At 52.4% G+C, this 134,355-nt stretch overlaps 12 protein-coding genes, 1 long non-coding RNA gene and 1 other non-coding gene across 39 annotated transcripts in view; 11 read left to right on the top strand and 3 right to left on the bottom strand.

The window, feature by feature from the left end:
* The window catches only part of NOTUM (notum, palmitoleoyl-protein carboxylesterase), a 13,979-nt gene extending 5,416 nt beyond the window's left edge, over positions 1–8,563 (top strand). For 3 of the 6 annotated variants that reach the window (XM_066236874.1, XM_066236873.1, XM_066236869.1), the window contains 3 exons: positions 277–424; positions 1,340–1,387; positions 1,618–2,318. In XM_066236874.1, the coding sequence (XP_066092971.1) occupies positions 277–424; positions 1,340–1,387; positions 1,618–1,924 (503 nt within the window). In that variant the 3' untranslated portion in view covers positions 1,925–2,318. Of the gene's footprint in view, positions 1–276; positions 425–1,339; positions 1,388–1,617; positions 2,319–4,268; positions 4,297–8,226 lie in introns of those variants that run through there. The other 3 variants (XM_066236871.1, XM_066236872.1, XM_066236870.1) reach the window with 3 other exon arrangements.
* Positions 8,564–13,432: 4,869 nt separating this feature from the next.
* On the top strand, positions 13,433–14,448 carry MYADML2 (myeloid associated differentiation marker like 2). Its single transcript, XM_066237441.1, is given in 2 exon segments — positions 13,433–13,976; positions 13,979–14,448. Coding segments are annotated over 2 exon segments (930 nt in total). The 5' UTR covers positions 13,433–13,516.
* A 4,592-nt stretch (positions 14,449–19,040) lies between these two features.
* Positions 19,041–36,222, top strand: MAFG (MAF bZIP transcription factor G). 8 transcript variants are annotated; one of them, XM_066237442.1, is made up of 6 exons: positions 19,041–19,131; positions 19,498–19,621; positions 19,859–19,929; positions 20,643–20,822; positions 31,340–31,402; positions 31,511–36,222. In XM_066237442.1, exons 2-6 carry the CDS (start codon positions 19,555–19,557, stop codon positions 31,961–31,963), a joined length of 834 nt encoding a protein of 277 aa, XP_066093539.1. In that variant the 5' UTR covers positions 19,041–19,131; positions 19,498–19,554; the 3' UTR covers positions 31,964–36,222. The 8 variants fall into 8 exon arrangements, with proteins under 8 accessions (XP_066093539.1, XP_066093540.1, XP_066093541.1 ...); XM_066237443.1 differs by lacking the exons at positions 19,041–19,131; positions 19,498–19,621; positions 19,859–19,929; positions 20,643–20,822 and adding an exon at positions 25,614–26,390; XM_066237444.1 differs by lacking the exons at positions 19,041–19,131; positions 19,498–19,621; positions 19,859–19,929; positions 20,643–20,822 and adding an exon at positions 26,271–26,386.
* A 58-nt stretch (positions 36,223–36,280) lies between these two features.
* SIRT7 (sirtuin 7) lies at positions 36,281–42,892 on the top strand. 2 transcript variants are annotated; one of them, XM_066235952.1, is made up of 10 exons: positions 36,281–36,430; positions 36,510–36,647; positions 36,731–36,835; positions 39,237–39,307; positions 39,388–39,460; positions 40,240–40,338; positions 40,411–40,647; positions 40,772–40,852; positions 41,013–41,119; positions 42,194–42,892. In XM_066235952.1, the coding sequence occupies exons 1-10, from the start codon at positions 36,281–36,283 to the stop codon at positions 42,390–42,392; spliced, it is 1,260 nt and encodes a 419-aa protein (XP_066092049.1). In that variant the 3' UTR covers positions 42,393–42,892. The 2 variants fall into 2 exon arrangements, with proteins under 2 accessions (XP_066092049.1, XP_066092050.1); XM_066235953.1 differs by lacking the exon at positions 42,194–42,892 and adding an exon at positions 41,552–41,639 and having other exon boundaries at positions 36,297–36,430.
* A 330-nt stretch (positions 42,893–43,222) lies between these two features.
* PCYT2 (phosphate cytidylyltransferase 2, ethanolamine) lies at positions 43,223–49,796 on the top strand. 2 transcript variants are annotated; one of them, XM_066234955.1, is made up of 13 exons: positions 43,223–43,381; positions 45,536–45,624; positions 45,859–46,020; positions 46,248–46,314; positions 46,590–46,674; positions 46,862–46,906; positions 47,545–47,683; positions 47,877–47,959; positions 48,156–48,233; positions 48,456–48,521; positions 48,666–48,731; positions 48,902–48,990; positions 49,074–49,796. In XM_066234955.1, the coding sequence occupies exons 1-13, from the start codon at positions 43,293–43,295 to the stop codon at positions 49,183–49,185; spliced, it is 1,170 nt and encodes a 389-aa protein (XP_066091052.1). In that variant the 5' UTR covers positions 43,223–43,292; the 3' UTR covers positions 49,186–49,796. The 2 variants fall into 2 exon arrangements, with proteins under 2 accessions (XP_066091052.1, XP_066091053.1); XM_066234956.1 differs by lacking the exon at positions 45,859–46,020.
* Positions 49,377–54,501, bottom strand: NPB (neuropeptide B). The gene is given in 1 exon segment (XM_066234958.1): positions 49,377–54,501. A coding segment is annotated over 1 exon segment (438 nt). The 5' UTR covers positions 52,245–54,501; the 3' UTR covers positions 49,377–51,806.
* Positions 54,502–57,809: 3,308 nt separating this feature from the next.
* ANAPC11 (anaphase promoting complex subunit 11) lies at positions 57,810–63,683 on the bottom strand. Its single transcript, XM_066235270.1, has 3 exons — positions 63,619–63,683; positions 63,004–63,123; positions 57,810–58,092 (listed from the first exon to the last, which is right to left on the bottom strand). Exons 2-3 carry the CDS (start codon positions 63,110–63,112, stop codon positions 57,947–57,949), a joined length of 255 nt encoding a protein of 84 aa, XP_066091367.1. The 5' UTR covers positions 63,113–63,123; positions 63,619–63,683; the 3' UTR covers positions 57,810–57,946.
* LOC136309767 (U6 spliceosomal RNA) lies at positions 61,319–61,422 on the top strand. The gene has a single exon (XR_010726413.1). It is a non-coding gene; the product is annotated as a U6 spliceosomal RNA (small nuclear RNA).
* Positions 63,684–63,738: 55 nt separating the features above from the next.
* On the top strand, positions 63,739–78,237 carry ALYREF (Aly/REF export factor). Of its 2 annotated transcripts, none has more exons than XM_066235269.1 (6): positions 63,739–64,028; positions 64,392–64,523; positions 65,933–66,080; positions 66,632–66,695; positions 66,782–66,959; positions 67,052–67,360. In XM_066235269.1, exons 1-6 carry the CDS (start codon positions 63,792–63,794, stop codon positions 67,064–67,066), a joined length of 774 nt encoding a protein of 257 aa, XP_066091366.1. In that variant the 5' UTR covers positions 63,739–63,791; the 3' UTR covers positions 67,067–67,360. The 2 variants fall into 2 exon arrangements, with proteins under 2 accessions (XP_066091366.1, XP_066091365.1); XM_066235268.1 differs by lacking the exon at positions 67,052–67,360 and adding an exon at positions 78,215–78,237 and having other exon boundaries at positions 63,740–64,028.
* Positions 78,238–82,172: 3,935 nt separating this feature from the next.
* Positions 82,173–83,533, bottom strand: LOC136307675 (uncharacterized). Its single transcript, XR_010725985.1, has 2 exons — positions 83,382–83,533; positions 82,173–82,541 (listed from the first exon to the last, which is right to left on the bottom strand). It is a non-coding gene; the product is annotated as an uncharacterized lncRNA (long non-coding RNA).
* Positions 82,856–91,857, top strand: ARHGDIA (Rho GDP dissociation inhibitor alpha). Of its 5 annotated transcripts, none has more exons than XM_066234279.1 (5): positions 82,856–82,980; positions 84,346–84,562; positions 84,702–84,785; positions 85,018–85,158; positions 85,340–91,857. In XM_066234279.1, exons 2-5 carry the CDS (start codon positions 84,373–84,375, stop codon positions 85,537–85,539), a joined length of 615 nt encoding a protein of 204 aa, XP_066090376.1. In that variant the 5' UTR covers positions 82,856–82,980; positions 84,346–84,372; the 3' UTR covers positions 85,540–91,857. The 5 variants fall into 5 exon arrangements, with proteins under 5 accessions (XP_066090376.1, XP_066090378.1, XP_066090381.1 ...); XM_066234281.1 differs by lacking the exon at positions 82,856–82,980 and adding an exon at positions 83,022–83,176; XM_066234284.1 differs by lacking the exon at positions 82,856–82,980 and adding an exon at positions 83,199–83,389.
* A 1,635-nt stretch (positions 91,858–93,492) lies between these two features.
* P4HB (prolyl 4-hydroxylase subunit beta) lies at positions 93,493–106,341 on the top strand. The gene is made up of 11 exons (XM_066235213.1): positions 93,493–93,702; positions 94,757–94,963; positions 96,426–96,559; positions 97,538–97,675; positions 103,055–103,159; positions 103,313–103,438; positions 103,649–103,849; positions 104,140–104,260; positions 104,367–104,548; positions 104,677–104,763; positions 105,441–106,341. Exons 1-11 carry the CDS (start codon positions 93,555–93,557, stop codon positions 105,519–105,521), a joined length of 1,530 nt encoding a protein of 509 aa, XP_066091310.1. The 5' UTR covers positions 93,493–93,554; the 3' UTR covers positions 105,522–106,341.
* Positions 106,342–115,434: 9,093 nt separating this feature from the next.
* PPP1R27 (protein phosphatase 1 regulatory subunit 27) lies at positions 115,435–116,313 on the top strand. Its single transcript, XM_066237455.1, has 3 exons — positions 115,435–115,624; positions 115,713–115,863; positions 116,174–116,313. Exons 1-3 carry the CDS (start codon positions 115,435–115,437, stop codon positions 116,295–116,297), a joined length of 465 nt encoding a protein of 154 aa, XP_066093552.1. The 3' UTR covers positions 116,298–116,313.
* A 311-nt stretch (positions 116,314–116,624) lies between these two features.
* MCRIP1 (MAPK regulated corepressor interacting protein 1) lies at positions 116,625–128,337 on the top strand. Of its 7 annotated transcripts, none has more exons than XM_066236073.1 (6): positions 116,683–116,709; positions 117,469–117,520; positions 126,293–126,348; positions 126,429–126,547; positions 127,161–127,262; positions 127,479–128,337. In XM_066236073.1, exons 3-6 carry the CDS (start codon positions 126,341–126,343, stop codon positions 127,541–127,543), a joined length of 294 nt encoding a protein of 97 aa, XP_066092170.1. In that variant the 5' UTR covers positions 116,683–116,709; positions 117,469–117,520; positions 126,293–126,340; the 3' UTR covers positions 127,544–128,337. The 7 variants fall into 7 exon arrangements, with proteins under 7 accessions (XP_066092168.1, XP_066092167.1, XP_066092174.1 ...); XM_066236075.1 differs by lacking the exon at positions 116,683–116,709 and adding an exon at positions 116,737–117,091; XM_066236071.1 differs by lacking the exon at positions 117,469–117,520 and having other exon boundaries at positions 116,625–116,709.
* The last annotated feature ends 6,018 nt before the right edge of the window (positions 128,338–134,355 follow it).

The following is a 134,355-nucleotide window of genomic DNA, read 5'->3' as shown; positions in this document are numbered from 1 at the left end:
TCCCCACATGCTGGGGAGTAGTGAGATCCCATGCAAAGAAACATCAGCACCAAATTTCATTCAAAGAGAGTCCCTAGGAGCCAGGCCAAAGTGGTAGTGGTGGGGTGGGCTTAACAAAGTACTTCTTCAAGATAGGGTGGGTGCTAAGCAGATGCTGTGGAGGGCTGGTGGCCAGCACTGAGGGGAGAGGCCAGCTGGCCCGAACCTGGGGGACCCTGAGCCTGGGGATGGGGAGCATAGTACTGAAGTGAAGCCCAGCTGAGCTGTGCCCCCCAGGCCCAGTGTTTGTGGTACAGTGGCTGTTTGATGAGGCCCAGCTGACTGTGGACAACGTGCATCTTACGGGACAGCCGGTCCAGGAGAGCCAGTGGCTGTACATCCAGAATGTGGGCCAGGAGCTGCGGCACACGCTCAAGGATGTGTCGTGAGTGCTGGGCCCCTTTCAATGAGGAAACAAAGCAGTTGGCTTAAAAATAGAGATCACAAAAAAAAAAAAAAACCATAAAAAAAATAGAGGTCATGAAGGTGGCTGGGCCACCTGCAGGAGGCAAGGAACAATCTGTGGTGTACACAGACCCTGGCATATTACACAGCACTAAAAGGAAATAAACTGTTGAGCCATAGAAAGACATGGAGGAACCTTAGATGCATGTCACTTGGTGAAAGAAGCCAGTCTGAAAAGGCTTCACACTGTATAACTCCAGCTCTGTGACCTTTTGGAAAAGACAAGACCATAGAGACAGTGAAGATCAGGGATTGTCAGGGTTGGGGGCAGGAGGGATGAACAGTCAGAGTCCAGAGGATGTGGATACACATCAGTACACATTGTTTAAACCCATAGGATATAGAGCACCCAGGGTGAACACTAATGCAGACTGTGGAGTCTGGGTGATGAGGACATGTCACTGTAGCTTCATCAGTTGTAATAACTGCATCACCTGGTGGAGTGTTGATAAAGAAGGGATGAGGGGGTACATGGGGAATCCCCTCAATTTTACTGTGAATATAAAACTTCTTTAAAAGATAAAACCTATTTTTTAAAATGGCACAAGATTCACCTGTCCTGGGTAGCCTCCCACTAGTGCCTGGCTGGTCCTTCCTGGTAGAGGTAGACGCCAAGCAGGATCTGGAGGCAGCAAGGGAGAAGGGTTAGCAGGGATCATACAAGTAGAAAAGGACAAGGCCGGGGTTGAGGAGCAGCTTTCCAGGCACAGCAAAAGAAAGGAGGTGGGAGCCAGGCAGGGACAGGCTCCCAGAGGAGTAATCTGTGGGCATCAGGGTGGGAAAGGGGCTAAGGCGGGACCTGACTGCTCACCAGCTGTCTGTCTCCTCCACACAGGGCCAGCTTTGCTCCCGCCTGCCTCTCCCACGAAATCATCCTCCGAAGGTCAGTGTCCCCTTGCTGTGGACGAGCTCATGTCCTTGTCTCTTGCTCTGAACACACAAAGCCCCCCACTGCCTGCCAACCTGCCTTCCCTGGCCCTGTGTAAGGGGCTTCCTTCTAGGGCTGTCAAAGCCACTTAGACAACGAGCTGTGTGGCAAGAATTCAGTGGTAGCACGCTGTCACTTGCTTTGGCCACACCATGAGTGACCCTCACCTGGGTTTCTGTCTGTAGCCAATGGACAGATGTCCAGGTGAAGGGGACGTCACTGCCGCGGGCACTTCACTGCTGGGACAGAAGCCTCCATGAAAGCCACAAGGCCAGCAGAGCCCCTCTGAAGGGCTGCCCCATCCACCTGGTGGACAGCTGCTCCTGGCCCCATTGCAACCCCTCTTGTCCCACCATCCGGGACCAGTTCACAGGGCAGGAGATGAATGTGGCCCAGTTCCTCATGCACATGGGCTTTGACGTGCAGACCATGGCTCAGCAGCAGGGCCTGGAGCCCAGCAAACTGCTGGGGATGCTGAGCAGTGAGAGCTAGGGGTCCCACCTGAGGGCCACCCTATGGCCCTCCTGTTCCTCCTGGGAAGTTAGGGCCCAGCCATCACCCACACTGAGTCTGAACACCCAACCCATCCCCAGCAGCCTTCACTGCCCCTCTTCCAATGCCTACAGGAGGCCCAGCTGGACACGGTGGCCTGAGGACCCCTCCAACCTGCCCACCTCCCCAGCCTCCAGCCCATGGAGGGAGCCAGAGAACTGGATTCCTCAGCCCCAGCCCAGAACCCCCAGATAGCCCCAGCTTCTCTTGCCCTCTCACAGTATTTTTTGAAGTGACTTTTTTATTACTTTTTTTAGAAAAGGAAAATAAGCAAGAAATATATGGCTAATATTGTTTTGTAACATATTTTTTAAATAATGAGAAAAAGACAAGAGTTTCGCCCTGCAGATGTGCTTATTTGAAAGGGCAGTTGACCCACTTTGCACTCCCCTCCCTCACCTCCAGCCTCCTCCCAACCCTGGTTTAGAAATGAAATAGGGGGTGGGGTCCATACCCTACCTCATGTCCCACTCTAGACCCTTTCTTTTTTTTTCTGTATAAATATTTTAATTCAGTCCCTGTTAAGCCATCAGATATTTGAAAAGTTTTAAAATACCAAAAAGTATAGTTTTAAGAACTTAGCTATGAATAAGTGAGCTCATTACCCATTTAACAGAACCCCCAAATGAGTAACAAACATATAAAATGAAAGAGAGCCTGACCAGGCAGTGGCACAGTGGATAAAGCATCGGACTGAGATGCGGAGGACCCAGGTTCAAAACCCTGAGGTCCCCAGCTTTAGTACAGGCTCATCTGGTTTGAGCACAGGCTCACCAGCTTGAACCCAAGGTCACTGGCTTGTGCAAGAAGTCACTTGGTCTGCTGTAGCCCCCACAGTCAAGGCACATACGAGAAAGCAATCAATGAAAACAACTAAGGTGCCGCAACAAAGAATTGATGCTTCTCATCTCCCTCCCTTCCTGTCTGTCTGTTCCTATCTGTCCCTTTCTCTGTCTCTCTCTGTCTCTGTCACCAAAAAACAAAAAGAAAAGAAAAGAAAAGGAGTTGCCTTAGAGTTCAAAATTCTTCTGTTGCACAATCCTGTCTGTGCTGGGACAGAAGCCTCCTACGTTCAAGAGGTTGTGGTTATTTTCAAACTCCAGTCCAGAAGCCAACTTCTTAATGCAGATATCAGGCAATCCATCACAGCCACAGGTACACAAATAGGAACAACACCAGGTCCACCAGCACAGACAGCCAGAGTAGCTGGGCCATGGTGGGCTGAGGCCACGCCTGGTGGTTCTGCTGCTGCCTCATGGTATTGCCCAGGCCTCCCTGCTTCCACTTCCATCCTGGGGCAATCCCAGCTACCGCCCCCACCCTTCCACCAGGCTTACACTAGTTCATCATGCACCAACCTCAGTGCAGCAGCCAAAAATCCCACTCCAGACCCTTTCTGAGGAGGCCCTGCTTTTGCTCACATTCAGCCAATGGGTGGGGTGGGGTGGCCAGAGGATAGAGAAGAAAGAAGGGGTGGCCTTGGCTGGTTAGTTCAGTTGGTTAGAGCATTGTCCCAAAACACCAAGGTTTCAGGTTCAACACTCGGTCAGGACACATACAGGAAGCAACCGATGAGTGCTCAACTAAGTGGAACAACAAAATGAATGCTTTCCTCTCTTTCTCTCTCTACCTTTTCCTCTCTCTCTAAAATCAACCAATTAATAATTTTTGAGAAAGAGAGTAAGAAGGAGTTCCCAGGGGTAGCTGCTGGCTTAGGGGAGCAGCCCTCCTCAGACCTAGGAGAGCCACAGAGAGGGCTCCCACACAATGGAGGAGCCCAGCAGGAGATGGGCTGGGAAGACCCCAGAGGGTTCCCACTGGCACCTACCTAGGGAGACTCCTCTGAAAGAGGGGCCTGCCACAACAAGGTGAGAGCCATCTTGGGAGGCTCTAACCTCTCAACTTGGAAAGAACTTGGGAGGTGCTGCTCAGAGACCGGTGCTCTGTGCAGAGGTGTCAGTGGTGACACCAGCACGATCCCTAGGAGGGCAGCAGTCCTACTCCCTTGGATGTGGGCTCATAGAATGTGGGGGCAGCTTTGTGTGTTTGTGCGTCTTGGGTGTGGCTGACACTTGTGGGTTAGGCCCAATGGATTTCACCAAATGAATAAACTCTTTGTCCTCATGGAGCTTTTCTTTTTTTGTAGTCAGAGGATGGGAGGTGGAGAGAGACTTCCCCATGTGCCCCAACCGGAATCCACCTGGCAAGCCCACTAGGGAGCAGTGCTCCACCCATCTGGGGCCTACACCCCATTGCAACCGAAGCCATTTTTTTTTTTTTTTAGCATTCCACACTAATGTTCTCTCTAGTCCCACCACCCCGTGCCCGTCCCCGACGGAGAAGCATCTCTAAACCTCAGCAGCGTTATTCAGCAAACGTGTGTGCAGTCACTCCCAAACACCAGACAAAGCCACAGGTATTGACACTTCCAGGGAACCTGGGCTGAGCTTCCTAAAGGGGGCCAGTGCCTGGAGAGGTCTCTGCCTACCCAGCGTCCATATTCTACTGCTGGTCTGACTTGGGATGGTGGCAAGCCTGCCCCTCCGAAAAACGCAGCTCTTATCCCAAGCTGGGACCCCTGGCTGCCCCCTTAAAAGGTACGGGCAGTAAGTACAGAGCTGGGAATCACGGACAAGCAAGCTAGTACTCTGGCTCAACTTGTGTGTGGGATCTTAGCCAAATTGTTTAAACTCTTAGAGCCTCAATCTCCATATCTGTAAAACAGGGATCTGGAGCATGCTGCTCAGATGAGAGAGGAAGATTGCAGGGAGAGTGAGGATTCCTCCTCCATTGTCAGACCTTCCAGAGCACTCCATTCATGGCCACACACCAGTTCACACATCCTGAATATCTTTTCAGAACTACTGGGCAGACTTAGATGCTAAAGAGGACCAGCAGTCCTTTGTCCAAACAGAATCCGAGGCGTCCAAGCGCCTCTGTCTCATTCAGTGCTCAGCAGCAGAGAAGAGAGAGAGAGAGAGAAGCAAGAGTGGGGAGGGGTGGAGAAGCAGATAGACACTTCTCCAGTGTGCCCTGGCCGGGAATTTTTTAATTTATTTTTTGTTTATTCATTTTAGAGAGGAGAGGGAGAGACAGAGAGAAAGAGAGAGGAGAGGCAGAGAGAGAACAGGGGGAGGAGCTGGAAGCATCAACTCCCATATGTACCTTGACCAGGCAAGCCCAGGGTTTCGAACCGGCGACCTCAGGATTTCCAGGTCGACGCTTTATCCACTGCGCCACCACAGGTCAGGCCCTGGCCGGGAATTGAACCTGGGATATCCACATGGCGGGCCAAAGCTCTATCACTGAGCCAACTGGCCAGGGGCCCCAGAGAACCTTAAAAGAAGGAAGAGCCAGTCCAGAAGGTCAGTCCGTGCGGTGCTCCACTGTGGGACCAGAGACAAAATGAGCCCAGGATGCATGAGGACACTGGGTGCGACCAAATCTGCAGTGCTTGATGAGACATCAGTGTGACACAGGGAGCCCTCTGTGCTGCCTTCTCCACTTTTCTGGAAATATAGCTGCCTGACACCTTCCCTAACACATGATTCCTGTAAGAGCAAAAGTGCCCATGACAGGAGCTACCAAGGTATCCTACCTTGGATGACCAAATAAACAAGCTGTGGTCCATTCAGACAGTGGACTACTGTTTAGCACTAGGAGGAAATGGGCTGTTAGACCATGAAAAGACATGGAGGAACCTTAAAGGCATTTCATTAAGTGGGAGAAACCAGTCTGAGAAGGCTCCACACTTTGTGATTCCAACTCTGTATCTTCTGGAAAAGGCAACAAACACTACGTAGACAGTGAAGATCAGAGGTTGTAACCCTGGCCGGATAGCTCGATTGGTGAGAGCATCGACCCAGAGCACAGAGGTTGCTGGTTTGATCCCCAGTCAGGGCACATTCAGGAACAGATCAATGTTCCTGTCCCTCTCTTCCTTTCTCTCTCACTAAATCAATAAGTGAAAAATTTTAAAGTCTGACTAGGTGGTGGTGCAGTAGATAGAGCATTGGCCTGGGATGCTGAGGACCTAGGCTTGAAACCTCAAGGTCGCCAGCTTGAGCATAGGGTCACCAACTTGAACATGGTTGCTGGCTTGAGCCCAAAGGCACTGGTTTGAGTAAGGGGTCACTGGTTCTGCTGGAGACCCCAGTCAAGGCATGTATGAGAAAGCAATCAATGAACAACTAAGGTGCCGTAACTATGAGGTGATGCTTCTCAACTCTATCCCTTCCTGTCTGTCTGTCCCTGTCTATCTCTCTTGCTATAAATAAATAAATAAATATTTAGATATTTAAATATTTAAAAATAAAACAAAAAGATCAGGGGTTGTCAGAGGTAGGAAGAGGAGGTATGAACAGACAGAGTGCAGAAGAGTTTTAGGGCAGTGAAACTACTCTGTATGAGACTCATGGTGAATGCATGTCATTACATGTTTGTCCAAACCCATAAGAATGTACAACAGAATGAACTGTAATGTACACTATGGACTCTGGGTGATGACGACCAGTCCCAGTAGGTTCATGAATTGTTGCAAATGCACCCTCTGGTGGGCATGTCCACCATGGGGGAAGCTGGAAAGAGGTGGGAGACTTAAAACCAGAGAATCAATGAGTAGTGGCAGCTCGTCTGGGGCTAATCCCCTGAACCTGTCTCCAAGACCCCCTTTTCTCTGACTTCCCAGTGAGCCAAAGCAGCTTTGCCTAGGCTTGCCTGTTGCTTCTTCTATTCCAGGCCCTTCCTTGTTTCACTGCCTCCAGCTTTATTAAACTTACTCTCAAAATCACCTAGATTCATGTTGTGAAATTTTTCCAACATGAAGTCAAGAATCCACACGATACTGGCTAGCCCTAGGCAGACCCAAAGGTCCAGGTCCCCTGTCCGATAACTTCACTACATTGTGAGGGTGTGCAAGAGGTCACAGGGACCCTGAAAGGGCTCACAATGGCCAAGGCTGGAAAACTTTCAATAACAGAACGAAAAAATGTAGTTTTGGGCCTTGGCTGGGTAGCTCAGTTGGTTAGAGCATTGTCCTGATAATCAAGGTTGTGAGTTCAATCCCCTGTCAGGGCACATACAGGAGTCAACCAATGAATGTATAAATAAGTGGAACAACAAATCGATGTTTCTCTCCTCTCTCTTGCTCTCTCTCCCTTCCTGTCTTTTAATTATGTGTGTGTGCACACGCACGAGTAAGTGTGTGTGTGTGTGTGTGAGAGAGAGAGAGAGAGAGAGAGAGGAAGGGAGAGGGCGGGGAAAAAGAGAGATGAGAAACATCAATTTACAGTTGCATCATACATACCTTAATCAGGGGCTCTAGCAGAGGCAGTGACCCCTTGCTCAAGCCAGTGACCTTGAGCTCAAACCAGCGACCTTAGAATCATGTCAATGATACTGTGTTCAAGCTGGCGGCCCCATGCTCATAAGCCAACACTCTCTAGCCAGTGACCTTGGGGTTTTGAACCAGGGCCCTCAGTGTCCTGGTCCAATGCTCAACCCACTGCGCCACCACCGGTAAGGCTAAAATCAATACATTTTTTAAAATGTAGTTTTAGGTTGTAAACCAAATTATAAAATAAATAGGCCTGAGTCTTTACTGATATAAAAAATAATTAAATATGCAAATAGGGGAGAAAAGAGCAATCTCTTTAGCAGAATTACAAATAACGTATATAGATTTTCTCCCCTCCAAAAGAGGAATCACCACCCCCTCCCCAGTGTGGGTCAGCATAGTGACGTCCTCCCACCAAGGACAGGATGCAAAGGAGGAGAAATAGAAACTCCACAGAGGGAACACCTGGCAAACACACTTCAGTCAGGTGACCAGTCACATCAGCAGTGATGAGTCATGTTGAGAGCACAACCCTTGAGATGGGCACTTTGCCTTGGTGGTCTTCCTCCCCCAAAACCACAAGGCCAGACTAAAAATGAGAGAAATGTCATACAAATCCGAACAGAGGGACAGTCTGCATAATCCTTGCCCTGCACTCAGCACTGTCAAGGTCACCCAAAATAAGAAATGGTTGAGAAGCAGTCACAGACCAGAAGAGTCTGCAGAGTCCAGCCCACTAAATGTCATGTGGGGCCCTGGCCAATTGGTTCAGTGGTAGAGCGTTGCTGGGTGTGTAGAAGTCCCGAGTTCGTTTTCCAATCAGGGCACACAGAAGAAGCGACCATCTGCTTCTCCACTCCTCCCCTTCCCCTTCTCCCTCTCTCTGTCTCTCTCTCTTCTCCCACAGCCAGAGGCTGATTTAATGGCGGATGCGCCAGGCACGTGCCCTGAGCCCCGACTTCTGAAGAGCCCCGCAAAACTCCAACTTTACACTTTTTTATAATGTAAGGGGCCCAATATTTTCTTCTACACCTGGGGCCTCAACCGACCTTAATTTGCCTCTGCCCATAGCCATGGCTCAATTGGTTTGAGCAAGTTGGCCCTGGGCACAGAGGATGGCTCTGTGACTCGCCTCAGGCACTAAAATAGCTCAGTTGCCGAGCAACGGAGCACTGACCTCAGATGGTCAGAGCATCACCCAATAAGGGGCTTGCCAGGTGGATCTTGGTGGCGGTGGGTGGGGGGCATGCCGGAGTCTGTCTCTTTACTTCCCCACCTTTCACTTAATATATAATAACAATAATAATAAAAGTGTCATGTGGACCTGACCAAGTGGTGGCACAGTGGATAGAGCGTCAGACTGGGATGCAGAGGACCCAGATTCAAAACTCTGGGATTACTGGCTTGAGCGCAGGCTCATCTGGCTTGAGCGCAGGCTCACCAGCTTGAGTGCGGGGGTCACTGGCTTGAGCGTGGGATCATGGGCATGACCCTATGGTCATTGGCTTGAGCCCAAGGGTCACTGGCTTGAGCAAGGGTTGCTCACTCTACTGTAGCCTGCTCGTCAAGGCACATATGAGAAAGCAATCAATGAACAACTAAGGAGCTGCAACACAAAGAATTGATGTCATCTCTCTCCCTTCCTGCCTGTCTGTCCTTATCTGTCTCTTTCTCTGTCTCTCTCTGTCACACAAAAAAAATGTCATGTGGGATTCTGGAGCAGAAAAGGAACAATAGGTCAAAAAGTGAGAAAACAAAGTGTGGGCTTTGGTTAATAATAATGTATCAATATTAGCTCATAAATTGTAACAAGGACACCACACTGTAAGATGTCAATGAGACCCTCAGTACGGGAGGGGGGGGTTGTTAATAGTTAATAATAATGTATAGATATTTGCTCATGAATTGTAACAAATGTAAGGTGGTTCTGGGTATGAGTTAGACTGGGTGTGGGGTGTGCAGGGACTCTGTCTGCTCAGTTTCTTTGTACATCTGTTTTAAAAAATAAAGTCTTGGCCTGACCTGTGGTGGCGCAGTGGATAAAGCGTCGACCTGGAAATGCTGAGGTCGCCGGTTCGAAACCCTGGGCTTGCCTGGTCAAGGTACATATGGGAGTTGATGCTTCCAGCTCCTCCCCCTGTCTCTCTCTCCTCTCTCTCTCTCTCTCTCTCTCTCTCTCTCTCTCTCTCTCCCTCTCTCTCCTTTCTAAAATGAATAAATAAAATAAAAGTTTTAAAAAATTAACTGTTTAAAAAAATAATAAATAAAAAAATAAAGTCTTTAAAATGTAACAGTTTTTTATTCATACAAGAATATAAATCTAGTCATTTTTCATTGTAGTAAGATATACTTCATTTATAGTTTAAAAAATTTTTTTCTAGTTTAGAAAGTAATAGCTAGTCATTCATTTTAGAAAACTTTAAAATTACTGAAAAGTCCAAAGAAGCAGCAAAAGCCCCTGTTGCCCCACATCTGGGAGGTGACCTTGGGGATACCACAGGCATTCACCCCAACCATTCTGTGATTCTGGAGGCACCTGTATCCATGTACCTTCTGTCTCATACAAGGGAGAATTCTGCTGCACAGCTTCACCATAAGTCATCTTGGGTCCTGTGACCAGTTGCTACATCACCCTGTGCATCCACAAGGTGACTTTAAGGCAGCTTATCAGTCCATCATTTGCTACCCAGTTCCTACTGTTGAGCTTTAGGTGTTTCTAACTAACTTCCCTTAAAATCATGTTGAAACGGCCAACCTAGAATCTCTGTTTATGTAATTGCTAGCAAACTGACTTTTATAAGAGAAGGATGCCCATTATACTCACCACACCTGTCACAGGTGCCTGGGAGTCTGACTTTGGCCTGCACAATTGTGCTGGCCATGCCTGAACACCTGGGGATAACACCAAAGTGCTGGCAGAGTCAAGGCCAGGTTCCCCAAAACACCCAAGTCTTCAGGTGTTACAAGCTAAACCCATTTAGTTGAGTTGTGGAGGAAAATGTGACTGGGCTCACTGTTAGGATTCTCTGAACTGTGAACTTCAGCTGGATTGTGGCATATGTCTTCTTGAGATAAAGGTTATAAATTGTCTACTCCCAGCAGAGGAGGTCTTCCACTCCTGTGGCCCTGGGGTAGCTGGGCTGGGCCAAGAGTACCTACTGGGGGCTCTTGGAAGGCTCACAAGATCTTTCTTTTTTTAATGTATTTTATTTATTTTTTTGTATTTTTCCAAAGTTGGAAACGGGGAGGCAGTCAGACAGACTCCTGCATGTGCCCGACCGGGATCCACGCGGCACGCCCACCAGGGGGCGATGCTCTACCCATCTAGGGCGTCGCTCTGTTGCAACCAGAGCTATTCTAGCGTCTGAGGCAGAGGCCACAGAGCCATCCTCAGCGCCCAGGCCAACTTTGCTCCAGTGGAGCCTTGGCTGCGGGAGGGGAAGAGAGAGACAGAGAGGAAGGAGAGGGGGAGGGGTGGAGAAGCAGATGGGCGCTTCTCCTGTGTGCCCTGGCCGGGAATCGAACCCAGGACTCCTGCACGCCAGACCGATGCTCTACCACTGAGCCAACCGGCCAGGGCACAAGGATCTTTCTTAAGGGTGTACCTGACCTGCAAGCAAAACCTGCCTCCTGCATAATAGTGACCTGGTGGGCATTCTTGGAGTGGGCATGGGGCTACTCACAGTGTCCAGACACTCTTCCCAAGGATTAAAGACCTGAAAACAAATGGAAATCCTTTATTTTACCATTATTATTAACTGTTCTAGAAATATCATAAATAAGAATGTTGAGGCCTGACCAGGCAGTGGCGCAGTGGATAGAGCGTCAGACTGGGATGCAGAAGGACCCAGGTTCGAGACCTCGAGGTCGCTAACTTGAGCGCAGGCTCATCTGGTTTGAGCAAGGCTCACCAGCTTAGACCCAAGGTCGCTGGCTTGAGCAAGGGGTTACTCGGTCTGCTGAAGGCCCGCAGTCAAGGCACATATGAGAAAGCAATCAATGAACAACTAAGGTGTTGCAACAAAAAAAAAACCCTGATGATTGATGCTTCTCATCTCTCTCCGTTCCTGTCTGTCTGCCCCTATCTATCCCTCTCTCTGACTCTCTCTCTGTCTCTGTAAAAAAATAAAATAAAATAAAAAATAAATGAAAAATAAATAATAAATAAGAATGTTGAATCAGATGGCCAGTGTAATTCTCTATTTAATTTCTTGATTTGAGAGAGAGAGAGAGACATCGATTTGTTGTTCCACTTATTTATGCATTTATTGGTTGATTCTTGTATGTGCCCTGACCAGGATCAAACCCGCAACCTTGGTGTATGGGGACAATGCTCTAACCAACTGAACTACCCAGTCAGTGACTCTCCTTTTATTATTTTTTTTATTTTATTTTATTCATTTTTAGAGAGGAGAGTGAGAGAGACAGAGAGGGATAGAGAGGAGAGACAGAGACAGAGAGAAGGGGGGAGGAGCTGGAAGCATCAACTCCCATATGTGCCTTGACCAGGCAAGCCTAGGGTTTCGATCCGGCGACCTCAGCATTTCCAGGTCGACGCTTTATCCACTGCGCCACCACAGGTCAGGCCAGTGACTCTCCTTTTAAAGGGGAGAGGTGTTCACAGAGTAGCTGCCCACAGAAGCTAGGACCCTCCTGGGCAGATGTAAATCACAGAAATGCTGTAGCTGGGCTGCTGGTGTTAGGACTCACTGACATCATGTCTGCCCCAGTGGACACGAGAAGGAAATGCCATCCCACGTGGATTTCTGGTCAAGAAGATCATTTGGCTGGAATATAACCATAAGGAAACAGTCCGTTACACATAGTGAAAGAAAGTAGTATGAGGAAATACCAAAAAAATGTAGAGACTGTTCTAGAATAAAGGAAACTAACTTGGAGACACAGCAGCCAAAGTATAATCCTTATTGGACTCTGGTGCAAAAATTATAAAGCAGTTAAAGTGTGTTTGGGGCTAAGTGGGGAAAATTGAATAAGGACCATGTGTTTTTTGTAAGTTTCCCAGATGCAACCATTGTGTGCAGGACTTATGGGAGGACAGCCTTGCTCTTAGCAGGTGTCCATGGAAGTAACTGGGGCCAGACTGTCGTACCCACAGTATTAACATTATTATTGATTATTAATTATTAGGGAGGGGGAGAGAGAGAGAACAAATGGCAAAATAATGATTTTTGAATCTAGGTGAAAGATTGTTGATCATGCTATTTTGCAACTACTTTATAATGTGAAATTTTTCTAAATGAAAATAGGGAAAATGTATATAACTATATAATTTTATATACACACACACAGAGGAGATGTTCCTAGTGGTTGGATTGAGTGATAGGATCGTGGGCAATTTTTCTGTATCTTTTTCTGCATTAATGGAGCATATCCAACTCATGCATTCAGAAAGAAGTTTTTTCATTTCCAAAAACATTTCATACTTTATTAATATTTTAGCCTAAAAACGGTGGAGTTGAGTTTTTTCTAGGTGTTTACATGCCTAGTAGGGACAAGGAAAGAGTTCCATAATAACCCCCCCTAATAATAATTAAAACTGCATCTCAGTTCAGGCTGGGGGCTATAAGAAGAAAGGGAGGCACAGGGTCTCCAGGATACTCCTCCCTTCCCTACCATCTCCCCAGGACCACAGCTGAGCCAGGGCCCCAGGAACAATGATAACAGGCTACAGAAACCATCCAGGTTGGCACCAAGCCACCTCTGGAAGGACACCTCACCCCTTCTGCTACCCTCATATTCTTGCATCCCTTCTCTACCCGGGCCAGCCAGGGAGGCCGCTTGAGCTGAACAGACCAATAACAACCTGGTTGCTCTCTGCTCTGCTCCCTACCCTGTGGGCAGTGGAGCAACTGAGACTGACCGACAGACACAGGTTCTGTGGAGGGGGCGGTGCCAGCGGTCAAGGGGTTAATGATCCTGGCAAGGGCTTGGCATGAGACATAGGGGTCAGATGGGATTGGGAACAGGCTTTGCTATTCCCAGCCTCTGATCATGGGCAGCCTATTTATAGCGTGGGGGTCACACAAGCAATAAAGAGACTACCTGCTGCAATATCACCAGCCTCATCTCTGCCACTGCAGGCTGCTGGCTGAAGGAGACATTGTAGCCACAGGAGACAGAGGGGTGATAGCCAGGCAAGACCTCCCTGGCCACCAGGTGCTGTGTGAGGCAAGGAAATGGCCAGTCAAATGGGCAGCACCATGGAGCCCCCTGCGGGCAGGTACCTATACCTGGGTGCTATGACATCCCTGGTGGGCACGGCCCGTATGCTGCAGCTGGCTTTCGGCTGCACCACCTTCAGCTTGGTGGCTCACCAGGGTGGCTTCATAGGTGTCCAGGGCACCTTCTGCATGGCTGCCTGGGGCTTCTGCTTTGCCCTCTCAGTCCTGGTGGTGGCCTGTGAGTTCACCCAGCTACACAGCTGCCTGCGCCTCTCCTGGGGCAGCTTCACTGTAGCCTTTGCCATGCTGGCCACGCTGTTGTCGGCCACAGCTGCTGTCATCTACCCACTGTATTTCACCTGCCTGCAGTGCCCACCAGAGCCCGCGGGTTGTGCAGCCAGGGACTTTCGCCTGGCAGCCAGTGTCTTTGCTGGGCTCTTCTTCCTGGCCTACGCAGCGGAGGTGGCCCTGACCCGGCCCGGCCAGGCCAGGTAGCCAGCTTGGCCACGGTGTCTGGACTCCTCAAGATCGTCCAGGCCTTCGTGGCCTGCATCATCTTTGGGGCACTGGTTCATGACAGCCGCTATGGGTGCTATGTAGCCACCCAGTGGTGTGTGGCTGTCTACAGTCTGTGCTTCTTGGCCACAGTGGCTGTGGTGGCCCTCAGTGTGCTGGGCCACACGGGGGGCCTGGGCTGTCCCTTCGACCGTGTGGTGGTGGTGTACACCTTCTTGGACGTTCTTCTATACCTCAGCACTGTGGTCATCTGGCCTGTCTTCTGTTTCGACCCCAAGTATGGAGAGCCCAGGCAGCCCCCTGACTGCCATAGGGGCAGATATCCCTGGGACAGCCAGCTGGTGGTAGTCATCTTCACTTATGTCAACCTACTCCTCTATGTTGCTGACCTTGCGTACTCCCAGAGGATCCGTTTCATATCCACCCTGTAGCCCTGCAGGCAGCAGCCCACCCACATCTGCACCCCAGCGGTGTTGGGCACCATGAGAGTGACTCAGGGGAGCCCAGACTGCTGGGAGTGAACTGGAGGAGGCAACCAGCACAGCCACTCCTGGACTTCTGGCAATGATGGAAGCTCAGGAAAGGTGGGTTGGGTGAGAGAGGGGCAGAAGGCCCTAAGCAGGATACCTGAGAAGCCTTCACTAGGCAGCTCCCAGCCTCTCTCTATCTCTATCTCTATTTCTATCTCTATCCCTCTGTTTCTGCTCTCCCTGTTTCTGTCTCTCTGTCACCATATCTCTCTATTTCTAGCTCTCTATTTCTGTCTCTATTTCCTGGCCCACCCTAGCTCAGTGATGGTCACTATAACTCATGAGAAGCCTTGGAGGCAAGAATTGTTGTGATTCACTTTGCACATGAGTTCACTGAGGTTAGGATTTAGGTGGCCCTACGTGTTCATCAGTGTCTGGAGCTCACATTCAGGCTGGATACCTAAGTAGAGTTGAAAAAGGGACAATTCCCAGAGGTGTGGGAAGGGGCTGGAAAGTTGCCCAGAAGAGATCTAGAGCTGCTGGTCCTTCCTCCAGCCTTCAGGGGGCTATTCCTAGAACCCTGGCAGAACAACCATCAGAGTAAGGCCCTGCGGGGGGTTCTGTGCCAGCTTAAAAAGAAGGAGCCAAAATCAGGACCCCAGCTCACCTGCCTTCTACTGGCTACAGACATGGGAACCAGAGCTAGGACTGGTGTGGTTACACAGGGCAGTGTTAGCAGGCTGGAGAGGACATAGGTAGTCTGCTTTGTTCCTCAGAGGCGTGCTAATGATAATCTGGGTTCCCACCCAGGTAGGCCCCCCACCATTGGTCCCCACAGCAGCTTCTTCGGACCTGCCGTGGGCCCAAGGGAGGCCAACCTGGGGCAGCTACTTGGACATAGAGCGTGGGCATCAGGTGCCTCTCTGGTGTTTGCAGACCCACAACCTCGTCTGCTCAAGTGTCTATTTGCCCAGCTGATGACCACCAGGGCCCTCCGGGGCCATCATCCACCATGTTTCAACCAGCTTCTTCTACTCAAGAGCCCAGCCTGGGCTGTCACCCCTCAGCCCATTGACTAGTTCAAGGCCTTGAGCAGGAAATAAATGCCAATGCTGAATTGCACCCTAGCTCTGATGAGCAGTCTCTGCACCAGCTGGGCCATTCCCCCAGCATGTTTTGAGGAGGAGAGCCTGGACCCTGTGTGGCTGAGGGAGGAGGTGGCTGTGGGGGAGTCCAGGGTACTCTGGGTGTGAGGGACAGCTCCCGAGAAAGGGGCAGGAAGTATCTTCTCCTTCAATGGGAACAAGAATGGGGGAAGACTGGATGTTAAGCTTGTCCTCCCCCCGCCCAGGGGCACTCAGCACTTACCACCACCCCTGCAGGGGTTTCTGGGGGCACCAAGCACCATAGTAGGCAGAGGAACCCAAGGAGGTTTCAGGCACGGGCTTCAGGGCTCCCTGTCCTGGTGCCCAGTAGAGTGGGAGACAATTGGCTCCCTACCTGCTAAGGAGGTCCCTGAAGGGGGAAGAAGCTCATATCCTGAGATGTCCTAAGGGCCCCACTGGCTAAGGGAGGATAGGGTTAGGAGGTACATTCCAGGTGACAAAGGAACATATGGAGGCCTGGACACCACTAGTCATCTTTTTTTTCTAGCCAAACTTCTGAAATGAGTTAGCTGTCACCAACTTCCTGATTTCCTCACTGTTCAGAGGCCTCTGTCCCTAGTGCACCACCCACACTAAATTTCCAGGTTCCAATGGGGAAGACAGAGGAGTGGAGGGGCTCCAGAGCTCAAGATGAGCCTGGAAGGTCCCCTGGAGGCTGGCCTGGATATGGTTCTGCTGACACTTTGTCCCTGAACTAGAGGACTATCCTTGGACAAGGGAGTTATTTGGTATATTAATTGAAAAACAGAACTTTTTTTTTTTTTTTTTTTTTTTACAGCGACAGAGAGTGAGTCAGAGAGAGGGATAGATAGGGACAGACAGACAGGAACGAAGAGATGAGAAGCATCAATCATCAGTTTTTCGTTGGGACTCCTTAGTTGTTCATTGATTGCTTTCTCATATGTGCCTTGACCACGGGCCTTCAGCAGACCAAGTAACACCGCGCTCAAGCTGGCGACCTCGGGGCCTCGGGGTCTCGAACCTGGGTCCTTCTGTACCCCAGTCCGACGCTCTATTCACTACGCCACCGCCTGGTCAGGCCAGAACTTTTTTTTTTAATTTTTAAAAATTAAAAAATATTTTTTAATTGATTGATTTTTAGCGAGAGAGGAAGGGAGAGAGATAGGAACATCGATCTGCTCCTGTATGTGCCCTGACTGGGGACCGAACCTGCAACCTCTGAGCTTCAGGATGATGCTCTAACCAACCAAGCTATCAGGCCAGAGCAAAAACGAGGACTTTTAAAGTACTCCATTCTCTGGTTACGAACAGTCAGGTGAGACACACTGGAGCCCCTAGGTTTGCATCCAGGTCACTTCCCTGATCAGCCCCTCCCTAGGAGAGTGAGGGCTAATGGCCAGGAAAGACGGATGCCGCTCTAAGGCCTGAGATTTCTGCCATGCACATGATCACTACACAGTGTTCTGGTGGTGGTGGTGGTCACTGTGTCAACAAAATGTCAGCCTGACCTGTGGCGGTAGAGTGGGTAGAGTGTCAACCTGGGAATGCTGAGGTCTCTTGTTCAAAATGCTGGGCTTGCCTGGTCAAGGCACATACAGGAATTGATGCTTCCTGCCCCTCCCTCCCTTCTCTCTCTTTCTCCTTTGTCTAAAAATGAATTAAAAAAATATATATTTTTAAAAAAGCCAAACTAGGAGTTCTGTAGTTTAAAAAAAAAAACCCAAAATGTCATAGCCCTGCTTCTGTGACACAAATATCTATGTAATTCTGAAAATATGTTTTATTTTTATTTTTAAAAAGTTATTTATTGATTTTAGAGGGAGAAGAAGGAGGAAAGAGATAGAGACATTGATCTGTTTCTCTATGTGCCCTGACCAGGGATCAAACCGGCAACTCTGTGTATCCAGATGATGCTCTAACCAACCAAGCTATTTGGCCAGGGCTGAAAATATGCTTTAGAGCAGTTTGTCATTTAATTTGCAGAATTGATTTTAAAAAAAGCAGTAACTCAACCCTTCCCCTGGTGGGGGATGGTTTGTCAACAAGGATCACTTCTTACTTTGCCTTAACCCTGCTGTTAATTGGGACCCCAGACTATCCCAAACCCAAATATCAACTCAGCTTAGATGAGCCCTGAGCATGTCCTTGGGAAAAAATGAAGGAGGCCATATTCTTCCAAAATCCCAAAGCTGAAAATTTCTACAGACCCTGCAGACAAGATGTCAGGAAACACTGTGGTGTTCTGAGGGAGCTGGGGGGCACTGTGGGGTCATCCTCTTCTGTTTACCATGGCCTCAAGCTGCCTGTTGGGTAGGTTGACATGACAACAGGCCTATGGCCTGACTGTTATGCATCTTTCAAAGAAGGCCTGGCCCAGAAGAGACCTGTGGAAATATAACTCCAGGTGGAAGAAGCAGTGATCTTAGGGAAATGACCTAGACTTCCCAATTGCCTCTTGATCCTGGGATTCTGGGAAAGTCTTTGGCTCTCTCCAGATTCCCAGCTTCCAGGTACAATTGCAAAAAAAAAAAATTTTAAGTGACAAGATACAGTATCAAATTAGTGATACATTTTATTTTTTTGTGTTATAGAGACAGAGAGAGGGACAGATAGGAACAGACAGGCAGGAAGGGGGAGAGATGAGAAGCATCAATTCTTTGTTGTGGCGCCTTAGTTGTTCATTGACTATGTGCCTTGACAAGGGGGAGTAGGGGGTGGGAGTAGGGGCTACAGCAGAGCGAGTGACCCCTTGCTCAAGCCAGCGACCTTAGGATCACGTCTGTGATCCTACACTCAAGCCCGCCACCCTGAACTCAAGCTGGTAAGCCCACGTTCAAGCTGGCGACCTCGGGTTTCGAACCTGGAACCTCTGCGTTCCAGTTCGACGCTCTATCCACTGCGCCACCACCTGATCAGGCTAGTGATACATTTTAAATGTTTCCATTTGGCAAACTGTTTTTACCCCACCCCCACCAAAAAAACCAAAAACAAAATAGCAAGCAAGTAAGAAAAATTTCTGTATAGTAGGGCTCCTCCAAACTTGATGGTCATGTTAATAACAAGTCCAGACTCACAGCCAGCACCAGCCACGCAGGGTGTCGCCCACTACAGGGCCCCTGGGAGCCCCTACCCAGAACCACAGCGTCTTCAGTCCCCACGTGTGGTCCTAGGACCCGGATCTGGGCGAAACGGGTCAGGGGGCGAGGGCTCGAGGGGCTGGAATCCTAAAGCACAAGGATTCGGGGGTTGTATCCCAGGAAGCGCGGATTCAGGGAGCTGGGTGGGAGAAGGAAAACCGGACTGAGCCGGGGATGGGAGCCTGACCGAGCGGATGATGCAACTCCCCCCCCCCCCCGGACCGCCTGCGCCCTCCGATTGGCCGGCGCCCAGGCGGCCGCGCTGCGGATTGGCTGGAGTGTCGGAGGCGGGGCTGGCCAGGCGCGGACGCCGCGTGGCTGGCGCCCGGCCGCGGGCGGAGGGCAACCTGTATTGGATAATTCCGTTACTGTGCGCAAGGGTGAGGCTGGGCTCCCGCAAGGTGGGTGGTGCTGCCGGGCAGGGGGAGATGCGCGTCTGCGTCACCTGGCACCAGGCGGTGGGGTGCTAGAACGGGAGGGGCCTCCGGCCGCCAATCTGTCGCTTCCCCACACACACACCGCAGCTCCCAGTCCGGTTCCGTAGGCCCTTTGGGACCAATAGAAGCAGTTCGGGGACGCAGTTGAAGTGGCCGATCGGAGCAGTTACCGGGCCCGGGGCTGTAGGGCAGCCAAGGGGAAATTTAGACCGGCTGGGGTAGGGGGGCGCCTACCGGCGGTCGAGTGACCAGGACTGGCACTGCCCACCTAACTTCTTCCGCCGGATCCTACCCCGTGTCCTCCCACAGCTGCTCCCATAGAGCTAGTGCCAGGTTCTGAGAGCTGTGGGCAAATCTGCGGACACCATGAGCGTGGGCTTCATCGGGACTGGCCAGCTGGCCTGTGCCCTGGCTAAGGACCTTACAGAAGCAGGTAGGGCCTGTGGCCAGGAGGGGGCCCAATACCAGAGGGTGGGCAGTTTCCCCTCTGCAGTCTGGGGAATGAAGATGGGGCTCTGGATAACATGCCTGTGGAATATGGCAGCTTTAGGATGTTTGAGATCGACAGGGGTTGTTCTTACTCTGGGTGGTGGGATTTCTGCTCTCCTTCCTGGGAATGTTGGGTAGGAAGGCCAGGACTGGCCTTGAGGAAGGAACTCCTTTTCTCCAGGTGTCCTAGCTGCCCACAAGATATTGGCCAGCTCTACAAACATGGACCTGGCTACGGTTTCTGCCCTCAGGGTAGGTGCAGGGAGACAGGGCAGCTGTCTCTGCAGGGGTCAGTCAGTGTGTCTGACCCTGGGGGGGGGGGCTGTAACAGCCTTAACCATGGAGGGCCAGTAGTAGTGTGGCCCCAGTGATGGGCACCATGAAACATTACACCACCCCAGCAAGAGTAGTGGCCCTGGACTGTAGTATTTCACGGACTCTGCTCTGCTCTTGGGATCTGGGTGACAGGCTTATGTGCAGCTGGTGGGGAGGGGTGCTGGTCTGGATTGGGGTGCTGTGGGGGCCAGGCACATGGGGCCACAGTGTGGGACCAGGTGAGACACATCTGGAGCCGATAGAGCTTTGGTTTGCCATAGCTGAGTTAGGGCTCCAGATCCATAGGTGGGGAGGTGCTTAGCTTGGGATAACTACCCACACCTGGAGAGCAGAGGGCAGGGGCCTGGCACTGCAGCCCAAGAGGTAGGCCAAGGTTGTGGCATGGATTTAGTGTTCCTTTTCTGCTTGTAAAAGGAGCACATTCCAGAGCAAACTGTTTCCTCCACTTTGGGGTGGAAAGGGTGGTTGGAGGGGAGTTGTCAGCCCCTTTCCCTGAGCCCCTAATTTGGCCATGCCCATGCCCCCAGCAGCCTCTGTGCTGGTCCACATTATAGCTCTTGGCTTGGGGGAGGTCCTGGGGATTTAGCCAGGTATAGGGGCAGGCTGAGCCCACCTTGGCATTCTTGCAGAAAATGGAGGTAAACCTGACACTCCACAACAAGGAGACAATGCAGCACAGTGACATACTCTTCCTGTCCATGAAGCCGAACATCATCCCCTTCATCCTGGATGAGATCGGCCCCGACATCGAGGACCGGCATGTCGTGGTGTCCTATGCAGCTGGTGTCACCATCAACTCCATTGAGAAGGTGGGTGCTGTGGGTCCAGGCCCAGTGGGGTTTGGAGAGGACGGGGAAGTGTGTGCTGTAGTCAGGAGCTCCAGCCATCTCAACACCTCAGTTCTCCGTCTGTGAAATGAGTGTGTTGGCCCAGTCCACAGTGAGAACTCAGGAAATGTTCAGTTGGATGAGTGTGTTCATGCTCACAACCAGCATACCCTGCTGGGCACAAGGCTGGGATGGATACACAGCCAATTTCTTCTCCAGAAACTGATGGCGTTCCAGCCAGCCCCCAAAGTCATCCGTTGCACTACCAACACACCACTTGTGGTATGGGAGGGGGCCACTGTGTATGTCTCAGGCACCCACACCCAAGTGAACAGCGGGCTCCTGGAGCAGCTCATGGGCAGTGTGGGCTTCTGCATGGAGTTGGAGGAAGACCTGATAGACGCTTTCACGGGGCTCAGTGGCAGTGGCCCAGCCTATGTGAGGACTGGGGATGGGTGGGTGGCAGCGGTGGCTGTGGGAAGACCTCAAAGCACATCTGCCCACCTTTACCCTCCTCCCTGCTCTGGCTACTTAGGGTAGAACTGCTGGACCAACCATTGTCTGCAGAAGAAAAGGCCTGGGACAGTGGCTTCCCTGCAGGCATTCACAGCCCTTAATGCCCTGGCTGATGGGGCGGGGGGGTGAAGATGGGGCTTCCCAGGTGCCTGGCAGTCTGCCTCGGTGCCCAGACTCTGCTGGTCAGTATTTTTCTTGACCATCTGACAGGGGCTACTCCTTGCTGGGTGCAAGGCTGGTGCACTGGAATAAGTGGGTGGAGAGTAAGCGCATTAGCTGGGGGCTCCTGGCAGTGTCCTTTCAATACATGTGGATGTACCCACAGCTGTCAGCCCTTCTTTCTGCCTGTAAGGGGCTGCCAAGATGCTATTGGACTCAGAACAGCACCCAGGCCAGCTCAAGGAATGGCTTTAGGCGACCCCTGTGTTTTGGTTGTTTGACCCCCACCGGGGTCGCGACCCACAGGTTGAGAACTGCTGTGCTAGAGAGTGGGGGTTTTCATTCTCTGCTCATCAATGCCGTGGAGGCCTTGTACGTCTGCACACGGTGGGCCCCTGCTGCTGGCACACCAGAGCCCTCGGCCTTGCTCGGGTCTATTCAGTTATTCACTCAGCAGTTGTTTATCGAGCTCTGGCCTGGTAGTGGGCAAAATCTTAGGAGATAAGTCCCCTGGGGTGCAGCTTGCAGTGCCCCTCACCATCGTCCTGCTGGGGAATCTGTGGGCCTGATGTTAAATAAACCCTTCCTCCTGGCCTGGCCAGGGAGATTAAGCAGGTTAATGAAGCAGGATGCAGGAAAATGCACAGGGTTGATGAAAGTTCTGTGAGAACTGAAAGAGCTAGAGCAGGACAGACAGAGTTTGGTGTCTAGGCCTGGTGTCACTGTCCCTAGTTCAGGTTTTGAGGATGGATGGGCACCTTTCTCACCCCAAGCCTACTGTTTAGTCCAGACCCCTAGGTTTTTCCAAGTGTTACTATTTGGCAGTGAGGCTAGGACACAGTGCTGTCCTCCTGGCATCAATCTGCAGAGGAACCAGATGAGGCATATGTCCTGTGCTCAGAGTCAGGGGCTGCTAGATTTGTTGACTCTGAGCTGATCTTGATGAGGTGAGGGAGAGCCAGAGAGCATTCTAGGGGGTTGGGTAGCTTCAGAGAACTGCAGATGCATGGGCCCTGAGCTGGCAGGTGCTGGGAGCTGTGGGCCTTGTTCCCACTTCCCTCATGGACACCTGGGCTCAGGTAGGAGGTGGAGCCCTGGACGAAATACTCCTCACTGCTTCCCCAGGGAACTGCAGTCCATGGCTGACTGGGAGAAGGTCTCACCAGCTGCCATCAAGAAGACTGTCTTGGACAAAGTGAAGTTGGACTCCCCTCCAGGGGCCTTGCTGGCTCCTTTGGGCCACTTTAAGCTGTCCCCACCCCCACAGCATGGCCCCAACAGGCAAGCGGAACTGAGATGTCCCACCTGCACACCAGGTTGCCCTCCACCTTCTCTCTCCCAGCATGGAGCTTCTGCAGTGGGCATCTCTAGACCCTGGCCACACAGGTGTTGTATCCTCATGGTGGACTATTTACTACCCATGGCTCTGGTCAATTTGAGTCAGCCAGGTTCATAGCCAGGGAAGGGGCACATCACTTCCCAATGGGAATCTCCCTGAGTGTTTCCTGGCCCAGAAGTGGGACGGACTCTGACCTTAACCTCTTCCTTCCTCTGCCCCAAAATCAAGTCAGGACCACTTTCCTGGAGCTCAGAGGTGTTTCACCTTCCAGCGTTAGCTGGCTTGAGGTTTGGCCTCTTCCTGAGCACAAAGGTTAAGATTCCCCTCCCTGAAGGCCCAGGACTGGCACTGCCCACCTAACTTCTTCCGCCGGATCCTACCCCATGTCCTCCCACAGCTGCTCCCATAGAGCTAGTGCTATGGGAGCTAGTGCTCCAGCCAAGGAGAGAGCCCCATTCCATGCCTGCCACTTCTCCAACCTCCAATAGCGTGAGATATGTTCCTTGGTGTGGGAAAGACCAGAGGCTCCCCAGGCTTCCTGAGTGTAGTGGGAGGGACCATGGTTCTTGGTTGGCTATTGTCCCCACTTGACATTTGAAAAAAGGGCTTCTCAGACAGTTGGATTTCCAAGTCACCTTTGGAACACTTAGGCCACCCTCTTCCATTCCTGACCTGACCCACAGATGCTGTCACTTCTCTTCCTGACCTTTTGGGTTAAATAAATTAGTTTCTAGCCCAGTGCCTAACTTCTAACTTTGTCACCACATGTTGAGGGAAGCTCCCAGCTGCCCCAGGTTGTTGCTGTTGGGTGTAATATTAGAGTCCAAACCAGTACACCATGGCCCAGAGCCCTTGCTTCCTAGGCAGCTAATTTACAGGTGGGGGGTGGGAAGAGTCTCCCAGTGAGCAGAGGGGAGGGAGCCTCTGGAGAAGGGCACAGCCCCTTAGGCCCCAGTTACTAGAAGTGTGACTGGAAATTGGCATCATAGGCTGGGCTTCGTTTGCCCCTGCTGGAGGGGCACCAGCTTCTGCATCTTCCATACCTCTTGACTTAGTGGGGGCATATGTCTTCCCAGCTTACCCAGGCAAGGGTAAGTGGGGCAGGAGGCCCCTAAGGAGCTAACTGTATTAGGGTTCTCCAGAGAAACAACCAGTAGGACATAGAAATAGATAATAGAATATATGTAAAGAGAGATTTATTATAAGGAAGTGGCTCATAACTATGGAGGCTAGCAAGTCCACTGCAGGGTGGGCCAACAGGCTGGATACCAGACAGCTAACAGTCCAATTCAAAGGCCATCAGGCAGGTAGAGCCAATGTTGCTGGTGTATCTGAAGCAGAGAATTCTCTCCAGAGAGTCAGTCTCTTTGTTCTATATAGGCCTTCAACTGATTGGATGAGGCCCACCCACATTATGGAGAGTGATCTGTTAATGTTTACAATGTAACCCTCAAAGGAGGCCCACAAGATCAGAGGAACTGCTGTGGGTCAGAATCCCTTATGGGACCAGGAGTGGTCGCATTCGTTCAATCAACAGTTACATTGGTCCTGTGGTTGGCTCAGCAGTAGAGCATTGGCCTCATGTCTGGGTCTGGGTTGTTGTTTTTTACAGAGACAGAGAGAGAGTCAGGGAGAGGGATAGATAGGGACAGACAGACAGGAACGGAGAGATGAGAAGCATCAATCATTAGTTTTTCATTGTGACACCTTAGTTGTTCATTGATTGCTTTCTCATATGTGCCTTGACTGCGGGCCTTCAGCAGACCGAGCCAGCTTGAGCCAGCGGCCTTGAGCTCAAGCTGGTGCGCCTTACTCAAACCAGATGAGCCCGTGCTCAAGCTGGCGACCTCGGGGTCTCAAACCTGGGTCCTTCCACATCCCAGTCCGACGCTCTATCCTCTGCGCCACCGCCTGGTCAGGCGATATCCTGGGTTTGATTCCCAGTCAGGACACACAGGAGAAGCAACCTCCTCCCCCTCTATCCCTTCCCCTCTCTCCTCTCTCTCTCCCTCTCCTGCAGCCATGGCTTGATTAATGCAACTTGCCACCCCTGTGCTGAAGATGGCTCCGTGACCTCAGGCCCTAAAATAAGGTTGCCAAGCAACAGAGCGACTGCCCCAGATGGGCTTGCGGGCTAGGTCCCCGTGGGGCACATGCAGGCCTCTGTCTCCCTACCTCCCTGCTTCTCACTTTAAAAGAAACAAAAAGTTACAAAGCCTGTGGAGACAGCAAGATGAAACCCCCTTGCCTCAGAGGTTGACATGTTCACATTCACAACCACCCCTAAAACTGGGCATCTGTAGGATGTGTCAGGAGCACACAGGCCAAGCGGTGGGATCCCTTGTGGGAAAGAAGGGGTGATTAGGAGTGTCCCACGTTTATTTACCCTTCCCCTGGGGTCGCTTAGAACCAAGGCCCAGGACAAGGGGGTGGGAGGACAAGGCACTTTGGGGACAAGGGGACAAGGGAAGAGACAGGAAAAACGGAAGAAAATGCGCGACAAAAAAAAAAAAAAAAAGGTACAGCCCGACCAGGCGGTGGTGCAGTGGATAGTGTCGGACTGGGATGCGGAGGACCCAGGTTCGAGACCCTGAGTTCGCCAGCTTGAGCGCCGGCTCATCTGGTTTGAGCAGAAGCTCACCAGCTTGGATCCAAGGTCGCTGGATCGAGCAAGGGGTTACTCGGTCTGCTGTGCCACACCCCCATCCCCCCCCCCCCCCCCCCCCCCCCCGTCAAGGCACATATGAGAAAAAAATCAATGAACAACTAAGGTGTCCCAACGAAAAACTAATGATTGATGCTTCTCATCTCTCTCCTTTCCTGTCTGTCCCTATCTATCCCTCTCTCTGACTCTCTCTCTGTTAAAAAAAAAAAAAAATAGAGCAAAAAGAAGGGACAGTTTCCGGTCTCTGCCAGGGTAGCCCCCACGAACCCACTGTCCGTGGCCAGTACTGGGCATAGAGTGCTTTGGGACTTTGTGTCCCTGCACAACCCTGCTAACGCATGAGCCCAAAAGTACAGACCCCCACCCTGCGCAGGTGGAAGCAGGAACTCTTGGACACGTGACCTTTGAAAGGGTCAGCACGGAAGGGTCAAAAAAGCGGCCGGGTCCAATAGGCCCCACCTTAAAGGCCGAAAGGGGGTGTGGCCTGTCCAGGAGCGCGTGCCTGGGCTAGTCCCGCGAGACCCCGGCTGGGCGGGGCACGTTACCTGAACGCCAGTGCCCGGCGCGCAGGCGCGGTACGGCTGCGCCTCGTACCCCCGCCGCCGCGCCTTTCTCTTTAAGCCACGGCCGGTTGCGACGCCGCTTCATGAATGGAACCCATGTGACCAAACATCATGTGACGTCTGTGGAGCGGCGGCGGCGGCGGCGGCGGAGGATCCTGAGCCCGGTCCGGCCTTCCCAGCGCGCTCCGCCCAGCCCGCGAGCCCACACCCCGGGCCCGGAGTCACCGCGCGGCTCAGCCCCGCGCAGCCTCGGAGCGCCCGCCGCCATCCGCCCCAGCTTCGGCCCGCCCAGGCCCGCAGTGTGGTGGGTGAGTGCGGGCCCGGTCGGGTGGGGGGCGGCGGACGCCCGGGGGCTCTGGGCCGGGTGCGGCCGGCGGGGCCGCGGCTTCTCCCGGCGATCCTGAGCAGCACGGGTCGAGCACTCTTGGCTTCGGGTCTGCCCCACTCCCTGCTGGGGACCCTTGCCTCGATTTCCCCATCGGGCCGGGTACCACAAGTCCCCCGCGTCGAGGGTACTGGGGGTGGGCCGCGGGGCTGGCGGAGGGCGGGCGGGCACGCGGCTCGCTCAGTGGAAGCTGGGGCGTCCTGGAGGGAGGGGCGGCCAGGGTGGCGGGAGGAAAGGGTGGGGTCGAGCGGGGCGCCTAGGGCTCCGCGGAGGAGCCGGGCGGCCTCGGCCCGAGCTGCTGATTCATCAGGTGTCTGTGTCGGCGCTTTCCCAGACGCAGGGGTCCTTGGCGGGCCGGAGAAGGGCCGGTAGGGAGGCGCTGGGAAGACCTTTCTCGCGCCGGCTCCTCTCCGTCACACGGGTGCCAGAGCCCAAGGGAGACTTGCTGAGTCATCAGCATGAGGTCACTCGATGCTCTTCCTGGTGCCTGGGGGGATTTGAGCTAGGTCCTGGGGCCTGCAAGGCTAGGATACGAGTGGTGGAAGGGACCGTGTGAACGTGGGGATGGGGCTAGAGCGCCTTTTTAAGTTTGGGCTGAGGTGCAAGTTGAAGGCCGGGTGGTGATGAGGAAGTTGAAGAGGCCACGATGCAGTAGTTCGTAAAATCCCTGGCCTGTCCATCCCTCTCAGGCATGCTTTTCTCAGGCAGCATGTCTCCGACTCACGTCTGGGACAGTTCCCCAAACTGGGAAATAGTTCTCTGAGAGAAGGGGAGGAGCTTAAAGGGGCCGTGCTAGGGAAAGCAGGCTTTCCCTGTGACTGGTCTGGTCCGCCAGGTTGTGCGGCCCTGGGCGGGGAAGAGATTGACCGGAGAGGGAGAAAGAGGCGGGGGAGGTCTGCAGGAAGGGGCAGCCTGGGTGGCGGGAGGAAAGGGTGGGGTCCAGTAAGGAGTCCAGGGATCTGTGAAAGAGCCCTGCAGAGTACACCTTGTACTGAGTCCTGGGTGACAGTGGACAGGACAGTTGGCAAGCAGGTGCAGCTCTACCAGGAAATTGCTAAGAGAGGAAGCAGCAGGACTTAGACACTGGGGACCAAGGTGTCTGGTAAGCAGGCCCTGCTTCTCTTTGCAGCTGGGCCTTGGGGTGTGGGCTGAGGCTACAGATGATGGGAGCTTGAAGGGTGCCTAGTTTTCAGGACTCAGCAGGTGGGCAGGGTAGAAGATGGCAGTTTTCAGTCACCACACAATTGTTCTGGAGGTTGGGGCTCAGTATTGTGCAAGTTAGCAGAGAATGGCCCTGTTGGGTGTCAGGCCAGGTGGTGGGGACTCCTGGGAAGGGACAGCTTGAGGGTAGTGTGTTCTGGGCCACCTCTCCCAGGGGTATGGGTGATTCCTGGCCTCTAGGGGTGGAAGAGTGTTCCATCTGGACCACAACCAAGGACCTTTCTTGCCCAGGGGTTCATGGCTAAGTTAGGTTAGGTTTGTGGTTTGTCTTCAGGGATTCGCTCCTCTTCCCCCCCCCACACACACACATACAGGGTGGGACCAGAGTAGGTTTACAGATTTGAGTACATGAAACAATTTATGATTGTATTATTTATTAATATATTCTTGTCCATACAAAGAACTGTAAACCTACTGTGGCCCCACCCTGTATTCATGTGCACTTGCACACATACACAGAGCCTGGGGCTTAAAGGTGCTATGTTTTAATACTTCAGCTGATCTTTTGGCTGGAATTTTATGCCCCAGGAAAATGCAGGTTCCTGGAGAGGTATTTCTTACTTATGCTTTGGTGGAAGTTAAGTTTTAGACTTTTTTCAGAGTGGCTTTCTGTGGCTGAGGGCTTCTGGAGGAGGTGGTCTGAAGGCCGGGTAGCAGTGAGGCTGGCTAGTGAGGTTGGGGTGCCAAAGCGCTCAAGACCATGCCTGCCTTGGAGATTTGGCCACTGGTATTTGCAAGCCAAGAGAAGGAACAGGAGCTGTCTTGTTGCCTGCCTTGTGTCCATGCCCTGGAGTTTGGGTTCAGGAGAAAGGGGCTAGAGCTACCTGAAACTCTTTCCCCTTCCTGACTGGCTCTCGGTCTGAGTGGGTAGTCCAGAATACTTTGTGCTTAGGGCCATCTGGGCCTTCTCCACAAAGTGGACTCAGTGTCTGGGGAAGCAGAGAAGAAGAATGGAATGACCTAGTCGCAGCTCTGAGCCTTAGCGCTGGGGAGGAGGGCTCGGGGGGTATAGCTTCTTTTTTTTTTTTTTGTATTTTTCTGAAGCTGGAAACCGGGAGAGACAGTCAGAGAGACTCCCGCATGCACCTGACCGGGATCCACCCAGCACGCCCACCAGGGGGCGTCGCTCTGCCACGACCAGAGCCACTCTAGCGCCTGGGGCAGAGGCCAAGGAGCCATCCCCAGTGCCCGGGCCATCTTTGCTCCAATGGAGCCTTGGCTGCGGGAGGGGAAGAGAGAGACAGAGAGGAAGGAGGGGGTGGGGGTGGAGAAGCAAATGGGCGCTTCTCCTATGTGCCCTGGCCGGGAATCTAACCCGGGTCCCCCGCACGCCAGGCCGACGTCCTACCGCTGAGCCAACCGGCCAGGGCCTATAGCTTCTTTTTGATCTGGCCTTGGGGGATCTCTTCCTCCTGGCTTCTAGATGCTTCTAGTGATGCTCTGAGCCATCACTCCCATCACATCAGTGTGTGTCCCCAGGTGGATGGAGGCCAGGCCAAAAAGCTGGCATCCCTGGCTTTGCTGAGACCTGCCCCTCCCCCACGCACTCACACACACCTTGGATTTGGAGGCCATTGGCTACACTTGTGCTGAGTTCAGGCCCTCTGCAGAGGGTGAAATCTTTCAAGGAGGCACTTTTCTGTGTGATCTCTTCAGGAAGTCACCGCTGTGCTCAGCGTGGGGGTGGTGGAGGGAACATGGTGGTGGGAAAAGCTGGTGCCAGGCTTTTTCTTTGGGTGACAGTGGTAGGGCCCAGGGCAGTGTCCCTGCACTCCAGTTTGTGCTCTGCCATGAGAGCCTGACCCCAGAGTGGGCATGGGCCCTTAGGACCTTCTCATCTCCAGCTCTCGTCTGCCCATTCTCTGCTCTGGAAGAACCAGGTTCTGGAGCCTTAGGTCTGCCTGAGATCCTAGATGGCTTAGCTGTGGGGAGCTGCCTCTGGTCTCCTGGTGCAGGGCTGGGTGGGGTGTTGTCTGCCATTGAGCCCACCACTTCCTCAGCCCATAATTTAGCTACCAGTGAGAGTAAGACAACCCCTTCTCCCCAGGCCAGAATTGCCTGAAGTGTTTATGGCTTCCTCCAGGAAGCCTCCTTGCATCTAACCTGGAAAATAGAGCTGGTCTCGTGGTGGCAGGATGAGCCAGGAGTCTCAGGACTTGGTGTGCAAAATTTTTCTTTTTTTTTTTTTTTTTTTTTTAGTTTAGAAAGAGGGAATCCTTTATTGGGAAATAGATATTATTAAAAAGAAACACAAAATAGGCCTGAGTTGTTGTGGTCCAGGGGATAAAGCTTCAACCTGGGAACACCGCAGTCGCTGTATCAGAGCCCTGCACTCAAGGCATACATGGGAGTTGATGCTTCCTGCTCCTCTTTTATTTCTTTTTCTCTCTCTCTCCATAGCTCCTCTATGTAAATGGGGGCACATAACCTTCCGTTATGGAGCTATGGAGACTTCAGTTAGGTCGTTCACTTTCATTTGGGGAAAATGGCGCTTTCTTGGGGAGTGTTCACTCATAGGCATATGAGGGATGCGTTCCCGCCTGTGTCGTAGACCCATCACGGAAACATCGCGGTGGGCCTGGGCGGTGTCCAGGGCGTTCCTCTGCTTTTCCAGACCGGCTGTTCAAAATTTTTCTTGATGGAGCTTTAAGAAGCAGAAAGTGAGAGTGGGATGTGGAAAGGGTGACAAAATTGGTAGGAGGGCATTGGAGGAGGCCCTGTGTTCTAGCCACCTAGCCCTTTTGCTTTTGTTCTCTGCCCTATGGGTGCTAACCCCGGAAAGGGGGCCAGAGAGCAGTCATTGGCCCAGAGGGGACTGAGCAGTCAGTCCCCTTGGATGGCTAACTGCGGGCACTCTTGTGAAATACCCTGGACTTGGAGGGCAGGGGCATAAGATGCTGCAACCCAAAGCCACAGGATGGTTACTCCATCAGCACCAAGGAGCCTATCCTGCCACCTGGAGGGCAGGAGAGCTCCTGCCAGAGCTAGTTGGATGACCCACTTGCACTCTTCAAAGTGAGAAGTGTCTGGGAGAATCAGGACTCCTCCTTGTCTTCTCTGCCCAAATCCCCAGTGGGGACGGTATCCTAAGCCTTTATGGGAGCAGGGTTTTGTCCCAGGGCAACTTAGGGGAGAAAGCTTGAGTATACACATGCAGGGTTGCTGGACCTGGCCAGCTGACCTTTCTGGCCCCAGCAGCTTTCTCCTCTGGCTGCTGGTCCCCTGGGGCTGTGTTGGCTGGCTGCCTATGGAGTGCCAAGCCAGTGAGGGAGCAGGAGTGATGTGCTGAGTCAGCATGACTCGCCAGGAACAGCCGATCTGGGGTGTGCACTGGAGTTATTTTTAAAGCTCTGGGCTTCCTTCTAGGCTGGCCCCTCCTGCACCCTCTAATCTCTCCTCTACCCCCTTTTCTGGTCTCTGCCTTCCTCACAGTCTTTCAATTCCCTTTTTCTCCTTGAACCCTACTGGCCTCCCACCTGGTTCCCAAGGGGCAGGGTAGACTGGGAGTAGCCCAGCTCAGGAGAGGCAAGGCTGAAGGGTAGTCCTCAGGGCCAAGTATCTGTGGGAATGGGCAGGGGTGGGTGAGGCTGTGGGTGTGGAGGGAGGAGGGGGTGGTCTCCAGGGTCCTGACCCCTGCCCCATGTCTCACAGAGTGCCTGCTTGCTGTGCCCCTGGGTTATGACGACCCCCAATAAAGGAAACAAGGCCTTGAAGGTGAGCAGGCCAAGTGGGTACATCTTGGGGATCGGGTGGCACAGGGGTGGTGTGGCACAGGAATGGTGGTCACTCATCCTGTGACCTTATGCATTGTACCACCCCCAGGTGAAGCGGGAGCCAGGCGAGAATGGCACCAGCCTGACTGATGAGGAGCTGGTGACCATGTCAGTGAGGGAGCTGAACCAGCACCTGCGGGGCCTGTCCAAGGAGGAGATTGTCCAGCTGAAGCAGCGCAGGCGCACACTCAAGAACCGCGGCTATGCTGCCAGCTGCCGTGTGAAGCGGGTGACGCAGAAGGAGGAGCTGGAGAAGCAGAAGGCGGAGTTGCAGCAGGAGGTGGAGAAGCTGGCCTCAGAGAATGCCAGCATGAAGCTAGAGCTTGACGCACTGCGCTCTAAGTACGAGGCCCTGCAGAACTTCGCCAGGACCGTGGCCCGCGGCCCTGTGGCGCCGGCTCGGGGCCCCCTTGCTGCCGGCCTAGGGCCCCTTGTCCCTGGCAAGGTGGCTGCCACCAGCGTCATCACAATTGTAAAGTCCAAGACGGACGCCCGATCGTAGGGATGCACACTTGCCCAGGCAGGTCTGTGAAGGGCCATTAGGCACATGGTGAATTCGGCAGCCTTGTCCCCTTCTTCCTTCTCTCCTTCCTCTCCTATCTCCCCCCCCCTTCCTTACAAAGCACAACCTGTACCCTAGGGGCACTGGGCTGAGCCCCTTGATCTCGTCGTTGTCATCATGTGTTTTGTATGTTGGGATTGGTCAGTTTGGTGGTGATGTGTGGTCACCCCAGCCCCCTTTGTACCAAGGCCAGGTGGGCTTGGAATCAGAATTGGTTCTGTGGGAATAGATAGAAAGACTGAGTAAGCTCTGGGGCTTGAGTGTCCCTGAACAGAGAGGGTCCAGGGCAGGAGAGCTCCCCTCCTGAGTGGCCCATAGGCCCTGACCACTGCTGGACTGGCAGAGAACTGGATGGTTCACTCACTGCTCGGCCAACAGGAATAGATGGGCTCTGTTCCAAGGAGTAGGGTGTCCTTGAGGGCCTTGAACAGGCAAGCCACCAGCTTGTGTGCTGGGGGGATGGGTGTCATGTGGCTTTGGGCCAGGGGCCTCAGCACACTGGCTTGATGCATTGCACTGAACAAGACCAAATCACTGGTTGTGAGCGTATGTGAAGGGTGTGTCCAGTGTCCTGCGATGGGTCCCGTGTCACTGTTTACATGACCTATTTGTGTGGTTACATAGCCCTTTATTTAAAAGAGAGAGGTTCCTTTTACGAAGTTATTAAATTATATGTTTAAAAGCTAAAGAAAAAAAGCTGCAGAGTATTTATAAAACTGTCTTTTTACAAAAAACAAGCAAGAACATTTGACCGTATAAATGAAAAAGGGAAGAAAATACAATAGAAACTTTGCTAGTTTAAAAAAAGAAAAACAAAAAAAAAATCCCTTTCTTGTAAACTTACAGACAAGTCTTTGTGGCTGTTGGAGTTTAGTTTTTATATACACAGAGTTATCAGATGTTATTTATAAAACTTAGTTTAAAAAAGACAAAAAAAAAAAAAAAAAAAAGGAAAGCCGCGAGCGACCAGAAGGCGCATCCTGACATCCTCTTTGCTCTTTTGCAATTGTACCGAAAGTGACTTACTCCTTTTCCCTCCTGCTTCTGTCTCCTGCCGGTGCAATGTGTAGTCGTGCCTGGTGAGGTCTTGTGCAGCTTTTTGTGCTGGTGCTCCTGATGACCTTTGACCTGTGGTTGTCACTTGTGTCTGTTTTCCCCGTGCTTGTCTTTGGATTTGGTTGTCTTTTGCTTCTGCTGGCTTGCTGGGCTCAGGCTAGGGTGCTGGACGGGATCTGCTCCAGCAGAGTTTGGGGGGTGTCTGTGCCTACCAGCTCGGCCTTTTCAGCCTTGCTGACTGCCCCAGGCCTCCAGGAGGTCCAGTTTGGGGCTCTGCCACTCCTGCCCTTGCTGTCCCTTGGCTTTGCATATGTGTGTCAGGCTTGGGTTGATCCAGTGGCAGGGTAGGTAAAACTGGGGGATGTCCCAGGGGTCCCCATGCTGCTTCCATACCCACCATTTTTGGCCCTGGGTAGGGGCTTTGCAGGGACCAAGGAGTCACTGTGGGTACCCACGGGGCCATGGCCAAGCTGTCTGCCCCTGGCTGTCTTCCTTCTGATGTCCAACCTGCTCTGGCTCTGGCCGCTGACCCCAGCTTTTTCCTCTAGGCTTCATATGGGCCTCAGCAGGGGCTGCCTAGGGGCCCACTTATCCCAGAACTGTTTCTGGGCTGTGGGGCAGTGCTTCCTAGGTGGAACCAGGTGATTTCAAGGCCCACCTGGGGCGGCCCTTTATGTCTGCCTGAGGGCCTGGGGAGTCTTCACCAGTGCCAGATAAGGGCCAGTCTCCTGGGCCAGTTCCTGTCCCATGTCTCCCAGAAAATGTTGGCAGCTCTCCGCTTTGGGCCTTCTGCTGCCTCCCTTTGGGATCTGTGTCTTCCAGGGTACTGATGCTTGGCTTATAGAGGTGCTTCTCTCTGGGGCTGAGCCCACCTCCCCGTCTCAGCCACTTGGTGAAGGCAGCTGGTCTTCCAGACTTGGCTTGGAAAGCTCCTTGTAGGCACATGATGGGTGGTGTCTACCCCCAAGAGGTTGGTGCTGTCTCTGGGCATTGGCTTCTCCTTGGGGTTGCTGGTTGGTTCCTCTGCGGGCCCTGAACCCCTGAAAAGCATGGAAGTGTAACAGTGGCCTAACAAGGTTTTACCTGGTGGGCAGCAGGATTTTCATCCTGGAGTTTGACCCAGTATGCCCAGGGGATAGGAGCAGGGACATGCTGTCAACTTCTGCCGTCTTGATGGGCTTCCCTGGGTCCTAGATTCTTGGAGACATTCCCAATTGTACCTGGCTCAGCCTGCAATGAAAAATTTGACTGTGGACTCTATTTCACCTAATGGCTTCCTCTTCTTTCAGTCTGCCTCTGTTTTGTAAGATCCAAACAAGAGTTGTCAATGTCTGTAGCAGTAGTGTGTTGGAATTGCATTATAACAGTCTCTAAAGAGAGGTCATGCCCTGTTTCAGTGGTGCGAGGGACAGGCCCTCCATGTCCGGTTATGGTCCCCACTTTTGTCCTGGCTGGGAGGTGGTTGTCCATCTCTGTACACCCCTTCCATGCTGTGGACCTAGAGAGTGGAAGAAGGAGGTGGGTGAGGAAGGCAAGAGGAGGGTTTTGTGATTGGCTGCTGAGCAGAAATTGTAGGTCCTTGGTTTGGTTTATAAAAGAAACTTCTGGAATTAGGCCATGGTTCCTTTCAGGATTTTTGAATTTGAAGCAACTTGAGTCTGGGAGAACATCCATTTCCTGTCAGGCCAGCCCTCTGTGGCCATCCCAGCCCTTTTTCCCTTCACCTTGGTTTCTTGACAGTAGGTCTGTGTCCACATGTGACTGGTTGGTGTCTTTCTGACTCTTGTTAGTTCAGTTTTCCTTCTATATAAGAATGTGGTGTTCCCTTGTTCTCTCTTCAACTTTTCTGACACAGTGAATTGAGAGCTTTGGCCAAAGCCAAGTCTCCAAAACGTGTCCACTAAGTAAACCATACCATGCACCTCTGCTCCTACTTTGCCCTCGCCTGACTTCTCCCTTAACCTAACATGGACACTCAGATTTCAGAGGAGAACCCTGTGGAAACAGGTTAACCCCTTTTCCTAGAGCATGGTCCCAGAGAGACCGCTCCAGGCCCCTGGCTGCTGCTCCAGGTGGTACTGCCTTTTATACAGGTGAGAAGATGTGGCTGTTTTGTGGCAGCTAGGAGGTATGCTGGTTTCTGATGGGGACTTTTCTTCTCTTGGTCTATGCTTCTGTGCACAGTCCTGTCTGTCAGCAACAGCCTCAGTGGTCAGTGCCCAGGCCCACAGCTCTGATCTGCGGTAGCCTGCTTTAGGATGGGTGATCAAGCCCCATCTGGTCCCTGCTGCCTCCATCTCTGATGTGGCTTGTTGGCCAAAGCTTCCATCCACAGCTGGAAATCCTGAACCACAACCTACAGCACCATTTCCGCTTTGGGATCTTATAGGTTACTTTTTTAGGCTGTGGTTTGGTGAAAGGAACCAACACATCAACGATTTTTTTCCCCCAGAAGCCATGGGATAATTTTTTGGCGTATATTTGCCTTTCTGTTGGCTGTCTGGTTTTGGAGCAGATGGGGAGATGGGTGTGCCCTTGAGACTATTGGTCTGTCCTGCTCTGGCCTTTGTGTCCTGGGCCTGTGCTGTACCTGTTGGGCCAGTCGCACACAATTAATTGCACCTCACCCTAGAGCAGCAACCTTGGTACGGGAGTATCCAAAATGAACTATGAGGAGCGACCCTGTTGGCCCCTACCTTCTTCCCGTCCCCTGAATCTGCTAGTCCCGGAAGCCTTTAACCAAATGGGAGTGGGTGCAGAAAGCCTTCTCCTGGCGTCTTAGAGCAACAGGACAAAGGGCTGCCCAGTGTGTCCAGCTCTGCTCTCCTGGCTCTGAAAGGGTGGGTACAAGCAGAGTCGATCACACCCTGACTGCCCTGCCTCGGGCTGAAGCTAGTGGGAGGTAGGGTTACCTTGGGGTCTGCCCAGCGGTGGGGATTGTTGGAGGTTCCAGTGGGGAGGACTTTGTTGGGGCCCCAGCCTCCGCGCCACTCTTCCCTGTGCAGTATTTATTGCTAAATTATTGTCCAGGAGGGGCGGCACTGTGCCGGGCCCCAGGTATTTATTGCTGTACATACTGTATGTTTGTGATATATAAGGTTTTCTTTATTTTGTATATGATCAATAAACACCTTTTAAAAAGACTGGCAGGTGCTTCCTTGGGCGGTGCGGGTGGGGCCGGAAGGGCGGGCTCTCGCGCGCATGCGTCAGTGCGCGGCCTGCCAGAAGGCGGAAGCGGAAGTGCGCTTCCCGGGAGTGATGGCAGCCGGTGGTTTGAGCCGCTCGGAGCGCAAGGAAGCGGAGCGGGTTCGGAGGCTGCGGGAGGAGCAGCAACGGGAGCGCCTCCGCCAGGTATGATGCCGCCGCCCGCCCCACCCCACCCCACCGTCCCCAGCTCGCGCCGCTCTCACTGCTTGCCCCGCGCCCGCAGGTGTCGCGCATCCTGAGGAAGGCGGCGGCCGAGCGTAGCGCGGAGGAGGGCCGGCTCTTGGCCGAGAGCGAGGACCTAGTGACCGAGCTACAAGGTCGGAGCAGGCGGCGCGAGGGCCTGAAGCGGCGACAGGAGGAGGCGAGTCCCGCAGCTGCCTGGGCCGGGCCTCTCTCCGGGTAGGGAGCGGGTGGGGCTTACGACCGTCATGGGGGTCTTGGCAGGTGTGCGACGACCCGGAGGAGCTGCAGAGGAAAGTAAGGGAGCTGGCCGGCGCCGTGCGGAACGCCAAGTACCTGGTCGTCTATACAGGCGCGGGGATCAGCACGGTAGGGAGACGAAGCGGGGACAGTCGCGCCCCTAGGTCGGCTCCCGGGTCCACGAGAAATTCGGACTGCCGGGACTGGGAGCGAGCCTGAGGCGCCCCCTTTTGGGTGTTTGACCTATGGACCGAATACAGTATTCTAAGTTGAGTAAAACTACTGATTAACAAAAAATTCACCTTAAAAGTGGCTACTTTTTCTTTTTTTAGAAAAACTCGAAATGACTCCATTTGAAACCTCACTAAGTAGAGAAACATCTTTAAAGGCTTGAACTTTATTATACTCAGAGACAAGGAAGGAATATAAAAACGCACATAATAGCTTAGTACTTGCAGGCACCTTCTCCTTTCAAAGTTAAGGAGGTTATTGTACTGTCCCAAGGTTATGTGGGCAGAGCTAAGCCCAAAACTGTGTCCTGATTCCCTAATCGTTTTTTATAATGTTGGAGTAAGGCAAGTAGAAAGCAAGGCAGTGCAAATTCGAGTACACTAGATAAGGAAGAGAAATGCGTTGGGTTTTGAGAAGTTTGATTGAGAAGCTCTCCTGGGCTGTGAAATATGGGTGACTAGCTTTAACAGTGTGAGCGCATGTTGTCCAATTGATGGGTGTGTGTTGAGTGTGACCTATGTGTAGGCCCAGCTGAGATAAACTTCTTCATCCTGGAGAAGCTCCTAGATGACAATAACAAGGCATGTAAGCGAAGAACAATAATGTGAAGCTGGCTGTGTTAGGTCACCAGAATAGAAGTCCAGTTACACCCTCTGTGGTCTCAGAGTTGGGAATCCATCCCACTTGTTTTTTTGCAAGCCTTGGCACTGAGTCCAGGCCTTGAAAGACGAATAAGGTTTTACAGATGAAGGGGAGAGTAAGACGCCCCAAATAGAGATGCGTGTGGAGGCCCGGTAGAAAGAATGTGCCAGGCCTGACCTGTGGTGGCACAGTGAATAAAGTGTTGACCTCCGAATGCTGAGGTCACTGGTTTGAAACCCTGGGCTTGCCTGGTCAAGGCACATATGGGAGTTGATGCTTCCTGCTCCTCCACCCCTTCTCTCTCTCTCTCTCTCTCTCTCTCTCTCTCTCTCCTTTAAAAAAACTGAATAACATTTAAAGTATATTATATCTTTAAAAAAGAAAAAGAATGTGCCAGGTGCGTTGACTGCTCTAATTTACAAACAGCTGGAGTATAGGCAGTCTGATCTGTCTGGTCACATGTGAATTCCCATTGTGAGATTATTTTAAAGCAGTCATTATCACCTCTTAAAAAGTTGTAACTGGCAGGCCCTGGCTGGTTGTCTAAGTGGTAGAGCATTGGCCTGGCGTGCAGGAGTCCCGGGTTCGATTCCCGGCCAGGGCACACAGGAGAAGCACTCATCTGCTTCTCCACCTCTCCCCCTCTCCTTCCTCTCTGTCTCTCTCTTCCCCTCCTGCAGCCAAGGCTCCATTGGAGCAAAGTTTGCCCGGGTGCTGAGGATGGCTCCATGGCCTCCGCCTCAGGCGCTAGAATGGCCCTGGTTGCAACAGAGCAATGCCCCAGATGGGGAGAGCATCGCCCCCTGGTGTGTGTGCCGGGTGGATCTTGATCGGGCGCATGCAGGAGTCTGTCTGACTGCCTCACCGCTTCCAACCTCAGAAAAATACAAAAAAAAAAAAAAAAAGTTGTAACTGGCTATTTAAAGCTCTTTTTGCTTTGAGCACTACTGTTTGAGGTTCTACTTTCCTATGCGAGTCAGACCCACTGATTAGGGTGGACTTAAGCACCAGGGAGGAGACAGGGCTCCCCAGAGAGATTATTCAGCCTGAGGAGCACAAAGCACCTTGATCCTGCCACTCCTTCTCTGTCTTTTAGCTGACTTTGTTTCACTGGTTTGGGAACTTGAGAAATTCAATAGTGTTTCCAGGCGTCCCCAAACTATGGCCTGCGGGCCGCATGTGACCCCCTGAGGCCATTTATCCAGCCCCCCACCGCACTTCCAGAAGGGGCACCTCTTTCATTGGTGGTCAGTGAGACGAGCACTGTATGTGGCGGCCCTCCAAAGGTCTGAAGGACAGTGAACTGGCCCCCTGTGTAAAAAGTTTGGGGACCCCAGGTTAGCCTATCTTTGTGGATGTAAGGCAGGAAACACCTAAAAAGGATGGGACTGGAGGGGTCTTACCTAGGAATTCACTTTCTGCATTGGCTAAGCCCTGGGGACACAGGTGAGCCTGACCAGTCCCCACCCCTCAGTATGGAGGACAGGTATGGCTGCAGAGCCAGGCTATACTTGGTGTGGGAGAAGCCCCCAGAGGAAGCAGGGCTCACTGAAGCCTCAAATGTGTTCTGAGAGAATCATTTGTTCCTGTTCTTGAAAAGTGCCAGTGCCTATAGTGGTGCCTCTTCACTGGGCTCATTTTCCTTCTGAACACTCAGGCAGCCTCTATCCCAGATTACCGGGGTCCTAATGGAGTGTGGACGCTGCTTCAGAAAGGGAGACATATTAGGTAAGCAGCCTAGTACAGCCTTCCCCTAAGTTAAGCAAGAGCAGCATGGGCCTGACGTTTGCTTCCCTTCCACCTGGCAGTGCTACTGACCTGAGTGAGGCCGAGCCAACCCTCACCCACATGAGCATCGCCCGCTTACATGAACAGAAGCTGGTAAGAGCCCCATGTGACTAGTTGGTATACCTGCCATGTCCGTGGTGTGGGGCCTGGAGCAACCACCTTGGTGCCCAAGTGGCAACTGCATCCTGCCTCTATTAGCCATGGACCCCATGATGAGCACCCACCAAGTGGTTAAGACTCCTGGTTTGACCTCCTTCTGATCCTTCTGTGCTTCCTCTCCAAGAGAAGAGGGCAGCTTCTTCTCTGAATCAATACAGAGAGGACTTATAGCAACGGTTCTCAACCTGTGGGTCGCGACCCCGGCGGGGGTCGAACGACCAAAACACAGGGGTCGCCTAAAGCCATCGGAAAATACATATTTATTATACAATACATTTTTAAATAAAATATGTATTTCTGATGGCTTTAGGGACCCCTGTGTTTTGGTTGTTGGACCCCCGCCAGGGTCACGACCCACAGGTTGAGAACCACTGACTTATAGGAAACCTGGAGACCCTCTGCTGAATACCTTCAATTAAGGGAGCCTTCAAGGGCCTGAAACATAATGACCCAAGAGAACATCTGGGCCCCAAGCCCCTGCCTGGCTGAGAGGGGGTGATGTAAATGTTTGTCCTCCAGGCTGTTCGAAATGCTTCAGTTGTTGGTGGCTGGCCCTCCTGAGTCCTGCTGGGCCCAGCCTGCTTCCCTCATTTTGCCTTCAAAGCTTCATGCAAGGTTGGAGTTGTCCTGGTTTGTGAACTCAGAACAGTTTTACCGCTGAGTGCTGCTTCCCCACAGCCCTCCTGCTGAGTGCCACCTTGTTTTCTCTCCAGGTGCAGCATGTAGTGTCCCAGAACTGTGATGGACTCCACCTGCGGAGTGGGCTGCCTCGCTCAGCCATCTCAGAGCTCCATGGGAACATGTACATTGAAGTGAGCGGTACCTCTGGGGCTTGGAGTCTGGGTGGGCCAGCAGCTCCCACTCACAGTGCTCTCCATCCTCAGGTCTGCACGGCCTGCACTCCCAACAGGGAGTATGTGCGGGTGTTCGATGTGACAGAGCGCACTGCCCTGCACCGACACCAGACAGGCCGGGCCTGCCACAAGTGCGGGGCCCTGCTCCGGGACACCATTGTGCACTTTGGAGAGCGGGGGACCCTAGGGCAGCCTCTGAACTGGGAGGCAGCTACCCAGTCCGCCAGCAAAGCAGATACAATCCTGTGTTTAGGCTCCAGCTTAAAGGTACATAGATAGCACCATGGATGGAAAGGGAGTGACCCTGTTGGCATCTGGCCAGCTTGGCATTGGACCCCAGCTTCCTACAACCTTGTTTCCTGGTATGTGTGTGGTCTGTCTGTCCCCACAGGTTCTAAAGAAGTATCCACGCCTTTGGTGCATGACCAAGCCCCCCAGCCGGCGGCCCAAGCTGTACATTGTGAACTTGCAGGTAATGGGGTGTTCAAAGCCATATCTCTAGACACAGAATGCCTGGAACATTTCTGTCCTACAGAATGTAGGCATCTTGGGCATCTGGATGGCAGGACCCAGGCTGCAGGGCATTGTGAAGGAGTGAGGTGCCGACTTCACTTGCCTTCCCTTGTCCCCAGTGGACCCCAAAGGATGACTGGGCTGCCTTGAAGCTCCATGGGAAGTGTGATGATGTCATGCAGCTCCTCATGGATGAGCTGGGCCTGGAGATCCCCCGCTATAACCGGTAAGGGGGCACAGGCACATCCTTCCACCCCTTTCCCACCCCTGTGTGGATGGACCATGTCTGTCTTCTCTCATGAGCTAAGCATAGAGAAGGTTGTGAGATGTTGCAAATAGTTTCTGAGGCATGACCGCAGTGTGGTAGCCTCTTCAGGGACTGGCCAGGGCACCCTGGCTGACGTGACTCCCTATGGACAGAGGGAGTCTGCTAGTGTGTCTGGACATTCCGTTTACCTCAGATGGCTTGGAGGGGGAGGTCCCTGAAGGGACATGCTCTCAGCAATACTGGTCGAACAGAATCTTGGTGCAATTGTTTTGGGGAGCTAGCAAATGGGAAAGCTTAAAGAAACTGTTCCTTAATACAGAATTTGTGATAATTTAGACATGGTATATGTATTGAGTAAAAAGTTTACACTTTCTTTCTCTGAATTTTCAGGGTCTTATAGGGGAAATCAGTAACTTCTTTTAATCAAAGGGTTCAAGAATTAAGGATCCCTTCACCTTCTGGGCCTGGCAATTCTTGTATGTTATGTTTGTGGTGTTCTGTAATGTGGGCCTATTGTGTACTGTACTTTTTTTTTTACATTAACAGCTCATTTTCCTTATCAGTGCTTATCTGTATCTTAAGTTTATAATATGTGGTGGTTCTACATCTCAGACACATGACCTCACCTGGGAGCCTGTAGGCCACACCTCCCTAGTCAGCTGGCCTTCTGTCCTATCAAGTCTCACAGTTGGGGAAGGGGGAGAGGGTCTGGTCCACCTGCCCTTGGCCTTTTGAGTGAGAAGTGGGGCCCAGAGTTGCTAGTGACTCATCCCTGTTGGGACTACTGCCGCCCTACCCGGGTGTGCCTGGCTACTAAATCGCCAATGAGGACACGTTCTGCTGAGGCCAAGGTAGTCTGGGAGCTTACCCCTGTTGCAACTCAGGAACAGTGGAGCTTCCTCCAAGCAAAGCCTTGGTTTTGACACAGGGAGGGAGCAGGGTCACCTCCTCAGTCAGCTTTCCCATCCTGGGGCAGGTTGTGACTGTGAGAGGCTCCTAGGCATGCCTGACACAGCTTTCCCTTTTCGGTAGGTGGCGGGACCCCATCTTCTCTCTGGCAACTCCCCTGCGGGCTGGTGAAGAAGGCAGTCATAGCCGGAAGTCACTGTGCAGAAGTCCAGAGGAGCCCCTGCGGGAGGACCAGGATACACCACTTAGCTCAGCCCCCATCCTAGGCGGTTGGTTTGGCAGGGGTTGCACCAAACGCATGAAAAGGAGAAGAGTGACATAACCTGGTGCTTGACTGAGAACAACAACTGGCACTTGGCCAATGGCTGGAACTAGTGTCACCTAGAAGGCCAGGACTGCCCTGCAGAGTCTAGTGAGAATTCTCTGGCGGTGATATTTTCACCATGACATGTTTAGTCATTTGTCTTGATGAGAAGCTCCCTTGCACTGCTGTGGTTGCCGCCTCTCCCTTCTCACATGGGCCTGAGTGTTGACATCTGGCTCATCCAGCCTTTTCCTAAGGAGGTGACAGCCACACCTTCCTGTGAGAACAGAACTCGGGATATTTCACACCAGGCCTGCCAAGAGGAAGCACATGCTGCCTTACCTCATTCACCAGGCTAGTAGTCTCAGGGGCTTCAACCCTATTTCTATCAATACTTCTTCCTAAAAATGTTAACTTTATAGTAAACATTTTTCTTTATTGGTATGTGGCAAAGGCGTGGTTTTGAGCCTTACTTCTCAGCAGACCGTTGTATTGTTATTAAACATCTCTGCACTGTCTTCATGTCACTGGGTGACTGCCCTTCTAACGCTGCGGGTGGGTGGGAACAACCTCCCGGCTAGGCTCTTTGCTGATGGGGCAGAAGGTGCTCCACGTGGTTCTGCCCCGCCCTCTTGCCTGGTCTAGCTAAAAGCGGGGACGCGCAAACGCTGTTGGCTGCAAACCCAGGAGTGGGGCGGGTCTCGGGCCTGGCAGCGCGCACCATTGATCGAACGCGGAGGGGCGGGGTTCAGCTTTGACAGGAGAAGTCGTGCACGTCATTGGCCGCTGGGGCGGGAGGGCGGGCGGATCAGCTCTCGCCATTGGTCGTGCGTGGCTGGTGAGGCCCGCGTGACAGGGCGAGGCGGTGACGGCCACTCGGGAGTTGTGAAGAACGGTCTGCGCGGCGGCTACAGGAACATGATCCGAAACGGGCACGGGGTGGCGGGCAGCACCGAGCGGCAGGGCCCAGGGGGCAGGCACATCGTGCGGGTGTGGTGCGATGGCTGGTGAGCTCGGCAGCGGGCGTTGGTGGGAGGGGGCCGGATCAGGGTCATGGTGGCCACTGCGCTGCCGCCTGGGGACATGTCTGTGAGCCAGCCGGCCTTTGCCTGGAGGGCTTCGCTCGGGGCCGGGGCTCGGCCATCGATTGTGGGGGAAAGGTGGCAGGCGGCGGACTCCGGCTGTTGGGGCCCGGAGGACGCCTGGGACCCGGGGCCTCCTCTGCTGTGGCTGCGCGGCGTGAGGGTCCACGACGCAGGCTAGGCCCCTGGCCCAGCCGCGGGGACTCTGAGGGTTTTGAGATAAGCGCCTTCCCGAAGGCGCACCTTCCCCGACCTTTACCAGTAAGCCGCCGACCGAGCCAGTCCAGCCCGATCAGCTGGTGGACCGTGGTAGCGAAGGTCGTGCGCATCTAATCTGACCAGTCTAATTGTTTAAGTGTTATCTGAAGGAACCAGGCACCCAGAGGTCTTCCCCAGGGTCTCTGTTCTCTGTGCCAGGCTCCCCTGCTTGCCCAGCACAAGACCAGAGAGATTCTCCTGGGTGTCTGGGCAGCATCAGCGCAGGAATTGCGTGACTCCTCCAGGACCCCCAGTGAAGCCTCCGGTGCCCATCTGCTCTCTTCTGGCGAGCTAGACAGCGGAATTGTTCAAATATGTTTGGGGCTGTCAGGTGATAACCTGCCACCTGCAATGCTTCCTCAGATCTTTACCTGATGGAAGCAGAGGAGAAAACACACCCTTGTTTGTGTGCTTCTGCACTTGCATCTGAATCATTTTGGGAAGAGAGAACCTGGCTTCTTGTCTGTGGACTCGGACCTTGACCCTGGCTAGGCCAGGTCTTTACCCCAGCCAGCCACAGCCCCAAGGCTGTAGTGACTGGGATACACCTGTACCCAGTGCCATTTTGCATTCGGTGCACCTCCTGGCCCAGTCCTTCCAGTGGTACCCCTAGATTTGGATTTCCCTGTTATCTTACCCTAGGGCCAAAGCTTTGTGACTCTACAGGCTTGTCTGCTGGAGCCCTGTGTGGTGAGATGGGGGTAACAAGTGGTATTGAGAAGAATGGTTCTAAGCTACCTGGAGAAGCAAGGACAGCTTCACCTATTCAGAAGGCAATGTGAAGTCGTAAGAAGTAGAACTAGCTTAAGGATGCAGATCCGGACATGCAGAGCAGTGGAGGGGTCTCCCCAGCACACACAGGAGGCCAGTGGGAACCAGGCATACAATGGCTACTGTCATATAATGCCTTCAGTTGAGAGTTCACACTTAACTAGGATCGGATTTGAGGGTCGAACTAGGATGTGGAGGACCCAGGTTCAAAACCCCAAGGTTGGCAGCTTGAGCGCAGGCTCATCTGGTTTGAGCAAAGCTCACCAGCTTGAGACCAAGGCCACTGGCTTGAGCAAGGGGTCACTCAGCCCCCTGATCAAGGCACATATGAGAAAGCAATCAATTAACAACTAAAGTGCTGCAACAAAGAATTGATGCTTCTCATCTCATTTCTCTCCCTTCCTGTCTGTCTGTCCTTATCTGTCCCTCTCTCTGTTTCTGTCTCTGTCTCTCTCTCTCTCACACACACACACACACACACACACGACTCTAGAACCAGGTGACGGGGAGGTGGTTGTTGACCCCAGAGTCTCTTTCTGGAGGCTATGTGGTAGCAAGCAGGATCTCCAAGCCAGCGATTGCCCTTGTTCATTGGTGGGACTTGGTTTCATTTTGGCCCCAGAGACTATCCACCTGTCTCAGGGTAGTAAAAAATTAAGCCCACCCCTCCCTGAATTTTATAGCTTAAAGGGATCAGCCAAATGGTGCTTTGCCTTTGGGAGGGGGGCGTGAGGTCACGCAGTCCCAGGATTGGGGAGCAGGGACTGTTCTGTGTATTCTCTAGCTCTCAGGACCTGCAGTCCTTATCCCTGGGCACAGCCAGACGCTTGCTGAATCTGGCCTTTGGCCCAGGAACCAGTGCTGTGCAGAACTGAGCACCCGCCTCACCTCTGAAAGCCCAGCCAAACCCTGGGGAGCAGCTTCCAGTGGCGGCTTCTCAGAGGTTTCCTAAGGAAGCTGCAGAGGAGCTGCATACCATTGCCACCTATGGGCCATATACAGTACCTGCCGTTTTCAGCCCAAGTTCTGACTGCCGTGCCCTCCCCACAGCTATGACATGGTACATTATGGCCACTCGAACCAGCTGCGCCAGGCACGGGCCATGGGTGACTACCTCATTGTGGGTGTACATACCGACGGTAAGCTAGGACTGCTGTGCCCACCCCACACTCCCATGCCTAACTGGGGGCTGCCCAGTTGTCAGGGGGAATCCCCAGTATTACCTGGGACTCTGGTTGGGTGAGACCATCCAGCAAACTGTTCTGAGCAGCTGTGCTGCCTCAAGGACAGGGTGCTGGCTGCTTAGGTGTGGGAGGGCATTCCTGCGGCCCACCCCTCCATGAGTCCTACCCTTCTCTCTTCTCTGGCCTTAGAGGAGATTTCCAAGCACAAGGGACCCCCAGTGTTCACACAGGAGGAGAGGTACAAGATGGTGCAGGCCATCAAATGGGTGGACGAGGTGGTGCCAGCGGCTCCCTATGTCACCACACTGGAGACGCTGGACAAGTACAACTGCGACTTCTGTGTACACGGCAGTGAGTGGGCACTCAGGGCAGGCTCAGACCACAGGGGTCTTGGGAAGTGCAGGGTCTTCTCATGCTTTGGGGAGTTCTGAGCCCTTTGGGGATCTGAGAGCACTCTGGGTCCTTCCCCAGAAACAAGCCCAGGCCCAAGGGCAGGCCTGGAATGGGGGATTGTGAGCCCTAGAGGTGTTGGTGGCTTAAGGTTAACAATCCTTGTTCCTGTGTGTGTTACCTCTTAGATGACATCACACTAACTGTTGATGGTCAGGACACCTATGAGGAAGTAAAGCAGTCTGGGAGGTACAGGTGAGACCCATCATGACCCCCTTTCGAGGAGTGGGACTCCGTGTTCCCCTCACTTCTCTTCCTGCAGGGGGTACGTCCAGGCCGTGGCCTATGTTTCTGATGGCCGTGACTGGGACTGGGAGGATGCTGCATAGCAGAATGTCCCAGTTTTCTGCCATAGCTCAGAGCATTGAGGAAATGCTGCTCTGTGCACAGCATGGCCACAGGCTGGGTTACCCTTAGGTGGGCTGACATGAGAGCTTCGACCCTACTTCTGTTGCCACCTCTGTCCCCAGAGAGTGCAAGCGTACCCAGGGCGTGTCTACCACAGATCTCGTTGGCCGCATGCTGCTGGTGACCAAGGCCCATCACAGCAGCCAAGTGAGTCTTTTGGGATGGGGGCAGACTCTCTGAGGTCCCCTAGCTGAGGACATTGCTGGGACGGAAGGAGGCGCATCTACCTTGCCCTGCCCTTGTCCCTCGGGGGACTTCAGGACCACGGGCTTCAGTGTTCTGGATTTAGCCACATCTAGAGGGCAAGTCCCCCAACTCCCACCCTTCCATGCAGGAGATGTCCTCAGAGTACCGGGAGTATGCAGACAGCTTTGGCAAGGTGAGTGTTTCCCAGATCCTCACCCTCCATTCTGCTTCTTGCCTCCGGGTACTGACCAGGTACTGACTGACCATCACTGCCTATAGGAGGAGCAAGGACTGCCCACAGACAGGTAGCCTCTAACCAGGCGGCCTGGATCTTTCTCCCTTTCTAGACCCCTCACTTGACAACTACCAGGGAGATGCTTTTCTCAGAAGGCCACAGTGGCCTCAGGGTGCGGGGTCCCCACTGTTGTGTCCAGTGGCCTTCCTGGATCTAGTGGTGGCAGGTGCAGTGCCTTCTGTGGCCACAGGGTGGAGCCACAGTTCCATCAGCTGCGGCGGGGGGTGGAGGGGTGGGGGGGGGATCATGCAGCCTGACCATAGTTTGGAAGAGGCACTGGGGTCAGTCTTCACCCTCAGTGTCCCTGCCTGAGACACCTGCTGGGAAACAGCACCTGAGCCAGTGAACCAGCTGGCAAACTGCCGCTGGGGCTTACAGTTCTGGTCTGTAGCCCCCACATCTGCTTCCTCCAACCCACATCTATGCCTCCCAGAGCAGACAGGCAGGCGTGTGCAGGCAGACCCAGCTCAGAAAAGGGAGCGGTAAAGAAGGCCTGCAAGGCCTCTGTCACTGACCAGATCCCTCTTGGCTTACAGTGCCCAGGGGGGCGGAACCCCTGGACGGGGGTGTCCCAGTTCCTGCAGACGTCCCAGAAAATCATCCAGTTTGCTTCTGGGAAGGAGCCCCAGCCAGGGGAGACAGTCATCTACGTGGCCGGTGCCTTTGACCTGTTTCGTATCCTCTGTGAATGGGGGCTTGCCCCAGCCCTTTACTCTGTATATCTATACCTGCCCTAGAGAGTCCTCACTGACTTCTTGAGGCCCTGGGGTGAGGTGGCTGGGGGGCGCCATGGTTGGCAGGGAGTGCCGAGGGCTGATGGGAGGGAAGCTGTTTCTGCCCTGTTGTTTGCTCCTGAACCTGGACTTAGACATCGGGCACGTGGACTTCCTGGAGAAGGTTCATGGCCTGGCAGAGAGGCCCTACGTCATTGCTGGCTTGCACTTTGACCAGGTCTCAGCCCCGGACAGTGGGTCGTGGGGGCCCTCTAGGCAGGCACTGGTGGCCCATGGGGAGAGTGGTCCTGGATGCTGCTGGAGGCAAAAAGATCTGGAGCCTGTTTCTGGGACAGAGTTGTTCTCCAGGCCTTCCCCACACTGGCAGGGCACCTGACAGTGTACCTGCTGACCCACCCCCAATCTGGCCTTAGGAGGTCAACCACTACAAGGGGAAGAACTACCCCATCATGAACCTGCATGAACGGACCCTGAGTGTGCTGGCCTGCCGGGTGAGCGTGGGGCCTGCCTGTTGAGCACAGGGTCAGTAGGGTGTGCCAGGCAGAATGGGGAGGAGGTCCATCAGAGACCCTGGACTACCAGCCCTGTCATGCTCCCTCCTCGAGTCCCTGTGTCCCCACTGGCAGCCTCTCAACTGGCATTTAGGTTCATCTCCCACCACCCTCTAGTTAGGTAGGATCCTGGCTAACTAGCTGTGCTTACTGTTCCCACAGTATGTGTCAGAAGTGGTGATTGGGGCCCCTTACGCAGTCACAGCAGAGCTTCTCGACCACTTCAAGGTAAGGCTCCAGTGGTCTGGGTCCTGGACAAGGCTGGGCTGAGGCAGGAACTAGGCAGTGGACAGAGGTTATGCTACCTTCCTGGGGGCAGGAGACCACATGGAGTGGTGATAGGAGGGCTCCCTGAACCATGCTTCTCTGCAGGTGGACCTGGTGTGTCATGGAAAGACAGAAATCATGCCTGACAAGGACGGCTCTGATCCATACCAGGTGGGGCATGCGAGCTCAATCAAGCCCCTGTGTCTGTCTGAGGGCCTCACAGTCTGAGAAGGCAGGATGTTAACGAGCAGGAGTAACATCCCACCACACCAGGTCATCTGGGAAGTCTCCTTGGGGTCCAGAGGGGGGCTTTGATCTCCCCCTTTCTCCCTGGCCTCCAGGAGCCCAAGAGAAGGGGCATCTTCCATCAGATTGACAGCGGGAGCGACCTCACCACGGACCTCATTGTCCAGCGCATTATCAAGAACAGGTGAGGCCTCTGCTAGGCTGTTGAAGCACCCAGAGCCCAGCGGGCCCGAGTAGTGCACAGAGCTCACCCCCAAATTCCCCCAGGCTGGAGTATGAGGCCCGGAACCAGAAAAAAGAAGCCAAGGAGCTGGCCTTCCTGGAGGCCATGAGGTGGCAAGAGGCGCAGCCTGAGAGGGAGAGCGATGGTGCCTTCTGAAAGAGGAGGACTGTCAACAACAGCCCTGGAGGTTGGCCCTCCCTGCCTTGCTTCCTGTGCCTCAGAGTCTGACTCACATGGTTTCAACAAAGCTGTAGAACCCTCCTCCCCAACTGTCTTGTCCCTGGAAGGGCTGGTGAGGAGGTCACTGCCTCCCATCACCTTGCAAGGCACCTATTTTGCAGCAGGCCCTTGCATTCTTCCCACTAAGCTACACAGAAGTAGCCCAGCACAGTAGAACTTCCCAGCACGCAGGATGAGCAGAGGGTAACTTCAACAAGAGGGGTGCCACCCCGTGTGCCTGGGGAGGCCCAGCTTTCATCTATCTGACTACACTGTGCCCTGTGTAATCCCACCCCTGGTCAGCTCCTGAAGACCTGAGCTACACACTTCCTGCCTGCCCAGCTCAGTAAGAGTCCACTTCAGGGAAACAGTGATCGGAGAGGCCACCGCCTTTCCTCCTGAGGGTGCAGACCAGGCTACCTCCTGCATGGGCACCCTTCTGCCCCTGTGTCCTGCTCTCAGGCCAGCCTCCTGCTCTCCCCACAGATCTCAATCTTGTGCATAACTGGCTAGTGTGTAACGAAATAAACCTGGTGGGAGGCGCTCTATGTCAGGCTGGCAACCCTGCTTCCCACCACCCATCCAGCAGGGAGGGGAGTGGCAAGTGGCCTGGCAGTGAGGAAGCCCTCAGATTGCGGCCCCAGACCTTGGGGCTGCCTGCTTCATGTCAGGTTATAACAATCAGGAGGGGAGCAAGAGCCTAGTGGGGTCCCCCAGGCCTGGGGTCTGTCACCAGGAAGATGAGAGGCTGTTTCTGTAGCTCCACAGAAGGCCACCCATGCAGGAAGGCTTGCAGTGGGGGTTGTCCACAGAATCTCAGGGTCTCTGGCACACAAGTTGGACCCACTTGGAGCAGCCCTGTGGCTACAGGTTGCTGACCTGATCACCTCTGGGGCAGAAGGAGGATAATTTGGTTGCTTCTCCATCCAGCAGTGAGGAATGTAATGGTGTTTTCTCAGCCCCTTCCTCCTTCCCTTCAGAATGCTTTCTGCTCTTCAACTGCTGGGGAGGAAGGGGACATCCTGTAATCTGGCACCATGGGAGCCAAAAGCCAGCATGGCTTCCCTCTAGTAGAAAGTGGGCCTTTCCTTTCTTTCGATTTTATTGCAGTCTAACTCAGAACTCCTGGCAGAAACAAGCAAGGTGACCATGAAGGCGCGAGTGCGGTGCGCGCGCGCACACACACACACACACACTGGGCAGCCTCCAATCCCTTGTCTCCTTCCCCAAGGTGGGGAAAACTAAACTGTGAGAGGCACAGGGCCCTCTCTGCACCTCTACCCCATCTGGGCTCCCCCAACTTGAGGAATCCTATGGTGCCAGATCTCACCACTCTCAAGATACCTAGGCTATAGGGACCCACTGAGCAGAGGAACTAGATAGGCCTGGGTAGACTCAGATGGGGCAGACTGGAGAGTGGTCAGTGGGCTTCTGGATGCTTGAGTCAGCCACAGACCTGCCTGGAGCCCACCATAGGGTGGCATCCGAAGGTGAGGACAATCCCAAAGCAACAACCAGGACATGGCCTGGGGGGTCCAGGTCAGCACCCCTGGAGACACATCTACCTAGATACGATGGAACTGAGATCCAACCAGTCTCCCTGAGCAGAGGGCCCTGAAGCCCAGCTAGCCAGGCCCTTCATAGGGTGGGGGATATCCCCGAAGCAGGCCCTGGACCTCTGAGACCAGGGCTCAGATGCTCACATGGGCCCCAGCTAATGATCCTAAGGAAACTTAAAAGTCAGCTTCAATGAGGAGGGGGGGGGGGCAGGAATCCACCTGCTAGATTTCTCCAGTAAGACAGTGAGTGAGCTGCCAGCCAGCACACAGCTCCTCCCTCCTCGGGGTAGAGGCAGCTACCTGGAGCTGGGTGCACTTGGTTGGTTGGTTGGCAGGTTCTTCTGAGCAGCCTATTCCTCCTGGAGCCACAAGTCTGACTGCTCTCTGCTTTGTTTTGCCAGACCGAGCCTATTCATTGGCACCATGCCAGCTTCATTGTCCTAGGCACAATGCTAAGGAATCGGGGGGTTCCAAGAGAAGAGTGAGCTTTGGGCTCAAACCAGGATTCCAGGCAGGAGGACAATCTGTGTTGGGTAGTTGTATCTTCAGTAGGGGGCATTGGAGCTGGCTGAGTGAAGGGGGAAGGCGACTCTTGCTGGGACTGGAGAGGTCAGACATGGTGAGCAGTGGGGGCTCTAAAATGCAGTAAGGCTGGGGGCTCAGAGTTCACAGCACCATTTTCTTGGAACAGTGGGGTTGGGGCTGCTCCTGTGCAGGGTGTTTCAGGAGAGCTGGTAGCCTGAGGGACCTGGAAGCAGGTAGTGTAGGCTGGGGCGGAGTCCAGGTTTATGGACTACAACCCGGCCCTGCTCCCTCCAGCAGCGCCCCCCATGCACACATACTTAGGCCTCTGAGCTTATCATTAATTCACTTAGCGTTTATTGCGGGATGGGTGGTACTGGGTGCCATCTCCTTAGGGGTCTGGGTATGTGCTAGCTGGACTGCCTATGGCGGGGACACCTGCGGGAGTCAAGCTACACCCAGTGTCGGGTCGGGGGTTCAAGCGCTGCGACAGTCTGCGGCATGCAGCGACAGGAAAATAACTGCCTTGCCCTGGAAGGTGGCGCGGTCGTCAAGGAGTCGCTCATAGATCTGCAGGTTTGGGGTGCCGTCCTTGACACAAATGGTCTGCGGGCAAAAGTAGGCTGAGGGGGCGCTCCCCACCCTCCAGCGGACCCGCCGCCCGCGTTCACAGGGCTCGGCAGGCTGGGGGCGCAGCTCTGCAAAGGCGCCAGGCCTGCGCGAGGTTCCCGCGCCCACGGGGGCTTTGGAACGCTGCGCGTAAGGAGACTCGCGGAAGCTGAACAGCAGCCCCGCATATCGGCCCACCAAGTAGGAGCTGGGCCACGCTGCCTGCTTGTACTACGCGAGGCCGCGAAGCGCCAGCAGCCGACACAACCCCAGGACGATGGCCACCAGTGACGCGAGCCAGGCCATGGAGACAGCATGTCAAGGGCGTCAGGGCTTGGAGCTGCGGCAGCCAGGCGCCTTATATCTGAGGAGGACCTGGGGGGACAGGCTTGTGGGGCGGTACAGAGGACCTGTTGGCTTGCTCAAGAGGGTGCAGACCCTTGCTGGAGGCACTGCAACATCCGTCCAGCACTTGGTGGGGGCCTGACTCTCCCATTCTCTCCACCTCCTCCACAGTCCAGTTTGTTTCCAGCCCTGCCTACCTGCCTGCTGCTGGGATGGGGTGCCCATGGTCTGGTCCAAGGTGTCTGAGAGCAGGAGCAAATGGGGCTGCATTTAACCCCTAACCAATCTGAGGGCATCCCAGCCCTGAGTCACCCCCAGTGCTCATAATGTGGGAGAGCCACTGACCGCACTTGCCCTTGCGAGACCATTTTTCCCGTCCTAAAGGGGAACTGTCCCCAGGGCCAGAGTTTCTTGAGAAGAGTCAGTCTGGGTGGGCTGGGGCCATGGTCTGTTTCACACCCAAGGGGTAAGGCTCTACCAACAGGGCTGCTACTGGCAGTGTCCTCTAGGAAGAACAGGCAGGCAGCAATGCCAGGCCGGGGCTCTGGAAACTGGACCAGGGGTAGCCAGACAGATCCAGAGACCCTGGGGATGGATGGCCTCAGGAGCTTGAGGCTTTCTCTCCATTTATCTCCCAAACATTGGTCCAAACATTCTGGGGCTGGCCAGAGGACAGGAGACATCACTGCCCAGTGGAGGTTCATTTATTGCGCACCTTCTATGTTCCAGCATCCAAGAGATGAATTGGAACTAGGCACTGATTGAGGCAAAGCTGGAAAATTGAGACGGTGGCAGGATGGCTCACTGGGGGAATGACACAGAGCACTCAGGGGGAGATAAGGAAAGGCCAGGGGACATCTACAAAGGCAGTGGTGTGGCCCTGCGCCTATGGAGGAGGAGTCTGGGGAGGGAGAGCAGGCTGAGGCTGGGGGTCCAGAACTTCCTGGGAAGAGAAAGATGACTCTGGGTGTGTGCAGGGCCTGCTAGGCAACTGTGCGCCCAGATAGAGGTGGACTAAGTAGGCCCTGAGAGAACCAGGCTGGAACCCAGGAAAGTGCTGAGGAGTCCAAGTGGCAGGAAGTATGGGTGGTCCTCAGGAGGCCACTGTGTGACCTGGGGCAAGCTGGGAACCCCTCTGGGGCTAAGAGCAGCTATTCCAATGGACAGGATAAAAGCCTGAGAAGCTGGGTCCCCATGGGCACTTCCTGTCACAGGAAAGAATTCCCAAAACAAGGCACAAGTCCAGTGGGGCAGACCAGGATAAAGTCAGAAAACCCTGGGAAGCTGCAGGCACTCTCCTCCAATGGGGTCCTCTGTAGTGGCCCACCTCCCTCTCCTGAAGCCCTTGTGACTCCCTAGAACCAGACCCATTGTAGACAAGAGAGGCTTCGACAACAGAGTAGCTGCCCAGAACCCAGGGCCAGATGTAAGGTCTGCAGGGTGATGAGAATCCCAGGGCCTGAGAAGGTACCAGGCAGGGCCACCAGCCCTCACATGGCAGGTGACATTGGTCATTAGATTCACTCAGGCTCCTTTCTTCCTACTCACACTCCCCAAACGTCTTCCTTTGGATGTGTCCTCCAGGACAGCAACCACTCAGGAGGCCCTGCAGCTGGGTTTCTGGCCAAGGGGCACTTGACGTAAGGGTTCAGTAAGGGCGATGGTCCCCAGGGATTCCTTTCCTCTGGGCACAATATTCAGGCAGGAAGTAGGACCAATAGGCCTGCCCCTCTGAGTGAACTGCCCTGTCTTCTCTCCCCAGGATCTAAGGACAGGTAGATTCAGCAACTACCACCCACTAGGCCAGCAGTTCTCAAAGTGTGCGCCAAGGTGCACTGGTGCACCCTAGATTTCCAGGTGCGCCCTATGGTATTCCAGAGAAATATGTGCTTGTTGGGGACCAAAAAACCAACAGGGTTTTTGGAGTTTAGATTTTTGGGGGAGAGGTGTGGGGAATTGGCTGTATGCTGACAGTCTACCCAACCCCCAACCTCACTTGCCTGTTTAGGTTGCAAAAGGCTGTTAAGCTGTGGTGCTGGATTGTTTACACTACCCTCTATTTTCTGGGAAAGACTGGAGGCAAGTTTCTTCTATCTTTTGTTAGGTGTAAAGCTAAGATGATATAGTCTGTCCGTAAAGTCATGGTGCACTTTTGACCAATCACAGGAAAGCAACAAAAGATGATAGAAATGTGAAATCTGCACCAAATAAAAGGAAAAATCTCCCAGTTTCATACCTATTCAGTGCAGTTCAATGTGGGCTCATGCACAGATTTTTTAGGGCTCCTTAGGTAGCTATCCCGTATAGCCTCTACAGACTCATCACTGACTGATGGCCTACCAGAATGGGGTTTCTCCACTAAACTGCCGGTTTCCTTCAACCGCTTATCCTACCGAGTAATGTTATTCCTATGTGGTGGCGCTTCGTTATAAACGCACCGATATTCATGTTGCACTTTGGTCATGGATTTGAATTTAGCAAGCCACAGAACACACTAAACTTTCCTCTGTACCGCCCACATCTCGACTGGCATGGTCGTGGGCTGCTCCGCTGTATACACAGTGTTACATCATCATCTGCGCATGCGCACATGCTGCCACATCATCCTACAGAAACTGGGTTTTCCTTTTATTTGGTGCAGACTTCACATTTCTATCGTCTTTTGTTGCTTTCCTGTGACCAGTCAAAAGTGCACCATGACTTTACGGACACATTGTATATGGTGGAGGTTTTGGATTGATGATTAAACATAAGGAATTATCTCTTGAAGCCTTTTGGATTTCTACAATAGAATATGTGGCAATATCTAAAGAAGCTTTGAACATTTTACTACAATTTTCAACATCCTATTTATATGAATTAGGATTTTCTACTCTCAACACAATTAAGAGTAAAAAGAGAGGAATTCTTCAATGTGTTGACGAGGAAATGAGAGTTTGCCTTTCAAATATATGCCCAAACATTGAGGAAATCGCTAGGACACATCAGATTCATGTTTCTCATAAACACAAGAATGGAAAAACTTAACACATTTGTGCCAGGACCTGTCGAATTTACTAAACTTACTAAGATATTTATATATATAAAAAGATAACTTGCCTTACCTATGGTGGCGCAGTGGATAAAGCGTCGACCTGGAAATGCTGAGGTCGCCAGTTTGAAACCCTGGGCTTGCCTAGTCAAGGAACATATGGGAGTTGATGCTTCCAGCTCCTCCCCCGTCTCTCTCCTCTCTCTCTGTCTCTCTCTCTCCCTCTCTCTCTCCTCTCTAAAATGAATAAATAAAATTTAAAAGATAACTTTTTTGTTGTTTTTTAATTTTTTTTTTTTTTTTTTAACAGAGGCAGAGATAGACAGGGACAGACAGACAGGAACAGAGAGAGATGAGAAGCATCAATCATCAGTTTCTCGTTGCGCGTTGCGACTTCTTAGTTGTTCATTGATTGCTTTCTCACATGTGCCTTGACCGTGGGCCTTCAGCAGACCGAGTAACCCCTTGCTGGAGCCAGCGACCTTGGGTCCAAGCTGGCGAGCTCTTTGCTCAAGCCAGATGAGCCTGCGCGCGACCTCGGAGTCTCGAACCTGGGTACTTCCGCATCCCAGTCCAACGCTCTATCCACTGCGCCACCGCCTGGTCAGGCTGTTGTTTTTTAATTTTTTAACCCTTTACAAATTCTAAAAAGTATAACCCAAAATATGTAACAAAAATGTTTTTTAATGTCAGAATAAATTTAATTTTGTCGTATTTATTTAATTTAATTACCATAAAAGCACGCTTGGATTTATTTTTTTCTTTAATATTTGACTTAATTATTATATTTCTCAGAAATTTGTATATAGTGCATCTACAATTATTTGTAGGATTTTTTTTTTTTTTACATTGTGAAATTCTTTTTTTTTTAAATTTTTATTTATTTATTCATTTTTAGAAAGGAGAGAGAGAGGGAGAGAGAGAGAGACAGAGAGAGAAGAGAGAGACAGAAGGAGGGAGGAGCTGGAAGCATCAACTCCCATATATGCCTTAACCAGGCAAGCCCAGGGATTTGAACCGGTGACCTCAGCATTTCCAGGTCGACGCTTTATCCACTGCACCACCACAGGTCAGGCTATTTGTAGGATTTTAAGTGCGCCCCAACTTCAAAAAAATTTTTTTCAAATTTTATTTTATTTATTTATTTTTAACAGCTCCCCCCCCCCACCCCGAAGCTGGAAACGGGGAGAGACAGTCAGACAGACTCCCGCATGCGCCCGACCGGGATCCACCCCGCACACCCACCAGGGGCGATGCTCCGCTCTGCAGCAACCAGAGCCACTCCAGCGCCCGGGGCAGAGGCCAAGGAGCCATCCCCAGCCACGGGCCATCTTCGCTCCAATGGAGCCTCCGCTGCGGGAGGGGAAGAGAGAGAGAGAGGAAGGAGGGGGGGTGGAGAAGCAAATGGGCGCCCCCCCCCCCCATGTGCCCCGGCCGGGAACGAACCCGGGTCACCCGCATGCCAGGCCGACACTCCACCGCTGAGCCAACCGGCCAGGGCCTATTTTATTTTTTATTTATTCATTTTTGAGAGGAGAGGGAGAGACAGAGAGGGACAGAGAGAGAGGAGAGGGGGAGGAGCTGGAAGCATCAACTCCCATATGTGCCTTAACCAGGCAAGCCCAGGGTTTCGAACCGGCGACCTCAGCATTTCCAGGTCGATGCTTTATCCACTGCACTACCACAGGTCAGGCCCAACTTCAAAAATTTTGAGAACCACTGCACTAGGCAAACAGAAAGGACTGGAGGAGTCAGTGTCAAGGGCCTCATTGCAGCTCACAGGAACATGCAGCCTACAATAGTCTCCACCTAGCTGCTGCCCCAGACTCCTGAGGCTGGGAGCGTTGCCCACCAGGAGCCACCCCCACCACAAGAGCTGTGGGGGAGCAAAGGGGTCCAAAGGAGCCTCCTAAGGGCTGTCCTTCCCTAGGTGAGGGAGGCCTTCAAACACCTGGGGACACAGCCTGATATCAAGGACATGGATCACTATGCTAGGTTAAGTCACAGCCTTAATGAGGAGCTGACCTTTCATTTGAGCAAGAGAGTTCAGACAGACCCCCATCGCATCCTCATAGCTCATTACAGCTTCAGCGCATAGCCTGTCTCAGAACAGCTGGCACCTGGCTCTGGGACAGCCTTCTGGCAAGAGGAATCGTGGCCAGTAGCTGTCAGCTATGCCCAGCCAGGATACTGCAAACCAGTCTGGATTCTATCAGGTGAGAAGCTGGTGGATAGGCCACAGGCCTCTGTACCATGGTTCCTTCGCTTCCCCTGTTGGCAGGAACATAGCCCAGGGCCATTGCACCTCTGGACCCTTCCAGCCCCAGAGCCAGTCACTGCTATCCCCAGCTCTTCCAGCTGATCCCGTGCTTCTTTGCCTCCCAGAGTTGTGACTCATGCCTCAGCAGCACCACAGACATGTTTATTCATGAGAGTTTTCATATCCATACACACTAAGGCTATGTCAGCACCAAGAAAACAGACAACCAGAGGCCTCCAGCAAAACTCAGGCAGTTTAATGAGTTACTTATTAAATAAAACTTGTCAACATTATGACTAAAAAAACAACACAGCTCCAGTCCTTGTTTCACTCTGTCATGGCCACCTGGGAGGGCCATGTGTGCGGCGTAGCTCACTCCTTGAACTTCCACTCCTGACGGCACATGGGGCAGTGCTGCTGCACCTGCTGCGCATTCAGCCACTTGAGGATGCAGTGCATGTGGAAACAGTGGGAGCACTGGCCCCACACCAGTGGGCAGTCATCGCCTGGCACTTTACCTGAACAGGGACACAAGAGATGTGGGTCATACAGAGCATGTGACAAGCCAGGTGGGACCAAAACCTGGACCCCAGGGCACTAGGCATCAGTGCCCAGGGTGGCCAGGGCCTCTCAGAGAAGACAGGATTTTAGGAGTCACGATTGTGCAGCAAGGCCATCCCATTTGAAGTTCTGTGTAACCCCCACCTGGTGAGAAAAGCTCACGGGGGTTCAGTGGCAGGAAGAGCTCTGGCCTGGCCCACATTTCCCAACTGCTAGCCTTCCAGGGTCTGGGCCCATCAGCAGATACACTGCAGCTCAGCCACTTGACCCATGATGCCAGGGTTGTAACATGACTGTTTCACACAGCTGAGTAGGAGCTATTCTTTTTCTTTTTAAGTTTTTTTATGTATTCATTTTTAGAAAGAGAGGAGAGAGAGAAGGGGGAAGGAGCAGGAAGCATCAACTCCCATATGTGCCTTGACCAGGCAAGCCTGGGGTTTTGAACCGGCGACCTCAGCATTCCAGGTCGACACTCCATCCACTGCGCCACCACAGGTCAGGCAGGAGCTATTCTTGATGAAAAGATAGAGGCTGGGACCTTAGGACCTAGAAGGTTCTTTCCCTAGGCAGCAGGGGTCCAGTGTAATACATGGGAGTGTGTTGGGGACACTGGTGTTTAAGGCCTGGCTTCACAGGAGGGAGTGACCATAGCTGGTGAGCTTTGCTCAAACCAGATGAGCCTGCGCTCAAGCTGGTGACCTCGGGGTCTCGAACCTGGGTCCTCTGCATCCCAGTCTGACACTCCATCCACTGCGCCACCGCCTGGTCAGGCTTGCTAGTGTCTTAATGAAAATCCTTTTTAATTAAAACACCTCTCAACAACACTCTCACTCCCACAGCCCTCTGGGACATGGAGTAGATTTATTAGTCTTAGCTGTTCTGGGTTTTCTGCAGGAGTTTCATTTTAGCAAGAGAAACCTAGTGCCACTTACTCTGTACAGAAAGCACCTTAGGCCTGACCTGTGGTGGCACAATGGATAAAGGATTGATCCAGAATGCTGAGGTTGCCAGTTCGAAACCCAGGGCTTGCTCAGTCAAGGCACATACGAGAAGCAACTACTATGAGTTGATGTTTCCCACTCTTCCCTCCACCCTGATTTCTCTCTCTCCTCTCTCTGAAATCAATAAATAAAATCTGCCTGACCAGGTGGTAGCACAATGGATAGAGCACTGACCTGGGATGCTGAAGACCCAGGTTCAAAATGCTGAGGTCCTTGCCTTCAGTGCAGGCTCACCAGCTTGAGCCCAAGGTAGCTGGCTTGAGCAAGGGGTCACTGGCTCAGTTGGAGGCCCCCCACATCACCAGGCATGTATGAGAAAGTAATCAGTGAATAACTAAAGTGCCGCAATGAGTTGAAGCTTCTCATCTCTCTCCCATCCTATCTGCCAGTCCCTCCCCTCTGCCTCATTTAAAAAAAAATTTTTTTTTTCCAGAGACAGAGTCAGAGAGGGACAGGCAGACAGAAAGGGAGAGGGATGAGAAGCATCTATTCTTTGTGTGGCACCTTAGCTGTTCATTGATTCTTTCTCATGTGCCTTGACTGCGGGGCTATAGCAGAGTGCATGATCCCTTGCTTAAGCTAGTGACCTTTGGGCTTCAAGCCAGCAACCATGGGGTCATATCTATGACCCCACACTCAAGCTAGTGAGTCCGTGCTCAAGCCAGTGACTTCGGTGTTTCGAACCTGAGTCCTCCGCGTCCCAGTCTGACACTCTATCCACTGCGCCACTGCCTGGTCAGGCAATAAATAAAATCTTAAAATAGGCCCTGGCCAGTTGTTTAGTGGATAGAACATCAGCCCAGCATGTAGAGATCCCAGGTTCAATCCCTGGTCAGGGCACGCATGAGAAGCTACCATCTGCTTCTTTTCCTCTCCCTCTTCCCCTTCTCTCTCTCTTCCCTTCTTGCAGCCAGTGCTCAACTGATCCAAGCATTGGTCTCAGGTGCTGAATAGAGCTCAGCTGATTCAAGCATCGGCCCCAGACAGGTGTTGCCGGGTGGATCATAGTCCAGGTGCATATGGGAGTCTATCTCCCCTTCTTTCACTAAAAAGAAAAGACAGTACACCTTAGGCTTGTTAATTGCCTTGCACATCACAACTGGCTCACTTTTTTTAAAAATTCATTTTAAAGAGGGAGGGGAGGGGGGAGGGAGGGAGAGAGAGAGAATGGGAGAGGGAGGAGGGGGAAGGGGAGAAGAACAGGAAGCATCAATTCCCATATGTGCCTTAACCAGGCAAGCCCAGTTTCGAACCAGAAACCTCAGCACACAGGTTAGGCCACAAATGGCTCACTAGCAGTTCCAAAGATCAGACTCTAAAGCCCCTACTCTCCTCAGTCAGGAGGCAGAGAACACAGAGAGGCCCAGACACAGACTGGGCTGGGATGGTGCCCCTGGGCTCTGCATGCCACTGGTGCCATCTTTTTTTTTTTTTTTTTTTTTCTGAAGCTGGAAACGGGGAGAGACAGTCAGACAGACTCCCGCATGCGCCCGACCGGGATCCACCCAGCACGCCCACCAGGGGCGAAGCTCTGCCCACCAGGGGGCGATGCTCTGCCCCTCCGGGGCGTCGCTCTGCCACAACCAGAGCCACTCTAGCGCCTGGGGCAGAGGCCAAGGAGCCATCCCCAGCGCCCGGGCCATGTCCGCTCCAATGGAGTCTTGGCTGTGGGAGGGGAAGAGAGAGACAGAGAGGAAGGGGGGGGGGTGTGGAGAAGCAAATGGGCACCTCTCCTATGTGCCGTGGCCGGGAATCGAACTCGGGACCCCCGCACGCCAGGCCGACGCTCTACCGCTGAGCCAACTGGCCAGGGCCCACTGGTGCCATCTTTAACATATAGGCTCACATGCCCACATTGCCCAAGGGCACCATCACAAAATTGCTTTGAGGACTTTTCTTCTTAGAAGGTAACAATCTGGCCTGACCTGTGGTGGCACAGTGGATGAAGTGTCGACCTGGGAATGCTGAGGCTGCCAGTTCAAAACCCTGGGCTTACCTGGTCAAGGCACATATGGGAGTTGATGCTTTCTGCTCCTCCCCCTTCTCTCTCTCTCTCTGCCTCTCTCTAAAAAAAAACAGAAGGTAACAATCTGTTGCTTAGAAAGTTGCAAGTATTTGCCCCCTCAGGCTCCTCCTCCTCTGTGGTACCCTTGGGAAACCCAATTTAAAAGAGATTAAATAAGTGTTCACTTTGGTAGCACAAATACTAAAATTAGGAAAACACAGAGATTAGCGTGGCTCCTGCACAAGGATGACACATAAATTCATGAAGCATTCTGGGCCCTGGCCGGTTGGCTCAGCGGTAGAGCGTCGGCCTGGTGTGCGGGGGACCCGGGTTCGATTCCCGGCCAGGGCACATAGGAGAGGCGTCCATTTGCTTCTCCGCCCCCTCCCCTCCTTCCTCTCTGTCTCTCTCTTCCCCTCCCGCAGCCAAGGCTCCATTGGAGCGAAGGATGGCCTGGGCACTGGGGATGGCTCCTCGGCCTCTGCCCCGGGCGCTGCAGTGGCTCTGGTCGCGGCAGGGCGATGCCCCAGAGGGGCAGAGCATCGCCCCCTGGTGGGCAGAGCTTCGCCCCTGGTGGGCGTGCCGGGTGGATCCCGGTCGGGCGCATGCGGGAGTCTGTCTGACTGTCTCTCCCTGTTTCCAGCTTCGGAAAAATACAAAAAAAAAAAAAAAAATTCATGAAGCATTCTGTATTTAAAAAATAAAAAAATTGATAAAATAAAACCAGACTTTATGCCTTGGCTATTCTCATTAAGTAACACCTGATCAAGTAGAGCCAATCAATGACTTCCCAAAGTTAAGGTCCTGTCTGCTGGATTAGATCAGGGTAGATTAACTTGTAGGTGACAAAATTTTCTTTGAACCAAGACAGATAGGAAGATTAAGTCTAGAATAAAATAGCATTTGCACTAAAATTCAGTGATGGTTTGCATTTCATTGTAAAAAGCAAAGCTTATTATTCTGGGCACTCACCTAGCCCACAAAAAAGGCCTGGTTATATACATGACAGTGAGGAGCACCTGGGTAGCCCCAAAACTCACTTTCCTCTTGGGACCACCCTTGTCCCCTAGGCAAAGCGCTGACCCTTGCTTCTGCTTTATGTTCACTTGGGTCTGACTAAAAACTCAATTCATAGGTACAAAAACCTGCTTTTGATCTAAATACACAGACTGGGGAACCAAAGGAACCACAGGGAAGAAATTCAATAAAACCTGATGGTAGGCATTGTGCAAGATAACAAACATATCAGTTTCCTAAAGGAAACTGATGTCTGAAAAGGAGAGGTGGGAGGACTACCAGGTTAAACAGCAAAGGGGCAGAGCAATCAAATGTGGAGTCCTGGCTCAGTCCACCCAAGAATAAGGAGACACTGGGGACAACTGGAGAAATATGCACCGGGACTAGGAGTGGGCGGTGACACTGAGGAATATCATTAAAAAAAGTCCGCGGTAAATTAGACACACTGGTGAAGTGAGTGAGGTGAGGCGTCCTGTTCATCAATTACTTGAAAGCGATTCCGCAAAACCGTGAGGCGAACACGGAAACTTGACTCATGGTTACTCTGCGTGCTGGAAGGGGTGAGTGTCCTTACAAAATTCCACTTTTTGTTTAAGAATTTTCGAATAACAACTTGTAACGCATCTCTTTGTCCCATCTGTTTCCGAGCCGAGTCTGATGACGATAACAGGCTGCGCTATTTTTCCTTAAAAAACGTTTGGTGATGTCTTGACACAAACGTGGACCCAAACCTCCTGCCTTTTTTCTGCCAACGTTATTTGAAGAAAGGAACACCAAAACCCAGGGACTATGTACGAGTGTTTCTGGGGAGACGCCACGGCCGGGGAAGCACAGGGGGCACTCACAGTCCGGGCAGCAGCCATTGAAGGCCATCCGACAGATGCCGCAGTTCTCGTCGTTGGCCACCCACAGCCAAGTGGCCACGCCGTTCCAGCACTTAATCTTCACCTTCATGGCGGTGGAGCCTGCCGATGGGGGAAGAAATCGCTTGCTGCTGAGTCTGCGAAGCTACAGCATTTAGGCACCAGGCAAGAGTGCTGCCCGAGCCAGAGGGTTCGCTCTGAGAAACCTCTTTAGCCGCCGAGAGAGGCAAGGACGACTAAGGCCAGGGTTGCCCGTGAGAACACCGGGCACCGCAGAGGCTCGCCAAGCACTCGGGCACCTGAAAGACGGCCAAAAGGCGCGCTGACTTCCGGAAATAACTGCACAAACGTGCCACACAGCACAGGACGGCCTTGGGGCGACCGAGGAAGAAACTAAGTTAGCTCGCTAGGAGTTCACCCAGGGAACTGCCACCCGCAAAGGGTCGGCCGAGGTTAGGGGCGGGAAAGGCGCCGAGCCCCGCCCCGCGCCCTCACACCCGGGCCAACTTGATTAAGCGCAGCCCCGCCCGCCTTCAGTTGGCAGCGCTGGCGCCCGCGCAAGAAGGTAAAAAATTGACCGCGATTGCGGCCGGGCACCTGGCAACTGCGCCAGTCGAGCATCGAGCCCCAGCGCGCACGCGCCACCCTGGGGCCTCAGCCAATCAGCGACCGCTCCGGGGACGAAGTGTAGGAAGTCCCGCTTGGCGCCGGAAGTGACGAGCCCGCGTGCTGACGCGCGGGATCGAGCCGACGCCGATTCCGCGCCCGCCATGGCCGACAAAATGGACATGTCTCTGGACGACATCATTAAGCTGAACCGGAGCCAGCGAGGCGGCCGCGGCGCGGGCAGGGGCCGAGGCCGGGCCGGTTCCCAAGGAGGCCGCGGCGGCGGAGCGCAGGCCGCCGCACGAGTGAGCCGGGGTGGCGGGCCCATCCGGAACCGGGCGGCCCTAGCCCGCGGCGCGGCGGGCGGCGGTGGCAGGAACCGGCCGGCGCCCTACAGCAGAGTGAGTGTAGAGGCCGGCGGCGGAGGAGCGGGCCGGCTGGGCGGCGCGCGGCAGAGATGGCCGTGGGCTGGGCTTGTGAATGAATGCAGGCTCTGGGTCTGGCGGGAAGATCGCGCGCTGTCCCGACTCGGGAGGCGGAAATCCCCCCCCATTGTTTGGGCTGGGCGCCGGGCCTCGTGGCGGCGGGAAGTTGGAAGGAACCGAAAAGTTTTGAACGTGGGGCCCCGGCGCGGGCGGGAAGCGGAGGGCTCTGCACTTCCTCCGGGCCTTTTTGGGGGAGGCTCTTGTGGCTGCGAGGGAGGGAAAGCCTTGGTGTGAGACTCAAGAGTCTGTTTCTGTTCTCGTGTTTTTTTCTTCCTTCAGCCGAAACAACTTCCTGACAAGTGGCAACACGACCTTTTCGACAGCGGCTTTGGGGGTGGTGCCGGCGTGGAGACGGGTGGGAAACTGCTGGTATCCAATTTGGATTTTGGAGTGTCTGACGCTGATATTCAGGTGAGGGACAGGAGCTTCTCGGTCTGCAGTTCACCCTGCGCAGAATGATCTTGTTGTTTGGGGTGTGGCTATGAACCCCTCTCCTCCTTAGGACAGCGAGCCCTCTCCCAGGCACCCAAAGGCTAGCCGCTGACCCCCATAAGGGGCTGCTGGAGTGCAGAGCAGAGGTCATGCTAGAGTTGAACCTCCAACAAGTTGGTTTGTGCTGGAAAAGGCCCCCAACCTAATCTGAGGAGCTGCTGCTCTTACTACAAGTTCTGTGAGTGAGCGTTTTCCGGCAGAGCTGCGCATTTCTAACCAAAGGAAGAGCGGTCAAATATGAGTGTTCCTGTTACTGTTAGAGCTAGGCTGCTTGCTTGCTTTATTTTGTGCCCATTTTCAAAATTTGTTGGAAGGAGAAAGATCTCCCTCTACAGATTGACAGCACAGAAGAAAGACAGTGTTGCATCTCCCTGACTCTGTTTGCCTTGAACCCTTTGTCTTATATGTGTAATTTCACTTACCACCATTCTTCAGGTCTTGTTAGAGGCCTGACTTTTAAAACCACCTTTGGTTGAAACTTCTAATTTTTTTTTCCGGATTGATTGAATTCCAAAGACATTTAAACTTGTTCTTTGGTTAAGTGACACCTTGGGGGTCAGTCATGGAGATGGCCGGGTCAGGGTGCTGGGCCGTCCTGGGTTCAGTTTCCCAGAGCTCAGCTGTGGGAGGACAGAGCAAGGCTGGTGAGCACTCACAGTGTCTCAACACTTTTTTTAAGGTGGTTTCTGGCATCCACTGGAAACCGCTTTTGGTGAACTCCACTTCCCGCTGTGTGCCTGCGGCCGGAATAGCCCCACACTCTGGGTTCCCTCTCCAACTCCCAGCCTGCCTGAGGTCAGGGCAGTTTCCATGGCAGCGCTTGACTTCAGACTTTGCGGCAGGCTTGAGTAGGAGGAGAGGGAAAGGTGAGCCAGAATTTGCCCTGGGGGAGGGGCTGGGTCAGGGCTCCCAAATCAGTGGTCCCTTTGAGCTCATCCACGTTGGATAGTGTCCCTTGTTCTGTGATCTTGGCCTTTGTTGATTGTTGGTACAACCCTTGAGTGTGTTGTAAATTCCTCTGTTGAAGAAGATAGTGACTTCATCTCGTGCCCTTCACTGGTGGGCTTTGCAAAATCCTTTACCTGCATCATGGTACAGATGTCAGGTCCCCAAGTTGGCAGGAGCCCTCAGGCCCAGCTGCTCCTGGAAGTTGCTGTCCCACTTGCCCCATCTTTCCCCACATTTCCCACTACCACTGTCCTGCCCCCCATACATATGTATGTTTGCCTCCCAGGGAAATGCCCTCAAAGTAGCTCACACTTCCAGGGACTGTTCCTGGGCCACCAGAAGGAAAAGAGTTACTAATAATTGTTCTTTGTGACTCCCAGGAACTCTTTGCCGAATTTGGAACTCTGAAGAAGGCCGCCGTGCACTATGATCGCTCCGGTCGCAGTCTGGGAACAGCTGATGTGCACTTTGAACGGAAGGCAGATGCCTTGAAAGCTATGAAACAGTACAACGGTGTCCCTTTGGATGGTGCGTTTGGGGTTGGACCCAGGGAGACTGAGGGGCTGGCACCTGTCCATGCAGGAATATGGCTTACCACTCTGATTGAGGATACTTTGCATTCGCCCCCTTGTCTTTCTCTTCCATTCTGCCACCTCTCATGCTGCCCCACACATCTGGACCAACCTCTTGTGAACCCCCATCCAGCAAGCTACATTCCTCCCTTCCTTCAGCTCCTTCCGAGGAAGACTCACTTCTGTGAAGCCATAGTACGCCTCTTGAGTGTGGGGCTGTAGTCATAAAGACAAAGGTACCACTTCTTCTTGCCTCAGGTTCCCCACACCTTTCCACCTGTGAGTGACACCCACCTGAACCCGGACTGAGAAGAAGCAGTGTGTTGGCGTGTTGTTTTTGGTGCCATCTTGTTCTCCCTTCCCCAGTGTGTCCAGGCCATCTGCCTTGGCGGGAGCGTTGGAGACGCCAGAGACCCTGTCCAGTGCCTGCATGGAGATGGGTGCGGCATCCTTGGGTAGGTTTCAGGGCTCTGACTGGAGTGTGCCCTTTTGTATTTCATGCCACAGGCCGTCCCATGAACATTCAGCTTGTCACATCACAGATTGACACACAGCGCAGACCAGCACAGAGGTGAGTTCCAGGGTGTTTGGGTGGGGTTTGCCCATGGGCTCATTGTCAGGTCTCCCAAGTATGTGAACACACTTCCTTCTCACTAGTGTAAACAGAGGCGGGATGACTAGAACCCGTGGTTCTGGAGGTTTTGGGGGCGGCGGCAGCACTCGAAGAGGTGCCCGTGGTGGCAGCCGGGGCAGAGGCAGGGGCACTGGCCGCAGTTCAAAGCAGCAGATCTCTGCAGAGGAGTTGGACGCCCAGCTGGATGCTTACAATGCAAGGGTGAGTCCTGGGCTAGGATGGCGGGGGCCTGACCTAGACTGGGAGGGGAGTAGGATCTCCTCTTAAGTAGGAACCTCTTTCTCCTGTTTCAGATGGACACCAGTTAAAGCAACAGCAAGTCTGTGCATGGAACTGGGCCCAGACATCTCATTCCTGCTCCCTGTGGGAGGGGTGGGCTGGGGCCATGCAGCCAATGATGGATTTGTTTCTTCTGTTTTAAAATAGGATTTAAAACTCATGTAAAGGTTTTTCTTTTATTTCTTCTTTTTTTTCCTTTTTTTAAAATTCTGAAACAGACCTGTTTTGTACCGAGTTATTTTTGGGATAAACTTTACTGGTTGCTGTTCTGGAGGAGGTGGTGTTTTCACCTTTGCCATAATAAACAGAAATGTGTGTAGAAATAGAGCTCTGATTTGTTCTGCTGGCAGAGTCCTTGCCTGGGCCACAATTTCGGTGTCAACTGGGAGGCAAGGAGGTAGACAGGCATTTGGGCAGGGTTGGTGGGAGTGGCTGCCTTTCCATCTGTTCTGAGGGTCCTTACCCCTTCCTCTCTGACCTGGTGGATGGGAGGATATGAAGCAGTAGCTCCTATACCTGTAGCCACCTGTCCACTGCCTGCTCTGTGAGGTGTGAGGCAGCCACCTGTGTTGCTGCCAGATTTCAAGTGACTGGGTTGGGCTCTTCCTTTCTTCTAGTGGTATGATTCTCAGAAACCCAGTGTCAGCAGTCCTAACTTTGTGACATCCTCCCCTTGTGGTTCTCTTAGCCAGGGAGGGGCAAGGCGTTGCTGAGATAGCTGGTGGAAACTGTGGCCAAGTCTCATCTGACCGCCCTCGGGACAGGATAGAGTAGACCAGCACCACACTTGGGGTGCAGTCCAGAGATGCCTGTGGGAGACAGGGTGTGGAGACCTGCCTGAAGTCTTCTGGTCTTCCAACTCCCCTCTGGAGGGCATGGCTATGGGCTCCTCAGTCCTGCCCACAGTCCAGCCAGAGCTGAGGGTCCTCTTCTGTGGCTCTCAGGCACATCCAGAGTAGGGTAGGAGGGGCAGCCCTTATCACCTGGTGCTGAGTTGGTCAGAAGGTGGCTACAGTATTTTCAGAACAGGGACTGGGGAGGGTTGGGTGAGGACAGGGAAAATGGAGCTCTTGAGTCCCCCAGGCTCCAGCTGGGACCAGAAGACCGGTAACTGCAGTAGGGAGGTGGCAAGCTCACTCCATCTGGCCTCTCCCGCAGTACACGTGGCTCCTAGGCCCTGTGGGTTTTAAGTCACAGCAGGAGTGTTACTAAGGAGTGGCCTTTTAACTGCCACTTTTCCAGCCTGCACCCTGCCAGGCACTGATGTGCCTACTGAAGAGCCTAGCCCAGCAGTGGACAGACTGGCAAATATCTGTCTTTAGCTGCCTGTGGCCTGAGAGTTGGGTGTGATAGAGGTGAGGTCATCCAGACAGAGACAGGCATGTTCCTGAGGAGGTGGCCTTGGGCTGAGCAGGCACAGGCCAGGCAAGAAGACTACCTTTGGAGAGTGTTGACAGGAGAGGCAGGGGTCATCTTCCTCCCCACTGTCGAGAAGCTAAAGAGGTCACCTGATGGAGGGTCAAGGTTATTGAAGCCAGAAGCTGTAAATGCTAGACCTGTTGGCCACTGGGTATGGGGAACTGTGGGGTGGTTCCTCCAGGGCACTGGAATGAGTAGTGGCCAGGACCTGGGAACTGACTAGACAGTATGAAGAGGGGCCAGGGGCAGGGTGGGAGGATGTCATTGGTGGAAGAGAACAGGGAAGGGACCATGTGTAGTGCTTGGTCCAGGAGGTGGGTGGGCATCTAGAGTTGGGCTCACACAAGTGTTCTCTGATTTGGTAGCTGTTCGGACTTTGGACACTAGTGAGGCTGTGGTGGATGGGGGGGCCCAGGGAGGGTTGGAAGGGATAGGAAGAAGGAGAGGTTATGTTGCAGGGGGAGGATGGCCAGTGAATTCAGTGGGAACCCCTGAGTTCCTAAGACAGTAGGGGTGAGGGGTGGTCTTCAGTGCTCAGCCTCAACTTCCAGACTTGTGAAACGCAACCTTTTCCAGGACTGGCAGACTATGTAGTGCCTTATCCATGCTGGGATGCTTTTGAGAAGGAAGCTAGTAGTGGGGGCTGTTGCATGGGCAGAGACAACACCTGTAATCTCAGGTGAACCAGGCATTTGGTCTCCTAAAGGACGTTGCTGGACCAGAAGTGGGCGTGGGGCTCACTGGGCCTCAGTCTCTTCACAGCTTTCAAAGGTGTTGCTGAGGCTTAGCTGGCACCAGGGAGGAAGGATGTGGAGGCTGCTCTGAGCTGGGACTGCCTAGTCTCTGTGCACAGGACAGTCAGCTCATGAGCGTGTTCTTGGCTTTTGGTTGTTTGATAAATGATACATGTGGTTCCTGAGCAATCTGGAATGAGGAGGAACAGCCCTCTCCCCATATACATGAAGTAAAACCCAATAGGAGTTAAGGTACCAGATTCGCTGAGCAGTTGCATTCCTTGGACACTGAAATCTTGCAATGCTGTGTCTTTTTCAGCCTCTGCTGTCCTCTAAATGCATGTGGCTTTGTTCTGGCCTTCAGGGAGCTGACAGTCTGGTGTGGGAAACAAAATGTAATGCACTATAGTAACTGTATTAGAAGTAAGTGGGGGTTGGAAACTTGCCACTTGCATCTCCAGATGCAGGACTACTCAGATACGTTGAGGACAGATGCACCTGCACTCTGAGATACTCTGTCTTGGTTTCATGTATCCTCCTGAGAACCTAATGAGGTGATCCTTGCATTTTAGAGTTTAAGGAGCTCAGGCCAGATAGCGCGTTAGAGCATTGTCCCGAAGCACAGAGGTTGCCAGTTCAATCCCCAGTCAGGACACATAGAAACAGATCAATGTTCCTAACCCTTTTCTTCCTTTATCTCCCTTTCTCACTAAAATCAATAAAAATAAAATTTTAAAAAAGGAAGATGAAGTTTATTTACTCGTCCAACAAACATGACTGCCTGCTACATGCCAGACACCATTTTCACGTGTGGAGAAACAGGCACAAACAAAACATCTCTGTCCTGGCAGAATGCCCAGTCCAGTGGGGGACAAATAGGCACCCTGAAACACGGTGTCAGATGTGAAATGACTGTGGAGGAAAACAGGGTAATGACCCCAACAAGAGGCTGTGCTGATGGGGCAGAAGAGGGTGGAGGCAGGACCTGTGGACATTTGGGGGGGGGGGTTGTGGGCAGAGAACAGCAGATATAAAGGTCCTGAGGTGAAAACACTGGAAAGCTGGGGTGAGCCAGGACCCTGGGGTGTGGCTGGTTAAAAGGGCTGATGAAGGAAGAATCCAGGGATACTGGCCTGGGTGAAAAGAGCTGCCTAGAGGTTCTTGGGGATTCCCGTGGATGCATTCATAGACTGACCAAAATGCAGATGATGGAGTGGGCTATTATTTGTCTTTTTTTTTTTTTTAAGATTTTATTGATTTTTAGAGAGGAGAGTAGTGCTGGTGGGGGGAGCATCAACTGGTAGTAGTTGCTTCTTGTATGTGCCTTGACCAAGCAAACCGGGGTTTCAAACTGGCAACCTCAGCATTCTAGGTCATTTTTGTTGTTGTTTTTGTGGGGGTTTTTTTGTGCATTTTTCTGAAGTGAGAAGCTGGGAGGCAGAGAGACAGACTCCTGCATGCACCCAACTGGGATCTACCCAGAATGCCCACCAGGTGGCGATGCTCTGTCCATCTGGGTCATTGCTTTGTTGTAGCCAGAGCCATTCTAGGGCCTGAGGCGGAGGCCATGGAGCCATCTTCAGTGCCTGGGCCAACTTTGCTCCTGCCTTGGCTACAGGAGGGGAAGAGAGAGACAGAGAGAAAGGAGAGGGAGAAGGGGTGGAGAAGCAGATGAGCATTTCTCCTGTGTGCCCTGACTGGGAATTGAACCCAGGACTTCCACGCACTGGGCCAATGCTCTACTGCTGAGCTAACCAGCCAGGGCCCAGGTTGTTACTTTATTGACAGCACCGCCACAGGTCAGGCTATATTACTGTTTCAATGGTGTGTGGAATGTGAATTGTTTTAGAAACTAGTTTTTTTTTTTGCAGGAGAGACACAGAGAGGGACAGATGCTATATAGGGACAGAAAGACAGAAAGGGAGATGAGAAACCTCAATTCTTCGTTGCAGCTTCTTAGTTGTTCATTGATTGACTTCTCATATGTACCTTGACCGTGGGGCTACAGCAGACCAAGTGACCCCTTGCTCGAGCCAGCGACCTTGGGTCCAAGCTGGTGAGCCTTGCTCAAACCAGATGAACCTGTGCTCAAGCTGGAGACTTTGGGTACTCAAACCTGAGCCCTTCACATCCCGGTCCGACTCTCCATCCACTCCGCCACCGCCTGGTTAGGCTAGAAACTATTTTTTTTAATTAAAAATAATAACATGTAATGGGCACAAAAGGCCAATGATACAAACAATTACTTTCCTAGCATTGGTCACGTGGAAAATGGTGTCCAGTCCATTGCACTGAGTTGTCTTTCATGACCTTCACACTTTAAAAATAAATTTATTGATTTTAGAGAGAGATAGAAACATTGATCTGTTCCTGTATGTGCCCTGACCAGGGATCAAGCCTGCAATTTTTGTGTATCGGGACAACACTAACCAAACAAGCTATCCAGCCAGGGCACCCTGGACACTTTTGAAGGTCAATCCCATGGAGCATTGTGTCACTTTATGATTATTAGACCAACGTTATGTGTTCTTGGCAGGTATACCACAGATGGGGTGTTGCTATTGTGGTGTGTCCCATGGGGCACACTATGGGACACTAGATGTGATCTTGCTCCCTTAGTTCAGGGGAAGCTGCCAGTTTTATCTACTATAAAATTACTGTTCTTCCCTTCATAATCCATAATATCTTGAGGTAGACAAGTGAATACTTGTTTCTCAAAACTTTTGCTTGCCAGTAGTGGCGGGATAGCTCGGTTGGTTAGAACTTAAATCATCATCCCGAGGTAAAGAGGTTGTGGGACCCTGGCCAGTTGGCTCAGTGGTAGAGCATCACCCTGGTGTGCAGGAGTCCTGGGTTCGATTCCCAGCCAGGGCACACAGGAGACGCGCCCATCTGCTTCTCCACCATTTCTCCTCTCCTTTCTCTCTCTCTTCCCCTCCAGCAGCCAAGGCTCCATTGGAGCAAAGTTGGCCCAGGTACTAAGGATGGCCTCCGCCTCAGGTGTTAGAATGGCTCGGGTTGCAATGGAGCAAGGCCCCAGATGAGCAAAGCACCGCCCCCTAGTGGGCTTGCCGGGTGGATCCCTGTTGGGCACATGTGGGAATCTGTCTGCCTCCCCGCTTCTCACTTCAGAAAAATACAAAAAAATAAAGAAGTTGTGGGTTTGATGCCTGGTCAGGGCACCTACAGGAATAGCTCAATGTACCTCTGTCTCTGTCTTCCTCTCTTGTTGAAATCAATAAATAAAAAAAGGGGGGGGAAGTTTTGCCTGCCAATTTTAGCATCCTATAATGTGGTAATTATTGTGGTTTAGTAGTATTTTTACTGTTTCTTCAGTCCTTCAACAGTAATTAGAATTCTTTTCAAGAGGAGCAGCCCCTTCCCTACCATCTATTGGGTTATTTATTTATTTATTATTATTATTTTTTTGTATTTTTCTGAAGCTGGAAACGGGGAGAGACAGTCAGACTCCCGCATGCGCCCGACCGGGATCCACCTGGCACGCCCACCAGGGGGCGACGCTCTGCCCCTCCGTGGCGTCGCTCTGCTGCGACCAGAGCTACTCTAGCACCTGGGGCAGAGGCCAAGGAGCCATCCCCAGCGCCCGGGCCATCTTTGCTCCAATGGAGCCTTGGCTGCGGGAGGGGAAGAGAGAGACAGAGAGGAAGGAGGGGGGGTGGAGAAGCAAATGGGCGCTTCTCCTATGTGCCGTGGCCGGGAATCGAACCCGGGTGCCCCGCACGCCAGGCCAACGCTCTACCGCTGAGCCAACCGGCCAGGGCCCTATTGGGTTATTTATATTAGCATGGACTATGGCTATTTATTTGATTCTGAGTCATAATCTGTTAACTTTGTTCATACTGCTTTTACTTTTGTCCATTGGGAGCTTGTGAGGGTTCATCCTGTGCCTTTTGGCCAACTGTCCTTTCTAAAGCATTTCCTGGTTTTCTGGCACCATAAGGGGCTCCAACTCACCTGTCTGCCAGCTGATTTCTTTTTGAGACTCAGGAAGGAAGAAAGTGAGAAATATCAACTTATAGTTGGCTGCTTTCACTTTAGTTGACATTGAGTTTCTCGTATGTGTGTTGACCGGAGCCAAGCCAGTGTCCCCTTGCTCAAGCCAGTGACCTTGGGTTTTTCATGCCAGTGACCTTTGGGTTCAAGCTGGCAAGCTTTGGGATCATGTGTACAACTGCTCCACTCAAGCCAGTGACCCCACACTTATGAGCCAACATTCAGAGCCATTGACTTTGGGGTTATGAACAGACAACATCAGCATTCCAGGTGGACACTTTATCCACTGTGCCACCACTGGTCAGGCTCCACCAGCTACTTTAATGGAGTTGAATTCAGCCACCAACATCTAGGTGCTATGAGTGCTCATTGTTATCAGGCTGTTGTTGCTTTGGGGCCTCTTTTTCATTTTATTTATTTTTTAAGTAAGAGGAGGGGAGATACAGATTCCTGTATGCACCCCAACTGGGATCCACCTGACAACACCCACATTGGGCTGACACTTGGATCAACCAAGCTATCCTCAGTGCCCAGGGCTGATGCTTGTACCATTCAATCCAGTGGCTGCGAGAGGGGAAGAGGGAGAGAACGGGGAGAAGGAGGGAAAGAGAAGCAGATGGTCGCTTCTCTTGTGTACCCTGACCAGGGATCGAACCTGGGACATCACACACCAGGCCAACGCTCTATCCACTTAGCCAACCAGCCAGAGCTAAAATATTTTATTAACCCTTTGAGTAGTACAAATGTTCATGTACGTCCTCATGCCATACAGACTATGATCATACATTGATCGTACATGTGTAAGGCAACATTAAGAAGCAAATGTGTATTCTTGTTTCCATAAATTGGTTATCAAACATAATTTTAAGTTAATAAAACTGTAACTAATTTCATTTTTTTTTAATTTTAATTTTATTTTATTTATTCATTTTTAGAGAGGAGAGAGAGAGGGAGAGAGAGGAGAGAGAGACAGAGAGAGAAGGGGGGAGGAGCTGGAAGCATCAACTCCCATATGTGCCTTGACAAGGCAAGCCCAGGGTTTCGAACCGGCGACCTCAGCATTTCCAGGTCGACGCTTTATCCACTGCGCCACCACAGGTCAGGCCACTAATTTCATTTTTTGAAGAAAAAAAAACTCACTCCCAGGAGTCAGCGAGCATGAAAAAAACTCACTACTCAGAGGGTTAATTTGAGAGAGATAGAGAAACTTCAATTTGTTATTCCACTTATTTATGCATTCATCAGTTGATTTTTATATGTGCCCTAACTAGGGATCAAACCTGCAACGTTGGTATATCGGGACAACACTAATTAACTGAGTTCCCTGGTCAAGGCCTTTTTTTTTTTAAATTTAATTTAATTTATTTTTTAATTTTTTACAGAGACAGTGAGTCTGAGAGAGGGATAGACAGGGACAGACAGACAGGAACGGGGAGAGGTGAGAAGCATCAGTCATTAGTTTTTCATTGCACGTTGCAACACCTTAGTTGTTCATTGATTGCTTTCTCATATGTGCCTTGACCGTGGGCCTTCAGCAGACCGAATAACCCCTTGCTGGAGCCAGTGACCTTGGGTTCAAGCTGGTGGGCTTTTGCTCAAACCAGATGAGCCCGCGCTCAAGCTCACAACTTCGGGGTCTCAAACCTGGGTCCTCTGCATCCCAGTCCGACGCTCTATCCACTGCGCAACCACCTGGTCAGGCAAGGCCTTTTGATTTAAGATTTTATTTATTTCAGAAGAGAGAGAAGGGGGAGTTCAGTCTGTCAGGGCCTATTTTTTTAAATTAGCAAATCCATCATAAAAAAGCCATTCAAGTCTGACTGGGCGGTGACGCAGTGGATAGAGTGTCAGACTGGGATGCGGAAGACCCAGGTTCGAGACCCCGAGGTCGCCAGCTTGAGTGCGGGCTCATCTGGTTTGAGCAAAAGCTCACCAGCATGAGCCCAAGGTCGCTGGCTTGAGCAAGGGGTTACTTGGTCTGCTGAAGGCCCGTGGTCAAGGCACATATGAGAAGGCAGTCAATGAACAACTAAGGTGTTGCAATGCGCAATGAAAAACTAATGATTGATGCTTCTCATTTCTCCGTTCCTGTCTGTCTGTCCCTGTCTATCCGTCTCTCTGACTCTCTCTGTCTCTGTAATTAAAAAAAAAAAAAGAAGAAGAAGACCTGACCTGTGGTGGCGCAGTGGATAAAGCGCAGACCTGGAAATGCTGAGGTCGCCAGTTCAAAACCTTGGGCTTGCCTGGTCAAGGCACATATGGGAGTTGATGCTTCCTGCTCCTGCCCTCCTTCTCTCTCTCCTCTCTCTCCCCCTCTCTTTTCTAAAATGAAAAAAAAAAAAAAAAGCCATTCAAGCCCTGACTGAATAGCTCAGTTGGTTAGAGCATTGCCCGGGAGATCAGAGGTTGCCAGTTTGATTCCTGGTCAGGGCACACAGGAGAAATGATCCTCTGTTTCTCATCCCCTCCCTTGGTGTTAAAAATAGCTGGGTTGATTCAAGCATCAGCTCCAGACCAGAGTTGCCAGGTGGATCCTGGTTGGGGTGCATGTAGGAGTCTGTCTCACTATCTCCCCTCTTCTCACTTAAAAAAAAGTGGTCTGACCTGTGGTGGCGCAGTAGATAAAGCATCGACCTGGAATGCTGAGGTTGCTGGTTTGAAACCCTGGGCTTGCCTATTCAAGGCACATATGGTAGTTGATGCTTTCTGTTCCTGCCTCCCTTCTCTCTCTCCTCTTTCTAAAATGAATAAATAAAATCTAAAAAAAGAAAACAATACCAGCTAAGAAATGCCTCTAAGTAAGAAAATCACCACCTGACCAGATGGTGCTCAGTGAATAGAGTGTCGGCCTGGGATGCTGAGGACCCAGGTTCAAAACCCCAAGGTCACTAGTTTGAGCATGAGCTCATCTGGCTTCAGCATGGGGTCGCCGGCTCAAGTGTGGGATCATAGACATGAACCCATGGTCACTGGCTTGAGCCCAAAGGTTGCTGGCTTGAGCAAGGGATCACTCACTTTGCTGGAGCCCCCTCCCCACCCCCATTAAGGCACATATGAGAAAGCAATCAATGAACAACTAAAGTGCCACAACAAGTTGATGCTTCTCATCTCTCTTCCTTTGTCCCTGTCTGTCCCTTTCTCTCTCTCTTTCTCTCTCTCTCCCTCTTCTTCTCCTTCTCTCTCCCCCACTCTCTCCCTCTCCCTCCCTCTCTCTTCCCCTCTCTCCCTCTCCCTCTCTCTCATGTGTGTACACATGCTCACTCAAAAAAAAAAAAAAGGCCCTGGCTGGTTGGCTCAGTGGTAGAGTGTCGTCCTGGCGTGCGGAAGTTCCGGGTTCGATTCTCGGCCAGGGCACACAGGAGAAGCGCCCATCTGCTTCACCCCTCCCCCTCTCCTTCCTCTCTGTCTCTCTCTTCCCCTCCCGCAGCTGAGGCTCCATTGGAGCAAAAGATGGCCAGGGCGCTGGGGATGGCTCCTTGGCCTCTGCCCCAGGTGCTAGAGTGGCTCTGGTTGCTACAGAGCGACGCCCCGACGGGCAGAGCATCGCCCCCTGGTGGGCAGAACGTCGCCCCCTGGTGGGCGTGCCAGGTGGATCCCGGTCGGGCGCATGCGGGAGTCTGTCTGACTGCCTCCCCATTTCCAGCTTCAGAAAAATACAAAAACAAACAAAAAATAAATAATTTTTTTTTATGTTGCCTGACCAGGCAGTGAATAGAGCATTGGCCTGGAATGCTGAGGACCCAGATTCGAAGCCTCAAGGTCGTGGCTTGAACAAGGGGTCAGTGGCTTGGCTAGAGCCCCCCTAGTCAAGGCACATATGAGAAAGCAATCAATGAACTACTAAGGTGCTGCAACTATGAGTTGATGCTTCTCATTTCTCTCTCACTTAAAAAAAAAAGATTGATATTTAGAGAGAGGAGAGAGAGAGAGAAAGGGAGGAGGAGCCAGAAGTATCAAGTTGTAGTAGTTGCTTCTAGTCTGTGCCTCAACCAGGCAAACCTGGGCTTTCAAACAGCAACTTCATCATTCCAAGTCGATGCTTCATCTACTACACCATTACAGGTCAGGCACGATGCCTAATAAAATAATGCCTGTTGAGAACAATCCTGAGTGGCCTCTGAACCTACTGACTGAAAGGTTGATGGGCTATTGATGAAGATAGACCTGCCTGATGTGTGGGGCCCACAGCAACTCTGAAAATTGACCTGGGGCTCCTCAAGCCTGAGACGTCAGGGAATAGGAGCTACCACACCACAATGGAGGATTGAGCTAGGCAAACCCAGAAGTGCCATGGAAATTCTTAACTACTAGTGTCCTGATTTCCTCTGTTCAGAAAAGTGACTGTGGAATAATAAATCATTTGGTCTTGCTGATTTCTGGCATAGAGCTCTTAAAGCCCTTGGAATTTCCTGGCAGGAGCATCTTGTTAATCATTACAGGTCCCTTTCAACCATACCTGAGTTTATGGTGATTAGAGAACTCTGGGTGGGCCCTTGGATAGTGTCAGGATGATGGCTGGTCACCAAAAACACTAGGCTCTCTCAGTCCGGTCTCCTGACCTCAGAAGGGAGGAGGTGCGCCTGACCAGGCAGTGGCATAGTGGATAGAGCGTCAGACTGGGATGTGGAGGACCCAGGTTCGAGACCCCGAGGTCGCAAGCTTGAGCGTGGCCCATCTGGTTTGAGCAAGGCTCACCAGCTTGAGCCCAAGGTCGCTGGCAGGAGCAAGGGTTTACTTGCTCTGCTGTAGCCCCACGGTCAAGGCACATATGAGAAATCAATCAATGAACAACTAAGGAGCCGCAACAAAGAATTGATGTTTCTCATCTCTCTCCGTTTCTGTCTGTCCCTATCTGTCCCTCTCTCTGACTCTCTCTGTCTCTGCCACAAAAATAAATAAATAAATAAATTAATTAATTAAAAAAACTCATAAAAAAAAAAGAAGGGAGGAGATGCTGGAGATTTAAGTTGATCACCAATGACTGATGATTTAATTAATTTTGCCTTTTAGTGAAGCCTCCAGAAAAGCCCTTAAACAATGGGTTTGAAGAGGTTCCAATTTGGTGAACACACGAAGAGGTGCTGGGATGATAGTGGGCCCAGAGAGAGCATGTATGCTCCCTACACCCCCTCCCCCAGTTCTTTGCCCTGTGCATTTTTCTTGCACCTGGCTATTCCTGAGTTGTGTCCTTCATAATAAACAGTGATCATAAGTCAAGAGCATTTCTGAGTTATGTGAGTTTTAGTGAATTTTCAAAACTGAGGGGGTCATGGGAACCCTCATGTGTAGTCTGCGGGCAAAATTGTGGGTAGCCTAGGTACCCCCTTGTACCTGGCATCTGGGGTAGGAGCAGCTGTGAGCTGTCTTAGGGTGGACAGGCCTGGTTGAGCCCTGACAGCCAGCCTTCACTTGGCTGTAGAACACCAATCTGCCCACAACTCTGGAGAACCCTGCCAATCTGCTCAGGCCCAGAGGATAGGAGAGAGTGGGATGACTCAATCGAAGCCGCTACTCCAGAGTTTTGTTAAGGAGGGTTAGACATCATAACAGATGTCCAAAAAAAAAAAAAGAGGGCCCTGGCCAGATGGCTTGGTTGGCATCATCCCAAAACACAGAGGTTGCTGGTTAATCCCTGGTCAGGGCACATACGGGAATAGATCGATGTTCCTGTCTCTCTACTTCTCTTCCTCTCCCTCTAAAATTGATAAGATAAACATTTAAAAAGAATTTTTTAAACGGTAATGTGACTTTTTTTTTAGTAGATATTTTTAATTTTTATTGATTTTAGAAAGAGAAACATCGATCTGTACCTGTATGTGCCATGACCAGGGTTGGAACCCACAGCCTTTGCGTACTGGGTTGATGTTCTAACCAACCAAGCTACCTGGCCATGGGTGATACTGTAATTCTTGTTTACCAAATAAAAAAGGACCATTTTCCTTAGACATAAAAAGATGCTGAAAACCTGACCAGGCAGTGGCACAGAGGATAGAGTATTGGCCTGGGATGCAGAGGATTCAGGTTCGAAACCCCAAGGTCGCTGGCTTGAGCGTGGGGTTGCCGACTTGAGTGTGGGATCATAGACATGACCCTGTGGTTGCTGGCTTGAGCCCAAAGGCCACTGACTTGAAGCCCAAGGTCACTGGCTTGATTGAGCAAGGGTTCACTGGCTTGGCAGTAGCCCTTGGTCAAGGCACATATGAGAAAGTAATTAATGAATAACTAAGGTGCAACAAAGAATTGATGCTTGTCATCTTTCTTCCTTTCTGTCTGTTTGTCCCTATCTGTCCCTCTCTTTGTCTCTCTTGCAAAAAAAAAAAAAAAAAAAGAATGCTGAAATGTTTCCAATGGAAATGATTTCTGAGATTCTCTTCAAATGTGTGTGGAACAGAATTGGCAGCCAGCTGAAAGCCATTGAACAGGGGTGGTAGGTCCACAGGGGCTCATGGTACCATTCTTGCTACTCTGGTGTGTGCGGGAGGGGGGGGCACCCCCTGGTACTCAGGCCCTATAGTCTCCACTGGCCAGGACAGGTCTGTGTGCCAAGTATTGGTGTGGCACTTTTTTTTTTTATTGATTTTATAGAGAGGGAGTGGAGCAAGAAGCATCAACTCATAGTTGCTTCATTTTAGTTGTTCATTGATTGCTTGTTGTATGTGCCCTGACCAGGCAAGCCCAGGGTGTCAAACCAGCAACTTCAACTTTCCAGTTCAATGCTCTATCCACTGTGCCACCACACGCCAGGTGATGGCATGGCACTTCTGAGTTCATGTTGTAAGAGACACTGCAACTTCATCTGGAGTGCTTGCCATTTCCCTACTTCAAAAAACATTTTTAAAAAATTTATTAATTTTTAGAGACGGAGAGAGAGAGAGATTGACTTGTTCTACTTATCCATGCACTGACTGGTTGATTCTCGTATGTGCCCTGACCTGGGATTGAACCTGCATCCATGGCGTAATAGGACAATGTTCTAACCAACTGAGCTACCTGACCAGGGCACTATTTCCCTTCTCTTGTTCTCTCTTTCTCTGTCCATCTGAGCCTTCTGCCCACAGGGGTGCATGAGCTTAGAGTTCCAGTTGGTCTTGGAGACCATGGCCCTGACCAACAGCTCAACCACAGCTGACCCAAAGCAGCTGCTTTCTGATCCTCAGAATCAATGGGAAATAATAAATTGTGGTTTTAAGCCCTGGCCGGTTGGCTCAGCGGTAGAGCGTTGGCCTAGCGTGCGGAGGACCCGGGTTCGATTCCCGGCCAGGGCACACAGGAGAAGCGCCCATTTGCTTCTCCACCCCTCCGCCGCGCTTTCCCTCTCTGTCTCTCTCTTCCCCTCCCGCAGCCAAGGCTCCATTGGAGCAAAGATGGCCCGGGCACTGGGGATGGCTCTGTGGCCTCTGCCCCAGGCGCTAGAGTGGCTCTGGTCGCAACATGGCCACGCCCGGGATGGGCAGAGCATCGCCCCCTGGTGGGCGTGCTGGGTGGATCCCGGTCGGGCGCATGCGGGAGTCTGTCTGACTGTCTCTTCCTGTTTCCAGCTTCAGAAAAATAAAAAAAGGAAAAGAAAAAAAAAATTGTGGTTTTAAGTAGCTAAATCCAGGGCCCATTTTTACACAGCAACAGAATCCTAACATATTTTTGAAATTTTCTATGTAGCGTTTGGGGTTAAGGCACTTGGGTTATCTGAGAGCAGACTTGTCCTGGATCAGCCACTCAGTGCACAAGACGGTTTACCGAGAAGGAAGCCTCAGAAGCAACATACTGAGCACCCAGTTACAGTACTCTGCTTGTAGCCAGCTGAACTTTCTGCACATGAAGTTGACAGTGCGACTCTTAGTTACAGAAAATTTGCAAATATGCCTCAAAAAGTGGAGATATTTTCAAACAATAACAGATCGATATTTTGCATTGTTCTATCACCCAAAACACCTTCCTGTGCACTGTGGGTGGGTGTGAGTGTGTGTTCATCTGTGATGATGACTTTTGTCTTGGCCTGGATTCCCTACCAGGCAGTGTAGACCAGACAGAAGGGCCACATCTTTGCGGAGTTTAACGATCATTAAAGGAAGCATTAGTCATTTTTATGTTATTACAATTCTACAATTGCCAGGGATAGAGGTGCAGAGCTCTCCCCCCACACATACAGACACAGGATCTGGTGTGGAGCATTTAGGGGTTTTGGATCCCACAGGGAGAAGGAGGAGTTCCAGGCTGGGGTTTGGGCGCAGCAGGCTTGGGCCGGGTGAGTCACATTTTGTGAAGCCCCTCCTGTTGCTAGAGAATGTTTCTTTGTTTGATGTGTGGGCAAATGTCTGAAATCTGGGAACAGCTGGAGCACAGAAATGGAGACACTAAGTTCTGGGGATGAGTCTCAAGGCAACCGTGTCATCTGTGCCAGCAGCTTCCAAAGTCATGAGAGGGAAGGACTTCCTCAGTGACAAGTTCCCCTGAAATGGTGCTCACAGCAAAGCTGCCAAGTATTCTGGGCCAGAGAATGTTGATTGGGTCTGGAAGGAAATGTTACAAGATCGGACAGTGGCCACAAAGTCCTTTGCAGGAGGGAAGTTCTAAGGCCTAAATGTTTATCGCAGGAAATGGCAGGGCAGAGGGCTACAAAGTTGAGGAATGAGTGAAAAAAACATGAAGTCAGTATAGCTTAAGCTGATTTAAAATGGAATCTGTATAGCCAAAAAAGACCAAATGAACTGAGCATGAGCAATAGCTTTCTTTTAACTAGCTCAAGGACTTAAAATTCTGAGCTTTCCAGCTGTGTATCAATGCCTGAAGATATACATAAGTCCTTCAGACAGCCCTCTGAAGGACTTAGGGAAGAATGTACACGTGTCCAGACCGCCTGACTTACATCCCATCATCCAGAACACAGACATCTCTGGAAGACTGCCCTTAGACCAACCCCGAGGCTAAGAATACAGAACTAATTCTTCCAAAGAACGTGCTTTTTACTGTGAGCATTCTTCACTTGTCTTTTTTATTTGGGGCACTGTGGGCATTGCCTAGCTAGGTGTCCAGTTGACAAACCCTAAACCCCTTGAATAAATCTTTGCCACTTATTTCCAGCCAAAACTCCTGACTGTGCTGTGCTCTCCTGACAAGACATCAGGAGAGGCCCCAGCTCTAGGGCTTGAACAGGGGTGAGCCGCGGGCGTCCTGTCAATGGTCACTGTGAACTCGATGGGATGTCCACTGTGAGTTCCAGGAGGTTGAGACAATGGCGACAGGTCGGAGGATGGCCGTAGCTGACCAGTGATGGCCTCGGGTGTATCTGGCCAAACATGTGCCTCTTCGGTCCACCAGTCCCCGCACGTGGGCCGCAAGCCTGCACAGGGCGCAGTCCCCGCTCGTTACAGGCGACCTAACAGCACTTCGTGAAAACGCCACTAGGTCCTGGTGGGGTGTACGCAAGACCGTGACACCTTCCCGTTCCCCAAGTTCTCGGGTTAAGCCAGGGGGGACGCCGCGGGCCGGAATGTACCCGCAAGAAAGGGTGCTGAACCCCCCAATCCGACCGGCTTTCGCAGGCCACCTAACACTCCGCGCCACCCACGGGCACGAACCCACGAAGTAGGCCCCTCAAGATGGCGGCCGTGCGCTCCCAGCTGTCCCCGCACGACCGCGCATGCGCCCTCCGCAAGCCTGCCCGGCGCGAGCGGAAGTCCCGTGACCCCGGAAGTGGCCGGCCGGGTGCGTGCGGGCGGGGCGCGAACGTTCGTCATTTCGTGGGAAGGGAGCGGGAGCGCGGCACGGTTGAGCCTCCGGTGAGCGCCAGGGACGGCGGCGACAGCGGCGGGGAGGCGGGGTGGGGCCGAGGGCTGCGCCTTTGTCCGCCCCGCCCGCCGGGGGGTCTGCTCGAGACGGGGCGGCAGTGACAGCAGACGGCGGCCCGAGCGCAGGGCGGGGCTCTGGGCTCAGATGGTTCCACGTGCTGGCGGGGGGCGCGGGCCCCGGGACGGTGTAGGTGTCTTTTGTGGCCGCTGCTCGTGTCCCTTGCAGCCCTTGCTCTCCGGTGCGCGCGGGCGGGGACCAGACCTGACGCCCCTCCCTTGGGGAAGTCGCGCCTGGGCCCTCGCCCCCGGACGTCCCTGAATTCCCCATCCCACCCCACCCTGCGCTCGGCCCAGATTGCGGGGCCCGGCGGAAGTACGGCGGCCGCACTTACGTGTGGGGGTGAGCCTTCTAGAGGAAATCTTGAGGAGGCGGTCGGGAGGCCGGGAAGAGCGGGCGGGCCCATCACGCTTGGGTTGTCCAGCTGCCTTTGTGGGATCTGGTAACGCAGCAGGTCCGGGCTGCCTGACTGGGGGAAAGACGTTGGGTACCTTTCGCTGGCAGCCAGTGGTCTAGGGTAGGTGAGCCCTGACCCGCCTTTGATAGGCGGGACGGATCTGAAGGATTTTCAAGTAACTCCTCAGAGACTGTCGAGGACCGTCGGGAAGGTCTTGTTGACAGCGTAGCTCCAGTCTCTTCTGCACCAGGGTCCACAAAGAGGGTCCTGGGAATGACGAGGCTGCAAAGGTTTCCAATTCTAGGTCACAAATCTCCCAGCAGAAGAGAACTCCTCCGGGCAGATGCTTTGGCTTCACGTGCCCTTTTGGGGTTACCTGTGTCTTGCATAGAGGCCTTGCTTCAGGGCACTCAAAGGGGATTCCTGGTTAGGAACTTCTCCCTGACCCAGGAGGAGGGGTCCCCTGGGGTGAGGGCATGAGCAGTTTAGAAACTGTAGCAGAACTTGAGGTGACTCCATCCTGGGCCAGGACAACTGGAACTGGAGTTATTGCTGTCTTCTCCTCCAGGGAGGGGAGGTGTGTCTGGTCTCCTGACAGGTCCCGTTTAGTAGTGGGTGGAATAATTAGGGTGGGATGCTCTTAAGGGTCCCAGCAGGCCTCCTGAGGTCAGTGTGGCTTCTTTGGACCTCAGGAGCCTTTGTCCAGCCCTTTGACAATTTCTGGCTGCCCCTACCCTCCTACTCCAGACAGTGCCCCTCCCCTTGGGCACAAAGAGGAGGCCTGGCAGACAGAGGCCCCTTCAGCACAGCATACCCAGTGTTGGTTGAGGGTCCTGCCAAGGGGTAGCAGGGTGGGACACAGTGGGTCCCTTTAGGTTACCACAGTGCATCCTGCCCACAGGTGTCTCAGACCCAGCTAGAGGTGAGCATGGCGGAGCAGGAGCCCACACCCGAGCAGCTAGCGCAGATTGCAGCTGAGAATGAGGAGGATGAGCACTTGGTCAACTATAAGCCACCGGCCCAGAAAAGCATCCAGGAGATCCAGGAGCTGGACAAAGATGACGAGAGTCTGCGCAAGTACAAGGAGGCCCTGCTGGGCCGCGTGGCTGTGTCTGCTGGTGAGTGGATTGGTGGGGCACTGAGAGTGATACCTGTCACTCTTCTAAGTTCCCCTGCTGCTCCTTATGGTGGCGGCGTGTTGGTTACTTGAGGTGGGAGGCCCAGGGGTTGGAGCTCTAACCTGCTGTCACTCTACAGACCCCAACGTCCCCAACGTTGTTGTGACTCGCTTGACTCTGGTGTGTAGCACTGCCCCTGGCCCCCTGGAGCTGGACCTGACAGGTGGGTGGTACCTCTGGGTCCCTAGCTGAGGCTGACCCCTTGCTGGCTCCCTTAACACTAGTTTTCTGGAGAGCTGGCACCCTCTTGTGGGGAATACAAAATATGCAGCTAAGTAGTCTTTGAAGGATTTGGAGGGGCCTTGGTCTGGGTGAGGGGAGTTACAGGTGGGAGGTGCTGAGGGGTAGCACTTCTCTTGGCTAAGCTTCCTAACGAGATATGTTCCTGAACACAGGTGACCTGGAGAGCTTCAAGAAGCAGTCCTTTATACTGAAAGAAGGTGTGGAATACCGGATAAAGATCTCTTTCCGAGTGAACCGAGAGATCGTGTCTGGCATGAAGTACATCCAACACACATACCGGAAAGGTGTCAAGAGTAAGTGAGGGTGGGTGGGTATTAGGCCTCCAGAAGGGAGGTGGCCGTCACGTGGCTGGCCTATGGGAAGGGGCAGAATGCAGATGGCCTCTCAGTGTTGGGACTAAGGAGGGAGAGAAAAAAGGCAGTGGGTACCCTCCACCCACTCTGCTTCCTGACCACTGCCTCCCCTGCACTGCAGTAGACAAGACCGACTACATGGTGGGGAGCTATGGGCCCCGGGCTGAGGAGTATGAGTTTCTAACCCCCATGGAAGAGGCACCCAAAGGCATGCTGGCTCGCGGCAGCTACAACATCAAGTCCCGCTTCACAGACGACGACAAAACTGACCACCTGTCCTGGGAGTGGAACCTCACCATCAAAAAGGAGTGGAAGGACTGAGCCTGGCCCAGGAGGTGGGCAGGGCCGATGGATGGAGGGATGTACGCGCCTCACCCCCACCCCACCCGACCTTGACCCCATACCAAAGTGCTGACAGGGCCCCTGCCCATGCTGCCATTATTCCTCGGTTTGCCTCCTGCCCAGCCCACAGGCCCCAGCCTCCTGGATAGTCTAGTGTCGTTGCTGCTTCCACCTGTGGTTTTGGGGGACAAGTTGCAGTTTAAGCCTCTGCCTCCCACTCTGGATCCCTCAAGGGTCTCCCATCTGTCCTCACCTGACCAGACGCCCTGGCTTTCCCAAGGAAATGGGGTACTCAGGTTACTCCTGGGTATTTTCAGTTTTGTTTCCCCTTCCAGGGTGCTGGGTGGGGGTGGGGTACGCGATGCAGGGCCTTGTGGGAGCCAGTCATCCTGCAGCTTTCACTGCTCCCTAGTCAGTTTATCCATTGCCATCTGTAACCATCTAACCATGATGCCTTAACATGTGGAACGTGTGCTGTGGGGGCCGTTACTAACCCCTAACCCCTGTGTTTGCATGAGCATGTGGTCTCCCCCAGTCCCCAATGCCCCATCTGCAGTCCCCATGGCCAGGGAGGTATGGGACATGCTGCTGCTCCCGGCCTGCCAGGGCCTGGCCAGCCCCTGACCCCTCCCTTCTCCCAGCCATGGCTGTGGAGACAGCTTCAGGGGCTTGGGGAAAGCCAAATTGCCAAAACTTAAGTTGCCTCCAGTCCCATTTGAGAGCCTGGGTGTATTTACACCTCTGCCTTCTCTGTCCCAGTTGGCAGTACCCAGATCCAGAACCCATGACCCCCGCAGAAAGCCCTCAGTAGAAAAAGCCAGCGGCTGAGCCTTACTTGTCCTACCTGGGCCCGCCGGTTTTGAGTGCCATGTCTGGCCTGTCAGAATTTATTGTCTCCATATGTGCCGTCCTCTGGGCCCCCTAGCCTGCTGTCTCTGCCCCCAGGCTCTGTGCCACCATCCCCAGCAGGCTCTCTCCAGACCCAGCTAGGACAACCATGGGACCAAGTGTGCACAGTTGGAGCTGTCCCCTGTGCCTCCCCCCTCCTAGGTCAGGCCCAGGCTGGAATGCACAGGAACCTGTCCCTGCTTCTCCTCTGACTGGGAAATAAACTCCCCCGAAGGAGCCAGGGTGTCTGCTGCTTGTCTCTGGGCAAGGAAAGGGTGGGGCACATTTCTGTACTGTCTCCAGGAGCCAGGTGTGGTTGCCACTGCCTTGCCCTTATTGTGGGATTTAAAACCCTTCCTCTGCCCACTTGGTTAGAGGTGCCCTGTGGGTGTTTCAGACATGAGTCCCAAAAGGACCCAGGTTCTCTTGCGGTGAGGGTTGGGGAGTAGACACAGCCAGGCCTTAATCAGGCTGAGGACCAGCTAACTGATGTCTTCAAGCCCCTGACCTGTTCCCATCTGGCCTCACAGAAAATGCCCTAACCCCAAAGAAGGGCAAGGAGGCCTGGCCTGATAGCTCGGTTGGTTAGAGCATCATTCCAAAGCATTTAGGTTGCCGGTTCAATCCATGGTTCATGCACACACTGGAACAGATTGGTGTTCCTGTCTCTCCTTTTCTTACTAAATATATATATATTTTTTTAAAGGGAAGGAACCTGACCAGGCGGTGGTGCAGTGGATAGAGCGTCGGATTGGGACGCAGAGGACCCAGGTTCCAGACCCCAAGGTCACCAGTTTGAGTGTGGGTTCATCTGGTTTGAGCAAAGCTCACTGGCTTGGGCCCAAGGTTACTGGCTTGAGCAAGGGGTTACTTGATCTGCTATAGCCCCTCAGTCAAGGCACATGATGAGAAAGCAATCAATGAACAACTAATGTGCCGCAACAAAAAATTGATGCTTCTTATCTTTCTCCCTTCCTGTCTGTCCCTATCTCTCTCTGTCTCTAAAAAAAGAAAAAGAAAAAAAAGGGGGGAGGCACCTTGCTGGAGACAGAGCTCCATGAGAGGCGGCAATACATGGGAACCAAAGGGGTGATTGGATCTCAGGAATGACCCCAAACTGTGGGCCCCCAGAGTGTGTGGGCAAGCCAAGGGTGAAGGAGAAGACAGTTCCTTGGGCAGGGTCCTGCCAGGGGTCCAGAGGTGGAATGGGGAGGTGGCGTGAGATTGTGGAAATGTTGATATTGTCCCAGGTGGCACAGAAGCAGGAAAGAGGCAAGGAGCAGGTAACTGTCAGCCCCTCTGACTGGCAGGATCTCTGCAGGACCTCGGGTGGCAAGGAGGGTGCTTTCTCCTCTTAGCACACCTGCAAGGGCACCCCACTCCAGCCCGGAGGTGGAAAAAGGCAAGTGGATAATCCAAGCTTGAGTCAATTCCAGAAACTGCTTCTGCTGGAGTGACGGGTTTTGAAATCTGCCCTCTTTCTGTGGTCTGAGCCAGTTAAAATGGTTATGTGTCACATATGCAGGGAGGTGTGGTACTGCTCTAGAGCCCTGCCCTAGCCATACCTACCAGGGACTGCTGCACTTTCCAGTGCTTATCAGCAGAGTGAGCTCTGCCAGCTGGGGTGGGCCAAGAGATGTCCTCTTGCTCTGCAGGTTAGTGCCCATGTTAGGATGGCTCCCCCAGGGCTGGTCACCTCCACTGTCCTTACCAGGACCCCTGTGGAATCCTAGAGGCTGGGGCCCTGTGCTGGATGACAGGACAAAAGGATGCTTCCCATAGGAGCTGGCCCAGACACAATGCCCAGAGCAGCCCCAAGGAGCAGCCGGGGCCCCTAGCTCAGGGGTCGGGAAACTTTGGCTGAGAGAGCCATGAACGCCCCATATTTTAAAATGTAATTCCATGAGAGCCATACAACGACCCGTGTACGTTACACATCCAATAAAAATTTGGTGGTGTCCCAGAGGACAGCTGTGATTGGCTCCAGCCACCCTTCAACCATGAACATGAGCGGTAGGAAATGAATGGATTGTAATACATGAGAATGTTCTATATTTTTAACGGGTTTTTTTGTTTGTTTTTTAAAGATTTGCGAGCCAGATGCAGCCATCAAAAGAGCCACATCTGGCTTGTGAGCCATAGGTTCCCGACCCCTGCCCTAGCTCCTAATTCTACAGGGGCAAAGACCCTACCTGGCCTTTCCCAGAGCTGGCCAACCCCAAGCCCAGTGGGAAAGGCTCAGGTAGGAGAGGTAGTGAGATTGTACGTCTCGGACTTTTCCCACTAAAGTCAGATACAGCCATCTGTGAAACCACGTCGCTGCCTGTGGAGAGGCCAGGTTCTGAGGCAGTGGTTGTACCCGGGTTAGCCTGTGCTTAGCAGTTCAGTTTTTTGGGCAAGGGCCTTGTGAAGCTCCATCTGGCCAGAAGGCCTACTATCTCCATTCTTGGATTTTCCCAGCTTTAATTAGATGTGAACTCAGACCCTGAGTGCCAAGTTGTACAGGCACACTGCCAACAGCCAGGACTTTGTTCCGGCCCCTCTCCTGGTGAAAGGTAACTTGAGGTGGCAACTACAGAACCTGCATGACGTGTCTCAGGTCCCAAGTCTAACCTGATCTTTCTTGTCGCACTCTGAATCCCTCTGTCCAACCTTGTGCTTTTTGGTCTGGCCTCCCTACCCCAGTGAGCCAGTGCCTGTAGTCCCCTCTTCTTTCTCTTCGTTCATACCACCCCCTAACCCTCTATCATCATCCTCATCCACCAAGGTAGACTGTTCTTCCACTAAGGGGTTGCCGTTTACAAGTTGCCAGATCAAGACATTTATTTATTTATTTATTTATTTATTTATTTATTTTACAGAACAGAGAGTGAGTCAGAGAGGGATAGACAGGGACAGTCAGACAGGAACGGAGAGAGATGAGAAGCATCAATCACTAGTTTTTTGTTGCACATTGTGATACCTTAGTTGTTCATTGATTGCTTTCTCATATGTGCCTTGACCGCGGGCCTTCAGAAGACTGAGTAACCCCTTGCTCGAGCCAGTGACCTTGGGTCCAAGCTGGTGAGCTTTTGCTCTAACCAGATGAGCCCACGCTCAAGCTGGCCACCTCGGGGTCTCGAACCTGGGTCCTCGGCATCCCAGCCTGACGCTCTATCCACTGTGCCACTGCCTGGTCAGGCCTGAGGACTATTTTTGAGAGTAGTAGTTATCAAAACTTTAATCACTCAGCAGTTCAACTGATGTTTGATGGGCACCTTCTCCGGGAGTGGGAGACTCCTGGAGAACATCCTGAAGCAGATGTGCTGGTACAGAGGTGCCACAACCACAAGGGTGGGTGGCCCTGACCTCCAACGCCAGTTCTAACTCTGGGCCAAGGCATAAGGGGGAACACCAGCTTTCCCCTGGGGATGAGGCCAGTAGAGGTAATTAGTGAACCTGGCTGTGTTGTGGGGGCTGGATACAGCCCCGCAGCTCCCTCACCTAGCTACTGACCAACCTAGGAGATGGTGGATTTCAAGCCTCCCCCAAATCAGGCCTCACTCTAGTTTGTGAGGACCCCACTTTGCTGCTCCCACATGGTCAGTGTGTGAGATCAATTCAAGATGGGCAGAGATGCTACACCAATTCATCTAAGGCATTGAAATACCGTGACCCATCCAAGCCAGAGCCCTGGTCAGTGCCTGGTTTTCACAGAACGACGACTTGGCCATGGCTACCACGGCTACACAACAGTGGCCCTGTTGTCTCCTGCACCAAGGTGTGTTCCTTGACTCCAGCTTTGGAGGCCCACACTCAATCAGAATGGGGTTTGATCATAGCCAGTAGCATGGATCCTCATCTGGCCTTCTCTACCCTTGGTCCCAATGTTTTCTTCTAGGTAAATACTTTTATGATATCCTCTGAAGCTGCACTACCTCCAAACCATCACAAACTAATCAACATTGATGTCCCCATCAGCTGAAAAACTCAAGTCCCAATATTTAGGCATCTAAACTCTGACTTCATGAGTGCCTCTGAAGTCTAGATAAGGTACAAATGTCCCTTGTCTTAGGTCCCAAATTGTGGTCTGTAAAAGGCTTATGGCAATTACAAAAACATTGAGGTCCCTGGCCAGATAGCTTGGTTGGTTAGAGCATTGTACAAAGCACAGGTTGCCGGTTTGATCCCCAGTCAAGGTACATACAAAAACATCAATATTCCTGTCACTGAAATCAAAAAACAAAACAAAAAACGGTGAAAAATGACGTTGGGAGTTAGAGCAGCAGACATGAGGCAATCTCCACCTGTGTCAGAGGGCAGAGAGGACTGCCCCACTGAGTTGGGGTGGGGGCCAGCACCAGTTGAGGCATATGTTCATAGCCTTTCTATGCAGAAAGCCCCAGCTCCTATAGTCACCCCTATAAAGCAGACAGATATCCCAGCGGATACAGCCACTTCTGACTGACCCTTGCTCTACTGAAAGTGAGGAAGGCACACAGAGAAACTGGTTGTGACCTTCAGAAATTCATATACTAGTTGAGGAAGTACCATATAAGAAAGATGAGAAGGCCCTGGCCGGTTGGCTCAGTGGTATAGCGTCGGCCTGGCGTGCGGAAGTCCCAGGTTTGATTCCCGGCCAGGGCACACAGGAGAAGTGCCCATCTGCTTCTCCACCCCTCCCCCTCTCCTTCCTCTCCATCTCTCCCCCTCCCGCAGCGGAGGCTCCACTGGAGCAAAGATGGCCCGGGCGCTAGAGTGGCTCTGGTGGCGACAGAGCGATGCCCCGGAGGGGCAGAGCATTGCCCCCTTGCGGGCGTACCGGGTGGATCCCAGTCGGGCGCATGCGGGAGTCTGTCTGGCTGTCTCTCCCCGTTTCCCGCTTCAGAAAAATACAGAAAAAAAGAAAGATGAGAAAACATGCCTTCAAGAGCAATGTAGGCCCTTGTGGGAAACAGGCTGCAAGAGACAGTTTAGATTTTGGGGGGACAGAGGTGTGGGAGACTGGCAGTAAGCTGACAAGGTCCTTGCTGCCCATCCCCTCACCTCACTTGGCATAAGTTGCTAAAGGCTAAGCTTCTTCCCCACAACCTGATAGTTTAAGTTGGTAAGGGCAATTTACATGTCTCCCCACACCTCCATGCTATAATGCTGATGGTTTTTACTGGCCCCATACCCCATGTTCCTAGAAGAGACTGAAGGCAGTTCTCTTTTTACCCTTTGTTTTGTGAAGTAAAGATGTTATGCATGGTGGGCGATATTCTGCACTTGGGAGAATCCTTGGTTTGCCTCAGAAATTTGACTGTATCTGAGCTGTTTTGCAAATGGCTTTGCTCTGCACTATAAATAAAGCTTTAGGGGGTGCAGGCTTGCTCTTGCAAGCCATCAGCTTGGCCGTGAGGCCTCCTGATACCATCCTTTTTCTGTGTTTATTTTCTAATCCTCTGTCATTTCCGCTCGAGACCTGTAACAGACCCTGGCCAGATAACGGCTCAGAGCTCTGTCGAGATATGTCAATGTTGCAGGTTCGATCCCTGGTCAGGGCACATACAGGAAACAACCAATGATGACATGAATGAGTAGAACAAGTAGATGTTTCTCTCAAAATCAGTAATGATAAAAGAGCAACATATTAATAATAGCACTCCCAAAAGTACAAAACCATCACTCTTGTTTTCCCATTTCTGAAATCAGGAAGTTAACGTGTATATTTAATGTGATGGTATTTATATTCCTGCCAAATTATTAAGTTGATGAGTCTTAAAACCAGTGGTGGCAGCGATTCACAAATGAGAAAATGACTACAAATAAAGGGGAAAGCTTCCCGGACGAGTGGGGTGGGGTGGGGAGCAGTGAGGGAGCTGATCCCTCTAGGGCCCACAGTCCAGGAAAAATAAAATGCAGGCTACGTTATTTTAAATTTTCTAGAGCCACGTTAAAATTTTTAAAAAGGAACAAGTGTTATCAACTTGAATATTTTATTGAACCCAAAATATTACGTGTCAATAGAAAGATTAAAGGGAGATCGTGCACTCTTTTTCCGGTACTCAGTCTCGAGTCCGGTGTGCTATACTCAGGGCCAAACACAGTTCAAGAAGTCAGCAGTCTCCGTGGCAGTGCAGGCCACCCGTTGAACAGCGCGGGTCTGGAGGGAGCTGTAAGGGGCCGGGTTTTTTGCGGCTGCTACGCAGCAGCCAAGCACCAGACAGCTTCGGGAAGCCTGACAAACGATGGTAAGGGGCAGTGTAGACCCTGGGGTCTTTCGCTAGGGTGGGCGCTGAGTTTTCCCGGCCCGCGGCCGACTCCTGCTTTTGAATAACGTCTGCGAGGAGTCTAGGGGCCGTTTCCTCGTCCTGGATCTTTAGAAGAACGCGCTCAAACTTCCTTCCTCGGCCATGCTCTGAGCTGAGGCCTAGGGCTCTAATTCCAGCAGTACATCACGTGTCACCGGCCATCACTAGGAGTACCCCAACCCGCGGAAGTCCGCCTACAGGCAGCAGCCCCCAAACCTAGACTTCCCCAACGACAGCGGCCGCACGGGCCTCATGCGCACCGGAAGTTGCGTAAACTCAGTTTCCGGCCCGCTGAGTCGTGGGGTGGTACCAGTTACGGATGCGCGGTCCAGTAAGAAGGCAACACGAGGGGTTTAGAAGGCACAGGCGCAGCTCCACCCTGCGGCGGAGGACTCCGCCCCACTGCCACGTTCGACGAAGGGTCGCGCAGGGAACGCGCAACTCTAGGCCAATCAGGAGCCTCAGGGCCCAGACCTCCTAAGGTGGCCGCCAGGCAAAGTGTTGGTGAAAGCCACTCGTCACAAGTCAAGGGGGAGAAAGTTCTCCGCGGGGAGCCAATGACAGACAGGGAAAGAGTGCGAGCGCGAGCTCCTTGGCCAATCCCGAGCGAGAGCAAAGAAGGCCCCTGTAGCTCTTCCGAATCCGGGGCCGGACATAGTGTGACATCCAATTCCACCGCGGCGGAGGCGGGCCATGGAGGCCACTGGCCAATAGTGAGCGGGAGCGGGCGGGCACGCGCGCGCGGCCGGCTTTATAAAGGCGAGTAGACCGGCGCGCGTTTTTGTGGCCTAGCTGTTCGGCGGAGCCAACCGCACCATTGCACCTACACCGGACATGCTGCGTCCCGCTCTGCTCTGTCTGACCCTGGCCGTGCTGGCTCCCTCGGGCGCCAGCCCCGACGAGGAGGACCACGTTCTGGTGCTCCACAAGGGCAACTTCGAGGAGGTGCTGGCGGCCCACAAACACCTGCTGGTGGAGTTCTGTGAGTGCCATCCGGGCCTCGCCCCAGCCGTCGCAGGGTGGGGACGGGAACGGAGGCGCTGGGACTCCAGGGGACGGAGGGTTGGGCGCGGGGGTGGGTTAGAGGCAGGACCGAGGGGGCTAAGGCGTAGAGGCCCGGCGCCAACCTCTGTCCCCCAATTTCGCAGCGGGCTGCAGTCCCTAGGGCTGTTAGCGTTTTGGCCTCCCCGGACACGCTAACTCCTAGCTCCTTGGGAGGTTCATCCTCGACTGAAACAGCGCACAGACCTGCTGTCAATGTCCCTGCGCTGCTGGCGTCCTGGGGACATCCCTCCTTTCCAAGCTGGACTCTAAGGGTGATCTGGGCTGCCAGCCAGGACTGCTATTGTGCCTGACATCCACATGGCAGAATTCTTCTGTTAGTCTAAGAAAAAACAAGGTCGACTGTGGGAGCTGCCACAAACATAAAGGAACACACCAGGGTCCAGTTCCCTAACTGCTCCCCAAAGTGCCCTGCTCCTGCCCGCACTACCTACAGCCTGTGACAGCTACCACTAGAACCCAAACCTTGTGTTTATAAGTGTTTAAGCCCTGACTACTTGAGGTGGACGTCTTAGGCGCAACACAGCTGCAAACCTTGGCTGAGAGGTAGTCATGTTCCCACAGTATGAAGAGCCGGTTGTAAATCAGAGGCTAAGGGCAGGTGTGCGTAGATGAGTATCATCTATTTGGGATTAGCCCTTAATATGGGTGGCATTGGCTTCTTAATATTTCAGCCTTCCCAGAGGGACATTCCAGGGATAGGCCTGCCTGATTGCTTGCATGCAGGTAATAGGAGGTAACTGATCATTAAAGAGTGCGTCTTACTGTGCTGAATAGTGTGATAAAGTTGGGGGGGGGGGGTTGGTTTGTCATTCATGGCCTCTGTCCCCATATTGCCCAAGAGCACCAAGCTATCAGTTCAGCCTTGTACCTTCAGAGGGTTATCTTAGCAGATAAGGTTTTCAGGGAGGGAACTGCCCAAGGAAGAGGGAAGCAAGGAGCCAGCTGGGTCCAGCGTCTCACTTTCCTTTCAGATGCCCCCTGGTGTGGCCACTGCAAAGCTCTGGCCCCTGAGTATGCCAAAGCAGCTGGGAAATTGAAGGCTGAAGGCTCTGAAATCAGACTGGCAAAGGTGGATGCCACAGAGGAGTCTGATCTGGCCCAGCAATATGGCGTCCGAGGCTACCCTACCATCAAGTTCTTCAAGAATGGAGACAAGGCTTCCCCCAGAGAGTATACAGGTATACTCTGCCTTTCAACTGCTATACAGTGTGATTTGCCTGCAGGCCTTGGAAGATACTTGAGGGATGGGAGGCTCATTTTCAGAAACTTGGAGAGGAAACTTTCTTTGGACTGAGTTCTCATTCTAATTCTCATTTGGCCTCTGAGGAAAGCTCTCACCCTGACAGAACCTCTTAAGTATAGAGAGACATCCTGGGGGGTGGACAGTAGGCAGACAGAGGGAGACTGGAGCACTGAGTGCAGCATTGTCATCAGCTGGGCTGGCCACCAAGCCGAGCACCGCGGGCCTTTCATGGGCAAGGGCTGAGGCTGTAAAACTTGAGTCACAGTTGTCAGGGCAGAACTCAAATTCAAGCCCATCTCTCTCTGCCCCAGCCCTCAGCCTCTGCTTGCTCACTCTGAGCCTGCTTGCATTTGTTTCCTGGGCAGTACCTGTAACCAAAGGAGAATTTTTTGTCTACAGAACCGGTTCTATCAGAATTCTCTTAGGTGGCCTGTTGTGTTAATTCTGATGTCAGCAGTTGTGGTCTTCTCACTGGGCTGCTGTCTCATTAGTCCCATTTTTACCTGTGTTCACTTATGGAACAGGAAGTGCCTTGTCCAAAGGTACCCTGATCCTGTTACCCCTGGGTTTTGTAGATGAGGTGACTTTCAGTTGTACCTGTGACTGATGACTCAGCTTTTGCTACTACTTAGCAGAATCTTTTTAAATGTGAGATTTGACCAGCCTTTCACGTTGGACCAGGTAGTCAGACTCTATGAGGGGAAAGAAGCATCATCAACCTCGGTCTCAGGAGGACTGGGTGTCTTTCTTTTATTTCTCTGCTCTGGGTGGTATCCTAGTGACTGTTCTGAGAGCTGTGAATGGCAAGGATGATCGAACAGTCTGGGCAAGGGAGGCAGGGTGGTGTTCAGCCTGTTTTTATGTGGAAAACTGGCATTGGGGCTGACTTAAAAAAATAGATTCTAGCACATTTTTAATTAAGAAAAGCCCTAGAGTAAGACCGGGAGGGGGGGTGGGGGGGGAGGGAAGTGTCTGTGCGTTTAATGAATACAAACATCAAGGAAAATTTAGAAAGTACAAAGGGATTAAAGGAGAAAGATGATCTATAATTCCATTACCCAGAAGTGGCCACTCCTTTAAAAACATGACCATGCACCCCTGGTGGGCGTGCCGGGTGGATCCCGGTCAGGCGCATGCGGGAGTCTGTCTGACTGTCTCTCCCCGTTTCCAGCTTCAGAAAAATACAGAAAAAGGGGGGGAAAAAAAAAACAAAACCAAGCATGACCATGGCCTCCCACACACAGAAAAGCCCTTTTTAGCTCTGTAATTCACACATGGGTAAGATGCCCCTTCAGTGGTGAGAGCTGGTCTTGCTCAGGTGTGGCAGTGAGTTCAGATGAGGATGGCAAGGAGGGTGGGCCCAGTTTTAAGTGAACCCTGCATGTGTTTGGGTGCAGCTGGCAGAGAAGCTGATGACATAGTGAACTGGCTGAAGAAGCGCACGGGCCCTGCAGCCACTACGTTGCTGGACCAGGCTGCCGCAGAGGCCCTGGTGGAGTCCAGTGAGGTGACAGTCATCGGTTTCTTCAAGGTAGAGACTTTGGTGCCCGGGCTGGGTAGCTCAATTGATTAGAGCATCGTCCTGATACGCCAGGGTTGTGTGTTGGATCCTCAATTGGGACACGTACAGAAATCAACCAATGGTGCATAAAAAGTGGAACAACAAATTGATGTTTCTCTCTGTCTCTCCCTCCGTCCCCTCCTTCTCTCCCTTCCTCTTCCCCTTCTTTCTCCTTTCCTATCCCTTTCCCTATCTCTCCCTTCCCCTCTTTCTTTCTCAAATCAATAAGAAGTTTAAAAAAGAGAGATACATGACCTGTGGCAGCACAGGGGATAAAGCATTGACCTGGAACGATTGAGGACACACCTCAAAACCCCAGCCTTGGCCCTGGCCGGTTGGCTCAGTGGTAGAGTGTCGGCCTGGCGTGCGGGAGTCCAGGGTTTGATTCCCGGCAAAGGCGCACAGGAGAAGCGCCCATCTGCTTCTCCACCCCTCCCCCTCTCCTTCCTCTCTGTCTCTCTCTTTCCCTCCCGCAGCCTTGGCTCCACTGGAGCATAGTTGCCCCAGGCGCTGAGGATGGCTCCATGGCCTCTGCCTCAGGTGCTAGAATAGCTCTGGTTGCAATAGAGCGAGGCCCCAGATGGGCAGAGCATCGCCCCCTGGTGGGCATGCCGGGTGGATCCCGGTTGGGCGCATGCGGGAGTCTGTCTGACTGCCTCCCTGTTTCCAACTTCAGAAAAATACAAAAAAAAAAAACCCCAAAAAACAAACAAACAAAAAACCCAGCCTTGCCCAGGCAAGGCACATATGAGAAAGCTACTACAAGTTGATCCTTTCTGCTGCCTTTCCCTTCTCGAGAGAGGGACTTTGGGATTCATCTTATGTCTTCTTACCCCTGCTATTGGAGAATGGGTTGCTATGGCCTGGGCACTACAGTCTGCCCTATACTGACCTGGGCAGGGGTCCTTAGTGTTGGAGTGTGCTACCACCTCTGGTTCTTCTCTCCAGGATGTGGAGTCAGATTTTGCCAAGCAGTTCCTGCTGGCAGCAGAAACCATTGATGACATACCCTTCGGTATCACCTCCAACAGTGATGTGTTTTCCAAATACCAACTGGACAAGGATGGAGTTGTTCTCTTTAAAAAGGTGAGTGGCCCTGGGCAGCTCTGCTTGGGGTGGTTGAGGCGCTGTGCAGGGGTGATGTTGCCTTTCTATTGTTGCACACTCTTCGAGAACCTTGCTGAGAGGCACTGGATTGTTGGACCGCCAGCCTGGCATCTATCAGGACCCGTTTTGAAATGTCAGGGCATAAGAGCCAGTCAGAGAGTGGCCTTCAAGCCCTTTGTTCAGCTTCTGTGATAGCCCCTTGCTGTGTTTTTTTGTTTGTTTTTGGGTATTTTTGTGAAAGAGAGAACCAGAGAGAAGGACAGATATGGACAGACAGGAAGGGAGAGAGATGAGAAGCATCAAGTCTTTGTTGTGGCACCTTAGTTGTCTATTGATTGCTTTCTCATATGTGCCTTGACCCAGGGCCTGCAGCAGAGTGAGTGACCCCTTGCTCAAGCCAATAACATTAATCTGAAGCCAGCGACCTTTTGGGCTGAAGCCAGTGACCATGGGGTCATATCTATAATCCCATGCTCAAGCCGACTACCTTGGGGTTTTGAACCTGGGTCTTCTGCATCCCAGTCCATCCACTGCCAACATCTGGTCAGGCCCCATGCTATATTTTATGGGCAGAGTTGCTTCGGAGTGTTAGCTTTTCTTTTCTTTTCTTTCTTTATTCTTTCTTTCCTCTTTCTCTCTTTCTCTCCTTCCTTCCTTCCTACCTACCTACCTACCTACCTAGTTGGGGGAGCTCGCCAGAAGTATCAACTCATAGTTGCTTCACTTTAGTTGTTTATTAGTTGCTTGTTGTATGTTACTTGACTGGACAAGCCTAGTGTTTCGAACCAGTGACCTCAGAATTCCAGGTCTATGTTCTATTCACTGAGCCACCACAGGTCAGGCAGCCTTAGCTTTTCAAAAAGAGAACTGTGGTGGGACAGAGTAACAAGGTTGCCATCTAATCATTTCTAAGTAGTTCTGTAACATTAATTACAATATATGTGGTGCAACATTGTTTTTATTTCTAAAACTTTTCTTTACACCAAACAGGGACTCCAGAGTTTTAGCTTTGGGGGAAGGGTGTTCCTAGCCTGGAGTCAAAGCCTGGTTCCCTAGGCTCCCACAGCCCCTCCTTCTGGTGTCCTTCCTCTTTGTAAAGGGGCTGCTGGTGTCTTAGCCACTTTGCGCCATTGCTGGGACACAGCAGGATTCATGTCTCTATGTTACCAATGCAGTGGTAGTGGTGGGGGTCTTTGCCTCTTAATCTCAGCCACCAGATGCTGGGAAACCCCTGCTCTTGGAACACAGGCAGAGAAGCAGAGGAAGTAGGCTGTGACAGGAGCCCGAAGGCAGGACATGTCTTCAGGGGTGGGGATAGGACTGCTGTCTGGCCTGTCAGAAAAGGTGCAGTTGGATGAGGCACTGACTTCAGGCTGTGTGCAGGCTCTAAGTGAGGGTGGGGAACGGAACTCTTTGCAGAACCTTCTAAGCATCTAGCATTTTGCCTGGGCTGTTGGGCAGGTGGGAGCGCTCTCAGCAGTGCTGCAGAGGATAGGAACCACCAAGGTGGCCTAGGTCACCTGGGTGGCTTTCTTTCTGTATTCTTGAGGCTGGGGTATTTCTATAGCCCCTTCCTTGGTAAAAGTCAAATTTTTTTTTTTTCATTTTTCTGAAGCTGGAAACAGGGAGAGACAGTCAGACAGACTCCCGCATGCGCCCGACCGGGATCCACCCGGCACGCCCACCAGGGGCGATGCTCTGCCCACCAGGGGGCGATGCTCTGCCCATCCTGGGCGTCGCCATGTTGCAACCAGAGCCACTCTAGCGCCTGGGGCAGAGGCCACAGAGCCATCCCCAGCGCCCGGGCCATCTTTGCTCCAATGGAGCCTTGGCTGCGGGAGGGGAAGAGAGAGACAGAGAGGAAAGCGCGGCGGAGGGGTGGAGAAGCAAATGGGCGCTTCTCCTGTGTGCCCTGGCCGGGAATCGAACCCGGGTCCTCCGCACGCTAGGCCGACGCTCTACCGCTGAGCCAACCGGCCAGGGCCGGTAAAAGTCAAATTTTATGTGCTGTCTCTCCTGGGTGGAAACCCTCACAGTGTCTCCTGAAGGAAGTAGAATTCATCAGTCAGTTGTCATTGTAGACTTGCTAGAAAATTTTACATAACATCTGATTAGGAAGAACTGTCAAGTTGAGTGGTGTTAACAAGAGAGTCATGAATTTTGTTCTCAAGTTTAGACAGAGAGAGATTCTGTGAGATTTTGAGATCAGTCCACACTGTTCTTTTCCATCACCCTTGACCTTGACCTTGGGGTACCTGTTTTCATACCGGATAGCAGATTTTGGTGATCATGTGTCCCTAAAGGGTAGAACTCCATTTCTTCTTCTTCTTCCCCTTCCTCCGTCCCTCCCTCTCCTCCCTCCCTCCCTCCCTCCCTCCCCCCCTCCCTCCCTCCCTTCCTTCCTTCCCTTCTTCCTTCCTTCCTTCCTTCCCTTCTCCTTCCTTCCTTCCTTCCTTCCTTCCTTCCTTCCTTCCTTCCTTCCTTCCTTCCTTCCTTCCTCCTTTCTTCTCCTCCTTCTTTCTTCTCCTCCTCCTCCTCCTCCTCCTTCTTCCTTCTTCTTCTTTTCTTTTTAACAGAGACAGAGGGAGAGAGAGTCAGAGAGGGATAGATAGGGACAGACAGACAGGAATGGAGAGAGATGAGAAGCATCAACTTTTCATTGTGGCACTTTAGTTGTTCATTTGATTGCTTTCTCATATATTGCCTTGACTGTGGGCCTTCAGCAGACCGAGTAACTCCTTGCTCAAGACAGTGACCTTGGGCCCAAGCTGGTGAGCTTTGCTCAAATCAGATGAATCCACGCTCAAGCTGGCAACCTCGGGGTCTCGAACCTGGGTCCTCCATGGCCCAGTCCAACACTCTATCCACACTGCCTGGTCAGGTTCCATTTCTTCTTATGCAGACTCTGGTTCTGGCTGATATTCAAGTCCACATAAGCTGGGCGCAGCCATGCTGTGGGGCTCAGTGCCAATGAGGGGCAGTGTCTCCCCTTTTGTGCAGTGGCTTCAGGGTCTGCTCAACAACATGGTTGTCTTGGGCAGCCTGACCAAGCCCGAAGGCCTTGCTTTGTGAGTCAGGAGTGTCGCACTTACAGCCAGACCACAGAACCTCTCATGTTTCGACCAGCACGTCATCCCCACTTTCTCAGCTGTCACACTCTGTCTTTCTCAGCCTTTATTGTTCCCCTTCCTTCAGACTGTTTACCCCAGTTCCTCACGGTGAGCTGGGTCTTCTTGTCTGTCCAGGGCAGCCTGTTAGCTGGTTGCTTCCCCGTTAGGGCCACTGCCCCTTGCTGGCCAGGACGACAAGGCTGCAGTGGCACCAGCAGCTCTTGAGCTGTGAGTCCTGGCTTGAGTCATTGTCACATGACTTGGACCATGGGTTTGAGAGCTGAGCATTCTGTCTTTGTTCTGACATTTACTCTGTTTTTCCTTTTTATTTGTGGAAGCTGGATGTTAGGAGTGGGTTTGGGGCTGGGTGCTCTGCTGTCTGGGGTGTCCAACCTTTTTTTTTTTTTTTTTTTATTCATTTTTAGAGAGGAGAGAGGGAGGGAGAGAGAGGAGAGAGAGACAGAGAGAGAGAAGGGGGGAGGAGCTGGAAGCATCAACTCCCATATGTACCTTGACCAGGTAAGCCCAGGGTTTCGAACCGGCGACCTCAGCATTTCCAGGTCGACGATTTATCCACTGCGCCACCACAGGTCAGGCCGGGTGTCCAACCTTTTTATGATGTTATCTTTGTGGCTTGGTGGGCTGCCCTCCACTGCCCAGGGCCCAGGCCTCCTGAAGCTGTATCCACTAAATGAAGGCTGTCTGTCTGCTTTTTACCAAAGTAGACAGTGAATATAGTGTAATTGGCAACATTACTGGAAAGGTTGTGTCACTAAAGGGGTGGCAGCCTAGTGTGAAATCAGGCAGACAATGCTTGCTTTCCAGAGGGGCAGAGGAGTGGGGACACAACCCGTTTGCTTCTAACTAGGGTGAGGGGCCTGACCCGCTCTATGCCTGATGGAGCCACCTGCCAGCTTCTCTTTTTCTGAACAATGTTTTTTTGTTGTTGTTTTTTGAACAATGTTTTTTTGACCTGAACTGTCACCTGGAGACACTCAGGCACAGGACACACCTATGTCAGGCACTCCTCCACCCCTGTTCATGGCCTCAGGCTGGGGTCTATTACATGAGAGCTTCTATTTATATGGAATATTCTTGTTGGTTTTTATAGTGTTACAAATTAGAACTGAGAAACTTTTAAAAACTTAATTCATTCTAAAATAACAATAATAAACCCATTACGTATTATCAAAAATGTTTTTATGAATGTCAAATTTTTCCAGTTAACTTTTTTTTTTGACAGAGTGAGAGAGAGGGATAGATAGGGACAGACAGACAGGAATGGGGAGAGATGAGAAGCATCACTCATCAGTTTTTCGTTGTGTCACTTTAGTTGTTCATTGATTGCTTTCTCATGTGTGCTTTGACTGTGGGGCTACAGCAGACCGAGTAACCCCTTGCTCCTGCCAGCAACCTTGGGTCCAAGCTGGTGAGCTTTGCTCAAACCACATGAGCTCTGCCTGACCTGTGGTGGCGCAGTGGATAAAGCATCGACCTTGAAATGCTGAGGTCGCCGGTTCGAAACCCTGGGCTTGCCTAGTCAAGGCACATATGGGAGTTGATGCTTCCAGCTCCTCCCCACTTCTCTCTCTCTCTCTCTCTCTCCTGCCTCTCTCTCTCCCTCTCTAAAAACGAATAAATAGAATAAAAAAAAAAAAAACCAAACCACATGAGCTCGTGCTCAAGCTGGTGACCTCAGGTCTCGAACCTTGGTCCTCTGCATACCAGTCCGACGCTCTATCCACTGCACCACCACCTGGTCAGGCTTCCCAGGTAACATTTTAATGGTAAGAGTGGTGTCTAGATTCTGCTGGTATGTTAAACATCTTCCTGAACAGAAGACCATGGGCTCTTCTGCTTTGCCCTTAGTGGCTGTGATGTCACACATTCTGCATTCTTGGGAGAAAGCAGGAGAAGGCACATGACACCTGGTGACACCTGAATGCAATGATGAAAGTCGCCTTGACTTTGCAGCCACCCACAGGGGTGTGGCCCACACACTGAGTGGGTGCTTTAGGGACTTAGAGATGAGGAAGGTGCCCTGGCACCAGGACATGGGGCTCTGCTGGCTTCTGAGGAGCCTGTGGGGCAGGATCTAGGCCAGCTGGTCCCTGCAGGTCTCACCTGGCTGTTTTATGGACCTGCATGTGAGGCTGCCAAACTGCTGTGCTAGGCCAGACTGAACTGGCCAGGGACATGGGTGGCCTTGTTGAGCTCTTAGTGCTCAGAGCCCTCTCTCTGTCCACAGTTTGATGAAGGCCGGAATGACTTTGAAGGGGAGGTCACCAAAGAGAAGCTACTCGACTTCATCAAGCACAACCAGCTGCCACTGGTCATCGAGTTCACTGAGCAGGTGTGGCTCCTCTGCTGGGGGTGGCCCAGGGACCTCACTTGCAGAGTCCCCACTGTCATCCGGGTGTCCAGTGGTGTCGGGGCCATTGGGACAGTATCCTGCATCCATAGCTTAGCTTGTGGCTGAGACCAGTAACCTGTGTTTATAACACAGACGGCCCCAAAGATTTTCGGAGGTGAAATCAAGACTCACATCCTGCTGTTCCTGCCAAAGAGCGTGTCAGACTATGACAGCAAACTGAGCAACTTCAAGAAAGCCGCTGAGAGCTTCAAGGGCAAGGTGTGTGGCTCTACCTAAGGTGGAGAGCAGGGCTTCATGCTGCTCTGGGGATAGCTGTCCTTGGGGTCCAGGCCCTCAGGGAGGGTTCAGCCATTTGGTCTGGAGGGCCTGGACCAGGCCAGAGCAGAGGCGCCTGTGGCACAGCTTTGCTGTAGGTGAAGCTCTGCTGTCTTCCCAGTGCTGCTCTCAACATACTTTTTCTCCCCCAAGATCCTGTTTATATTCATCGACAGTGACCACACTGACAACCAGCGCATCCTCGAATTCTTTGGACTCAAGAAGGAGGAGTGCCCTGCCGTGCGCCTCATCACCCTGGAGGAGGAGATGACCAAGTACAAGCCTGAGTCGGATGAGCTGACGGCAGAGAAGATAACAGATTTCTGCCACCGCTTCCTGGAGGGCAAGATCAAGGTGGGAACTGCGCCAGGTCTGGGGTTGGTCTACACCAGCCTCTTGTTCCTTAGTGTGGCTGCATCCTTGCAGTGTAAAACCATGAGGGTGGGATTCTGAGGACAGGCCCCTCCTAACCCCACCCACATAGCTGTCCTTGTCTCACTTTGTGGGGAGCATGGAGCAGCCCTGGCCTTATGGGCTCAGCCCTCCTGAGGCTCCCTAAGCACAGTCCGCTGAGGGCAGCCGTGTGTCTGTGGGGTCAGGGTCATAGGCGCTCAGTCCTTGATCCCACCTTGCCTGCCCTCCAGCCTCACCTTATGAGCCAGGAGCTGCCCGAAGACTGGGACAAGCAGCCTGTGAAAGTGCTAGTTGGGAAGAACTTCGAAGAGGTGGCTTTTGATGAAAAGAAGAATGTGTTTGTGGAATTCTGTGAGTGAATCTTCTCCCTGGGTTTGTGGGCACTAAAGGGAGTGGGGTGGGGCAGGGCAGGGAGTGCTTTCCTGGCCCAGCAGGACTCAGCACTGCTTGCTTTCAGATGCCCCGTGGTGTGGTCACTGCAAACAGTTGGCTCCCATTTGGGATAAGCTGGGAGAGACCTATAAGGACCATGAAAATATTATCATTGCCAAGATGGACTCGACATCTAATGAGGTGGAGGCCGTCAAAGTGCACAGCTTCCCCACACTCAAGTTCTTCCCCGCCAGTGCAGACAGAACGGTGCGCTTTTGGTGGAGGCAGGGATGGGGGTGGGGCGGGGGTGTGCAGAGCAGAGCTGGCCCACTCTAGAAGCCCCAGCATTCTGCAGGTATCCCCAGGGCCTGCTTCTCATCCCCAACCCCCCACAGGTCATTGATTACAACGGGGAGCGGACACTAGATGGTTTTAAGAAGTTCTTGGAGAGTGGCGGCCAGGATGGAGCAGGGGATGATGATGTAAGTGGTGGTCACTTTGGCTGGTATCTGGGGCCACAGCTGTAATCCACTGGACCATGCTTACTCAGTTGACACTGGAGGCACATGTGTGCCTGGGACAGGCTGGCTACAGAAAAGCCCTCACTTGGTTTGTGAATTGCCTCTCTACGATCAGCACTAATGTGTGGAGTGATTTGGAAGGGTTGTTAAGTGCTGGTGTTTGCTTATGAAGTCTCACTTGTCCCATGTTCCACGTGGTTCTCCGCTAATTTGGACTCTAATGTCCTTCCCCAACCCATTTGCTGAGGTGCCCTGACGTGCCCTGTGTCAGCCAAGGTCAGCTGTGGGGGAGCCAAGGGGACGTCAGAATTGATCCCAGGCCAAGAGGATATGGAAGGGATGTGGGCTTGTGACTAGCAGGACATTTGTGTCCAGGAGCAGAGGGCATAGTCAGCTCAAGCCAGCTGGGCCTACCTGAAATCTCTGGGGTCATGGGGCTGAGGGATCCACTCTGGCTGCTAAACAGGGTTGGATTGGGTCTGGGGAGCCCGGGTAGCTCATACTGCTATAGTCAGTGGGTTGTCACTGGCCCACAAACCCTGAGGGCTGGAGTGGGTGGACATTGCATGCCAGTGGCCCCTCTGCTGGGTTGTCATGCTGAGGTTGGGACCCTGGCCTACCCTTTCCTTACATCCCAGGATCTGGAAGATCTAGAGGAAGCAGAGGAGCCTGACCTGGAGGAAGACGATGATCAGAAAGCTGTGAAAGACGAACTGTAACGTGGGAACCAGCCCTGGACACCCCTGACACGCCCCTCCGGGGCTGCACCCCCAGCAGCACAGCCTCTGGAGCCTGCATGCCCTCCCAGGAGGATGGAGCACCAATCGGAACTGCAGGGAACTTCTGAAGCAACACTTTATTCTAACACATGTAAATTTAGACCCGTCTCTTCCTTCTGCTTTTCAATTTTTGAAAAGGAATTTCTCTCCAGAACAACCGTCTTGATGGGCTTTTTTTTTTTTTTTTTTTTAAATTTTTATTGTGATGTACTTTTTGGTACACGGATTTGTCCAGAGTGCTCCTAAAATGTTTTGGACTCTCACGCTGGCAATGATGCCTCCTGGTTAGGTTTATTATGCCATCACTTTAAAAATATTCTATCTGTGGGATTTTTAGACATTTTGGGACATCAGGGTCTCTGTCTCATCTTGGCTGGGCCACCCTGGAGATGGGTGTCCCCTGCGTGGAGAGGAACCACACCAAGCTGGACGGTCACTCTCACTTGTGCCAGTGTAGCCATGACTGTGCGTGGCTCCTACATTGTCTGGTAAACACAGACTTGAGGTTTCTGTCACAAGGGCCCCACCATGAGGCTGGGCGGTGGGCACCAGCTGGGCAGGACAGGGCCCTCCCAAAGTCGGCTCCTGGCTGCTCTGACAGGGTGGCCTGCGGCCTGCACCACAGAGTGCCATGACCCTCCTTTTTCAGGCTGAGAAACAGCCAGGGATGCTTGATACCAATCAGTTGTCGACAGTTCTTCAGGCATTTCTACCACAATATTGGAATTGAACACATTGGCCAAATAAATTTTAAATTTTACTACCTGTCTTTGCTTTATTATCTCTAGGCTATGGTGATGGGGGTTAGGATTCCAACTCTGAAGAGAGAAGGTGGACTTGGGGGGCTGCTCTTGTTGAGACACCTTTCTTGGAGCACAGTGAAAGTGTGGAAGCTCATAGGCATCTCAGCCGTTATAATCTGTCACCAATGTATGACCTGGTGTGCACACGCAGGTCACCAGGTCAAGAAGCAGGCAGGTGCTACCTGGCCCTGCTCATATGCTCTGGGGCTGGCTTATCTGGTTCACCTATGACAGGTATGGCCAGAGTTACCCTTCCCTGGGCATCTAGTCAGACGGTGGTCCTGCTCTCAGACCACATCAGGACACTGGTTGTGGCCCACCCCACATGGATCCAGCCCTGGTTGGAGGTGGTGAGTCTCTTGTACAATGGTGGTCTCTTCCAGCCACTGCTCCTAACTGCTACAGGGTTCAGTGAGAAGTCAGCATTTAGGCTTCAAGAATTGGCAAAATGGCCCTGGTGGGATAGCTCCGTTGGTTAAAGCATCAGCCTGAGATACAAAGGTTGTGGTTCAATACCCAGTTAAGGTACATACAGGGACAGATCCATGTTTCTGTGTATCTCTCTTTTTTTCTCTTCTCCTTTCTCAAATTAATAAATAAAAGCCCTGGGCCTGACCTATGGTGGCGCAGTGGATAAAGCGTCCACCTGAAAATGCTGAGGTGGTCAGTTCGAAACCCTGGGCTTGCCTGGTCAAGGCACATATGGGAGTTGATGCTTCCAGCTCCTCCACTCCTTCTCTCTGTCTCTTTTCTCTCTCTCTCTCTCTCTCTCCCTCTCCTCTCTAAAAATGAATAAATAAATAAAAGCTCTGGTCGGTTTGCTCAGTGGTAGAACATCAGCCTGGTGTGCGGATGTTCCAGGTTTGATTCCCAGCCAGGGCACACAGGAGAAGCACCCATTTGCTTCTCCACCCCTCCGCCGCGCTTTCCTCTCTGTCTCTCTCTTCCCCTCCCGCAGCCAAGGCTCCATTGGAGCAAAGTTGGCCTGGGCACTGAGGATGGCTCCATGGCCTCTGCCTCAAACACTAGAATGGCTCTAGTGGCCCTGGCCGGTTGGCTCAGTGGTAGAGCATCGGCCTGGCGTGCAGAAGTCCCGGGTTCGATTCCCGGCCAGGGCACACAGGAAAGGCACCCATCTGCTTCTCCACCCCTCCCCCTCTCCTTCCTCTCTGTCTCTCTCTTCCCCTCCCGCAGCAAGGCTCCATTGGAGCAAAGATGGCCCGGGCGCTGGGGATGGCTCTTTGGCCTCTGCCCCAGGTGCTGGAGTGGCTCTGATAGCAATAGAGCGACGCCCCGGAGGGACAGAGCATCGCCCCCTGGTGGGCAGAGCGCAGCCCCCTGGTGGGCGTGCCGGGTGGATCCCGGTCGGGGTCGGGCGCATGCGGGAGTCTGACTGTCTCTCCCCGTTTCCAGCTTCAGAAAAATACAAAAAAAAAAAAAAAAGAATGGCTCTAGTTGCAACGGAGCAATGCCCCAGCTGAGCAGAACATTGCCCCTTAGTGGGCATACCAGGTGGATCCTGGTCGGGTACATGCATGAGTTTGCCTCCCCGCTTCTCACTTCAGAAAAAATTTAAAAATTAAAAATAAGATAAAAATTTTAAAAATTGACTAAGTGATATGGTCCTGAGCTTATCACCAAACATTCACATAAAAAAGATCAAAAAAAAAAAAAAAAAAAGATCAAATCACCGAGTTCTTTTAAATGTAATTTGACTTCTAGAAGCTCAGCTTGTAGTTTGCATTTTAAAAAGCACAATGAGGCTTGAAGGTGTCATCTGGCTGCTATGTAGGTCAGGTGGCACTTCTGACTCTGGATCAGGGATACCTCTAGGGCCTGCAGTGCCTGCTTGGGCTTAGGTAGGGCCAGTCCCTGACCAAGAGTCCCTGAGTGTGGGACTCAGCAGCATGCTCTCTGCACATTTGCAGCAGCAGAGAGGCAGGAAGGCCTCTGAGGCATCCTTGAAGAAGGGAATGGAGGCCCTGGCCGGTTGGCTCAGCGGTAGAGCGTCGGCCTAGCGTGCGGAGGACCCGGGATTAGATTCCCGGCCAGGGCACACAGGAGAAGCGCCCATTTGCTTCTCCACCCCTCCGCCGCGCTTTCCTCTCTGTCTCTCTCTTCCCCTCCCGCAGCCAAGGCTCCATTGGAGCAGAGATGGCCCGGGCGCTGGGCATGGCTCTGTGGCCTCTGCCTCAGGCGCTAGAGTGGCTCTGGTCGCAATATGGCGACGCCCAGGATGGGCAGAGCATCGCCCCCTGGGGGGCAGAGCACCGCCCCTGGTGGGCGGGCCGGGTGGATCCCGGTCGGGCGCATGCGGGAGTCTGTCTGACTGTCTCTCCCTGTTTCCAGCTTCAGAAAAATGAAAAAAAAAAAAAAAAAAAAGAAGGGAATGGAGGCCCAGGCAGAGCAATGTGGAGCCCACATGGTCCATCCAAAACCTCCACCGACAACTTGCTCCCTGGAGTAGAAAATGTGTGCATGTTTCCTGATCCCTGATCCCCTATTCCAGGCTCACATTCTGCTTGGGGTTTCCAGATGCCAGCGTCATGTCTGGCAAATATTAGTTACCATGGGACTTGGCTGTGAACATAGTTCAGTGGTCACAGACCACAGGGAGGTGGGATATCATCTCTGTCAGGACCCATCTCGCTCTCAGCAGAAGGTCTACATGCCTGCCTTGCCCTCCTTTATGCCATCAGCCACCATCCAGGCCCTCACAACCCCAGGGCTGCTCCTGCCTCTGACTAGGGCAAGCAGTGTGCTATGCAGGTAGGACCCAGTTGGAGTTCCCTGGGCAGCACCAACTGGGCCCAGCCTGTCCCTGCACCCTAGTGTTTGGGCACTGCTCCAGCTCAGCAGTGTGCTTATTCTATACATGGCCAGGCATCCTCCCCTGGTTCTGAGTGACTTGTCTGCTGCCAGGTTTGCATGTTGTGCCCCAGTCCTGCCGACAGAGTGACATGCATGGTGGGGAAGGGGTGTCAGCACCCTGGAAGGAGGTTGCTGACAAGTTATCTCTGACACTCGAAATCTAAGTGGTTTGGCAGCACAGAGGGGTCTGGCAGGGTCACAGCTACAAGGGCTGGGTCATACCCAATCCTATATTCCCTGCCCCACTGACAATGCGGGTAACCCTGTATCAAGCTGTGAGAGCCTGGCCCACTTCACGGAAGGCTGGTACCAGGTCCAGCTGCAAGAGCACTGCCATCACATGCTCCAGGAAAGAGTGTCACTGCTATGATCCTCTTCTGCAGACATAGCTGATGAGCAATCCTGGGCCTGCTTTGTTGGGAGATTGTGGGCAGAGGCCAAGACCTGGCAGGGCTGATGGGTTGGAGAGGTGACTCCACAGACTCTGGGGTGGACAGTTAAAGCTTAACAGCTTGGACATCCTAATGTCTTCCTCCCTCTTTCCTGATCTTTCTCTCTTCAGGTGGTAAGAAGCCAGTGGCTTTGAAACCTGAACAAGCAGCTGCTGGGCCTGGGCAGCAGACCCTTATGGTGCTCTGGCCTCAGAGAATTCAGGGAGGGAGGTGCCTACAGTGGGCCCTGCTCAACTCCTTTATTGCAGGCCAACCCCTACAGGTGGGCTCTTTGGACTTCAAAGTACGCTTTTTGCCTTAAATGTTTTTATCTGCTTTGGTCCTCTAGGTAGCAGGAACCTGATGGGCTTGCCAAGCCTGTCTCTGGCCCTGGGCCTGGTCACTTCCGGGGAGGGCCATGCCATTGGTGGCAGCTTCATCCATGGTTCTTTCATCTGATCCTCTGAGCGGGGAGGGCAGACAGAACTTTCCACAACATCAGAAAAGGTATTCTTCACATCAAAGGAAAGTTCTGTCTCTTCTCTACAGTGTAGAACTTTTAGTCTCTAAGCTTCGTGTAAATAAGCCAAAGAAACTGTACCTGACTCCTTTCCAGTGACCAGGAGGTAGGCAACACAGCCTGTCCTCTGAGCCCCAAAGTGCACTAGTGTTGGGCACCACCCTCCCATCAGGGCCACTGCAGGTCCTGGCCGGGGAAGAGGTGCCCTGGAACTTAGGTGTGCACCGGTGGTATGAGGCCTATGGGCTGGAGTCGCAGAGGCAGGTGGAACAAACCCATAGGGGCTGGGAGACCACCTCAGACACTGCCTGTTTCTCTTGGGCATTAGGCCCAAGACTTTTCACCTAGAGAGCATTAAATAAAGGGATGGACAAAAGTAGGTTAAATTACTAGCCATAATTACCTAAAAGACAAATCATAAGCATATAGAATAATAACAATAATAATAAGACAAATAGCCTGACCAGGCAGTGGCACAGTGGATAGAGCATTGGACTGGGATGCAGAAGATCCAGCTTTGAAACCCCAAGGTCACCAGCTTGAGCGAGGGATTGCTGGTTTGAGTGTGGGATCATAGACATGACCCTCATGTCGCTGGCTTGAAGCCCAAGGTTGCTGGCTTGAGCAAAGGGTCACTCACTCTGCTGTAGCCCCCTGGTCAAGGCACATATGAGAATGCAATCACTGAACAACTAAGGAGCTGTAATGAAGAATTAATGCTTCTCATCTCTCTCCCTTCCTGTCTCTCTGTCAAAAAAAAAAAAGACAAATAATACAAATAAAGTATATAATAATAAGTAATAATACAAGAATAAACTGTGTTTTAAGTGCTCACAACTATAAACCTACTTTTGCCCACCCTTGTATATGTGGTGATTTGAGTTTGTTGGATCAAGACCAGATTGGTGCCTGACCAGGCGGTGGCGCAGTGGATGGAGCATCGGTCTGGGATGCAGAGAACCCAGGTTCGAGACCCCGAGGTCGCCAGCTTGAACGCGGGCTCATCTGGTTAGAGCAAGGGGCCCACCAGCTTGAACCCAAGGTCACTGGCTCCAGCAAGGGGTTGCTCGGTCTGCTGGGGACCCGCAGTCAAGGCACATATGAGAGAGCAATCAATGAACAACTGGGGTGTTACAATGTGCAACAAAAAACTAGTGATTGATGCTTCTCATCTCTCTCCATTCCTGTCTGTCTGTCCCTGTCTATCCCTCTCTCTAACTCACTGTCTCTGTAAAAAAAAAAAAAAAAAAAAAAGACCAGATTGGTGATACAAGGGGTACAGGGGACCCAGCTGCTTTTCCCACCCCTGAGAAGAGTGCTGACCAGTCTTGGTTCTGACCTCAGGCCTCAGTGACCTTCCAGGGGGATCACATCCAGGTCATAAGTTGAACTGCACAAGTATTCATATGTTGATGTACTAACCCCAGGATCTCAGGAGGGACCTTATTTGGAAATGGAGTTGATGCAAATGTACTTAGTCAAGCCCTGCCTGGGTACTCAATTGGTTAGAACATCGTCCCATTACACTAAGCTTGCAGGTTCGATCCCAATCGGAACACATACAAGAATCAACCAATAAATGCGTAAATAAGTGGAACAACAAATCATGTTTCTCTCCCACTTCCCCTTCTTAAAAAAATGTACTTAATCAAGATGAGGTCACACTAAATAAAGCAAGGTGGACCCTTATTCTACTGGCTGGTGTCCTTACAAGAAAGGGAATTTTGGACACAGACATGCCCACAGGGAGACTGCCATGTGAACACAATGCTAGAGGTGGACTAAAGTGTATGCTAGCAGACAGCTCCAAGGACTACTACAGGAGCCAGGAGGAGGGTCTGGTTCAGACCCTCCCTCAGAAGGAACTGACCCTGCCCACACCTTGATCTTGACTTCTAGCCTTCAGAACTTGGAGAGAGAATCAAGTTCTGTTGTTGAAGCCCCCCCAGTTTGGATCCTTGTTACAGTAGGCCTAGCAAAACAACATAGCCAGGTTTAGATGTGCAGGGCTGTCTTGATCCCATGGGCCTGCTCCTGGCCCAGTGTTGCTCTTGGATGTATGTCCCTGACTCACACCTTGTCCACTGGCTGCTTTTCTGCACCCAGGCCTATCTATGCCCCGCCTCAGGCCTTGGCTGCTGCAATGAAGGCAGGTGGCCTGGCCCAGCCTGCTGGACCTTCTTTTAAAATTCCACTGGCTGCACTCCTATAGTTAATTCTGCACTGGGCCAGCTACAGAGGGCACAGACCAGTGCACACGCCACCTGGGACATGATAACCTGTCCCTGGAGCACACTGGATACCACTTTAAGTTTCAGTACCAAGTTTCAGCATGTGTCCAGTAGACCGAGAAGAACTGGGGGACAGGGACAGGGGTCATGATAGAGGGAAACAGGCCATGTGGGCAGGGGCTGCAGAGGATTTCATTTTTTATTATTAAATTTTTATTTATTTATTTTATGTCTGACCTGTGGCGCAGTGGATGGAATGTTAACCTGGAATGCTGAGGTTGCCTGTTTGAAAAACTCTGGGCTTGCCTAGTCGAGGCACATGCCAGAAGCAGCTATGAGATAATGCTTCCATCTCCTCTCTCTAAAATCAATAAATAATTTATTTTTTTTTTACAGGGACAGAAAGAGAGAGTCAGAGAGAGAGGGATAGATAACGACAGACAGGAACGGAGAGAGATGAGAAGCATCAATCATCAGTTTTTCGTTGCGATACCTTAGTTGTTCACTGATTGCTTTCTCATATGTGCCTTGACCATGGGGCTGCAGCAGACCGAGTAACCCCTTGCTCGAGCCAGCAACCTTGGGCTCAAGCTAATGAGCTTTTTTTGCTCAAGTCAGATGACCCTGCGTCAAGCTGGTGACCTCGGGGTCTTGAACCTAGGTCCTTGGTATCCCAGTCTGACGCTCTATCCACTGCATCACCACCTGGTCAGACAATAAATAAAATCTAAAAAAAAAAAAAAAAAACTAAAAAATTATTTATTTATTTAAATTTATTGATTGACTTTAGAAAGGGAGAGAGACAAAACTATGGATCTGTTTTGTATGAGCCCTCACTGGCTGCCCTGACTGGGGATCGAACCCACAACCTTTGTGAATGGGGATGATACTCTAATCAACTGAGCTATTTTTTTTAAATTTTTTAAATTAATTAATTTATTTTTTACAGAGACAGAGTGAGTCAGAAAGAGGGATAGATAGGGGCAGACAGGAATGGAGAGAGATGAGAAGCATCAATCATCAGTTTTTCGTTGCAATACCTTAGTTGTTCACTGATTGCTTTCTCATATGTGCCTTGACTGCGGGCCTTCAGCAGACCGAGTAACCCCTTGCCGGAGCCAGCGACCTTGGGTTCAAGCTGGTGGGCTTTTTTGCTCAAACCAGATGAGCCCGCGTTCAAGCTGGCGACTTCGGGGTCTCGAACCTGGGTCCTCTGCATCCCAGTCCGACGCTCTATCCACTGCGCCACCACCTGGTCAGGCTCAACTGAGCTATTTGGCCAAGGTCCTTTAAATTTTTTATTTTTTTATTTTTTTAATTATTGTTTTTTTGTATTTTTCTGAAGTTGGAAACAGGGAGGCAGTCAGACAGATTCCCGCATGCGCCCGACCGGGATCCACCCAGCATGCCCACCAGGGGGCGATGCTCCACCCATCTGGGGCGTTGATTTGTTGCAACCAGAGCCATTCTAGCACCTGAGGCCACCTTTTGCTCTAATGGAGCCATGGAGCAATCCTCAGCGCCCGGGCCAACTTTTGCTCCAATGGAGCCAAGGCTGCGGGAGGGGAAGAGAGAGACAGAGAGGAAGGATAGGGGGAGGGTTGGAGAAGCAGATGGGTGCTTCTCCTGTGTGCCCTGACCGGGAATCGAACCCGGGACTCCTGCACGCCAGGCTGACACTCTACCACTGAACCAACCAGCCAGAGCTAAAAATTTTTTTTTTAATTTTAGAGAGAAAGAGAGAGAGAGAGAGAAAGGCAGAGAGAAACATCAATTTGTGGTTTTTTAAAATATATTTTTTAAAAAGTTATTGAGAGACCAGGAGGTAGAGAGACAGATTCCTGCAAGCAACCTGACCGGGATCCACCTGGCAAGCCCCTAACAGGTGATGCTCTGCCCATCTGGGGCCACTGCTCCGTTGCTCAGCAAGTGAGCTATTCTAGCGCCTGAGGAGAGGCCATGGTGCCATCCTCAGTGCCTGGGGCTACCTTGCTCAAATGAGCCATGGTTGTGGAAGGAGGTGGGTAGGAGGGGGAGGGGGAGGGGGTGGAGTAGCAGATGTTCGCTTCTCCTATGTGCCCTGACCAGAAATCAAACCCAGGACTTGCAAACGCCATGCCAGCATTCAACTGCTGAGCCAACCGGCCAGGGCCAAGAAACAGTTATTTGTTGTTCCACTTCTCTATGCATTCATTGGTTGATTCTTGTATATGCCCTGCCCAGGGATCAAACCCACAACCTTGGCATATCAGGAGGATGCTTACCAACTGAGCTACTGGGCCAGGACTGCAGAGTGTTCCTGACGGGCATGGTAGGATGGCTTGAGTGGGAGCTGAGGCATTTAGATTCTAACCTTGGAGGTTCCCAAGCAGGAGGGCAGTGACACCATGGCCCATGTTTTGGTAAAAGTGCCAAGAGTAATACAGCCATAATGGAAAGTGACCTTACAGAGAAGGAGATGAGTGGGCCTGGGCCTTCTCCCCAACGTGGTCAGGTGTGCTTCCTCAGATGTGGGCAGCCCCTAGTTCTTCTCCCAGAGTTCCAGAACTGGGGGAGGTCCCTGGGACCTTTGATGTCTTTGGTACCTGCTTGCCTTCCTTATAGGACCTTTCCAACTGGTACCCTCTGTAAAGTATCTGCCAGGTCCAGCAGTGGGGCCGGGTATGATGGCCAGGAAGGATCTGACCCCTTTGGCTAGGTATAGTGACAGGTGGGCTGAAAGATGAGCCACTAAACTTGATCTGAGCGCAGGGTGGAGAGAGGCTCAGTTTCAGCCCCTGGCGGTGGAAGCATGACTGTGGTGCAGCTACTATATAGCTCTGCTGGCCCTATATAAGTGGGAGATGTCCTTGCAGAGGGAATACAGGGAGCATCTCGGTGGCTGTGCTGGAAGCCACTTGATTGGAAGACCCTGCCCACTAGTTGGGGTCAGGCTGAGTACATTTCTCTCCTAGCAGTATTGTCCTCACAGAGGAGGTCCACAGCACAGCCCCCAGGATGCCCAGCAGAACTGTCCGCTATGCCCGCTATAGCCCACGGCAGCGGCGCCGGCGGCTGCTGGCCCAGCGCAGTGTGCGCTTCCCGAATGACGTTCTGTTCCTGGACCACATCCGCCAGGGTGATTTGGAGCAGGTGGGGCGCTTTATCCGGGCTCGGAAAGTGGCCCTGGACACCATCCACCCCTCAGGTGAGTGCCTGGGGGTCAGCCGAGGGTCTGTGGGGTGGGCACCTGGGGAAGGCCTCAGCCATGACGCCTCCTGCCATGTCCTGCGTAGGTCTGGCGGCCCTGCATGAAGCAGTCCTTTCTGGAAACCTGGAATGTGTGAAGCTACTGGTCAAATATGGGGCTGACATTCACCAGCGCGATGAGACAGGCTGGACGCCCCTGCACATTGCCTGCAGTGATGGGTACCCCGACATAGCCAGGTGAGAGATTGTGGTCAGTGGCTTTCTCCCAACCCCTCAGCTTCAAGAGGCCTCTAGGATGTGGGCCCCAAAAGCTGGCCCTGGTAGTGTATCTAAGAACCTTAAGAGCTTCTGGAATCTCCTTTCTGCCCTGTTGTCCTCCCTAGTGCGTACTGGAAAAGTCAGGCAGTTTCTGAAGGGTCAGGTTTCTTACCCCTCACCCCACCTGGAAAAAGAAAAACTAGGTTGCTCTAGCTCGCTACCCTAGGGTTGGGGGAGGTCCCTCCAGGCCATCTTCCCACTGCAACCAGGGCATCCCTTTGCACCCCAGGTACCTCATCTCCCTGGGGGCAGACAGAGAGGCAGCCAACGATGACGGCGACCTGCCCTCCGACCTCATTGACCCGGACTTCAAGGACTTGGTGGAGCTCTTCAAAGGGACTAGAATGAACTGAGCCCATCCCTGCCCATGGCTCGCATGCTTACCCGCCCGCAAGGGGTAGAATCGGCCAGGACTCCCTTACCCGGGCACAACCCTCGCCCCACACCTCTGGCCTGTTTTTTTCTCCAGGTGAATTTTTTATGGTGACACTTTTTACTTTTTCAATAAACGCGATGCCTAAGCCCGTGGTGATGTCTTCATTCCTAGAGACACCCGCCCGTCCCAGCCTCCTCCAGTCGCTGACCGTGGTCGCCGGGCAGGGGAAGCAACACCCGCACTCTCGCGGAGCGGTACTCTGCGATCCCACTACCCTATCCGCCGGTCGTCACGTGGCCGGCCGGCTCCTGCGCGTGCGCGGCGCGCGTCACTTCCGGCTGGGCCCCAGCTGGCAGGCGGCGGCGGCGGCGGCGCGGCCGAGTGGCAAGGTGAGGCGGCGGTGACGGGGGCGGAGCGGTGCGGCCAGGACCCGCCCTGGCGCGGCGGCCGCGGTTGGGGGGTCGGGGCGGGTCGCGGAGGCCAGTGCGTCCCACCCACAGCGCCCCGCGCCCGGGCATGCTGGGGGCGCCCTCCACCGCGGGAGTGCGGAGGAGGGAGCGTGGGGAACGTGGCACTCCGGCCGCGGGCAGAGGGCTCGGAAGGGGCAGTCCGAGCCGCCTTTCGTCTTCTGAAGCTGCTGTCGCCAAGAAGGGCAGCTATCCCGTCCTCCTGAGGGTGCCCCCTGGTGCCTGTAGCTCAGCGGGCCGGGCCCCTCCACATCCTCCCTTCCCTGATTGCCCTGCCTTTCGAGGCCGGGACGTGCGGTACCAGGTGCGGGCAAAGGGAGGCGCGACGCGCCTGCCCGGACCTCGCGGGCTCACTGGGCGTGGGGCAGCCGGAGTGGATGGTGCACAGGATGCCTCCGCTGGAGCGCAGTGCAGGGGGTGAAAGCCATAGTCGTCATACGTATAACTACAGAAGCAACCTAGGTTGTAAAAATCTCCAGGTCGTACGCAGATGCAAAAGTAGTGTCCCTCGTCCTGTCCCGGAGGAGACTTCCAAGAGAAGGAAGTGTTTTAGCCGGACCCTCAAGCATGATTAGTAGTTTGGGGCGGAGGGGACTGCTTGAATAAAGGCCTGGAGATGTCAATGGGCAGCAGAGAGCGACCCTTTGAATGAAGAGGGGTTTTTTTGTTTTTATTTTACAGAGAGAGGGGAAGTGGGAGAGAGGGAGAGAGAAACATCTGTTTGTTGTTCCAGGTATTTATGCATTCATTGGTTGCTTTTTGTACCGTGACCGGGGATTGAACTTGCATCAGGATGATGCTTTAACCGGCCAGGGCTGGGTGGCGAGTGTTGAGAGCTTTGAGAGAGTAGAGCCAGGGAGGAGGGGACAGGGGCTGAGTCCTGCAGAAGTAGTCTTGCCTGACCAGACGGTGGCGCAGTGGATAGAGCGTGGGACTGGGATGCGGGCGACCCAGGTTTGAGACCCGAGGTCGCCAGCTTGAGCGCGGGCTCATCTGGCTTGAGCAAAAAACTCACCAGCTTGGACCCAAGGTCGCTGGCTGGAGCAAGGGGTTACTCGGTCTGCTGAAGGCCCGCGGTCAAGGCACATATGAGAAAGCAATCAATGAACAACTAAAGTGTTGTAATGAAAAACTGATGATTGATGCTTCTCATCTTTCTCTGTTCCTGTCTGTCCCTATCTGACTCTGTCTCTGTAAAAAAAAAAAGAAAAAAAAAGTAGTCTTGATTTGGGATGGGTTCAAGGGATGTTGAGGTTTCCCAATGATGTGGAAGGGGATGCACACACTCAGGTCTGTTGTTCAGGAGAGAAGCTATGATCATCCACGAAATCGGTCAGCCAGGAATGAGGGTGAAGGATGGTGCAGTGCGGATGGTGCAGTGCTTGGAGACTTTGCTCCAGGGCATTCAGGGACTGGCAACCCTGTCTGAGGTCTAGTTCAGCAGTATCCTGCTGGCACTGCTTGGGTAGAAGAACATTTTTTAGAAGTCTCATTGCCTGGAACTGGGCTGTTGGTAGCCCTGAACATACAGAATGACAGGAGAGTGGAATCTAAGAAAATCTGAATCTAAGAAATTCCAAAGGAACACAGAATGACTAGCAATTATGTCATTGGTTCTAACTCTGGAATACCTACTGTCACTGTTCTGGACCCCAGAGTATATTCTCCTCTCTTGTCCAGGGGCATATGGCTGTGTATGGGGAAAGAATTTGAGACTGGGGGGCCAGAGGGCTAGGCTTTGGGCCCCCTGCTTCTCCCCAGGAGGTGTCTAGAGCCCTTGGTTCCCATGGAAGAGTATGGTACTATATAGATCCACCAGGAAGGCTTCTTCCGCATACCTGACCAGGGCCACATCTATATCCAGGCTGTCAGGAACCTGTGGGGTGGGGGTGGGACAAGCAGGGGAAGAGGTGGGCTCTAGGGATAGTCCAGCTGAGCCTTCTGGGCTATCCCTGGCTGCCCTGGCTCTGGAAGCCCAGAGATTGAGGTGTAGACCCTATGCTGCTGGGTGGCAGGCTGCCTGACCTGTGGATTCTCCAAAATGGGGATTGTCAGGGCTCCTTCTTCCGGGGCCAGTGTTTGTAAAGCACCCACTGTGCTGGCACCCTGCAGTTTGCCCTCAGCAAGTGTATGCTGTGGCCAGTGGCACTGCTGTTTTCCACAGTACCCTGTGTTTTCTGGGTCTTCACATCCTCTGAGTGGGCTGATCTATATTCAGGTTCCCCAGGACTCTCCTGGTTCATACTTTGTAATCAGCAGCATTCCTTCTCTCTCAGAAGTGCCCATTTATTTATATTTTATTATTGTTCCTTTTTTAGATTTTATTTATTGACTTTTATTTTTATTTATTTTTTTCCTTTTCCAAGTGAGAGGAGGGGAGATAGAGAGACAGACTCCCACATGCTCCCTGACAGAGGTCCACCCAGCAGCGCTTGTCTGTGGCTGATACTCTGCCCATCTGGTTGCCATGCTCGCAACTGAGCTACTTTTAGCACCTAATGTGAAGACTCCACTGAGCCATCCTCAGCGCCCAGGGCCATTGCGCTCGAACCAATCAAGCCATGGCTGCAGGAGGAGGAGAAAGAGAGAGAGAAAAAAAAGGGGTGGGGTTAGGGGTGGAAAAGCAGTATGTCACTTCTCCTGTGTGCCCTGACCATGAATCGAACCCAAGACATCCACACTCTGGGCTGGCGCTCTACCACTGAGCCAATCGGCTTGGATGTTTATTGACTTTTAGAGAAAGGAGAGAGAGAGAAAGTGGGGAGAGAAGCTGGAAGCATCAACTCATAGTAGTTGCTTCCTGTATGTTCCTTGACCAGGCAAGCCTGGGGTTTCAAACCAGTGACCTCAGCTTTCCAAGTCAACACTTTATCTGCTGCGCCACCACAGGCCAGGCTCAGAAGTGCCCATTTAGGCAATACATTCCTTCAGTGATCACCCTGTCCATCCTCGTATTGGATAAGGAGCCATAGAGATTTTTTTTGATGTGGCAGCTTCATGTGGCTGTACTTAAACTCCTTCAAGCAGGAGGGCCTGCTGATCACCCTTGGGGGCCACTGTGGCTCAGATGAGGACACTGAGGCCCAGAGAGAGAAGGGACTTGCCCAGGGACAGCAGGGAAGGATGATATTCAGCCACAGAGTGGTTTTGGACTGTGTGCCTAGTATGCAGCCGACCAGGTACTTGGGCTAGGCAGTGATGGACAATAGTCCAAGTCTGCAGCGGGCTGTGGGGGTCAGTGTGTAGTTCTCCGTGTTGATGGCAGTAGGCAGAGGTGGCTCTATGGCAAAGACTGGGGGTGGTCTGGGTGTCCAGCAGTCAGTGACTCCTGATGAAATAGATGGGGGCCAGACTGGGGACTTGATGACAGTAGAGGGCCTGGATGGTGTCCAGGTGGTAAGTGACTTGAGTGGTTGTTGGGCAGAACATGCTGGCAACTCGTGTAGGGGGATGAGGGAGGGTGGTGTGGGAGGCTCTTCCTACATGGGGTGGTCCTCACATGAGAGCCCTGGGAAAGAGGAGCACCTTGGTGGAGGCTCTGGGAAGGATGCCCCTGTGGGCCAGCGAGAGACTGAGGTTGTATCTTCAGTTTTGAGACACCAGGGATTGTGAGCACTCAGATGCAAAGATGCTGTCAGACTTGGACATGCTATCGATTGCCACTTACAGCCCAGCTCTGGAGCTGTTAGAACCTGAAAGAAGTCTCTTAGGGTTGATAGCATGTGGTACATACAATGGCGTTTTGAGTTCAAGAGTTGAAGTAATTGTGTCTTATAATCTTCATGAGTGAGGATTCCCCTAGAAGACTAGGGGAGAGAAGGGGTTTGGGAAGGGCATACTCCCCACCTGCTCTTATCCCTGGTATGGCCCAGGAGGGTTGAAGGCCAGGTAGGTTCTTGGACACAGAGTATATAGGGACCTGCCCTCTTCCTGGTCCCACCCCTTCCCATATCACTTTTACTTGAGCTACTGAGCATCTGGTCTTTGTCTTACCAGAGTTTAGTCTCTGACCTCACTGGAGCCTTGGCTTGTTGGGTCTTTTTAGGTGTTCCTTGTGCTTTTCCAGGCCTCTGCCATTCTCCCCAGCCCCTTGTCACCCAGGCCCTCCTCACCCTCCTCTTTGGTGGCCCTGCTCAGCATTTTCCCCTGATTGAAAATATGGTCAAGTTGCCCTCCATTCAGCAAGACACAGACCACCAAGGACCCTTACCTGGTGCCAAGTATCATGGACCACAGTCTGGGCTGAGCCCCCCCTTCCCTGGCTTCACTAAGACCATTGTTGCTGAGATGGTATTATGCTGGTCCAGAGGTCACCTCTTGATCCAGGTCTTAGCTGTCCCCCCTCCCCCATGCACTGAAATGGCTATCATAGGACATGTACATTTATTTGATTTTTAATGGAAATTTCCTGCAAGTCAGAATTGGGCCTAGCACCTTGGTGGGACCTCGAGGAGGTAATGAGGGTGAGTAGCTACTTCCCCTACTGTCTTTAGGGGAGCAGCAGGTCCTTGGCCTCTTGGGAAGCTGCTAGTACATCCAGGAGATGCCTCCATTCCCAAGTCCTGCCAAGTGGCAGGGTCTTGGCCAGGTGGGACCAGCAAAAGGTCCTGGTGAGAACAGCCCAGGGTGGTAGGCTGAGCTGAGGGACAAGTTGGGAGGACTTGGAGGTTTTTCGTGTTTGGGAAGGCCAGTTGGTAGGACATAGGCCACTAAAGTCAGCTGAAGTGTGACGGGATCACCCCTTAAGAGGAGACAGAGTACTTCCTTTTGAAAAAAATTTTTTTTTTAAATTATTTTTATTTATTCATTTTTTAGAGAAGAGAGAGAGAGAGAGAGAGACACAGAGAAGGGGGGGAGGAGCAGGAAGCATCAACTCCCATTTGTGCCTTGACGGAGCAAGCCCAGGGTCCTGAACCCGTAATTTCAGCATTCCAGGTCCACGCCTGATCCACTGCGCCACCACAGGCCAGGCCTGAAAATGTTTTTAAAAACTTTTATTTATTTACTTATTTTAAATATTTATTGTATTGATTTTAGAGAGAGAGAGAGATAGGAACATCAATCTGCTCCTGTATGTGCCCTGAACAGGGATTGAACCGGCAACCTCTGTGTTTTGGGATGACTCTCTAACCAACTAAGCTATCAGGCCAGGGCTATTTATTTATTTATTTTAAATGATTTTTTTATTTATTAATTTTAGAGAAAGAGAAGAAGGTAGAAAGAAAAACAATTTGTTCCACTTATTAATCATTCATTAGTTTGCCTGACCTGTGGTGGCGCAGTGGGTAAAGCGTCAACCTGGAAACGCTGAGGTTGCTGGTTCAAAGCCCTGGGCTTGCCTGGTCAAGGCACATATGGGAGTTGATGCTTCCAGCTCCTCCCCCTTCTCTCTGTCTCTCTATCCTCTCTAAAAATAAATAAATAAATAAATTAAAAAAAAAAAACAAGGTCATTAATCATTCATTATTTTTTGTTTGTTTGTTTTGTTTTTGTGACAGAGAGACAGACAGATAGGGACAGACAGGAAGGGAGAGAGATGAGAACCATCAATTCTTCGTTGTGGCTCCTTAGTTGTTCATTGATTGCTTTCTCAAATGTGCCTTGACAAGGGACTACAGCAGTGCAAGTGACCCCTTGCTCAAGCCAGCAACCTTGGGCTCAAGCTGGTGACCTTGGGCTTCAAGCCAGTGACCCTGCACTCAAGCTGGTGAGCCTGTGTTCAAGCTGGCAACCTCGAGGTTTTGAACCTGGGTCCTTGGAGTCCCAGTCTGATGCTCTGTCCACTGTGCCACTGCCTGGTCAGGCCGTTGGTTGATTCTTGTATGTGCCCTGACTAGGGATTGAACCTGCAACCTTGGAATATGACAATGATGCTCTAACCAACTGAACTACCTGGCCAGGGTTAAAATATTATTTTTTAATCTATTGATTGATTTATTTGAGAGAGTGAGAAACACTGATCTGTTGTTTCACTTATTTATGCATTCATTGGTTGATTTAAAAAAGATTATTTTTAAGACTTTATTCATATTAGAGAGAGAGAAAGAGAGAGAAGGGGGGAGGAGTGGTAAGCATCAACTCCCATATGTGCATTGACTGGACAAGCCAGGATTTCGAACCAGTGACCTCAGCATTCCAGGTCGACACTTTATCCACTGCGCCACCACAGATCAGGCATTGGTTAATTCTTGTATGTGCCCTGACTGGAGATTAAATCCATGACCTTTGTGTATCGGGACGATGCTCTAACTAACTGAGCTACCCAGCCAGCATTGAAAATGTTATTTTATTTGACCTTCAAGTCTCAAGGATATGAGAACTTGCTGAATGTGGTTCCTGGTAGAGGTGCTTCTCAGCACACGCTGACCAGAAATCTTGAAACTGAAGTAGGAAGGACATCTGTGCAGGAAGGCACTTGGTGCCAAGTGTATAGCCCTGGGTCCAGGAACTAGTGCCACCCAACAAGGCCCTGGTCTGTTCAGGAAGCCCAGGAGTGGCATGAGGTGGTTTCCAGTGCAGAGACCCAGGGTTCCAGGGTCTGGTCTCGTGCGCCGGTTCCCTTGCAGGCCAGCTGCTCTGGGCCCAGCGCAGCCAGGTCTGGTGACTGCAGGGACAAAGGGAAGCAGGGAAGCATCAAGCTTTGACCAAAGGAGGCTGAGGCTGTGGCTGCACTGAGAGGAGAGGTGGGGAGCTGGCAAGGCCAGGAAGGCAGGTGCCCTAAAGGAGTGGTTGGCCAGGTCAAAAGGGACAGACTGCAGGTGGACTGGAACTCCTGAATGAGAGGAGATGAGGGCCTGGCCCAGGGTGGGCAGGGGTTGCCAGTCTTGCTGGCTCCTCCTTCCTGTTGTATAATTGGAGCTTCTCCTCTGCTCACTGCTAACAGCCCCCTGGGGCGAGTGTCCTCAGGGTGCCCACCAGCGCTTTGGCCCTGGGCAGGAGAACGCGGGCTATAGGCTCCTGCCTGGGCACAGGGCTCTGCATGCCTTCAGCAGTCTGGTTTTATGCCTTTTTTTGTTCTTGACTTGTTTTTGGGCTTTTGTTTAACTGTATAGGTGTTTCAATATGGCCTAGTGAGCCAGAGAGGATGTACCCACACTCTCCTATCCTCCTGGCCCTCTAGGAGGGGCTGTGGCTCATGCTCTGGGCAGTTTGGGGGCCCCTGGGTTTCAGGGTGGGTGAGGGAGGTTCTTGTGCTCAAAGCCGTCTCCCAGGGCTGCCCTACTGCCAGCAAGTGTTGCCTTACTCTGGGGCAAGGCCAGGCATGGTACCAGCTCTATGCAGCCTGCTCCTTTACCCTGTAGTGTATGTTCTCTGCCAGAGAACGGACACTGGATGGCGAGTTTGAGGGTAAGCCTAAAGATTAACTGGACTCCCACCCAGGGTCTTAATCACTAGGTCAGTCCCTAGGCCTGGTAGCTTCTGCCTGGCTCACACCCCTCCAGCCATCCTGCCCTGCTGTCTTCCATGTCCCGGGCACCAGCTTACCCATAACCCAGCCTCCGGGTGCAGAAAGCTGGGCAGGTTCTGTGTGTCCATTGGGCTCCTCACCACTAGGAGAAAGGAAACTGAGGCTCACAGAAGCAACATGCCAGGGCCTGAAGGCTATGGGGGCAGAGCTAGGTTCACTGAGAGGTGCTCTGTGATTCTGGAAATGGTGCGATAAAGCAGCTTGCATTATTCACACTACCTGACTCTGGGGAAGGGGCTCCCAGGGCAGCAGTGGTCCAGGTACTGGGGGCTGAGGTTGCTCCAGGTCATGCATGTCTCTGCCCCCCTGGCCAGCCCCTGGCTCCCACCAGTTGAGCTTGCTACATCCTTACCACAGATTGTGGCTGTACCCCACCCTCAGGGGTTCCCTGGCAGCAGTGAGGCCACAGTAGTTTGTCATCAGCTTAAAGGGAAGAGGCTGACACATTGTCCCAGTAGAGCCCAAGCTCTGCATCGCTCAGGCATCCCTGATTCAACTTCCCCGTGCAGTGGGACACTCCTACTTATCAGCAGGGCCGGCAGCCTCTTCGAGACTACTCTTGAGGCAGCCATGAGGATTCTACTTATCAGTGCCAACACCAACAGCCAATGAAGGAAAGACACGACTGACACACAAGTTAGTTGCAAGAATCACACAGGCAGTTGCCTGACCTGTGGTGGCGCAGTGGATAAAGCGTTGACCTGGAAATGCTGAGGTCGCCGGTTCAAAACCCTGGGCTTGCCTGGTCAAGGCACATATGGGAGTTGATGCTTCCAGCTCCTCCCTACCTTCTCTCTCTGTCTCTCTCTCCCTCTCTGTCTCTGTCTCTCCCTTTCTCTCTCCTCTCTAAAATGAATTAAAAAAAAAAAAAAAGAATCACACAGGCAGTTTATTACTCACAAATCCTTTTGGCGTGCCTGGGTACAGCTTCAGGGGGCCCTGTCGGCGTGCTCCTCTCGGCTGTCTTTGGTCAGAGCTCAGAGTGGCGTGGAGACAGTCCACATTCACGTTGGAGTCTGGGCGACTACTGCAGCAGGGGCCCCTCAGCTTTAGTACCTTTTCTGGCCAACGCCCTCTAACAGATGTCAATCTACAGGATTATCACCTCAAACCACCTTTTTGGGAGTTCCTTGAAGGAAGCCCTTTTTTTTTTTTTTCGACAGGGACAGACAGACAGGAACGGAGAGAGAGATGAGAAGCATCAATCACTAGCTTTCCCTTGTGCGCTGCAACTTCTTAGTTGTTCATTGATTGCCCTCCCACATGCGCCCCGACCGCGGGCCTTCAGCACACCGAGCAACCCCCCGCTGGAGCCAGCGACCCTGGGTCCAAGCTGCCGAGCTTTTTGCTCAAGCCAGATGAGCCCACGCTCAAGCTGGCGACCTCGGGGTCTCGAACCTGGGTCCTTCCGCATCCAAATCCGATGCTCTATCCACTGCGCCACCACCTGGTCGGGCCAGGAAGCCCTTTTTATGTTAATCTACTGAAATGTTACATAAAGCCACTTTTTAAAAAATATATTTTTTAGATTTTTTTCTTATTTATTCATTTTTTTAGAGAGAGGAGAGAGAGACAGAAGGGGGGGAGGAGGAGCAGGAAGCATCAACTCCCATATGTGCCTTGACCAGGCAAGCCCAGGGTTTCAAACCAGCAACCTCAGCGTTTCCAAGTCAACACTTTATCCACTGCGCCACCACAGTCAGGCTACATCAAACCACTTTTAAGATGTTCCTAGGGGAGCCTTCTGTTTACGTCAATCCACAGAGTTATGACATCAAGCCACTCTTATCTATATGTAACTTCACACACACACTAACTGAGTCCTGCACGAAAGGCAGACTCTGTTTATCATATCTGTACACACTATATTAATTTCTATCCAGACAGCATAACTTTATTTAATTTCCTTAATTGCTTTTAATATTATATCCTAATTATTTTTATATATCTTCCATGTTTTTCTATATTTCTATATATTTAATTACTATAACCTTATATTACTGCAACACATGCCCCACAACAGGACTTCCCTTTCAGAGGCTGAGGGGATCCAGCAGCAGAGTGTGAGGACCAGACGCCCCAGCGATGACCAGGTGGGTCTTAGGCAGTGGGCAGAGAGAATGGGATCCCCACCCTGCCCTCCAGACTCTCCTCACAAGCTTGGCCCCCCCAGTTCCCCTGTCTCCAGAGTCGTCTATAACGGCAAGAGGAACAGTAGTCCCCGCTCTCCCCCCAACAGCAGCGAGATCTTCACCCCAGCCCATGAGGAGAATGTGCGCTTCATTTATGAAGGTAGGGGCCACCCCCACTGGCCTCCACCTCACTCTCCCTCAGCCTTCAGGGCCTGGCAGGTGGGGTGACCAGGCCTGTATGGGGAGGACTGGTTCTTGTAATGGGGGCTGGTCAACACTTTGGGTTCCCATGGGCAGCATCCCCCAGAAGAGGCAGCATTTGGAGCTGGTTGGGTTCTTTTGGGGTGGGGGGTGCCATGGGAGACAGATGTGCACTCTGGAGAAACCCAGGGGTATCCCAAAACTGAGGGCTGTGTGCAAGGGCCGGCCTGGAGCAGTGAGTGCTGTACCCCAGTAGGTCACATGTGCTTCTGTGACCACAGCCCTGGCCATAGTATAGAGGAGGGACAAGCCTGTTAGAGGAGCTAGGGCAGGGAGGCCGAGACGGGTGGTCCAGGCAGGGCTCTCCAAGGGTGCACTGGGGACAAGTTGAGGTCAAGAGCCGGCCAATCTGTGGACCAGTGGCTGTGAAGAGGGGTATTGATGGTGCTGGGGGAGGGCCTGTAAGGATGCTCTGAGAAGGGGGCAAGAGAAAGGTGCTCTGTTATGGGATACTGACTGGCTGAGGACTGCCCAGTGGGCTGGGTCTCTCACTGGGTCACTCCTTCCTGCAGCCTGGCAGGGCGTGGAGCGGGATCTTCGGAGCCAGATTTCTGGCAGCGAGCGGGGCCTGGTGGAGGAATATGTGGAGAAGTTCCCTAACCCCAGCCTGAAGAGTGAGTGGGAGGGGCTAGTCTAGGGTATGGGGCCTGGCTAGGGGTGGAGCCTAGTCAGGGGCGGGGCTGGGCAGGAAGGGCCCTCCTGCTTTCTTTTTCTTCATAGGAAGAGAACTGGGCAGCGTGGGTAGATCCCAGGGCTTTCAGAGGTGGGAGCAGGATCTGGGTGAAGCTGCCTTTCCTGTGCCCACCGCTGACCAATGTGTCCGCCTACAGCCTTCAAGCCTATTGACCTGAGCGACCTGAAGCGCCGGAACACGCAGGATGCCAAGAAGTCCTAAAGCACCGGCAGGGGCCCCTTCTGGCCTCTGGGAGATCTGGGTGCTGCTGATGTTGGCCTGCTCTCCTGTGGGCCCAGCTCCTGGGAGGGGGAGGGGCTGTGCTCCCATTGGGCCTCACACCCCAGGACCAAGACAGCATGATTGATGGCCATGGCCTGCCCCTCCTCTCCCAGCCCCCTTGGTGGTCTCAGCTGCCAGTCACTGGGAGGTCTGGGCCCTACCATCTGCGGCTCTCTCCTGGGCCTAGCTGCCTATGTGTCTCTGGAGTCCCCTGGCCCTGCCTGCCCCTAGGGCCTTGACCCTGACTCCCTATCCTTCCATCTTCTCCACTGCCCAGCCCTGACCCCTGGCCACTTCCAGGATCAGGACAGAGATGAGAGGGCCTCTGTTGTCTCCTAGGTCTGGGTCTTAGGCCAGGTTAGTCCCTGAGCTGGCCAGCGGGCAGGATGAGGCCTGGTGTGGATCTCCCACATTGCTGCCTGTCTGGCCTGAACACATGGGGAGTGAATAACCCCCTCGTCCCCCACTGTCCAGCCTGGTCCCTTCCTTCCTGCGTTAGCTTAGAATGGCACCAGCTATCAGCCTGGATACCACTGGCTCCCCTCATAGGGTCCTGGGCAACCAGGCCTGGCTCTTGGTGTCTGTAGCCCTGTGGCCATAGCACCCTCAGGATAAGAGTGTGAGGTTGCCTGGTGGGTCCTGTCTCTGTGTGGTGTGCTAGAAGGGTCATCAGGGCCCTTTTTTCCCCCTGTAACTGGAGCCTGGGGCCAGAAAATAAAGGCGGGCAGCACTGGGTCAGCCTCTTGGCAATCTGTCTCTGCAGCCCATACAGGGTTAGAAATCCAGGGTTGTGGATAAGGCCCCTGAGCCCAGAAATTTCATCTGATCCCTGGTCTCCACTAGGGGGCTCAGGCCTTTTGAGGTGCTGTGGGGTGGGGGCATCCCTCTGCAGCTCTGAACCCAGAAAAGCCAAACTAGAATTTATTTTAAGAACATCTTTTCCTAGAAAAGTAATTTAGGGCTTGATTGGCCCCATAGGTGGCTCTGGGAGGCATCCTAGGGATGGTTTTCCAGGCCTGAGGCACAGGAGGGATGGTTCACGTAGTAAATAGCCACAGAAGCTTGCTGCCATTGGCGCTGGCTGATGCCCAACCCTCAGCCAAGTCCTTGTAACCCTGCGGCCTCATTTGCTGTCCAGGGACTTGTGAGTGCTTTAATGTCTGCTGGGCTGGGTTGCCTGAACTGACCCCCACTGCCTGGGGCTGGGATAGGGGTGGAGGCCAGGTTGGGTATGGTCCAGTTGAGGTGCAGGGGGCTGTGGCCAGAGGATGAGTGGACATAGGCACACATCACACTGTCCACCCAAACCAGTGTTTTTCAACTGCCAGTCTGTCAGAAATTTTGTGCTGGTCTGCAAAAGACCTGGTTAATTTTTTCACTGACTGGTGGTTGAAAAACACTAACCTAGACCACTGAAGACTAGGCAGGATGAGGTGGAAGCAAGGCCCTGTCCCTGTGCTGCCCTTGTTGGCCAGCAGGGGTCCTGCTGGGGAGGTGGGAGGGTGGACTGGACCCTGGCCAGCCTTTTCTGCAGGTGTGACCTTGAGCAGGTTGCTGAGTCAGCCTCAGTTTTCTCACGTGGAGATTGGTACCTATCTCCCAGATGACTGCCTAGTGCTAATGCTCACTGCCACTATTGGTCACCTCGTGGATGGACTTAACAGAGCCTTCAGCCTTGGCACAGTGGGCACAACCCACAGGTTTCCTAGACAACTTCTGGTGGCCAAAGTCATGGCCTTAATGTGAACCCTAGGGTGCATCACACTGCTTTCTGGATTGATTGTTCCCTTCTGTAAAATGAGGGGATGGGCTGTGGTGGTCCAGAGACCTCTCCCTAAAGGGGTGCTAGAGCCCCAAGCAGCACATTGGGGAAGGTCTAATGCAGGGGTTGGAAACTTTTTTGGCTGAGAGAGCCATGAACGCCACATATTTTAAAATGTAATTCTGTGATAGCCATACAACAACCCGTGTACGTTAGGCATTATCCAATAAGAATTTGGTATTGTCCCGGAAGACAGCTGTGATTGGCTCCAGCCACCTGCAACCATGAACATGAGCAGTAGGAAATGAATGGATTGTAATACATGAGAATGTTTTATATTTTTAACGTTATTTTTTTTAATTAAAGATTTGTCTGCGAGCCAGATGCAGCCACATCTGGCTCACGAGCCATAGGTTCCCGACCCCTGGTCTAATGTCTTGCTGCATTAGTTAAAATTGACTTGATTTTTACTCTAAGCCCTGTCTGGGGTCATTCATCTCTCCTGTGGGGCTGGAAGGTGGGAGGGGGTCACTGTCCTCAGCTCCTTTGGGCCACACTGGGCTCTGGAGTGGGCCTCACCTGCTCATAGCCTCACTAGTGGTAATATTGCTGGGCCTGTATACCCCCTCCCTGCCTGGGTGTGCCTGTGGGACATGCCTCCTGGCCTTTTCATTCCTGCAGTTCCTGCCAGTTTACCTTTTCTGTGAAATGGAGGCCCTTGGCCTGGGGTCTTTCTGCAAATTAACACCTTGGAAGTGAGAATGGGCTTAATAGGCAAGTACTGGCAGGAAGGGAGAAGAGCTCTGATAGGGGCACTGGGGGCTCTAGGGTGGGGAAGGGGGGAAGTAACCTTGGAGGGTGATGCAGGGTTGGGGAGATGGGGCGAAACCTGTAGAGGCTCAGGTTGCTGGGCCGAGTTTCGACTTCCAGCAGACCTGTACTCCAGTGCCCCCCTTCCCCAGTGTGCAGTATAAACATCCAATCTGGGGGCTCCCCTAATGGATAAGCACTTGGTGTGGTCACAACAGAGTGCCCTTGCAGGGAGGATGGATGCTACCTGGAGGGGGAGGCAGGTATGCCAGCAAGAGGGTAGCTGTACCCTCTGTCAGCCCAGTGGCTCACAAGAAGTTTGTGTCCTCGGCCCCGGCTGCACTGCCACCTCGGACACCCCTTGCTTTTCATGTAGTGGGAGCAGTTGGGAGTGAGGCGAATGTCCTGGTGTGACAGGTTCGTCCATGTGTCCATCACATCCTACTCTGCAGTGTGCGACATTGCTACTTGACAGCTCCATGGGCAGGTTTATTGCCCCTGAGGACATGGTGATCTTTTTTTTTTTTTTTTTTTTTTAAATTTTATTTATTCATTTTAGAGAGGAGAGAGAGAAGGAGACAGAGAGAGAGAGAGAAGAGAGAGACGGGGGAGGAGCAGGAAGCATCAACTCCCATATGTGCCTTGACCAGGCAAGCCCAGGGTTTTGAACCGGCGACCTGAGCATTTCCAGGTCGACGCTTTATCCACTGCGCCACCACAGGTCAGGTGACATGGTGATCTTTAAAAGACTGGCCTTATTCTGATTTGTTGGCCTTTTTTTTTTTTAACTTTTTTTTTTCTTTTTTTCATTTTTCTGAAGCTGGAAACGGAGAGAGACAGTCAGACACACTCCCGCATGCGCCCGACCGGGATCCACCTGGCACGCCCACCATGGGGCGATGCTCTGCCCACCAGGGGGCGATGCTCTGCCCATCCTGGGCGTCGCCATGTTGCGACCAGAGCCACTCTAGCGCCTGGGGCAGAGGCCAAGGAGCCATCCCCAGCGCCCGGGCCATCTTTGCTCCAATGGAGCCTTGGCTGCGGGAGGGGAAGAGAGAGACAGAGAGGAAGGCACGGCGGAGGGGTGGAGAAGCAAATGGGCGCTTCTCTTGTGTGCCCTGGCCGGGAATCGAACCCGGGTCCTCTGCACGCTAGGCCAATGTGATTTGTTGGCTTTTATTTTCTTCAAAATGCTAATGTAAAAATATGTTAATGTAGTAAATACTAAGCCTGAGCTCTGAGCACTGAGGATGTGTATTGAGGAAGAGTGATAATTCCCTGATAGCTTCTGACACCCAATCCTTGTTGATTAGGTGTCTGACAGGTGGGTTATATCCCTCAAGTCTTTCCCCTCTGTTTATGGAGTAAAGCCACCCCCACCCCAGCACTCAGTGGTGGAGTTTCCACGTTCTGGATTTAGCTGGTCATATCCTGTGGTGGTAACAGGTTGCTTTGTCTCATTCATTTCTGCAAATGGGTGAGATGTGGAGGCTGGTGGGCTTTGTAGGAGACTGATGTCAAAGGACTACTTTGATCTTGTGCTGAGCTTGGGCCGCAGGGTTCAGGGGAGAGGCAGGGTCAGCAAACCATCGGGGAATGGGCTGGGAGCAAGTAGGGGCTCAGTGTGAACAATGTGTGGGGATTGGAGGTGCCCCATGGGAAGCTGAGTCCATGGGAGGGCTACAGGGGCTGCAGATACAGACTGGGAGTTATCTCAATATTGATGTTTAAAGATTGATAAAAGAGGAAGGACAGTTGTACCTGACCCCTGGGCACTGCAGTAAGGGAGAGGAAGAAGCAGGAAAGGGGACTGAAAAGTGGAGGTTGAGGTCAGCAAGAGTGGATGGGAAGGACCCAGGATGAGGGCTCCTGAGGTATTCAGGTCTGGTCAAGGTGGCCAGGTGAGGCTATGGTAGCCCAGAGAGTGGATTGGCAGCCCTCATCCTTCTCCTCCACCCTCAGAGACCACCACTTCCAACCCTGCAGCTGGATCTTTGCTTTGTATTTCATGTCCAAACAGCACACATGAATACTGTCTGTATTTTCCCATTTTGTTCTCTCCCCCCCCCCCCCATGCTCAGGCACCCTCCCCACATTGTCTTCCCTAGACAGTGCTTTTTTCTCACAACTTTGGTTACATCGATACTGAGTATTTACATTATGATGTCTGTGTTTGTATTCAGAGCTGAGATGTGGTAAATTGTGACTTTTTTCTTTCCTACCCAACTTTTTGTTTTCCTTAGAGTTTTTGTCTTTTTTCATTTGCTTATTTTCCTATGTACTAAGATTGATGAAGTCCTGAACTCTCCACCACGTCAGTTAATTCTCCTCAGTGTAGTGTGTTCAGTCACTTGGATCCCCTTGAGGGTGTCTCTCCTGGAGTCTCTACCCTGCTTGAGGCCCCAGTGACCCACTTGGCCTGGCACATATCTTGGGGATTCTCCTTGGCATTCTTAGATTTGATCCCTGTTTTTGAAAGTACGTTTTCCTCTTTCTTGGTCTCCACACTCATTTTAGTAGCATGCATATGCACACACACACATACACAGAGGCTGGGCAGTGCCCATAATTCTTTTGGGGGAAGGGTCAAAGGGGAAAGACTAGGGTGTGTAGTATTCCAGCCCGCTGGGAACTGTTGGAATTCATGGGAGTCCAAAAAGACCAGAGTAACAGGCTTTATTGAAAGGAAGAAACGAACCCTACCGGGCACTCCTCCAGGGAGAAGAGCCTGAGTACAAGCTAGGGGGACAAATTTATAGGTTAAAAGGAGTTTCAAGCAAGTGGATATTGAATCAAAAGTCCTGGTATGTCCGGAATGCTCCTCCTTGGGGGCCTTGCCAGCTTCTTGGAATTCTTCTGTCTCAGGGGCGATAGTCCAGTAAGGGTGAGGTCTGACAGATAAGCGGAACATCAAGAGGGCAGTTTGGAATTCCTGGTAAATTCACATATCTATCATTTCTCTGTGATAGAGAAACTCTGTGGCTACATATAAAAGAAAGGCAGTTATTGCCTGACCTGTGGTGGCGCAGTGGATAAAGCATTGACCTGGAAATGCTGAGGTTGCCGGTTCGAAACCCTGGGCTTGCCTGGTCGGGGCGCATGTGGGAGTTGATGCTTCCAGCTCCTCCCCCCCCCCCCCCCCCGTCTCTCCTCTCTCTCTCTCTGTCTCTCCCTCTCCTCTCTAAAATGAATAAATAAAAAAAATTTAAAAAAAAAGAGACTTTAAAAAAAAAAAAAAAAAGAAAGGCAGTTATTAATTTTATAATATATGATGAGGGGTGACGAGGAGAAAGAGGAGAAAAATTTGGAAAATTATTGTTTCTTCTGGGGAGAACTCAAGAAGAGAACCTTGTCAAGCCAAGTTCCTCATCCAGTTAAGGAGGTCATCAATTTCCATGCTGTGAGGTCTGAACCTGGCGATGTTTTTGAAAACCTGAGTGAGGAAGTAAAATAATTTTGTGAGGTAATAATTGTGAATTGCTTGCTGCAAGTGCTGAGAGGACAGAGTGACATGGTGATACATGGTCTCCTGGATGAGCCTCATGAGACGTGCTGGTCTGGTTCCTCTCAAATGGGAGGACATGTGGAGATTTTTAGAGATAGGGAACCTGTTGGTGTAAGTTTTTAATTTTTTTTTTTTTTTTTTTTTTTACAGAGACAGAGAGTCAGAGAGAGGGATAGACAGGGACAGACAGACAGGAACAGAAAGATGAGAAGCATCAATCATCAGCCCTTCGTTGCATGTTGTGACACCTCAGTTGTTCATTGATTGCTTTCCCACATGTGCCCTCACCGTGGGGCCACAGCCGACTGAGTAACCCCTTGCTCGAGCCAGTGACCTTGGGTCCAAGCTACTGAGCTCTGCCCAAACCAGCTGAGCCCACGCTCAAGCCGGCGACCTCGGGGTCTCGAACCTGGGTCCTCTGCATCCCAGTCCGACGCTCTATCCACTGCGCCACCACCTGGTCAGGCTGTTGGTGTAAGTTTTTAGAAGGACTGAATATGTGTGGTTAAAAGGAAGGGGGTTTGGAGAACATTCAGGAGGGAACTTCTCGGGCTGAGGGGCAGCTTCTTCCTGCTGTCATCCCTACCTATTTGATATTTCCCTCATGAAGTTCTCCTTGGGGTATTGGGAAATAGGAGTGTAGGAGCATTTGATTGTAGGTAATCCTAGAGATTT

This window comes from Saccopteryx bilineata, chromosome 6 (genome assembly GCF_036850765.1).
Source record: "Saccopteryx bilineata isolate mSacBil1 chromosome 6, mSacBil1_pri_phased_curated, whole genome shotgun sequence".
Lineage (NCBI taxonomy): Eukaryota > Metazoa > Chordata > Mammalia > Chiroptera > Emballonuridae > Saccopteryx > Saccopteryx bilineata.
The sequence above is the reverse complement of the archived record's forward strand: the minus strand, read 5'-3'. Positions and strand labels throughout refer to the sequence as shown.

Coding starts and splice junctions, on each gene's coding strand:
- PPP1R27 (XM_066237455.1), top strand. CDS start 115,435: ATGCCCAGCAGAACTGTCCGCTATGCCCGCTATAGCCCACGGCAGCGG. Junction 115,625..115,712: donor GGACACCATCCACCCCTCAG/GTGAGTGCCTGG, acceptor TGTCCTGCGTAG/GTCTGGCGGCCCTGCATGAA. Junction 115,864..116,173: donor GGGTACCCCGACATAGCCAG/GTGAGAGATTGT, acceptor TTTGCACCCCAG/GTACCTCATCTCCCTGGGGG.
- P4HB (XM_066235213.1), top strand. CDS start 93,555: ATGCTGCGTCCCGCTCTGCTCTGTCTGACCCTGGCCGTGCTGGCTCCC. Junction 104,261..104,366: donor GAATGTGTTTGTGGAATTCT/GTGAGTGAATCT, acceptor GCTTGCTTTCAG/ATGCCCCGTGGTGTGGTCAC. Junction 104,764..105,440: donor ATGGAGCAGGGGATGATGAT/GTAAGTGGTGGT, acceptor CTTACATCCCAG/GATCTGGAAGATCTAGAGGA.
- ARHGDIA (XM_066234281.1), top strand. CDS start 83,135: ATGGTTCCACGTGCTGGCGGGGGGCGCGGGCCCCGGGACGGT. Junction 84,786..85,017: donor CCTGGAGCTGGACCTGACAG/GTGGGTGGTACC, acceptor TCCTGAACACAG/GTGACCTGGAGAGCTTCAAG. Junction 85,159..85,339: donor ATACCGGAAAGGTGTCAAGA/GTAAGTGAGGGT, acceptor CCTGCACTGCAG/TAGACAAGACCGACTACATG.
- ANAPC11 (XM_066235270.1), bottom strand. CDS start 63,112: ATGAAGGTGAAGATTAAGTGCTGGAACGGCGTGGCCACTTGGCTGTGG. Junction 58,093..63,003: donor CAATGGCTGCTGCCCGGACT/GTGAGTGCCCCC, acceptor GTCCCTGTTCAG/GTAAAGTGCCAGGCGATGAC.
- PCYT2 (XM_066234955.1), top strand. CDS start 43,293: ATGATCCGAAACGGGCACGGGGTGGCGGGCAGCACCGAGCGGCAGGGC. Junction 46,907..47,544: donor ATGCAGACAGCTTTGGCAAG/GTGAGTGTTTCC, acceptor CTTGGCTTACAG/TGCCCAGGGGGGCGGAACCC. Junction 48,522..48,665: donor AGCTTCTCGACCACTTCAAG/GTAAGGCTCCAG, acceptor GCTTCTCTGCAG/GTGGACCTGGTGTGTCATGG.
- ALYREF (XM_066235269.1), top strand. CDS start 63,792: ATGGCCGACAAAATGGACATGTCTCTGGACGACATCATTAAGCTGAAC. Junction 64,029..64,391: donor GGCCGGCGCCCTACAGCAGA/GTGAGTGTAGAG, acceptor TTCTTCCTTCAG/CCGAAACAACTTCCTGACAA. Junction 64,524..65,932: donor TGTCTGACGCTGATATTCAG/GTGAGGGACAGG, acceptor TGTGACTCCCAG/GAACTCTTTGCCGAATTTGG.
- MCRIP1 (XM_066236071.1), top strand. Junction 126,548..127,160: donor TGTGCGCTTCATTTATGAAG/GTAGGGGCCACC, acceptor TCCTTCCTGCAG/CCTGGCAGGGCGTGGAGCGG. Junction 127,263..127,478: donor CCCTAACCCCAGCCTGAAGA/GTGAGTGGGAGG, acceptor GTCCGCCTACAG/CCTTCAAGCCTATTGACCTG.
- MAFG (XM_066237442.1), top strand. CDS start 19,555: ATGAGCGTGGGCTTCATCGGGACTGGCCAGCTGGCCTGTGCCCTGGCT. Junction 19,930..20,642: donor CTACGGTTTCTGCCCTCAGG/GTAGGTGCAGGG, acceptor GCATTCTTGCAG/AAAATGGAGGTAAACCTGAC. Junction 20,823..31,339: donor CCATCAACTCCATTGAGAAG/GTGGGTGCTGTG, acceptor CATGTCTCACAG/AGTGCCTGCTTGCTGTGCCC.
- SIRT7 (XM_066235952.1), top strand. CDS start 36,281: ATGCGTCAGTGCGCGGCCTGCCAGAAGGCGGAAGCGGAAGTGCGCTTC. Junction 40,648..40,771: donor GTTTAGGCTCCAGCTTAAAG/GTACATAGATAG, acceptor CTGTCCCCACAG/GTTCTAAAGAAGTATCCACG. Junction 40,853..41,012: donor TGTACATTGTGAACTTGCAG/GTAATGGGGTGT, acceptor CCTTGTCCCCAG/TGGACCCCAAAGGATGACTG.